This window comes from Mobula hypostoma, chromosome 30 (assembly GCF_963921235.1).
Source record: "Mobula hypostoma chromosome 30, sMobHyp1.1, whole genome shotgun sequence".
In the NCBI taxonomy this organism is placed as follows: Eukaryota; Metazoa; Chordata; class Chondrichthyes; order Myliobatiformes; family Myliobatidae; genus Mobula; species Mobula hypostoma.
In genome coordinates, this window is record NC_086126.1 from 5,597,528 (window position 1) to 5,719,122 (window position 121,595).

The following is a 121,595-nucleotide window of genomic DNA, read 5'->3' on the forward strand; positions in this document are numbered from 1 at the left end:
ATACCGGAAATCCAGAGCAACACACACACACAAAATGCTGGAGGAACTCAGCAGGCCAGGGAGTACCTATGGAGATGAGCAAACAGTCGATCGGTGAAACTGGGAGGAGGAGGAGGGGTGAAGTGAAGAGATGGGAAGTAGATTGGTGAAAGATATTTGGGGCTGGAGAAGCAGGAATCTAACAGGAGAAGATAGAAGGCCATGGAAGAAAGGACGAGAGGTTCGGTTGTTGTTCAGACTAAACATCAGAATGGGGAATAACAGTGACTTTGAGCAAGGAATGATTGTTGGTGCCAGATGGGGTGGTTCGAGTATCTCAGAAACTGCTGATCTCCTGGGGATTTTCACGCACAAGTCTCTAGAGTTTACGGAGAATGGTGCGAGAAACAAAAAAAAACACACAGTGGGCGGCAGTTCTGCAGGTGAAAACGCCTCGTTAATGAGAGAGGTCAGAGGGGAAGGGTCAGACTGGTTCAAGTGCTGAGCAGAAAGGGCATCTCAGATCACCAAGCACGTTGAACCTTGAAGTGGATGAGCTACAGCAGCAGAAGACGATGAATGCACACACAGTGGCCTTGTATCCATGTGCCTATCCAAATGACTCTTAAAAGCCTCTGATGTGTTTGCCTCTACCACCACACCAGACATCCACCACTCCCCGTGTAAAAAAAAAATTACCCCTCACATCCCCTTTGAACCTATCCCCCTCACCTCTGGTATTAGACGTTTAATGACAATAAATAGATTTTGATTCTGATCATAAATTATACAAGCGAGTGACTATAGTTCATGAGGAGTTTGAGGAGATTTGGTATGTCATCAAAGACTCTCGCAAATTTCTACAGATGTACTGTGGAGAGCATTTTGACTGGCTGCGTCACTGTCTGATCTGGGGTGGGGGCTACTGAACAGGATTGAAATGAGCTGCAGTGAGTTGTAAACTCAGTCAGCTCCATCACGGGTACTGGTCTCCGTAGTATCCAGGACATCTTCAAGGAGCGACGCCTCAGAAAGGCAGCGTCCATCATTAAGGACCCCCATCACCCAGGACGTGCCCTCTTCTCATTGTTACCATCAGGGAGGAGGTACAGGAGCCTGAAGACACACACTCAGCGATTCAGGAACAGCTTCTTCCCCTCTGCCGTCCGATTTCTGAATGGACACTGAACCCATGAACACTACCTCTCTACTTTTTTTGGCTATTTTTGCACTACTTAAATTTAACTATCTAACTGTAATTAATGCTTCTTTCTCTATTAGCATGTTTAGCATTGTACTGCTGCCAAAGAGACAACAAATTTCAGGGCATACGCCGGTGATGTTAAACCTCATTCTGATGTACACCTTATGAATGAAGCTCAAAACAACAGGAATTCTGCAGATGCTGGAAATTGAAGCAACACACATCAAAGTTGCTGGTGAACGCAGCAGGCCAGGCAGCATCTCTAGGAAGAGGTGCAGTCGACGTTTCAGGCCGGGACCCTTCGTCAGGACTAACTGAAGGAAGAGTCACAATGAAGGGTCTCGGCCTGAAACGTCGACTGCACCTCTTCCTGTGAATGAAGCTCACCTGTGAGTGAGTCGAGTGCCCTCTGCTGGTGAGACGCAGTATTACAGCGCCCGTCAAAACCTACCAACTCCACTCGAAACCCTAACCAGGCTGATCCCGATTTGCAAACATTCCTCACTGATGCACCCGGAGGCTTGTTTTCCCGTCAACGAGCTGAGGCTAGTCCGCTCTCTCCTCGGAGTTAACAGGTTGTAGCTCACCATGGGCACCAGACCCCACCAGCTTCAATTCCCGTCGCTGTTTCTCCAGGTGACCCATGTGGGTTTCCCGCCACGGTTCAACGCCGTACCCGCTGGTAGGGTAACTGGTCACTGTACATTGGGGTTAAACTGGGGATTTTAAAACAGGCGGTGCCTAAAAAAGGCGGCGTCCATCATTAAGGAGGTACAGGAGCCTGAAGGCACACCCTCTACGATTCAGGAACGGCTTCTTCAAACTTCTAAGTAAATTCATTAGCAAAGTGCATTCACGTCACCATATACAACCCCGAGATTCGTTTTCTTGCGGGCGTTCATCGTGAATGCAGGAAACATAACAGTCAATGAAAAACTGGCCCCGACAGGATGGGCAACCACTGTGCAAAAAAAAAAAAAAAAAATCCAGAACAGGGGATGAAGAGTCCTTGGAAGTGAGCCCAGAGGTGGTGGGAACAGCTCGGTGTTGAGGTGAGTGAAGTTACCCCCTCTGGTTCAGGAGCCTGATGGTTGAGGGGTAGTAACTGTTCCTGGACCCGGTGGTGGGGGCCCTGAGGCTCCTGTACCTCCTTCCTGATGGCAGCAGTGAGAAGAGAGCATGGGTTGAAGGATGGGGGTCCCTGATGATAGATTCCCTCCCTCGCCTCATGTGGCACTGTGTTCCTTCTCATGCTGCCCCTCCCGCGGAAACAACAGCACAATCGATCTCTGGGGGGGGGGTGGGTGACGGCTGGAGACAGGCCTGGGGGACGATCTGGCAGAGAGACTGGCCAAGCCCTGAGCCGATTTTCCAGCAACTCAGGAAGTACAACCTGCCTCAGGAGCTGCTGATTCGATTCTATTCAGGAATAATCCAGTCTGGTCTCTGTTTGTCCATCACTGTCTGGTTTGGATCAGCTACCAAACAAGACAAGAAACGACTCCAAAGAACCGTCAGGGCTGCGGAAAGGATTATTGGCGTGAAGCTGTCCTCGATCCAGGACTTATGTGCATCTAGAGTCAGGAAGCGAGCAAGCAGCATCATTGTAGACCCATCACACCCTGGACATCACCTGTCCCAACTCCTTCCTTCTGGTAGGCGCTTTAGATCACTGTATGCCAGGACCCATAGGTACAAGAACAGTTTCTTTCCGTATGCCATCAGTCTTATGAACACTTGAATTTTAGTCTATTATAAACCAAGTCCCCCTGTACATACACAGGTATACCTCATTGTATATAGTTCATGATTATTGTTTTGTTTGCTTTTTGATTCTGTACAGCGAGAGCCCAGGGAAACCGGCATCAATCTCCCTGTATGTGTCCACATGCTTGGCGATAATAAAGGATTCCGATTCTGCTTATTGGGAGAAAGTACTGACAGCACGGTAACAGGTCCGTGTCACCCCTGTGTCCAATTAACCCGCTAACCCGTACGCCTTTGGGACGTAGGAGGCACCCAGAGCACCCGGACAAAATCCAAGCGGTCGCGGGGAACTTATTACACGTTACGAGCATGATCACTGGGTGGGGGTCTCTACCAAAGGAGGTGCAAGAGGCTCCTTTCCTCCGCTAGCCCGCGGGTCAGCCTTGAGCTTTGACCCCCGATCAGGGTCACGTGAAGCCGTGGGAGCAGGTGGTGGATGGTCGTGCACATCACAAGGCCTGGCATGCGACCTCTGACGCCAGGCAGACCATCTCTCAACAGTATTGATAATGGCCGGGGGGGGGGGTCACCCATCTGGTAAAGACACACTGGCCCAGAAGAAGACGATGGCAAACCACTTCTGTAGAACAATTTGCCAAGAACTATCATGGAAAGACCACGATCGCCCAAGAACAATCATGGTCAGGACACCACGATCGCCCACGTCATACAACATGGAACGTAGTGAACGAACGAAAATATTATCACATGCAGATGAACCAGCTGACAGCACAGACAGGGGAGGGGAGAGTGGGAGAGAGATGGGGACGGGGAGGAGGAGAGAGCGGAGGGAGAAGGGGGGAGGGGGAGAAGGGAGGGGGGGAGAGAGGGGGAGAGGGGAGAGGGGAGGGGAGAGGGGAGGGGGGAGAGGGGAGGGGGGAGGGGAGGGGAGAGGGGGGAGGGGAGAGGGGAGAGGGGGAGGGGAGGGGGAGGGGAGAGGGGAGAGGGGAGAGGGGAGGGGGAGAGGGGGAGAGGGGAGAGGGGAGAGAGGGGAGGGGGAGAGGGGGGAGAGGGGGAGAGGGGGGAGGGGAGAGGGGAGAGGGGAGAGGGGAGAGGGGAGAGGGGAGGGGGGAGAGAGGGGAGAGGGGAGGGGGGAGAGGGGAGAGGGGAGAGGGGAGGGGGAGGGGGAGAGAGGGGAGGGGAGAGGGGAGAGGGGAGAGGGGAGGGGGAGAGGGGGAGAGGGGAGAGGGGAGAGAGGGGAGGGGGAGAGGGGGGAGAGGGGGAGAGGGGGGAGAGGGGAGAGGGGGGAGAGGGGGGAGAGGGGAGAGGGGGGAGGGGGAGAAGGGAGAGGAGAGAGGGGAGAGGGGAGAGGGGGAGGGGGAGAGAGGGGAGAGGGGGAGAGGGGAGAGGGGAGAGGGGAGAGGGGAGAGGGGAGAGGGGAGAGGGGAGAGGGGAGAGGGGAGAGGGGAGAGGGGAGAGGGGAGAGGGGAGAGGGGAGAGGGGAGAGGGGGGAGAGGGGAGAGGGGAGAGGGGAGAGGGGAGAGGGGAGAGGGGAGAGGGGAGAGGGGAGAGGGGAGAGGGGAGAGGGGAGAGGGGAGAGGGGAGAGGGGAGAGGAGAGAGAGGGGGAGAGGGGAGAGGGGGAGAGGGAGGGGGGAGGGGGGAGAGAGGGGAGAGGGGAGAGGGGAGGGGGAGGGGGGAGGGGGGAGAGGGGAGAGGGGAGAGGGGAGAGGGGAGGGGGGAGGGGGAGGGGGGAGGGGGGAGAGGGGAGAGAGGGGGGGACTATGTCTGAGTGTCCAAAGTCTCAGCAAATCCTTAATCCCACAGTGATGCAACACATCAGAAATATTTGAAGCCTCATTGCCCGGGAGGGCGGGGGGTCAACAAGAGGAAGAGGTTTCGGGTAGGAAGGGGAGGGCTTCCTCGTTAGGATGGGAAGCAGCTTCTTCTCCCGGCCATAAAACGACTGAGCTGCCCGCCACCATCCAGGCCTCATCGCGGATGAGGCGCCAGTAGCGTTAGACTGTTCACTTCTTAACTTGAGTCGCAAACGCTCCTTATCATCAGTTAATTTATTTGCGGTAAAACCACTTTATGCGCTGTGCACGTGAGTTATCTGTACTGTGTTGTCCGCCTCGGTCCGGAGGAACGCTGTTCCACTTGGCGAACGATGCAATCCTTGAACTTCAGCGTGCCCAACGCTGGGGTCAGGACTTGTTCTCCTGAAGCCTCCCGCCACGTCGGACCGCCGGCTGCTACTTCTTCTTGGCGGCGGCCGCCTCGAGGGAGGAGGCTTCTGCCTTCAGCTGCTCCTCCCTCTGCTCCCGAAAGCTGGCGTACTCCTCGGCTGAGAGGCTGCGGGTCGAGGGGACGAGTTAAATGAGGTCGAGCGAGGGAGCTTAACAACCACACCACACCACCACCCCCCACCACCATCACTGTCTGCCCCACCGAACCCAGGGCTGCAGGGTGACTCGGTGCAGAAACAGGCCCTTCGGCCCAACTCGTCTGTGCTGACCCCGACCCTTATTCAGCCCACGTCATTCTGAAAGCTTCCCATCCAGACGTTTACAAGTTTATCATCTCTACTACTTCCTGCAGCATAAAACTGCCAACCTCCCGGGGGAAAGCTGTTCCCTCAGGTCTCCTCCCCCACCCCTCACCCACTACTTTTGGTCTGCCCTACCGTGGGGGGAAAGGGCTGTAACCGTCTACCTAAACTTCGGCCCTCAAGGAGGTTATAAACGTCCATAAAGACCCTGTGGGGTGGTACAGTTCGCACAACGCTCGGTCGTCAGCAATCGGGATTCAATTCCTGTCGCTGTCTGTGAGGAGTTTGTCTGTTCTCCCCGTGAGTGTGTGCTTTCCTTCCCCCCCCCAGCCCGGGGTGCTCCAGTTTCCCCCCCACAATCCAAAAACATACAGGTTAGGGTTAGTAGGTTGTGAGCTTGCTATGTTTACGTTGGCACCTGCCATTCTCCTTCGGCCCGATCTCGCTCAACCTTTCCTCATAGGGCATACTCTCCAGTCCAGGCAGCTTCCTGGTGAATCTCCTAGCGGTCGACGTTTCTGGGCCTGTGCCTCTTATCACCTCTGCCAAGTCACCTCTCATCCTCTTTCACTCCAAAGAGAAACACTCAACCTATCCTCATAAGACCTGCTCCCTAATCCAGGCATCATCCTGGTGAATCTCGTCTGCACCCTCTCTAAAGCCTCCACATCCTTCCTATAGTGAGGCGACCAGAAATGAATACAGTACTCCCAAGTGTGATCTAACCAGGGTTTTATAGAGCTGCGACATTACCTCACAGCTCTTCAACTCAAATCCCTGACCAATGAACCACCCTATCAACTTTCATGACAACTTTAAGGGAACTTTGGAATCACCAAGAGTCCATGTTGATGATTCCCAATCCCTCACCCTTCCCCTCACGCAGACCTGCTCAACCCATTCACTTCCTCTAGCAGATTGCCTACAACTCAGCCTCGAGAAGAACGGGAAGGCAGATTATTATCTAAATGGAGTCAAGTTAGGAAAAGGGGAAGCACAATGAGATCTAGGTGTTCTTGTACATCAGTCACTGAAAGCAAGCATGCAAGTACAGCAGGCAGTGAAGAAAGCTAATGGCATGCTGACCTTCATAACAAGGGGAATTGAGTATAAGAGCAAAGAGGTCCTTCTGCAGCTGTACAGGGCCCTGGTGAGACCACACCTGGAGTACCATGTGCAGTTTTGGTCCCCAAATTTGAGGAAGGACATTCTTGCTATTGAGGGAGTGCAGCGGAGGTTCACAAGGTTAATTTCTGGGATGGCGGGACTGTCATATGTCGAAAGATTGGAGTGACTGGGCTTGTATACTCTGGAATTTAGAAGGATGAGAGAGGATCTGATTGAAACATATAAGATTATTAAGGGATTGGACACGCTGGAGGCAGGAAGCATGTACCCGCTGATGGGTGAGTCCAGAACCAGAGGCCACAGTTTAAGAATAAGGGGTAGACAATTTAGAATGGAGTTGAGGAAAAACTTTTTCACCCAGAGAGTGGTGGATATGTGGAATGCTCTGCCCCAGAAGGCTGTGGAGGCCAAGTCTCTGGATGCTTTCAAGAAAGAGATGGATAGAGCTCTTAAAGATAGCGGAATCAAAGGTTATGGGGATAAGGCAGGAACTGGATACTGATAGTGGATGATCAGCTATGATCACAGTGAATGGCGGTGCTGGCTCGAAGGGCCGAATGGCCTACTCCTGCACCTATTGTCTATTGACTTTCTTTTTTAAAAGCATTTACTCCCCAGAGTGCAGGAGAATGAGGGAGATTCGATAGAGGTTCACAGAATTATGAGGGGTAAATACAAGCAGGCTTTTTTTCGTCCCCCACTGAGGTTCGGCGAGACTGCAACTCGAGGTCAGAGGTTAAGGGTGAAAGGTGAAATATTTAAGAGGTACCTGAGGGGGAAGTTCTTTACTCAGAGGGTGTGGAACGAGCTACAAGTAGAAGTGGCGGATGAGGGTTCAACTGTAATATTTCAGAGAGGTTTTGATAGGTACATGGATGGGAGGGGTACGGGGCGTGACGGTCCTGCAGGCCTTTTGGAGGAGGGAGGAGAAGATGGCGGCGCGATGCAGCGTGGGCGGCCGTTCCGAATGATATCGTATGTGTTAACTAGGGGGCCGTGCACAATTCTGATTTGATGGGGACAGCCGTGAGAAGCACGGTGGAACACCTGGAGAAACTTCTGAAGTGCTCGGTTCGCTGCCGCTGCTACTGTGCGATCGAGAATCTCCGGAGGGGAAGGCCCCAAATCCTCAGCTTTGCCTATTGCCTGTTGCCGGGGCCGGGGTCGAAGCGCTCGGCAGAGATGGTGCTCGGTGCTCGGTGTCGGAGAGCTGGTCGGAGGCTCGGAGTTCTTGGACGGACTCGGAGTCGGACTGTGGTCGGATGCTTCTGGGATGCTGCATCGGCAAGTTGGCGGTGCTGGAGGTTCACCGTCTGTGTGAGATGATGGGACTTTCGAGAGACTTTGAGACTTTTTACCGTGCCCATGGTCTGTTCTTATCAAATTACGGTATTGCTTTGCACTGTTGTAAATATATGTTATAATTACGTGGTTTTTGTTAGTTTTTCAGTCGGTCTGTCCTGTGTTTCTGTGATATCATTCTGGAGGAACATTGTATCACTTCTTAATGCATGCATTACTAAATGACGATAAAAGAGGATTACGTGTGCTCATAATCTAATCTAGAGTGTTGGTCTTCAGGGTTTTTCGAACACCTGTATTTACTAATTATTGGAGCCATTAAGACCCAGTGCTTCCGGATTAATCTTGTCAAGTTCATTGTGAGCAGCTCATGCTTCCGAGATTCTACGGTCATTTAAAGGGGACTCTCGTTATGCTCTGTAAGCGGCGTCCTACTGGGTGTTCGGGGGAGAATCAATTGCCTCCCCTGGTGTTGCTGAGTCGTGCCCCTGGGGCTCTGTGGGTATTCCCATGCCTAACTCCGTTTCCTCCCCTTGGTGGGGAGTCTACCCTTCCGTCGGGCCCATAGCCGGCGCTCACCGGGACGGAGTCCGCCGTCCCTCCGGACCTGGGTCCACTCCCACCAGCGCGCAGCCACGTGGCGGATCTGGGTGCGGGTCGAGATTGGAGCTCAGCAAGGAGGAGACGGGGCGAAGGGGCCCTGTTTCCGTGCTGCTGTGCCCGAGGACTCCAAAGTGCCTCACCCACGCACACTACAGGCCATTTTACTGCAGCCAGTTAACCCACCAACCCTGCACTTCGTCAGGATGTGGGAGGAAACCTAAGCACGTGGGGGAAACCCTCTCAGCCATGGGGAAAGCCTGCAAACTCCGTATAGAGACAGACAGACACACACAGACACACACACACACACACACACACACACACAATATAACAATTACAACACAGAAACAGGCCATCTCGGCCCTTCTAGTCAGTGCCGAACTCTTACCCTGTCCTAGTCCCACCGACCTGCACTCAGCCCATAACCCTCCATTCCTTTCCTGTCCAGATATCTGTCCAATTTAACCTTAAATGACAACATCGAACCTGCCTCAACCACTTCTGCTGGAAGCTCGTTCCACACAGCTACCACTCTCTGAGTAAAGAAGTTCCCCCTCATGTTACCCCTAAACTTTTGTCCTCTAACTCTCAACCCATGCCCTCTTGTTTGAATCTCCCCCATTCTCAATGGAAAGTGCCTATCTACGTCAACTCTATCAATCCCCCTCATAATTTTAAACACCTCTATCAAGTCCCCCCTCAACCTTCTACGCTCCAAAGAATAAAGACCCAACTTGTTCAACCTTTCTCTGTAACTTAGGAGATGAAACCCAGGCAACATTTTAGTAAACCTCCTCTGTACTCTCTCAATTTTATTGACATCTTTCCTATAATTCGGTGACCAGAACTGTACACAATACTCCAGATTTGGCCTTACCAATGCCTTATACAAATTCAACATTACACCCCAACTCCTATACTCAATGCTCTGATTCATAAAGGCCAGCAAACCAAAAGCTTTCTTCGCCACCCTATCCACATGAGATTCCACCTTCAGGGAACTATGCACCATTATTCCTAGATTCCTCTGTTCTGAAGCATTCTTTAATGAACTACCATTTACCATGTATGTCCTATGTTGATTAGTCCTACCAAAATGTAGCACCTCACATTTTTCAGCATTAAACTCCATCTGCCATCTTTCAGCCCACTCTTCTAACTGGCCTAAATCTCTCTGCAAGTTTTGAAAACCTACCTCATCATCCAAAACACAACCTATTTTAGTATCATCTGCATACTTACTCATCCAATTTACCACCCCATCATCCAGATCATTAATATATATTATATAATTATGTATGTATTATAGACACACACACACAGTGCCAAAGGTAGGGATCGAATCTGTAGGACGTAAGAACATAAGACTCAGGGCCAGAAGGCGGCACGGTAGCGTAGTGGTTAGCACATGGCTGTACAGTGCAGGCAAGCCAGGTTCAGTTCCCGCCACTGCCAGTAAGGAATTCTCCCGGTGAGGCTTCTCCCGCCAGGGTTTCTTCCGGGTGCTCTCGTTTCCTCCCAAAGTCCAGAGAAGTACCGGGTGGTAGGTTAATTAGGTTAATTGGTCATTGTAAATTGTCCTGCGGTTAATTGGGCAGCACGGCTTGAAGGGCCCATTCGAAATAAACCGGTCCCGTCGAGTCTAATCCGCTATTCAATAAGACCGTGGCCCATCTGTCCGTGGACTCAGCTCCCCATAACCCCCCCGCTTAGCAAAAACCTGACTGCATATTAAATATATTTAAAGTGGCAGCCCCCGAGAGAATTCCACACATTCACCACTCTCTGAGAAAAGCAGCTTCTCCGCATCTCCGTCCTAGATCGATTCCCCCTTTGTCGAGGTCGAGTCTCACTCACCAGTGGAAACAACCTTCCCGCCTCTATCTCACCTATCCCTTTCGTGATTGCATGTTTGTGAACGATCCTGTCACGCAGAGGCAATTAGGAGGTTCTCAGATAGCCACGTGGACGTGTCGGCGTTGGAAAGAGAGGGGCAATGTGTAGGGAGAAAGGATTAGGTATCGAATGGTCGGTGCTGCCCTCTGGTGTTCCATCAGTGGAACAACAGGCTGGATTGCCGGGAACTGTACCATCAGTTTGTGGGACTATATTTAAGTCTTTTTCTGTGTGACTGTCTTTTTTTCTGCTCGCTATTTTGAATGTGCTGTGTACGTTTTGCACCTTGGCCCGAGATGAAGGCAGTTCCGTTCAGCTGTGTCCGCGTCTGGTTGAACGAACGGACAAGCCTAGGCTTCATCCCTGGTGGAGATTGTCATCGAAACGTCGGTTATAATTAATACCTGGACCCGGCTGGGGGCCCGAGGAGATTGATTTGAATTACTGTTTTAATTTGAGGTGGACGGGAAGCATTGATAGAGGGCAGAAATGGAGGAAAAGATGGCCGCCAGTCCGGTGAATGATATCTGTTATCTGTCAAGTAGGGTGCCGTGCACAATCCTGATTTGATGGAGACGGACGTGAGAGCACGGAGGAACATCTGGAGAAACTTCCGAAATGCCTTCTTCACTGCCGCTGCTACTGTGTGGTCCAGAATCTCCGGAGGAGAAGGCCCCGAGTCCTCAGCTTTGCTTGTTGCTCGGCGGCCAGGGTGGGGTCGAAGCGTTCGGCAGAGGATGGCGCTCGGGAGGCTGTATCGGAGGGGCTGGTCGGAGGCTCGAAGTTTTCGGACGGACTTAGAGTCGGCTGTGGTCGGGTGCTTCCAATGCATCGGCAGTTGTCAGTGCCTGGAGGTTTATGGCAGGGAGAGTTTCTCCCTTCTGCTGGAAGCTATCGGGGACTCGGAAGTCGATCGGAACTTTGAGACTTTTTTTTTACTGTGCCCATGGTCCGCTCTTTATCAAATTATGGTATTGCTTTGCACTGCTGTAACTATATGTTATAATTATGTGGTCTGGTCAGTTTTAGTCTTTGGTTTGTCCTGTTTTTTTTGTGATATCACTCTGGAGGAACATTGTATCATTTCTTAATGCATGCATGCATTTCTAAATGACAGTAAATGAGGACTGAGTGTCCTCATAATCTGAAAAAAAAAGGCTAGGAGGAGAGGTGATGGGAGGAAAGTCTAGGCGGATGTCAGAGATAGGGTTTTGTTTAAACTTAGCGGGAGGTGGGTGTGTGGATTGCAGTGCCAAGGATGGTGGTAGAAGCAGATACATTTGGGGATATTTAAAAAATAACTTTTAGCTAGATCAGAAAAAAAGAGGGTTACAGTATGTGGGAGACCATAAGATAGAGGAGCAGAATTAGGCCATTCGGCCCATCGAGTCTGCGCTACTATTTCATCATGGCTGATCCATTTTCCCCCTCAGTCCCCAATCTCCTGCCTTCTCCCCGTGAACTTCAAACCTATCACCCTCTGCCTTAAATTTACACAATGGCTTGGCCCCCACAGCCAGGGAGGGATTGATCTCAGAGCAAGTTTAAAGGTTGCAACAACATCATGGGGCAAAAGGCCATGTACTGTGCGGTATGGTCGAGGTCTGGGTACAGGTCTCCTTCCTTCAGTACAACGCCATGGGCCCAAGGGCCTGCACTCTGCTGTACCAACGCTGAGGCTTCGCGAGGCATCAGTCAGGCCACCCTCTGGGGTTTTGCGCCCAGTCTTGGGGCCCTTTATCTGAGAAAGGACGTGCTGACACTGGAGGGCGACCGGAGGAGATTCACGAGAACAATCCCGGGAACGAAAGGGTTAAGGTGCGAGGAGCATTTGATGGCTCTAGGCCTCGGCTCGCGGGAGTTTAGGAGGACAAGGTGTGGGAACCTCATTGAAACCTATCAAATATTGAAAAGCCTCAATAGAGTGGATGTGGAGAGGATGTTTCCTACAGTAGGGGAGTCCGGGACCAGAGGACACAGATAGAGTGGATGTGGAGAGAATGTTTCCTATAGTGGGGGAGTCCGGGACCAGAGGACACAGATAGAGTGGATGTGGAGAGGATGTTTCCTACAGTAGGGGAGTCCGGGACCAGAGGACACAGACAGAGTGGATGTGGAGAGGATGTTTCCTACAGTAGGGGAGTCCGGGACCAGAGGACACAGATAGAGTGGATGTGGAGAGGATGTTTCCTGTAGTGGGGGAGTCCAGGACCAGAGGACACAGACAGAGTGGATGTGGAGAGGATGTTTCCTACAGTAGGGGAGTCCGGGACCAGAGGACACAGACAGAGTGGATGTGGAGAGGATGTTTCCTATAGTAGGGGAGTCCGGGACCAGAGGACACAGACAGAGTGGATGTGGAGAGGATGTTTCCTACAGTAGGGGAGTCCGGGACCAGAGGACACAGACAGAGTGGATGTGGAGAGGATGTTTCCTATAGTAGGGGAGTCCGGGACAGGCAGACACAGATAGAGTGGATGTGGAGAGGATGTTTCCTGTAGTGGGGGGAGTCTAGGACCAGAGGACACAGATAGAGTGGATGTGGAGAGGATGTTTCCTATAGTGGGGGAGTCTAGGACCAGAGGACACAGATAGAGTGGATGTGGAGAGGATGTTTCCTACAGTAGGGGAGTCCGGGACCAGAAGACACAGACAGAGTGGATGTGGAGAGGATGTTTCCTATAGTAGGGGAGTCTAGGACCAGAGGACACAGATAGAGTGGATGTGGAGAGGGCGTTTCCTATAGTGAGGGGAGTCTAGGACCAGAGGACACAGATAGAGTGGATGTGGAGAGGATGTTTCCTGTAGTGGGGGAGTCCAGGACCAGAGGACACAGACAGAGTGGATGTGGAGAGGATGTTTCCTACAGTAGGGGAGTCCGGGACCAGAGGACACAGACAGAGTGGATGTGGAGAGGATGTTTCCTATAGTAGGGGAGTCCGGGACCAGAGGACACAGACAGAGTGGATGTGGAGAGGATGTTTCCTACAGTAGGGGAGTCCGGGACCAGAGGACACAGACAGAGTGGATGTGGAGAGGATGTTTCCTATAGTAGGGGAGTCCGGGACAGGCGGACACAGATAGAGTGGATGTGGAGAGGATGTTTCCTGTAGTGGGGGGAGTCTAGGACCAGAGGACACAGATAGAGTGGATGTGGAGAGGATGTTTCCTATAGTGGGGGAGTCTAGGACCAGAGGACACAGATAGAGTAGATGTGGAGAGGATGTTTCCTACAGTAGGGGAGTCCGGGACCAGAAGACACAGACAGAGTGGATGTGGAGAGGATGTTTCCTATAGTAGGGGAGTCCGGGACCAGAGGACACAGATAGAGTGGATGTGGAGAGGATGTTTCCTGTAGTGGGGGGAGTCTAGGACCAGAGGACACAGATAGAGTGGATGTGGAGAGGATGTTTCCTGTAGTGGGGAGAGTCTAGGACCTGAGGACACAGATAGAGTGGATGTGGAGAGGATGTTTCCTATAGTAGGGGAGTCCGGGACCAGAGGACACAGATAGAGTGGATGTGGAGAGGATGTTTCCTAGAGTGGGGGAGTCTAGGACCAGAGGACACAGATAGAGTGGATGTGGAGAGAATGTTTCTTATAGTGGGGGAGTCTAGGACCAGAGGACACAGATAGAGTGGATGTGGAGAGGATGTTTCCTAGAGTTGGGGAGTCTTGGACCAGAGGACACAGATAGAGTGGATGTGGAGAGGATGTTTCCTATAGTGGGGGAGTCTAGGACCAGAGGGCACAGATAGAGTGGATGTGGAGAGGATGTTTCCTGTAGTGGGGGAGTCTAGGACCAGAGGACACAGATAGAGTGGATGTGGATAGGATGTTTCCTATAGTGGGGGAGTCTAGGACCAGAAGACACAGATAGAGTGGATGTGGAGAGGATGTTTCCTAGAGTGGGGGAGTCTAGGACCAGAAGACACAGATAGAGTGGATGTGGAGAGGATGTTTCCTAGAGTTGGGGAGTCTAGGACCAGAGGGCACAGATAGAGTGGATGTGGAGAGGATGTTTCCTATAGTGGGGGAGTCTAGGACCAGAGGACACAGATAGAGTGGATGTGGAGAGGATGTTTCCTAGAGTGGGGGAATCTAGGACCAGAAGACACAGATAGAGTGGATGTGGAGAGGATGTTTCCTATAGTGGGGGAGTCTAGGACCAGAGGGCACAGATAGAGTGGATGTGGAGAGGATGTTTCCTGTCGTGGGGGAGTCTAGGACCAGAGGGCACAGATTGAGTGGATGTGGAGAGGATGTTTCCTATAGTGAGGGGAGTCTAGGACCAGAGGACACAGATAGAGTGGATGTGGAGAGGGCGTTTCCTATAGTGAGGGGAGTCTAGGACCAGAGGACACAGATAGAGTGGATGTGGAGACGATGTTTCCTAGAGTGGGGGAGTCTAGGACCAGAAGACACAGATAGAGTGGATGTGGAGAGGATGTTTCCTATAGTTGGGGAGTCTAGGACCAGAGGACACAGATAGACTGGATGTGGAGAGGATGTTTCCTATAGTGGGGGAGTCTAGGACCAGAGGACACAGATAGAGTGGATGTGGAGAGGATGTTTCCTATAGTGGGGGAGTCTAGGACCAGAGGACACAGATAGAGTGGATGTGGAGAGGATGTTTCCTGTAGTGGGGGAGTCTAGGACCAGAGGGCACAGATCGAGTGGATGTGGAGAGGATGTTTCCTGTAGTGGGGGAGTCTAGGACCAGAGGACACAGATAGAGTGGATGTGGAGAGAATGTTTCCTATCGTGGGGGAGTCTAGGACCAGAGGGCACAGATAGAGTGGATGTGGACAGGATGTTTCCTGTAGTGGGGGGAGTCTAGGACCAGAGGACACAGATAAAGTGGATGTGGAGAGGATGTTTCCTATAGTGGGGGAGTCTAGGACCAGAGGGCACAGATAGAGTGGATGTGGAGAGGATGTTTCCTATCGTGGGGGAGTCTAGGACTTGAGGACAGAGATAGAGTGGATGTGGAGAGGATGTTTCCTGTGATGTGGGAGAGTCTAGGACCAGAGGGCACAGTCTCAGAACAGAAGGCCGCCCATTTAGAACAGAGACTTGGAGGAATTCTTTTAGCGAGAGGGTGGTGAATCTGTGGAATTCAGTGCCACTGACGGCTATGGAGGCTGAGTCACTGGGTGTATTTAAAGCGGAGGTTGATAGGTCCTGGATTAGTCAGGGTTCCAAAGGTTACAGGGTAAAGACAGGAGAATGGGGTTGAGAGGGGATAATAAACCAGCCATGATGGAATGGCAGAGCAGACTCGATGGGCTGAATGGCCTAACTCTGTTCCAAAGTCCTCCAGTCCTATTCTTCCGAATTCCAGTGAGTTTAGTCTGCTCATAGGCTGACCCCTCATCTCTGAAATTAATCCGGCGAACCTCCTCTGCAACACCTCCAAAGCCGGAATACCTTTCCTCAAGTAAAGAGGCCAGAACTACGCGTTGTACCGGTAGAGCAGAACTTCCCAGGTTCTTAAATTAAATCGCTCCACCAACCTCAGGCCAACATTACAGTCCTAATGGCCTGGAACATCCTCACCGTGGATGCTGGCGGCCCGCTGAGATCCGCGGGGGCGTCTGTCTAACGCCAACCCCACTCCCGCCGCAGCTGGGAACAGCACGGAGAACTTACTCTCGGACCACCTTGATGCCGAGGGACTGGGCCGTCCCAATCAGACTTTTGCACACGTCCCTCAGCGACATGTCCTGCAGTTGGAAGCTCTCGTCCTCAGACTTCACCTTGGCGATTTCGTAAATGTGCTTCACGGTCACCACGCCCGCCACCTCGTGACCTGCGGTGGACACACACACACCCGGCCGTCAGACAACCTGGGATGGCGCAGACCCCTGGATCTACGGTTAGTAACGGACATCTGGGAGAAGGCTGCAGGCTGGGATCTAATCCAGTGGTTAGGGTTTATATATAAAATAACAGATCCCCGGGAGTGGGTTACAGGCTGGGATCTAACCCAGGGGTTCAGGGGGTTTATATATAAAATAACAGATCCCCGGGAGTGGGTTACAGGCTGGGATCTGATCCAGTGGTTAGGGTTTATATATAAAACAACATATCCCCAGGAGTGTGTTACAGGCTGGGATCTGATCCAGTGGTTAGGGTTTATATATAAAACAACATATCCCCAGGAGTGTGTTACAGGCTGGGATCTAATCCAGGGGTTAGAGTTTATATATAAAACAACATATCCCCAGGAGTGTGTTACAGGCTGGGATCTAATCCAGAGGTTAGAGTTTATATATAAAACAACAGATCCCCGGGAGTGGGTTACAGGCTGGGATCTAATCCAGGGGTTAGAGTTTATATATAAAACAACAGATCCCCGGGAGTGGGTTACAGGCTGGGATCTAATCCAGGGGTTAGAGTTTATATATAAAATAACAGATCCCCAGAAGTGGGTTACAGGCTGGGATCTAATCCAGGGGTTCAGGGGGTTTATATATAAAATAACAGATCCCCGGGAGTGGGTTACAGGCTGGGATCTAACCCAGGGGTTCAGCGGGTTTATATATAAAATAACAGATCCCCGGGAGTGGGTTACAGGCTGGGATCTAACCCAGGGGTTCAGGGGGTTTATATATAAAATAACAGATCCCCGGGAATGGGTTACAGGCTGGGATCTGATCCAGTGGTTAGGGTTTATATATAAAACAACATATCCCCAGGAGTGTGTTACAGGCTGGGATCTCATCCAGTGGTTAGGGTTTATATATAAAACAACATATCCCCAGGAGTGTGTTACAGGCTGGGATCTAATCCAGGGGTTAGAGTTTATATATAAAACAACATATCCCCAGGAGTGTGTTACAGGCTGGGATCTAATCCAGAGGTTAGAGTTTATATATAAAACAACAGATCCCCGGGAGTGGGTTACAGGCTGGGATCTAATCCAGGGGTTAGAGTTTATATATAAAATAACAGATCCCCGGGAGTGGGTTACAGGCTGGGATCTAATCCAGGGGTTAGAGTTTATATATAAAACAACAGATCCCCGGGAGTGGGTTACAGGCTGGGATCTAATCCAGGGGTTAGAGTTTATATATAAAATAACAGATCCCCGGGAGTGGGTTACAGGCTGGGATCTAATCCAGGGGTTAGAGTTTATATATAAAATAACAGATCCCCAGAAGTGGGTTACAGGCTGGGATCTAATCCAGGGGTTCAGGGGGTTTATATATAAAATAACAGATCCCCGGGAGTGGGTTACAGGCTGGGATCTAACCCAGGGGTTCAGGGGGTTTATATATAAAATAACAGATCCCCGGGAGTGGGTTACAGGCTGGGATCTAACCCAGGGGTTCAGGGGGTTTATATATAAAATAACAGATCCCCGGGAGTGGGTGACAGGCTGGGATCTAATCCAGGGGTTAGAGTTTATATATAAAACAACATATCCCCAGGAGTGTGTTACAGGCTGGGATCTAATCCAGAGGTTAGGGTGTATATATAAAATAACAGATCCCCAGGAGTGGGTTACAGGCTGGGATCTAATCCAGGGATTAGAGTTTATATATAAAATAACAGATCCCCAGAAGTGGGTTACAGGCTGGGATCTAATCCAGGGGTTCAGGGGGTTTATATATAAAATAACAGATCCCCGGGAGTGGGTTACAGGCTGGGATCTAACCCCGGGGTTCAGGGGGTTTATATATAAAATAACAGATCCCCGGGAGTGGGTTACAGTCTGGGATCTAACCCAGGGGTTCAGGGGGTTTATATATAAAATAACAGATCCCCGGGAGTGGGTTACAGGCTGGGATCTAATCCAGGGGTTAGAGTTTATATATAAAACAACATATCCCCAGGAGTGTGTTACAGGCTGGGATCTAATCCAGAGGTTAGGGTGTATATATAAAATAACAGATCCCCGGGAGTGGGTTACAGGCTGGGATCTAACCCAGGGGTTCAGGGGATTTATATATAAAATTACAGATCCCCAGGAGTGGGTTACAGGCTGGGATCTAACCCAGGGGTTCAGGGGGTTTATATATAAAATAACAGATTCCCGGGTGTGGGTTACAGGCTGGGATCTAATCCAGGGGTTCAGGAGGTTTATATATAAAATAACAGATTCCCGGGTGTGGGTTACAGGCTGGGATCTAATCCAGGGGTTCAGGGGATTTATATATAGAATAACAGATCCCTGGGAGTGGGCTACAAGCTGGGATCTAATCCAGGGGTTCTGATGGTTTATATATAAAATAACAGATCCCTGGGAGTGGGCTACAGGCTGGGATCTAATCCAGGGTTTCAGGGGATTTATATACAGAATAACAAAATCCCCAGGAGTGGGTTACAGGCTGGGATCCAATCCAGGGGTTCAGGGTTTTTTTTTTGGTGTCTGCGTGTGTGCGTCCGTGTGTGATGTTGGCAGGACGATGTCTTTTCCAAGTCTTTACAAGGCCGGGAGAGAGGGAGAGAGGGATACAGACAAACACACACACACACACACACACACACACACACACACACACACACACACACACACACACACACTGTGTGGCTCGCCACTCCTCACACAGTCATTTCGCAGTATTTTTCCCTTTATTTTACGAGGTCGAGTTGCGATCTCGACACTCAACCCGGCGTGGTTGGAAAGCGTACTCGGGAGCGGACCCGACTGGGTTCGAACCCGGGAACCTCCGCTCCCAAGTCCAGCTCTGATGTCACTGCGCCACCAGCCGGCCCAGGGGTTCAGGGGGTTTATATATAAAACAACAGATCCCCGGGAGTGAGTTACAGGCTGGGATCTAACCCAGGGGTTCAGGGGGTTTATATATAAAAGATTCCCAGCAGTGGGTTACAGGCTGGGATTGACCCAGGGTTAGGGTTTATATATAAAATAACAGATTCCTAGGTGTATGTTACAGGCTGGGATTGACCCAGGGGTTCAGAGGGTTTATATATAAAACAACAGATCCCCGGGAGTGGGTTACAGGCTGGGATCTAACCCAGGGGTTCAGGGGATTTATATATAAAATTACAGATCCCCAGGAGTGCGTTACAGGCTGGGATCTAACCCAGGGGTTCAGGGGATTTATATATAAAATAACAGATCCCCGGGAGTGGGTTACAGTCTGGGATCTAACCCAGGGGTTCAGGGGGTTTATATATAAAATAACAGATCCCCGGGAGTGGGTTACAGGCTGGGATCTAATCCAGGGGTTAGAGTTTATATATAAAACAACATATCCCCAGGAGTGTGTTACAGGCTGGGATCTAATCCAGAGGTTAGGGTGTATATATAAAATAACAGATTCCCCGGGAGTGGGTTACAGGCTGGGATCTAACCCAGGGGTTCAGGGGATTTATATATAAAATTACAGATCCCCAGGAGTGGGTTACAGGCTGGGATCTAACCCAGGGGTTCAGGGGGTTTATATATAAAATAACAGATTCCCGGGTGTGGGTTACAGGCTGGGATCTAATCCAGGGGTTCAGGAGGTTTATATATAAAATAACAGATTCCCGGGTGTGGGTTACAGGCTGGGATCTAATCCAGGGGTTCAGGGGATTTATATATAGAATAACAGATCCCTGGGAGTGGGCTACAAGCTGGGATCTAATCCAGGGGTTCAGATGGTTTATATATAGAATAACAGATCCCTGGGAGTGGGCTACAGGCTGGGATCTAATCCAGGGTTTCAGGGGATTTATATACAGAATAACAAAATCCCCAGGAGTGGGTTACAGGCTGGGATCCAATCCAGGGGTTCAGGGTTTTTTTTTTGGTGTCTGCGTGTGTGCGTCCGTGTGTGATGTTGGCAGGACGATGTCTTTTCCAAGTCTTTACAAGGCCGGGAGAGAGGGAGAGAGGGATACAGACAAACACACACACACACACACACTGTGTGGCTCGCCACTCCTCACACAGTCATTTCGCAGTATTTTTCCCTTTATTTTACGAGGTCGAGTTGCGATCTCGACACTCAACCCGGCGTGGTTGGAAAGCGTACTCGGGAGCGGACCCGACTGGGTTCGAACCCGGGAACCTCCGCTCCCAAGTCCAGCTCTGATGTCACTGCGCCACCAGCCGGCCCAGGGGTTCAGGGGGTTTATATATAAAACAACAGATCCCCGGGAGTGAGTTACAGGCTGGGATCTAACCCAGGGGTTCAGGGGGTTTATATATAAAAGATTCCCAGCAGTGGGTTACAGGCTGGGATTGACCCAGGGTTAGGGTTTATATATAAAATAACAGATTCCTAGGTGTATGTTACAGGCTGGGATTGACCCAGGGGTTCAGAGGGTTTATATATAAAACAACAGATCCCCGGGAGTGCGTTACAGGCTGGGATCTAACCCAGGGGTTCAGGGGATTTATATATAAAATTACAGATCCCCAGGAGTGGGTTACAGGCTGGGATCCAATCCAGGGGTTCAGGGTTTTTTTTTTGGTGTCTGCGTGTGTGCGTCCGTGTGTGATGTTGGCAGGACGATGTCTTTTCCAAGTCTTTACAAGGCCGGGAGAGAGGGAGAGAGGGATACAGACACACACACACACACACACACACACACACACACACACACACACACACACACACACTGTGTGGCTCGCCACTCCTCACACAGTCATTTCGCAGTATTTTTCCCTTTATTTTACGAGGTCGAGTTGCGATCTCGACACTCAACCCGGCGTGGTTGGAAAGCGTACTCGGGAGCGGACCCGACTGGGTTCGAACCCGGGAACCTCCGCTCCCAAGTCCAGCTCTGATGTCACTGCGCCACCAGCCGGCCCAGGGGTTCAGGGGGTTTATATATAAAACAACAGATCCCCGGGAGTGAGTTACAGGCTGGGATCTAACCCAGGGGTTCAGGGGGTTTATATATAAAAGATTCCCAGCAGTGGGTTACAGGCTGGGATTGACCCAGGGTTAGGGTTTATATATAAAATAACAGATTCCTAGGTGTATGTTACAGGCTGGGATTGACCCAGGGGTTCAGAGGGTTTATATATAAAACAACAGATCCCCGGGAGTGGGTTACAGGCTGGGATCTAACCCAGGGGTTCAGGGGATTTATATATAAAATTACAGATCCCCAGGAGTGCGTTACAGGCTGGGATCTAACCCAGGGGTTCAGGGGATTTATATATAAAATAACAGATCCCCGGGAGTGGGTTACAGTCTGGGATCTAACCCAGGGGTTCAGGGGGTTTATATATAAAATAACAGATCCCCGGGAGTGGGTTACAGGCTGGGATCTAATCCAGGGGTTAGAGTTTATATATAAAACAACATATCCCCAGGAGTGTGTTACAGGCTGGGATCTAATCCAGAGGTTAGGGTGTATATATAAAATAACAGATCCCCGGGAGTGGGTTACAGGCTGGGATCTAACCCAGGGGTTCAGGGGATTTATATATAAAATTACAGATCCCCAGGAGTGGGTTACAGGCTGGGATCTAACCCAGGGGTTCAGGGGGTTTATATATAAAATAACAGATTCCCGGGTGTGGGTTACAGGCTGGGATCTAATCCAGGGGTTCAGGAGGTTTATATATAAAATAACAGATTCCCGGGTGTGGGTTACAGGCTGGGATCTAATCCAGGGGTTCAGGGGATTTATATATAGAATAACAGATCCCTGGGAGTGGGCTACAAGCTGGGATCTAATCCAGGGGTTCAGATGGTTTATATATAGAATAACAGATCCCTGGGAGTGGGCTACAGGCTGGGATCTAATCCAGGGTTTCAGGGGATTTATATACAGAATAACAAAATCCCCAGGAGTGGGTTACAGGCTGGGATCCAATCCAGGGGTTCAGGGTTTTTTTTTTGGTGTCTGCGTGTGTGCGTCCGTGTGTGATGTTGGCAGGACGATGTCTTTTCCAAGTCTTTACAAGGCCGGGAGAGAGGGAGAGAGGGATACAGACAAACACACACACACACACACACACACACACACTGTGTGGCTCGCCACTCCTCACACAGTCATTTCGCAGTATTTTTCCCTTTATTTTACGAGGTCGAGTTGCGATCTCGACACTCAACCCGGCGTGGTTGGAAAGCGTACTCGGGAGCGGACCCGACTGGGTTCGAACCCGGGAACCTCCGCTCCCAAGTCCAGCTCTGATGTCACTGCGCCACCAGCCGGCCCAGGGGTTCAGGGGGTTTATATATAAAACAACAGATCCCCGGGAGTGAGTTACAGGCTGGGATCTAACCCAGGGGTTCAGGGGGTTTATATATAAAAGATTCCCAGCAGTGGGTTACAGGCTGGGATTGACCCAGGGTTAGGGTTTATATATAAAATAACAGATTCCTAGGTGTATGTTACAGGCTGGGATTGACCCAGGGGTTCAGAGGGTTTATATATAAAACAACAGATCCCCGGGAGTGGGTTACAGGCTGGGATCTAACCCAGGGGTTCAGGGGATTTATATATAAAATTACAGATCCCCAGGAGTGCGTTACAGGCTGGGATCTAACCCAGGGGTTCAGGGGATTTATATATAAAATTACAGATCCCCGGGAGTGGGTTACAGACAGATCTAATCCAGGGTTTCACGGGATTTATATACAGAATAACAAAATCCCCAGGAGTGGGTTACAGGCTGGGATCTGACCCGAGGTTCAGGCAGAGTTACCCCATCGCCGCCTCTGCCCCTCTCGGAGGTCTCCACCCACACCCCCACCCCCGTCTGCCCAGACACGGTTTCCGCTCACCTGTCCTCCCAGCCCCCTTCTCGATACCCGCTGCTGCCTTCAGGAAGTAGGAAACTGTGGGCTTGCTGATCTTCAGTTCGTAGGTGCGGTCAGGCTGGAAACACAGGCAGGGTGAGGGGGACCGGGCGAGTCAGTGTGACCAAACCCCCTCCCCCCTTCCCCATCTCAACCCCGCCGCCTGACCCGTTGCAAGCAGCGGCCTTAAACCCCACCTAACCCAGGCACCGCCTCTCCCCGTAGGGACACTGGGACGTTTCGTAGGCTGGGATATAATCCAGGAGGCTCAGGGTGGGGTGGGGTACGGCTGATGGCTTTTACACACACTGGCCGCTTGGCCACAGCTGCCAAACGCCAGGCACTCGCGACACACGCCAACGATGGCGACCGAGGCTCGATCGGTACTCCCACCCTCCAACCCCCGTGACCGCGCGAGCTTCCCCCCGGGCGCTCCGATTTCCTCCCACATTCCAAAGACATACGGGTTAGGGTTAGAGAGTCGCGGGCGCGCTACGCTGGCGCCAGAAGCGTGGCAACACCTGCGGACTGCCCCCAGCGGGATCCCCGGGCTGCGTTGGTCGTCGACGGCAACGGCACGGTCCGATGGGCGGCTGACGAGAAAAGATCATCTTTAGAGCTGTCCGTCTCAGTTCTACTTACGTTGACGGAGATCCTCACAGGTAACGGGATCCCCTCTTTGATGTCCTTGGTCCTCTCGTTAAACTCCTTGCAGAACTGCCCGATGGGAATGCCTCGCTGAAAGGCGACAACACGGGAGTGAGTGGTCTGGTTCACCTCAGCTCTCGATCCCCATCTAACAAAACGCCGGAGGAACTCAGCAGGCCAGGCAGCATCTGTGGGAAAGAGTAAACAGTCGACGTTTCAGGCCGAGACCCTTCGGCAGGACTGGAGAAGGGTTTCAGCCCGAAACGTCGACTGGCCTGCTGAGTTCCTCCAGTGTTTTGTGTGCGTTGCCTTGGATTTCCAGCCTCTGCAGATTCTCTCTTGTTTGTGATTGGATCTCCCTCTCTATTTGCTTTTGTTTATCTAAAGATACCGCGCGGAACAAGCCCACCGATTTAACCCTTGCCCCCAATCACGGGACGACCTACAGTGACCAATTAACCTACTAACCGGTACGTCTTTGGACTGCGGGAGGAAACCAGAGCACCCGGAGGAAACCCCACACGCACAGGGGAAGGAACGTACAAACTTTTTTTTTACAGAGGATGCTGGAATTGAACTCCGAACTCCGCCACGCCCCGAGCTGTGATAGCACCGCGCTAACCGCTATGCTCCCGCTGCGCCCTGTGACGACCTGCCGTAATTCCGAGTCAGTCAGGTCATTCACCAATGACAATCACCTCGAAACCGGCAGACTTGCGGCAGCAGCAATAAACCATCATCATTGTGCGCCGTGTGATATGACATCACCATTATGCGCCGTGTCATATGATCGTGGCCTTTGACCTCTTTTGTTCTTGGCAAATTATTTTCCACATGAGTGGTTTGCCATCGTCGTCTTCTGGGCGGTGTCTTTACAAGACCGGTGGCTCTTCAGAGATTGCCCAGCTTCCGTGGTTGCATAATCAGGACTTGTGATGTGCACCGGCTGCTCGTACGACCACCCGACACCTGCTCCCTGATCGAGGGGCTGAGCAGGTGCTACACCTCGCCCAAGGGTGACCTGCAGGCTAGTACAGCGGTCCCCAACCACCGGGCCGCAAAGCATGTGCTACCGGGCCCTGAGGAAACGATACGAGTCAGCTGCACCTTTCCTCGTTCCCCGTCACGTACTGTTGAACTTGAACACGGGGTTGCCAACTGTCCCGTATCCGCCGGGACATCCCGTATATTGGGCTAAATTGGTTTGTCCCATACGGGACTGCCCTTGTCCCGTATCTCCCCTGCTAAGGTAGAGCATTCCTATGAAACCTTTCGTGCCGAAATGGCGTGAAGCGAAGAAGAAATTACCATTAATTTATATGGGAAAAATTTTTGAGCGTTCCCCGACCCAAAAAAAACCTACCAAATCATACCAAATAACACATAAAACTGAAAGTAAATAACACTAACATATAGTAAAAGCAGGAATGATATGATAAATACACAGCCTATATACAGTAGAATAATGTATGTACAGTGGAGTCAGGAAGATTAAGCCAAAACCGATTTGTGGGGGGAAAAAATCGGCACGTACGCACATGCGTACGTCACCGGCGCAAAGCTTCATGGTCATTGTAGTCTTTCCTGGGGTAAAGTGTCCCAGGATTTGGCTGCTACTTTTGTCCCTTATTTGGGAGTGAGAAAGTTGGCAACCCTAACTGTAAAAGACATGGTGAGGTGAGTTTAACCCTACCTGAACACCACCCCCCACCCCCCCCCACCCCGGTCGGCCGGTCCTCAAGAATATTGTCAATATTAAACCGGTCCGCGGTGCAAAAAAGGTTGGGGACCCCTGGGCTAGTGGACATAAGGAGTGCCTTACACCTCCTCTGGTTGAGATGTAGCTCTGCTCCACCTTCTTCTTCTTTTGCCCGTTACGCCGCTGGCGGTGAGGGTAGCAACGAAGGTCCTCTGTCTCTGGTGTTGTTCACAGCTTCCTTCATCATGCCAGTCGCCCTGTTTTCACCACTGTCAGTCATGCAAGTCCCGGGTGGAGACTCAGGAACACCGTCGCACTCAGATGTAGAAGGATTCTTCAGTGCTGTTTCCGTCACAATTTTGTTTGACCAGTCCGGGTTGTTGGCCCCGAGCTGAACCCCCGAACCTGGAGGACCGGTGGACTGCTCTTGGTCTGACCTCTACCCTTTGACCCTGTTGGGCATGTGTGACCCTTACCAAGAGCCAAAGCATAAAGCCATGACCCCAGCCAACACAGATCTCCGGGTCACTGAGACACGCAAGCCTCCAAACCCTACGACAAGGCTGTGGTCCTCTTGGAGGCCTCTATCCCACCACCCAATAATAAATAAAAGACCAATAGTGAGGCAGGGTTCTTGGCCCATTTAGCAAACCAATGGCAGAGTGGAAGAAGCTGTTCCTAAAATGTCGAGTGTGGGTATTCTGGCTCCTGTATCTTATCTACCTTCCAGAAGATGATACTGGGGCTTCAAAGCCCGGATAAGCAGACTCAAGGACGGGGATTATACTTCTAAACCAAGCACCACCTTCACGTGCCTGTCTCCACAAGGGAAAATATCCTCTCCACATCCAACCTGTCACGACCCAGAGGATCTTATAATTCAACCAATCCGGCTTTCAACCTTCTGTGCTCTGGACAAAAGACGGAAGGAGAATGGGAAAAGATGGGACAATGGGAGGCGGGGAGCATCGTTAGTATCCAGGACATCTCCAAGGAGCGACGCCTCAGGAAGGCAGCGTCCATCATTAAGGACCCCCATCACCCAGGACACGCCCTCTTCTCATTGCTACCATCAGGGAGGAGGTACAGGAACCTGAGAAAAGCTGCAGATGCTGGAAATCCAAAACACACACACAAACACGCACGGGGAGAGATGAGGAGAGAAGACGCCAATGGAGCGAGCTGGCAGACCGCCAGACTGGGTGGACTCGGATCGAGGGTCTGAAGGTCAGTGACGATCGGAGGAGGTCGACAGTGGACGAACGGCCTTATCAGTGAGTTTCAACATTACACAATAGACTGTTTCACGAGAATGGGCCCACTTTCTTTCCTGTCCTGACGAAGGGTCTCGGCCTGAAACGTCGACTGCACCTCTTCCTATAGATGCTGCCTGGCCTCCTGCGTTCACCAGCAACTTTAATGTATGTTGCCACTTTCTTTACTTTTTGTTTTCTTTACTAACCCTATAGTCAAAGTAAGAATTATAAAGCTTAATCGTTGCGTACTGTTTGTTATTTCGGGGTACTGATTTGTAACAGGGGACACATAGTGCAGTATCCACCCAAACGAGATTTCTTAAGTTTGGCTGGGCCGGGGGCTATCACCCCCTATATTAAACCACTAGCCAAAGCGAGACTTGTACCGTAATTCAGTTTTTTTTCCTTTATATTATGTATAGCTTTGCAAAGTTAACAAATTGGGGAGGGGGGAGAAGATGGCGGCGCGACAGCAGTGCGCGCGGCCTCTCCGGTGATGAATATCTGTTATCTGTCAAGTAGGGGACCGTGCACAATTCTGATTTGATGGAGACGGACGTGAGAGTACGGAGGAATATCTGGAGAAACTTCTGAAATGCCCGCTTCGCTGCCGCTGCTACTGTGTGGTAACCGGAATCTCCGGAGCTGAAGGCCCCGAAATCCTCGGCTTTGCGTGTTTCGGCGGCCGGGGAGAGGTCAAAGGCGCTCGGGAGGCTGGTCAGAAGCTCAAAGTTTTCAGATGGATGGACTCAGTATTGGCTGTAGTCGGCTGCTTCCAAGGCATCGGCAAGTTGACGGTGCCTGGAGGTTTATGGCAGGGAGTTTCTCTCTTTTGCCGCCGCTATCGGGGACTCGGGAGTCCATCGACTCGGGACTTTGAGACTTTTTTTTTACCGTGCCTATGGTCTGTTCTTCATCAAATTATGGTATTGCTTTGCACTGCTGTAACTATATGTTATAATTATGTAGTTCTGTCAGTGTTAGTCTTTGGTCTGTCCTGTTGTCTGTGATATCACTCCGGAGAAACATTGTATCATTTCTTAATGCATGTATGCATTTCTAAATGACAATAAAAGAGGGCTGAGTGTTCTCATAATCTAAAAAAAAATTGCACGACGTAGGCCGGTGATATTAAATCTGCCTCTGATTCTGACTTAAAGACAAAGGGGCAGACCATCCTACTCGTCGGACGGGAGGGAGCTTACCTGACCGAGTATAGGGCCGAGCGGTGGTCCCGGGGCAGCCTGGCCAGAGCGGACGATGGCTTGGATTAGCCCTCCAGAATCCACCTTCCTCACGGCTTTCGTTGCCCGAGAGAGCTTGGACATCCTTCGTCTGTGGAGGGACCTGCGGGCGAATTAGAAAGGAACATGCACTCCGGGCTCAGGGATAAATGGGGAATTGGGCGGGGGGGTAAATTTCAAAAGATGTGCGGGGCAATTTTTTTTTGGGGGGGGGAGAGTAACAAGGACCTGAAACGGGCTGCCCACAGTGAGAGTGAAGATGGAGGGATTGGACCACGTGGTGGTAAAAAGAATTAGTGTCATTTGGTAGTGCAATCACTCGAGATGAGTGTGATGTTCTCTGAAGGTATTGTCTGTCGGTGGCTGTAGAGACCGATCCAGGATCCACATAGTCTGGAGATATATAACAGTGGTGCCAGGACTTGAAGTACTGAGTTATAGGGTTTGATTGGATAAGGTAGGTGATAGGACACCCTGTCACTTCCCTCAGATCCCCTCCTCCTTCCCATTCTCCTATTGTCCACTCTCCTCTATCAGACTCTTTCCTCTCTGGCCCTTTATACTAAAAGGCTCATTTTATTGTCAAAGTAAGCATGTACAACACAACTCTGATATTCGTCTTCTCCAGATAGCCAGGGCATACAGAAAAACCCGTGCGTCCACGGAGAGCGACCGCTGACCCCCTCCACACTCGCCTTGATGTCTCAATCTTCCTTGAGGCTTTGAAATGGAGTCATTCATGACCTTTTCCCAGGAGGCAGCTCGTGTTTGTGCTCTCAGCCCTCTCCGGACACAGTAGAGTGCTAGATCACCCGATCAGACTCCAAACCGCAGGTCACAGGTTCCAACGGTCTCCGAAATGCAATCAAGACAGGAAGAACAAGCAGAAGGTGTAGAGAAAGTGAAATAATTGAAGAGATTGGCTACCTGGAAGATGTTGTCCAGGAAATTGTTGTTCACTGGTGCAATCTTTTCCACCCACCTAGATTCACCTATCCCCTCCTGTCTATCCACCTTCCCCTTTCTCTCCATTCCCGATGAAGGATCTTGGCCAGAAACATCGATTCATTTCCATAGATGCTGCCTGAGCTGCTGAGTTCCTCCGGCATTTTGTGTGTGAAGCTCGGACATTATTCCTTGGAACATCTGAGACTGAGGGGTGACCTTGTAGAGGTATGTGTAGGCTTCTTCAGGAGACCGTGGAGATATCATGACATCAAAAACTTTGACAAACTTCTATAGATGTGCAGTGGAGAGCATATTGACTGGCTGCATCCTACAAAAGGTAGTGGCTTCAGCCCACTCCATCATGGGTAAAGCCCTCCCAACCACTGAGTACCTCTACGTGAAATGCTATTGTAGGAGAGCAGCATCCATCATCAGAGATCCCCACCACCCAGGCCATGCTCTCTTCTCGCTGCTGCCGTCAGTTAGCAAATACAAGAGCCTCAGGACTTGGACCACCAAGTTCACGAATAGTTAATAACCCTCAACCATCAGACTCTTGAACGAAAGGGGATAACTACCCTCACTTGCCCCATCCATTGAGATGTTCCCACAACCAATGATCTCACTTTAAGGACTCTTTATCTCATGTTTTCGTTATTTATTGCTATTTATTTATATTTGCATTGGCACAGTTTGTTGTCTTCTGCACTCTGGTTGATCTTTCATTGATCCTGTTATAGATACTATTCTATAGATTTGCTGAGCAGTTCCACAGGAAAATGAATCTCAGGGTTGTATAAGGTGACATATATGTACTCTGATAATAAAATTTACTTTGAACTCAAGAAGGGCGCATAATTTTGAATATGCAGTCTGGGCACCCAAGGAACGGGGGAGACGATTTCAAAGGAGATATATGGGGCAATTTTTTTTTCTTACCAGAGAGTGAAGAGTGCCTAGAACAGGCTGCCAGAAATGGTGGAGGTGGCAGATACAATAGTTTAAACCATTCTCAGATAGGTGTATGAATATTCAGAGAATGGAATGATCCGGACCATGTGCTGGCAGAAGGAATTAGTTTAATTAGCTATATAAAAAAAGATGTAATTAAATTGGAAAAAGCACAGAAATGGGTGACAAGTGAGTTGCCAAGATTTGAGGGACTGATCTACAGGGAGATATCAGACAAGCTGATGTTGGTTAATAGAACATAGAATAGTACAGCACATTACGGGCCCTTCAGCCCACAATGTTGTGCCAACCCTCGAACCCTGCCTTCCATATACCCCCCCCACCTTAAATTCCTCCATATACCTGTCCAGTAGTCTCTTAAAGTTCGCTAGTGTATCTGCCTCCACCACTGACTCAGGCAGTGCATTCCACGCACCAAACACTCTCTGAGTTAAAAACCTTCCTCTAATATCCCCCTTGAGCTTCCCACCCCTTACCTTAAAGCCATGTCCTCTTCTATTAAGCAGTGGTGCCCTGGGAAACAGGCCCTGGCTGTCCACTCTATCTATTCCTCTTAATGAGGCTGAAGGCTCTGGAAACTTGTGCCAACCAGTTGGCAGGAGTGTTCAAGGGCATTTTCAACCTCTCGCTACTACGGGCGGAATTTCCCACTTGCTTCAGAAAGGCAATGATTACTGTACACCGGAGTCTAAGAAGAATAATGTGAGCTGCCTTAAATGACTACGGTCCAGAAGCACTCACATCTGCAGGTTTGGTAGGTTAGGGGTCAAACGCTGGCAAAGGGGCCTAGCTACAGTGGGGCATCTTGGTTGGCATGTACTTGATGGGCCGAAAGGCCTGTTCCTGTGCTGTACTGTTCCGGGTTCGGAAAGTTTGAATGGCAAGTGACACCCAGCGCACCCGATTACTGACCAAGATATCGAAAACCTAACGAGGGAGTTGGACAAAAAAAAGACCACAGAAGAGTAATTTGACCTGAAACTCGGTGTGAGGGGAAGAAAGGGAGGAAATTCTTCTAAACCGCACTGGGGAGGGGGGAAAGCTGACTAAAAGAGCAGAAAAGTTAAAATAAATTACTTACAGCTAGAACAACCCCGGAGTTTCAGAGACACCGAGCCAGGCATTCACTCTGATTACCAGCATGGGCATCGCCATTGTAGGTTAAAGGTTAAACCTCAAGGAATAAACATATCTTAGAAAGAAAAGTAGTAGAGTTTTTAATTACTACAAAAACCTTTTGATTCTTGATTATATCATGAAATCAGTCTGTTCGAAGAATTTTAATTTTTGCATACTCTGCATTGCATTCTGGGAATTGCAGTCTTTGCCGCGTTTGGTGCTTGACAACTCGCGGAGCCGGGAACAACCAAACTTGATCATACTGAGGATACGTCGTTGATTGATGGTGTATACACCAATCAAAGCTAAGAGCACTAGGGACGTGGTCATTCATTGGTCAATTATGGCGAATAGGTGAGGCGTGGGGGCTGGTGTTCTGCGATAAACAGGTTTGATTGAATCAGCGGCGACATTTGCCACGGTGAGAGTGGCGAAAGCGAGATGGCGGATGCGCCGCCCGGGGTGGATGTGCCCGAACTGGGGACGTGGAGCATCCAAGAACTGCAGGCCAAGCTCAGCGAGATCGGCTTCCCCGCACAAGGTACCAGACCGCCGGCTCCCCGGAGTAGTCGTAACCGTAACCGAGGCTTATACTGCGGCCTAGGGGCATCCGGAGCCTGGAGCTCGCGTTCCTGGCGGCTAGTTGCCTGTAGGCTGAGGGGTGGGGAGAAGAGACAGGATAGGCAGCGTTACCCCCAGGCCCTGCTTTCGGCCCAGAGGTCTGCTCATTGCATTTGAAAGACGATAAGTAAACAGACGACTTACTAAAATAAATCCATACAACTAAAGCCTAACCGGTGAAATCATTAAAACCCAAGCGTACAATAAGACGAAAGGCATGCGCGCTTGTTTAAAAATGAACTGCCGTGTTATTGTAAGCTGTTTTAAACATCTGTAGAAACAAATTAATTTTGTAAGGAGTGAGTGAGCCATTTTTGTCTCTGTGTCACTTCGTAACATGTTGGTGATAATTGGGGAGTAGAAAGGGGGCATTATTGCTTTGGAAGGACAAAAGAGATCGTGAGGTCTCTGGATACTGCCCATTTTGGAGGGGTAGGGTGCTGCAAGAGGTGGGGAGATGCACTGACCCTGTCAGACCACCTGAATGGCAGGTGGGGAGAGCAAGCATTGCCCCTGTCGGGTAGGAGATGAGGATGGATGGGTGAGGTCTACCCCTTTGTCCTATCAGACGGGCGAGCAAGAGAGCACAGCCCTCACTGGAGTTGGGGGGGGGGAGAGAGAACTGAGCCCTTCCCCCTGTGGGAGGGGAAGGAGAGAGAGAGTTGGGGAGAGGACTGTCCATTTCAGAGGGGCTGGAGTCGGGGTCACTGATAGGGGTGTGGGGTGCTGAGTTTTCACTGGCCTTATGAGCTTGAATCTAACCCTTCAGGATCAAAGTATTCTTCTGCGGTCTCGTCAAATGGATTAAACTATTCAGAAAGTGAGGCATGAAGTTCTTTTGCCCGACTGATTTGGTCAGTTGCGGTGCGAGCTGGCTGTGTGTCCTTCAGCTTGAAGAATGAGATTGGGGTTCTGCAGGATCAGTCCTCATCCTTCAGTCAAACCGGTGATTCCATCTCTTCACTGAGGTCCCTGGCCTCCTCTGCTGCTACATTTGAGGCCCCACTGATTGGAGGAGCAACACTTCATATTCCGCCTGGGTAGCTTCCAACTCGACAGCATTAATGTTGATTTCTCCTATTTCTGGCAATTTCTCCACCCGCCTCTCCTTCCGTTCCTCATTCTGGTTCTCCTCCCGCCCAGGAATACCGTTGCCCGCAGATGTAGGAGGATCCTTCATTGCTGTTTTTGTAACAGTTTTGTTTGACCAGTCAGGGTTGTCGGTCCTGAGCTGAACCCCTGAACCTGGAGGACCGGTGGATCCAGTCTGACCTCTACCCTTTGACCTGTTTGGCATGGGTGACCCTACCAAGAGCCAAAGATTAAAGCCCTGACTCCAGCCAGCATAGCTCTCTGGGTCATTGAGGCACGCAAGTATGCAAACCCTACAACAAGATTGTGGTCCTCTTGGAAAATACTTGATATCTATGCGTAATTCATTTGGGGATTTAATTCTTACTTCCCTCAGTTATTGTATGTACTCCTGTGCTTTACACCCTGGTCTGAAGTTAAACAACAAAAACACTTGACTTGGCAGCCTGGGTTTGAACAGACGGTTTCACTCCCACCAGTGCGCGCACTGAAGAATGTAGTTTGTGGTGATTTGAAGTTGTTTGTGTTGGCTGGAGATCTCAATGACTCTGGGCAAGCAAGAGTCTTTCTCTGGATGTTATTAATACATTCGGCCCTCTGTATCCACAAGGCTGTCTACAAGAAGGGTCAGAGCCGTCTCTATTTCCTGAGCGGACTGAGGTCCTTTAACATCTGCCGGATGATGCTGAGGATGTTCTACGAGTCTGTGGTGGCCAGTGCGATCATGTTTGCTGTTGTGTGCTGGGGCAGCAGGCTGAGGGTGGCAGACACCAACAGAATCAACAAACTCATTCGTAAGGCCAGTGATGTTGTGGGGATGGAACTGGACTCTCTGACGGTGGTGTCTGAAAAGAGGATGCTGTCCAAGTTGCATGCCATCTTGGACAATGTCTCCCATCCACTACATAATGTACTGGGTGGGCACAGGAGTACGTTCAGCCAGAGACTCATTCCACCGAGATGCAGCACAGAGCGTCATAGGAAGTCATTCCTGCCTGTGGCCATCAAACTTTACAACTCCTCCCTTGGAGGGTCAGACACCCTGAGCCAATAGGCTGGTCCTGGACTTATTTCCTGGCATAATTTACATATTACTATTTAATTATTTATGGTTTTATTGCTATTAATTATTTATGGTGCAACTGTAACGAAAACCAATTTCCTCCGGGATCAATAAAGTATGACTATGACTATGTCCGTGCGTTCCGCATCTGCGGATTGGGATCGGGAAAAAAAAACCCGGAAGTGCTCTCTCCAGCACTCGTCGTTTGAACATTGTTCGCCTCGCGTCTCGTTCGGTCGCTACTTGTGTTGTGTGCACCCTTCGTTTCTGTGAAAAATTGCTCCTAAAAAGCAATTAAGTGGTCAAGGCAATTCCCCAAAGGCGAAGAGGGAGCATAGAGTACTGCAATCTAGAGATGATTAGAAGTATTACTCGTTGTTTGGGCATTGCTCACCTCGCATCTCGTTTGTTCGCTACTTGTGTTGTGAGCGAGAGGAAGGAGATTAAGGTTAGTAAGGGATGGCTGTCTGGCTACGTAAGGCACTACAGCCTCAAGAACATAAAGATCACGGGAGAATCGGTATCGGCTGATGCCGAGGCAGCATCAGCGTTCCCAGAGGAGCTACGATGGTTGCGTCTGTACTGAACATGAACAAACTTTTTTTTTCTTGTTATTATTCCCTAAACAATACAGTATAACAACTATTCTACAAAGCATTTACATTGTATAAGTAATCTAGCGATGATTTAAAGTACGTGGGAGGATGTGCGTAGGTTATATGCAAGTACTACGCCGTTTTATATACGGGACTTGAGCGTCCGCGGAATTTGGTATTCCCCGGGGGCATCCCGGAACCAAACCCCCGCGGATACGGAGGGCTGGCTGTACGTAGATTGAAATTTGCAGGTCGTTCCATCCGAGGATGTACGGATTGCAGTTCGAGGAGTTTTTATTTACGTAGAGCGGGTCAGGCCCTCCCAGCCCTTTGAACTGCCCCGTTGATTTAACCCTAGCCTAATCACGGGACGCTTTGCAATAACCTACTAACTTGCATGTCCTTGGAATGTGGGAGGACGTCTACGCATCCCATGGGGAGGACGGACGGACCCCTTCCAGGTGGCATCAGGATTGAACCCCAAACTCTGATGTCCCGAGCTTCAATTGCACTAACCGCTACGGAGGTTATTGGGGGGGGGGGGGGGATTGCCAGAGGCGGGTTCTTTATACAGAGAGTGGTGGAATGCCCTGCCGGGGTGGTGGTAGAAACAGATTAAAGGCATCCGTTAGTCTTGCGAGACCATGGATCTGCGCCTGGAAAGTCTTCACTCCAGGGTGCAGGCCTGGGCAAGGTTGTATGGAAGACCGGCAGTTGCCCATGCTGCAAGTCTCCCCTCTCCACGACACCGATGTTGTCCAAGGGAAGGGCATTAGGACCCATACAGCTTGGCACCGGTGTCGTCACAGAGCAATGTGTGATTAAGTGCCTTGCTCAAGGATACAACACGCTGCCTCGGCTGGGGCTCGAACTTGCGACCTTCAGATCGCTAGTCGAACGCCGTAACCACTTGGGCCACCTGCCCACACGTGTAGAAACAGATATATTAGGGACATTTAGAGACTCTTGGCTAGGTACATGAATGAAAGAAAAATGGAGATCCATGTAGGAACGAAGGGTTAGATTAAAAGGTCAGTACAACATTGTGGGCCGAAGGGCCTGTACTGTGTTGCAGAGGTCTATGTTCCAAGCTAGGACTTCATTCTTTGGAGGGTGTTTAAGTCTAGCTCTGGCACTTTTCTTGGTGGCTGGGGATTGTTTTGGGGCCCGGATTTAAATGTCACTTCGATTCAGCGTCCTCTGGCCCCCTGTCCTATCAGATAGCGGTGAAATAGAACTGCGCAGCATTACTGCTCGTATTAGCCAGCCGGTGGTGTGGTGGCATCAGCACTGGACTTTGAGCCGAGTGGGCCTGGGTTCGAATCCGGCTGGCTCCTTGGGTGCTTTCCAAGTTTGAAGGGTTGAAGGTTGGGTGCTTTCCCTGGGTTGAGCGTCGAGCTAGCAGCTCAGCCTTGTTTTTTAAAAAAAAAACAGAAGTACTAAAAATGGCAAAAAATGCTACCTAATGTGGTCACAAGGTGCAACAAACTATTTGAAGTACGTATACTATATACAACTTTGAGATTCCTCTCCGTAGTCGGTCACAAAACAAAGAAACCCAAAAGAACTCATTTTAAAAAAAACAGTCAAACTCCCGATGTGGAGGGAAAAAAAACCAAATTGTGCAAAGTGAGTAGTTGGTCACAGCCGAGCTAGGAGCCCGTTAGTTGCAGGCCACGGTCTCAGTTCAGCGCAGAGGTAAATCTCACAGAACAGCGAGCTGAACTCCGGCGCTTAAATCGGCCAAGCTTCGGGCGGTTTGTCCGATTTGAGCACTGGGCCAGATTAAAGTGTCGGGATGTCAGGGCCGGGGGCAAGAGACAGGCCAGTGTTTAGCTCACTGCTCCGTGAGTGAACTGTGATGCGTATGTTCCAGAATGTTCCGTTTACTTCAGGGAAATCCACATCCCGCCTGCCAGCGCCAACGAATGGTAGAATGAACATCGAGAACATGCAAGCACTCAGCAGGCCATGCTGGATGTTTTCAGGGTGGTCCCAAACCCGTAATGCGGAACATTCCTTCCCCCTCCCGCAGATGCTGCTCGGTCTGCTGGCTTCTTTCAGATTTGTTTCTCTTGCTTCCTGCACCCGCGATCCCCGCCGCCTCGGGGTTTGCGTCGCCGATCAGTTTCGAACTTGCTGAGCGCCAGGAGCGGGCTTGATGGGCCGAATGGCTTTTGTATTTGGCCGTGTGACGGTTCAGTTTATTGGCCAAAGCTTCTATTTCTGCTCGCCACTGAAGCAGCATCTCCCAGTGGCCACCCATTCTCATTCTGGTGTGCCTTGTCTTGGTCGTCTCTGCTGCCGCAATGAGGCCAAACTCCGGTTTGAGAAGCAACATCTCGTCCTGTCTAGGTAGCCCCCCCCCACCCATTTTTGATTACCCTCTCACCCCCTTCTCTTCTCCTTGCCTCCTTCTGGTGACCCTCCTTCTCTGTCCACTGTCCTTTCCTATCAGAATCCTCCTTCTTCAACCCTTTCCCTCTTCCACCAATCACCTCCCAGCTTCTTACTTTATTGGCCCTCCCCCACGCACTCACTTTCCCCCTCACCTATCACCTCCCAGCTTGTACTCCACCCCATTTTCTTACTGTGGTTTCGTCCCTCTTCTGTCCCAGAGTCTCAGCCCGAAACGTCGGCTGTTTATCCCTCTCCATACATGCTGCCTGACCTGCTGAGTTCCTCCGACGTTTAGTGTGTGTGTTGCTCTGGATTTCCTGCGTCTGCTGGATCTCCTGTGCACTTATGTCCAGACCAAGCTGAAACGGGGCAGATTTTTCACAGCCTGAGGACGTGACGAGTGGCCATACGTACGTGGGTATTTTTAGTTGTTGTTAAAAGCTGCGTCTCTGTCTGGCTCCCTGACCACGAAAGCTAATCAAAGGTTTTAGATGATGTGTGTACCAAACTGTGTGGCCATCTGTAACCTGGGGTCCCTGTGTAATTCTAGCAACGTCTCCAGGACTTTTTGCTGCAGCACGGAAGCTGTTCAACCCGCACAAAACTAGTGAGCATCTTCAGCGGGGCCGCTGTGAACTTGCACCCCGCATCCCTCTTCCTGCCCCGGTAAGACTGGGGGCCGCAGTGGTTTCTGTGACGCCGTTGCAGCTTCCCGGGGCATTGCGCGGTTCAGAGTTCAATTCCTGGCACCATTTTGCAAGGAGTGGGCACGTGGCCAAGTGGTTAAGGCATTGGACTAGCGATCTGAAGGTCGTGAGTTCGAGCCCCAGCCGAGGGAACGTGTTGTGTCCTTGAGCAAGGCACTTAATCACACATTGCTCTGCGACGACACCGGTGCCAAGCTGTACGGGTCCTAATGCCCTTCCCTTGGACAATGTCGGTGTCGTGGAGAGGGGAGACTTGCAGCATGGGCAACTGCAGGTCTTCCATACAACCTTGCCCAGGCCTGCGCCCTGGAGAGTGAAGACTTTCCAGGCGCAGATCCGTGGTCTCACAAGACTAACGGATGCCTTTACTTTATCAGACTTTATGTATATTTTTCATAAATTCTATTGTATTTCAATATTTTCCTGTATTTCAAAAATGAATCTCTTTGATAATAAATTTACTTTGACTTTTAAACTGAAAACAAAAGGGCAGACAAACCGAGGACTAGCCTTTGAAAGCCGATAAAGATATACTTTTAGATGCATTGTACACTAGGTGGGCCACCTTATTTGGTAGACCTGCTCGTTAATGCAAATATCTAAATCAGCCAATCACGTGGCAGCAACTCAAAAGCATCAAAGCATAAGAGCACGCCGACACGGTCAAGAGGTTCAGTTGTTGTTCAGACCAAACATCAGAATGGGGGAAGAAGTGTGACTCTGACCGTGGAGTGATTGTTGGTGCCAGATGGGGTGGTTCGAGTATCTCAGAAACTGCTGATCTCCTGGGATTTTCATGCACAGCAGTCTCTAGAGTTTACAGAGAATGGCGTGAAAAACAAAACAAAAAAAAACAAATCCAGTGAGCGGCAGTTCTGTGAGTGAAAACGCTTTGTTAATGAGAGAGGTCAGAATGGCGAGACTGGTTCAAGCTGACAGGAAGGTGGCAGTAACTCAGTGGAGTCCCTGTGTGTGGGTTTTCTCCGGCTTCCTCCCACAGTCCGAAGACGTACCGGGCAGGTTAGTTGGTCGCTGCGAATTGTCCCACGATTAGGTTCGGGTTAATCGGGGCTGCTGATGGCGGAGTGGCTCGAAGGCCTCCTGAAGGGAGTATCCCTTTTGCGATTTGAAGAGCGATGCGGGCTTCGATTTGGTGGTTGTCCCATCGTATCCGATGATGGCAGCAGACCTGCGCGGGGAAGATCTGCTGCACCAGGGCAGTTCCACTCCCTCGACCTTGGAGGCCAGGATCTGGAGGTGCGAAAGGTCGTCACAGACTGCGGATGGCCGAGGCATCTTCCGGACCGTGTAGTGCCCTTCGCTGTCCTTGTAAAACATGGTACGGGAGCTGCACCAACCTTGATCACTGGGCACTGCAGAGAGTGGTACGGACAGCCCAGCGCATCTGTGGATGTGAGCTTCTCTTCATTGAGGGCATACAGCGGCTGGCCCGTGAAGAAGGCCTGGAAGATTGTCGGGGACGTCAGCCACCCCAGCCATGAACTGTTTCAGCTGCTTCCATCTGGCAAACGCTACCACAGCATTAAAGCAAGAACCAACTGACTATGAGACAGTTTCTTTCTACAAGCCATTAGACTTTTAAATTCACAGGTCTACATTGCGACACAGTTATTATGCAAAAATTTTTACTCCCCCACGTCATGGGACGGATGTAAGATTGAAACAAATTCGATTCAACTCCTGGCCGTTGGATGTCACCGTTGATCTCGTCTGCACGGAGCTGGTTTCGCGTGCTACGACAGGCGTGCCCCCCGGGCTACGAGGCCCCGCTGGCTACTTTGCCTGTCGAAGCGGAGTACCGGGGTGTGGGTTGCTATCCCATGCAAACAGCTACTTGGAGCCACAGGGGAGAGCTGAGTGTCCGGTGGGGACCAAAGGTGAGCGAGCTGCCCCAGAATGGACACGACAAGCCCCTTCACCAGAGCTGCTGCCCCTCCCTGGACACGCCATACAATCCCGGCTTGCATTTAGCTGGTCTTCAGCACCACGGTGATGGGTGGTAATACAAAGCCAGGAGATGCTTAGAACAATAACTAGGTCAGGCAGGAGTAATAGAAAATCTGCAGATGCTGGAAATCCGAGCAACACACACACACACACACAATGCTGGAGGGACTCCGCAGGTCAGGGAGCATCAATGGGGGGTGAGGGGAGTACAGTCAACGGTTCGGGCCAAGACCTTCCGCAGGACTCCTCATCTTTTTCTTTCTCCGTCCTGCCGAAGGGTCTCGGCTTGAAATGTCGACTGTACTCTTGTTGCCTGGCCTGCTGAGTTCCTCCAGCATTGCCTGTTGCTGGGGTCGAAGCGCTCGGCAGAGATGGTGCTCGGTGTCGGAGGGCTGGTCGGAGGCTCGAAGTTTTCAGACGGACTCAAGAGTCGGCTGTGGTCGGGTGCTTCCAGGATGCTGCATCGGCAAGTTTGCGGCGCTGGAAGCTCATGGCAGGGAGAGTTTTTCTTCCTTCTACCGTCTGCGTGAGATGATGGGACTTTCGAGAGACTTTGAGACTTTTTCTTTTTACCATGCCCATGGTCTGTTCTTTGTCAAATTACAGTATTGCTTTGCACTGTTGTAACTATATGTTATAATTGGTTTTTGTCAGCTTTTCAGTCTTGCTTTGTCTTGTGTTTCTGTGATATCATTCTGGAGGAACATTGTATCATTTCTTAATGCATGCATTACTAAATGACAGTAAAGGAGGACTGTGTGTCATAATCTAATCTAAAAAATCTAACATTTTGGGTCAATGAGTATTTGAAGATACAGTGGAGAAATCTCCCTTCCGGCCCTGCGAGCCGCACTGCCCGGCGACCCACCTAATCACCGGACAATTCACAGTGACCAATTGACCTACTAACCGGCACGTCTTTGGACTGTGGGAGGGAACCCACGCGGTCACGGGGAGAACGTACAAACTCCGTCCAGAGGACACCCGAATTAAGCTCCAAACTTTGAACGCCTCAAGTCGTCGTAGCTAATCGCTACCGCTACGTGGCGCTCCTGGTAGGGCAGACGGCCGAGATTCTTCTCCCTCCCCCAGCGGTAGAGGTATTCGGCAGGTTTAAGGTGAGAGGAAGCAGTTCTGAAGGGGGGTCTTCAGTGATCTTTGATATCTGAAGTACTCCACCAGAAAAAAAGGCGGAGGGATCGGGTAGAATTGTAGAGTACAGGGAAGATCCTTTGCCCCATCTGGTCCATGCCAGACTGTTCACCACCATCTTCTCATGGCTTACTAGTGATGGGAAATGAAGTTGCTGGTACCAGGATGACTTGTTTCCTGCTGATTCTGGTGCTTGGGTCAACAATGAAGATCCTGCATCACTCAGGTTGGAGGAACAACACCTTGTATTCTGTCTGGGTAGCCTCCAACCTGATGGCATGAACATTGACTTCTCTAACTTCCGCTAATGCCCCACCTCCCCCTCGTACCCCATCCATTTTTTTTTCTTTCCCTTTTTTTCTCTTTTTTTTTCTCCCTCTGTCCCTCTCACTACTCTCCTTGCACATCCTCTGGGCTGTCCCCCTCCCCCTTTCTTTCTCCCTAGGCTTCCCGTTCCATGATCCTGTCCCTCCTCCGGCCTCGTATCCCTTTTACCAATCAATTTTCCAGCTCTTGGCTCCATCCCTCCCCCTCCTGTCTTCTCCTATCATTTCGGATCTCCCCCTCCCCCCCCACTTTCAAATCTCTTACTAGCTCTTCCTTCAGTTAGTCCTGACGAAGGGTCTCGGCCCAAAACGTCGACTGTACCTCTTCCTAGAGATGCTGCCTGGCCTGCTGCGTTCACCAGCAACTTTGATGTGTGTTGCTCCATCTCTGTCTGTCTGTCTCTGTAGTGCCCAGGTGTGGGTCAGGGCCCTCATTTCTGCCTCAATGGCATGGTGCCCTTTGGTCTCCTGCGTTTCCTCCGCCCTCCAGGGGTCCGGTGAAGCCCTGTCTCGACGATGGAGCCGGCCCCACCTCTCATCACTGGGCCAGTCCATCGCCAGCATTTCCTCATCGTGATTGTGGCCATGTCCCCTCGGTGAGGCTGAAGGAACAGGGCGCGGTCGGAGAACTTCCTTGGCCAGAAAATACGGAGGGTCTGCCGGAGGCTGGTGGTGTGGAATGCCGACATCTTGGCAAGGCCGTTCTCTGTCGTGCGCCAGCGTTCTGACCCGTACGAGAGTGTGGGCAGAACATAGCTCTGCTATAGCGTCACCCTGGCGTGGACACGGGGTCCCAGGACACAGCCTCTGATATGTTAGCACCAAGCTACTGACCCTGTCCGCCTAACGACCCCCTAATGAGGACTGGCTCATGGACCTCCGGCTTCTGCCTGCTGTAGTGATAACCAGCTCTGTTTGGCAGTGTTGAGAGATTGTTTCAGATCAGATTTCCAACCTTAGTTTGTCTTCAATCCTGCAGGTTGCAAAACTTTAATGTTCAAAGTAACTTTTATTATCAGAGTGCATGTGCACATACAACCCTGAGATTAATTTTCCTGCGGGCATCCTCAGCAAATCTATAGAGTAGAAACTATGACAGGATCAATGAAAGATCAACCAGAGTGCAGAAGATGACAAACTGTGTCAATGCAATAAACAGGGGTCCCCAACCTTTTATGCACCGCGGACCGGTTTAATATTGACAATATTCTTGTGGACTAGGGGGCGGGGGTGTGTTCAAGTAGGGTTAAACTCACCTCAACATGTCTTTTACAGTTAGGGTTGCCAACTTTCTCACTCCCAGATAAGGGACAAAAGTAGCAAGTCAAATACAACACGCTTGGGTTTACCCCGAGAAAGACTACCATGACCATGAAGCCTTGGGCGGGCACCTGTGTGCGCATGCACGTATGTGACGTGGGCATGCGTGTACGTGCTGATTTTTTTTCCACAAATCGGTTTCGGCTTAATCTTCCCGACTATACTGTACATACATTATTTCTACTTTATATAGGCTATGTATTTATCATATCATTCCTGCTTTTACTATATGTTAGTGGTATTTTAGGTTTTATGTGTTATTTGGTATGATTTGGTAGGTTTTTTTCTGGGTCTGGGAACGCTCAAAAATTTTTCCCATGTAACTTAACGGTAATTGCTTCTTCGCTTCACGCCATTTCGGCACGAAAGGTTTCATGCGAACGCTCTACCTTAGCGGCGGAAATACGGGACAAGGGCGGCGCCGTATGGGACAAGCCAATTTAGCCCAATATCCGGGATGTCCCGGCAAATACGGGACAGTTGGCAACCCTGTGTTCAAGTTCAACAGTGCGGGACAGGGAATGAGGAAAAGGTGCAGCTGACTCATATCGTTTCCTCACGGCCCGGTAGCACATGCTTTGCGGCCCGGTGGTTGGGGACCACTGTCAATAAGTAAAGAGAACCTGAGATAGCAAGATAAAGAGTGAGATCACTGGTTGTGGGAACATCTCAATGGAGTGGCAAGTGAATGTAGTTCTCCCCTTCTGTTCAAGAGCCTGATGGTTGAGGGGTAGCGACTGCTCTTGAACCTGGTGGTGTGAGTCCTGAGGCTGTTGTACCTTCAACCTGACGGCAGCAGTGAGACGAGAGCATGGCCTGGGTGGTGGGGATCTCTGATGATGGATGCTGTTTCCCTACGACAGCGTTTCATGTAGGTGTGCTCAATGGCCGGGAGGGCTTTGCCCGTGACGTACTGGGCTAAATCTGATGTGTGGATAATTTGCGATCCTAGAACAGAGTTTCCAATTTGGGGTCCACGGACCCTTTGATTAATGGTAGGGGTCCATGGCATAAAAGTTGCTGGGAGGCCCTGTCCGTGTGTGTGTGTGTGTGTGTGTGTGTGTGTGTGTGTGTGAGAGAGACACCCCAATGTAGAACATAGAACAGTCCAGTACAGGCCCTTCGGCCCGTGATGTGGTTTGCACGCTTTGCTTCACAGCTCTGTGCTGTCACCTTAACCTCCTCTAAGATCAATCTGATTCTCCCCTGCCACATAACCCTCCACTGTTCTTTCATCCATGTGCCTATCAGGGAGGAGGCTACGTAGCGTCCACACCAGGACCACCAGACTCATTTTTTAAAAAAAAGTTACTTTTCCCAAGTAGTAAGGCTGATCAACACCTCCCTGCACTAATACACCCCTCTACCACTGTTTTACCATTTCCTGTCCAAGTCCCCTTTTGTCAGGGCTTCCCACTCTATTTTATGCCGTGGACCCCTGCAATTAACCGAGCAGTCGGCGGACCCCAGGTTGTTTTCTCCTGCCTTGCATACAGACACTCCTGTGCCTAGCGTAACTTTACAGGCATGCAATCAATCTATATCTATAAGCTATCTTATGAATTTATATTTATTGTTTTCTTTTATTACTGTGTTCTTTACCTTGCCCGGGGTGGGGGAGGTTCTGCTGCATCGGATCCAGGGTAACAATTTTTTAATTCTCCTTTACACTTGTGTACTGGAAATGGCATTCTGGGATCTGGGAACAATCTGGGATCTTGACGAAAATGACACTTGGGGCTGTGTATGGTGATGTGTGCTTTGGTAGTAAATTTACTTTGAACTATCTAAGAGTCTGTGAAATGTCCCGAATGTATTTGCCTCTACCACCATCCCTGGCAACACCTTCCACTCGCCAAAAAAGGTCTTCTGATCTTCCCCTGGGGACCATTTTTGAGCTATTTTCAAAATCTTTGATTTGTTAAAGTACAGATGTTGGCTAATAACATATTTCACTATATGATCAGGATTTTTTTCCTCCTTTCTTTCTTTACCAAGCAGCTTTGATCTTGGTAGTGGGTTTAGATTTTTTTTCTGTATAATAATAAAATTATCATATTTCAATATTGTGATTTAATTTACATGAATATGGAGTAATGAGATTGCAAGTGTGATTCAACTGTTCTGATATTTTATCTTATAGTATATACTTGTGCTCTGCATTCTTTATGTAGAAATTAATAATAAAAATATTGAAAAGGGAAAAAGATATTTCCCCTAAGCTTCCCCCTACAACAGCACATCTACTTTCCTGGAAATTTGCCTAGTTTTGGAATGTCACTAAAAACTTCTTGGTGCACATTGGAGAGTGTCCTAACTGGTTGCATCATGGCCTGCTGTGGAGACACCAATGCCCAGCAACAGGTGGTGGTGGATATAGTCCAATATGTCCTCTTGTATTAGGCATTGCCACCCTGGGGATAAAGATTCTGGATGTCCACTTTTACCTATGCCTCTTGTCGTCTTGTACACTATCTCTCGTCCTCCTTCGCTCCAAAGAAAAAAAGCCCCAGCTCTCTCAACCTCTCCTCATAAGACGTGCTCTCTGATCCAGGCAGCATCCTGGTGAATCTCCAATCTCAAGCTTCCACGTCTTTCCCATAAATCTACGATGGACCTGAGGCTCCAGGAGAGAAATATACATGTTGGTTGATTGGATGATGATTTGTGAATTCTGTAAGGGTGAATTTCCCGACCCTGGGGGGAGGGGGTGTCCCCTGTTACTGCTGTCTTTCCAAAAAGTACTGCAGATAGGGGCATTGTAACTTGAGTGCTGAAATCGCAGTGGGAAGGGGCTTCTGCCAGTCGCAGTTTCTCTGCTCTAACATCCTGTGTCTTTGTTTTGGAAGGTGTGCGGGAGGAGCTCATCGAGCGCTTGAAGAAGTACAGTTTACAAGTGAGTGCGTCCACACCCGCTGATGCCTTCTCGGTGGCTGCCACCTGGCCTGCCGCTGGCTTCCGACTCGCCCGTGTGCTCGTGGCGTGGGCAGTTGTACTTGCGCCTCCCGATCTTGGGTGCATGACAGCGTTCGGGAAAGCAGGGCCCTCTAGTGCTCTGTCGTAGATGGTGTGGAACGGGGCCTAGCTGGGCTGAGAAGTGGCAGATGGTGTTCGATCTGGGAAAGTATAAAGTTTTGGAAGGTCGAACTTGAAGGCAGAATACGGGGCAAATGGGATGATTCATAGCAGTGTGGAGGAACAGATGTCAATCTCTCGAAAAGTTACCACACAAGTTGATAGGTGGTTAAGAAGCTTTATGGGGTGTTGGCCTTCATTAGTTGGGAGATGGTGTTCCAGAGCTGCAAAGTTATGTTACGTATCTTCAAAACCCTGGTTAGACCACACTTGGAATATCATAAGCACAAGAGAGATTCTGTAGATGCCGGAAATCCAGAGGAACACGCACAAAATGCCGGGGGAACTCAGCAGGTCAGGCAGCATCTATGGAGAGGCATCCAGTCTCGTCCAGAAACGTCAGCTTTGAGGCCCCTCCGTAGACTCTGCCTGACCCGCTGAGTTCCTCCAGCGTTTTATGCCTTTGAATATTCTGTCCAGTCCTAGTCGCCCTTTAGGAAGGATGCGGAAGCTTTCAGTGAGGGATGCAGAGGAGATTTGCCAGGGTGCTGCCTGGATTAGAGAGTAGGTCTTGTGAGGAGAGGTTCAGCGAGCTCAGAGAGGGGATCGGCAGTGACCTGTTAGAGGTGTACAAAATGAGAGACATGGATCGAGTGGACAGCTAGAGACTTTTCTCCCCCCCCCCCAGGGAGGAAGTGGCTAATACGAGGGGGCATAATTTTAAGGGGGTTGGGGGAAAGCATAGGGGAACGTCAGGCACATTTCTTGTACACAGAATGGTGGGCGTGTAGAGCACACTGCCGGGGGTGGATCTGGAGGCAGATACATGAGGGATATTTGAGAGATTCTTAGAGAGGCATATGGATGAAAGATGCGGGTGGGGGGGGGGATTAAATTGATCTCGGAATAGGTTACAGGGTCAGCACAACATCGTGGGCCAAAGGGCCTGTACTGGTCTACGACATCACATGAAGAGGGTAGTAACACACACACAACGCTGGAGGAACTCAGCAGGTCGGGCAGCATCTATGGAGAGGAATAAGCAGTCGGCGTTTGGGGACAAGACCATTCATCCAGGATGTGCTGGCATGCAGAGGGTTCAAAGGAGGTTTGCGAGAATGATTCTGGGATTGAAAGGCTTATCACATGAGGAGCGTTTGATGGCTCTCGTTCTGTATTCAGTGGAATTCAGGAGAATGGGGTGACCTCATTGAAACTTATCGAATGGTGAAAGGCCTTGATAGAGTGGGTGTGGCGACGGTGTTTCCTTTGGTGGGGGAGTGTAAGATCACAGGGCACAGCCTCAGAATAGAGGTATATCCATTCAGAACGGAGATGAAGAGGAATTTCCTTAGCCAGAGCATTTTGAAGATGAAGAGGAATTTCCTTAGCCAGAAAATTTGTGGAATTTTTCCTCCCACGGGCAAGTCATTGGGTATATTTAAGGCAGAGCTTGATTAGTCATGAAGGGATACGGGGAGAAGGCAGGAGATTGGGGCTGGAGGGAAATTGGATCAGCCATGATGAAATGGCGGAGCAGACTCGATGGGCCAAACGGCCTAATTCTGCTCCTGTAGTCTTATGATAAGGACCTCCCCTATTTATATTGCACGACCCACCACTTGTGGTCGCTGTTGCTCCAGTCACTTGTTTCCTTGATGGCCGAGTTTGGTTTGAGGGAGGTGTTGGCCCTCTACTCCGTCACGGTTGAGGTCAGTTGGATTCCCTTGGTCTCTGGCAGGCGGTGAGCACCTTTAACTGCATCACTGCCTGATATTGGGCGGCCGGGGGGGGGCGCAGGGGGCTGCTGCACAGGATTGGAAAAAGCTACAGAGAGTTGTAAACTCAGTCAGCTCCATCGTGGACCCTACTCTCCATGGGATCCAGGTCAGCCTTAAAAATTGAAGACCCCCATCACTCAGGGAATCCCCCTTCTCATTGCTACCATCAGGGAGGAGGTACAAAAGCCTGAAGACACACACTCAACGATTCAGGAACAGCTTCTTCCCCTCTGCCATCCGATTTCTGAATGGACATTGAACCCACGAACATGACCTGACTACTTTTTTATTTTTGTTTTTTCACTTATTTAACTACTTTATATATTTACGTAGTGGGCACGTGGCCAAGTGGTTAAGGCATTGGACTGGCAATCTGAAGGTCGTGAGTTCGAGCCCCAGGCAAGGCAACGTGTTGTGTCCTTGAGCAAGGCACTTAATCACACATTGCTCTGCGACCACACTGGTGCCAAGCTGTATGGGTCCTAGTGCCCTTCCCTTGGACAACATCGGTGTCGTGGAGAGGGGAGACTTGCAGCCAGTCTTCCATACAACCTTGCCCAGGCCTGCGCCCTGGAGAGTGAAGACTTTCCAGGCACAGATCCATGGTCTCGCAAGACTAACGGATGCCTTTATTATTTATACTTACAATAGTCCAGCTTTTTTCCTCTATTATTATATATTGCACTGTTGCTGCAAAGTTAGCAAATTTAACTGCACCTGCTGGTGGTATTAAACCTGCTTCTGATTCTGTGTTGCAGACCGGAACCATCCTGAACCGTCCTGTGCGTAAGGATGAGCTGGACAAGGGGCACCCGATGTCGTCGATGCCTGGGCAGGTGAGCTGAACTGGCGGAGCAGAGGGGGGAAATGCCTGCTGTCGTGAAGCTGTCGGGGAGAGAAACTGGCCTCCGGGACAAAGCAGAGCCCGGGTTACCAGAGAGTTCCCTAGAAAGAGAGGTGTTCAGCTTCCTTATTACAGCAGTGGCGGGTTTATGCTACTCCAACAGGACACTCTGTTCCCCACCCCCTGGATCCTGGCTACTGGGATCTCTCTCAGTAGCAGTTAACACACTTCACGGCAGCAGCGATCACAGATCAGGGTGCAATTCCCGCCGCTGTCTGCGAGGAGTTTGTACGTTCGCCCCGTGTCTGCGCGGGTATCGTCCGGGTGTTCCAGTTCCCCCCCCGCGTCCCAGAGCCGTACGGGTTAGGGTAAGCGAGTTGTTGGCACGCCAGGTCGGCGCCGGTGGGCCGCCCAGCGCAACCCTCGCTGATTTGGCCTGACGCAAGCTGTGGCGCCGTTTGCTGCACGTTTCCACGTACGTGTGACAGGTGAGGCTGAACACCGCGCGGGCCAGTGCGAGCTGTTGCACTTGGCTAGGTCTGACACGGTGAGCGGCAGGGCACTGAGGAGTGCGGTAGAACAAAGCGATCTGGGAATACGGGTCCATAACTCATTGAAAGTGGCGTCACAGGTAGATGGAGTCGTAAAGAAAGCTTTTACCACTTTGTCCTTCGTAGAGAACATATAGTACAGCACAGGAACAGGCCCATTTGGCCTGCAGTGTTATGCTGAACCAAATCAAAAACCCTCAAAAACTACTTCTCCCCCCCCCCCCACCTACGCCATGTCCATATCCCTCCATCTTCCTCACATCCATTTGCCAATCTAAGCATCACTTAAAAGCCTCCAATGTATTTGCCTCTACCACCATACCAGGCATCCACCACTCTCTGAGTAAAAAACTTGCCCCTCACATCCCCCTTTGAACCTACCCCCCTCTCACCTTCGATGCATGCCCTGTGATAGTAGACATTTCTACCCTGGGGAGAAGATGCTCTCTGCCTCTCATAATCTTATAAACTATCAGATCTGTAGTCTCTAAAGCAGAGGTTCTCGACCTCTTTTATGGCCTGGACTCCTTCATGGCAGACGCCATTTACTGTGGATATTCATGGCAGATGCAATTTAATGTGGATAAATGTGAGGTTATCCATTTTGGTGGCAAGAACAAGAAAACAGATTATTATCTGAATGGTGGCCGATTAGGAAAGGGGGAGGTGCAACGAGACCTGGGTGTCATTATACACCAGTCATCGAAAGTGGGCATGCAGGTACAGCAGGTGGTGAGAAAGGCGAATGGTATGCTGGCATTCATAGCAAGAGGATTCAAATACAGGAGCAGAGAGGTACTACTGCAGTTGTACAAGGTCTTGGTGAGACCACACCTGGAGTATTGTGTGCAGTTTTGGTCCCCTAATCTGAGGAAAGACATTCTTGCCATAGAGAGAGTACAAAGAAGGTTCACCAGATTGATTCCTGCGATGGCAGGAGTTTCATACGATGAAGGACCGGATCAATTAGGCTCATACTCTCTGGAATTTAGAAGATTGAGGGGGGATCTTATTGAAACGTATAAAATCCTAAAGGGATTGGACAGGCTAGATGCAGGAAGATTGTTCCTGATGTTGGGGAAGTCCAGAACGAGGGGTCACAGTTTGAGGATAAAGGGGAAGCCTTTTAGGACCGAGATGAGGGAAAACTTCTTCACACAGAGAGTGGTGAATCTGTGGAATTCTCTGCCACAGGGAACAGTTGAGGCCAGTTCATTGGCTATATTTAAGAGGGGGTTAGATATGGCCCTTGTGGCTAAAGGGATCAGGGGGTATGGAGAGAAGGCTGGTACGGGGTTCTGAGTTGGATGATCAGCCATGATCATACTGAATGGTGGTGCAGGCTCGAAGGGCCGAATGGCCTACTCTTGCACCTATTTTCTATGTTTCTATTAACCCGAGGACCCCAGATTGGGGACAGTTGATGTAAAGGGAAAAGCAGAATGCAGAATAAAGTGTTACAGTTACAGAGTGCGGTGCAGGTAGATGATGAGGTACAAAGGCACGATAGCAGAGACCGAGTCCTCCTTTTTTGTACAGGAGGCCGTTCAGGAGTCTCTTAACAGTGGGATGGAAACTGTTCTTGAGCCTAGGGGTGTGTGTTTGTAAGCCTTTGTATCTTCTGTCTGATGGAGGAGGGGAGAAGAGAGAATCTCGAGGGTGAGATGGCTTCCTGATTCTGTTGGCTGCCTTCTCAAGATAGTGAAAAGTACAGGAGTCGACGGAGGCGAGGCTGGTCTACCTCCACAACTCCGCAATTCCTTCTGCTGTGCCATTGCTGCACCGAGCTGCGATGCATCAGCTTGTGACGGTAGATCTCAAAACTGTTGAGGTCAGAGATTCAACCCTGAGATCCATTGTCCCCACGGACAGCCCAGAAACGCAGAAAAACCATGGGACCCGTTTAAAGAGAAACATCAAACCCCCAGCACGCAGAAAAATAAAAATTGTGCAAACGGCAAGAAAGCACGAAAAACGCAGTGTAAAACATCAAGCCACAAAGTCATCAAAATAGTCCAGAAATGCTCCGTTCAATCCAGCACAACTAGATGCAATATTGGATCTCCTGTTAGGAAACGAATTAGGGCAAGTGACAGAAGTCTGTGTGGGGGAGCACTTTGGTTCCAGTGATCATAACACCATTAGTTTCAACTTGATCATGGACAAGGATAGATCTGGTCCAAGGGTTGAGGTTCTGAACTGGAAGAAGGCCAAATTTGAAGAAGTGAGAAAGGATCTAAAAAGCGTGGATTGGGACAGGTTGTTCTCTGGCAAAGATGTGATTGGTAGGTGGGAAGCCTTCAAAGGGGAAATTTTGAGAGTGCAGAGTTTGTATGTTCCTGTCAGGATTAAAGGCAAATTGAATAGGAATAAGGACCCTTGGTTCTCAAGGAAGATCGCAACTCTGATAAAGAAGAAGAGGGAGTTGTATGAAATGTATAGGAAACAGGGGGTAAATCAGGTGCTTGAGGAGTATAAGAAGTGCAAGAAAATACTTAAGAAAGAAATCAGGAGGGCTAAAAGAAGACATGAGGTTGCCTTGGCAGTCAAAGTGAAGGATAATCCAAAGAGCTTTTACAAGTATATTAAGAGCAAAAGGATTGTAAGGGATAAAATTGGTCCTCTTGAAGATCAGAGTGGTTGGCTATGTGCAGAACCAAAGGAAATGGGGGAGATCTTAAATAGGTTTTTTGCGTCTGTATTTACTAAGGAAGCTGGCATGAAATCTTTGGAGTTGAGGGAATCAAGTAGTGAGACCATGGAAACTGTACAGATTGAAAAGGAGGAGGTGCTTGCTGTCTTGAGGAAAATTAAAGTGGATAAATCCCCGGGACCTGACAGAGTGTTCCCTCGGACCTTGAAGGAGACTAGTGTTGAAATTGCGGGGGCCCTGGCAGAAGTATTTAAAATGTCGCTGTCTTCAGGTGAAGTGCCGGAGGATTGGAGAGTGGCTCATGTTGTTCCGTTGTTTAAAAAAGGATCGAAAAGTAATCCGGGAAATTATAGGCCGGTGAGTTTAACGTCGGTAGTAGGTAAGTTATTGGAGGGAGTACTAAGAGCCAGAATCTACAAGCATTTGGATAGACAGGGGCTTATTAGGGAGAGTCAACATGGCTTTGTGCGTGGTAGGTCATGTTTGACCAATCTGTTGGAGTTTTTCAAGGAGGTTACCAGGAAAGTGGATGAAGGGAAGGCAGTGGATATTGTCTACGTGGACTTCAGTAAGGCCTTTGACAAGGTCCCGCATGGGAGGTTAGTTAGGAAAATTCATTCGCTAGGTATACATGGAGAGGTGGTAAATTGGATTAGAGATTGGCTCGATGGAAGAAGCCAGAGAGTGGTGGTAGAGAATTGCTTCTCTGAGTGGAGGCCTGTGACTAGTGGTGTGCCACAGGGATCAGTGCTGGGTCCATTGTTATTTGTCATCTATATCAATGATCTGGATGATAATGTGGTAAATTGGATCAGCAAGTTTGCTGATGATACAAAGATTGGAGGTGTAGTAGACAGTGAGGAAGGTTTTCAGAGCCTGCAGAGGGACTTGGACCAGCTGGAAAAATGGGCTGAAAAATGGCAGATGGAGTTTAATACAGACAAGTGTGAGGTATTGCACGTTGGAAGGACAAACCAAGGTAGAACATACAGGGTTAATGGTAAGGCACTGAGGAGTGCAGTGGAACAGAGGGATCTGGGAATACAGATACAAAATTCCCTAAAAGTGTCGTCACAGGTAGAGAGGGTCGTAAAGAGAGCTTTTGGTACATTGGCCTTTATTAATCGAAGTATTGAGTATAAGAGCTGGAATGTTATGATGAGGTTGTATAAGGCATTGGTGAGGCCGAATCTGGAGTATCGTGTTCAGTTTTGGTCACCAAATTACAGGAAGGATATAAATAAGGTTGAAAGAGTGCAGAGAAGGTTTACAAGGATGTTGCCGGGACTTGAGAAACTCAGTTACAGAGGAAGGTTGAGTAGGTTAGGACTTTATTCCCTGGAGCGTAGAATGAGGGGAGATTTGATAGAGGTATATAAAATTATGATGGGTATAGATAGAATGAATGCAAGCAGGCTTTTTCCACTGAGGCAAGGAGAGAAAAAAACCAGAGGACATGGGTTAAGGGTGAGGGGGGGAAAGTTTAAAGGGAACATTAGCGGGGGCTTCTTCACACAGAGAGTGGTGGGAGTATGGAATGAGCTGCCAGGCAAGGTGGTAAATGCGGGTTCTTTTTTAACATTTAAGAATAAATTGGACAGATACATGGATGGGAGGTGTATGGAGGGATATGGTCCGTGTGCAGGTCAGTGGGACTAGGCAGAAAATGGTTCGGCACAGCCAAGAAGGGCCAAAGGGCCTGTTTCTGTGCTGTAGTTTCTATGGTTCTATGGTTCTGTGTTGTTCGTTGGCTGCAGGGCGTGAAGCCAGTCTGCCCCGATCAAAATTGCGCAAAATAACAACATTTCATGGGTTAAGGGCAGTGGTCCCCAACCACCGGGCCGCAAAGCATGTGCTACTGGGCTGCGAGGAAACGATATGAGTCAGCTGCACCTTTCCTCATTCCCTGTCACGCACTGAGCTTGAAATAACCTACCAAATCATACCAAATAACACATAAAACCTAAAATAACACTAGCATATAGTAAAAGCAGGAATGATGTGATAGATACACAGCCTATATAAAGTAGAAAGTAGTTTCACTTAACAGAATCGGGAAGATTAAGCCAAAACCGACTTGTAGGGGGAAAAAATCGACACGTACACACATGCGCACACAGGTGCCCGCGCAAGGCTTCATGGTCATGGTAGTCTTTCTCGGGGTAAACACAAGTGTCCCGTATTTGACTGCTACTTTTGTCCCTCATTTGGGAGTGAGAAAGTTTGCAACCCTACTTGAACCCCCCCCCCCCCGCCCAGTTGGCCGGTCCACAAGAATATTGTCAATATTAAAGCGGTCCGCAGTGCAATAAAGGTCAGGGACCCCTGGTTAAGGGTGAAAGGTGAAAAATTTAAGGGGAGCATGAGGGGAAAGCTGGTCACTCGGAGTGTTGTGAGAGTGTGGAACGAGCTGCCAGCACAAGTGGTGCTTGTGAACTCTGTTTCAATGTTTAAGCGAAGTTTGGGTAGATACATGGATGGTAGGGGTACGGAGGGCTGTGATCTGAGTCAGGTCGATGGGGGTAGGTAGTCTAAATGGTTTGGCATGAACTTGATGGACCAAAGGGCCTGTTTCTGTGTGGTACTGCGCCATGACTTTAAAGATAAAAGCCTTGGCTCACTCTACCTATCCTCACAAAGGCATGCCTTCTAATTCAGGCTGAATTTTCGTAAATCTCCTCTGTACCCTCTCGGAAGCTTCCACATCCTTCCTCCAACACCGCGACCGGAGCTGAACGCTTCTGACTCGGGCGCCCTCTTGTCTTCCGCAGATGGCCGGGATGCAGATGCCCCCGCGATCGATGGGGATGTCCCGCATACCCCATCCCCCTCAGGGCCTGCAGATGGGCTTCCCCATGGGGGTGGTGCCGCCGGGGATGGGCCCCCGCATCCACATGTCTCCGGTGGACCCATCTGCCCTCTCCGAGGAGGAGCGGCTGAAGCTGGCGCAGCAGCAGGCCGCCATCCTGATCCAGCAGGAGGAGCGGGCCAAGCAGGTAACCGGGTACTGGGGGTTGGGGGGTGTTTCAGAATGTGATTTGGCAGCGGGACGTCGACCTCGAGTGACGGCCATGTGGGACTGATGGATTCTGTTGTAACCCGAGGTGCTTACAGAGGCACACACGATCTTCTGCTTCCCGGTCACTTTGTTAAGCTTTGTTAGAGCAACTAGAAATTCAAACGAATGGCGATAGAGGTCTACCAAGTGGGGAGAGAGAGAGAGGGACATAGAGCTAAGAGGGCATGGTGCCTCAAGGTTAGATATTTTATCCCCATAGATGTGGAAAATTGATTTCAAATTTGTAGAAAAGGGTTAACCAATGGGAAAGTAGTTATACAAACAACACAGTAGCAAGAGAAGATCTGAGTTATACTAGTATAGGCACTAGGGAACACACTGAATTGCATTTACACACTGTGACCACTAGGGGGATGCATTGAACAACTGCATATACACACTGTGACCACTAGGGGGCACACTGAGCTGCATATACAGACTGTGACCACTAGGGGGCACACTAAGCAGTTACATGTGTATAACAACTTGACTTGAATTGGTTGATTATTGTCACACGGACCGAGATACAGAGAAAATCTTGCGCACTGTTTGTACAGATCAGATCGTTACGCAGTGCATTGAGGTAGAATGAGGTGACGCACTGAACAACTACTCATGCATACGGTGACCACAAGGAAGCGTACGAGGTAGTGGTGCTTGATGTGGGGTGCAGTTCCTTGCATATAACCACTTAAAATACAAACAGATAAATTGTTAAACTGCATAGAGTGTCACGGTTAAGCATTCTAATCCAAGAGTTAAACAGTCACATCCACCAGGATCTTCCCAGCAAGGGGAATCTCTGTGCTGTAGGAACCACCCATTCATTGCTGGCATGTTGGCTCTGTAACTGTCCACTGCCGCTGTATCCGCTCTGTGTCCAGCTCTTCCCTCTTCCGGGAAGCTTTGTCTTGTGTGTCCACCTTTCCTGGTGTTTGTTCCTCGTGCCTGGTGGTCCTTCAGATGGCGCAGTATGTGCCCCCGCGAAGGTAGGGGGCTCTGAGAGGTGGTCCCGCTAGTGGGTTTAGCTATCCTTGAGCTAATGATGGTTTTCGTGGGGGGGTGGGGGAGGGTGCGCGGGGCTGTGGCGACAAACCTGGTGGTATTCCTGATCTCTATCCTGGTAGCTCGGGAATAAAGTTTTCCTGAGTTCCGCTTTTCCCAGGGGCTGTACGACCTGTCCGCACTCTGTGACTAACCTCACGGCAGACGAGGGCGCCGCTCCGGGTAAAACGCAGCAACACATGGCGTCAAGGAGGCCACATTTGACCTCGTGACCTGCTCCTCCTTCCAGGGCGGCGAGCGGATATTTGACGATCAGGTGAAGGATCAGGAGCTGCTTCAGCAACAGAAGCGGGTAAAACGATCCGTCTGGGGCGGCCTGTGAGCTCGGCGTAACCCGCGGCCCCTCCGGCCTGGTTTGGGTAGCAGGGAGATGCCTCGAGGAAGCTTGAGAGAGAGAGAGAGAGAGAGAGAGCGCGTGTGGGTGTGTGTGTCTGGAAGACTGCCGATGAGACGTGTGTGTCCGTGCGCAAGTTCACACACAGGTCTGAGTGTTGGAGTTTGTTTCTGTGTCCGCAGTTCTCCCTGCAAGGGTCACAAGTTGTGTGGAGGTACGAGGTGCCCCTGAATGGTGCCTGTAAATTGGGGTGGGGGGGTTAAGGGAGGAGGCGATGGCGGTTCAGTTGCATGCTAGAGTGCTTGTGCAGGCGGCTGAGCCACGTGTCTCCTAACCACTCACCCGTCTCCTCTCTCTCTCTTTCCTTCTCTCCCTCCCGTCAGGCGGCAGCGATGCTGGAGCACGAGCGGAAGCAGCAGGAGATGGTCCAGATGCAGCAGGGGAACCAGGGACCTCGGCCCCTGGAGGTCGTGCCTCGGCCGACGCTGGGACCTCGAGGTAACCGGCCAGTTCGCCACACTGCCGGCCCAAGGCTTTGCAGTCTGTGTGTCTGACCCGTCCCTCCCCCCCTGGTCTATGTGCATCTGACCTGTCTCTTCAGCCCCCTACACCCCTGGTCTGTATGCGTTGGATGCTCCCGCCCGCCCGCCCCCCCCACCACTGTTCTGTCTGTCTTTGTGACATGATCCACGCCACTGTTAGATACCTGAGTTGGCCTCAGGGTTGACGTTGCCGACTGGGGTTAAACAGCCTGGAAGATGGCAGAGGTGACCACTCAGTCATAGATTGAAGGTTGTGCCCCTGAGACAGGCATGGGGTGGGAAGTCCCTCACCCCCCCCCTCCCTTCCGCCCCGTAGGAGGGGAAGAAAGTCACTGAACACTGGAGGGCAGCACCAATGGCAGAGGTCAGCCCCCATCCGAGCACAGATGCCACGCCACAATGTCTCCGGCGCCTCCTCACCTGGACTGCAGCAGCAGGCAAGCACGCGGCTTGAGGCCTAGTTCTTGCTACAACCGAGGCTGCTCAGCTCCCACGCCACCCGTCTGGTGTCCAAGCAAGGGAAACGGACCTGCGGCACCTTACACTATCAAAGTCCGACAGGGTCTTGCGATCTTCAGCATTCCTCACAACCTCATTGAGCCCCCGGAGACAAAGGAAAGCCCGCCAGTCTCTCTCCCTCCAGCCCTGTGGTGCCCAGGACCGGACATTCACTCCTCACTCAATCCCGATAGTTTGTCTCCCACCACCCCAATCATGTCTCAAGATATTGAGACTATTTACGTTAATAAGATCCTTGTCAACATCTGTTTTCACTTTGACACGAAAGAGCCTTTTTCTGTTGATCATTGTCAAAAAAAAAAGTCGAATTAGATTCGCGGTGATTCAATGTCGTAAAACAATAAAAGATGTAAACTTCCAGGCGGGGCAGGGTAATTTTTATAGGCAGTATAATAATCAGGCACTTGGCATACGGGTCTGCTTTGGTCAGAGCACGGTGTGCGGGCTGGGTCAGTCCTTTCGCTGATTCCCAGTGCAGCTTCCAGACGCTCCATGTTCTCCCTTCTGCCTCCTCCAGGCCAAGAGCTCATCGTGCCACCGTTGATGATCGTGCCTTTTGTTTCTTTAGATCCCTCTGTAATCATAACCCAGCCCCTCCTTCTATCTTGTCCATGGCGCATGATGCAGGGAGTTTCCAGCCATCCTCTGACTCTGTGCTTCATGGAGTGTAAAACCCACCCACTATCCGTTTTAAAATCCCACCCCATCCCTTAAATACATCAGCTTCTTGTCTTCCTCAGGCACTTCCCTGGGGCCAGGGATGACTTGTCTTCCATTCCACGCCTTTGGGCTTTGGGCTGGTTGATGAGTCTCTTGCAGGATTTGCTACACGAGGGGCAAGAAGGTGGTTGAGAGTGTATATGGAGCTCTCCATCTCTCTGTTGTAATTCATTATGCCCCGTGTCGTATGGCATGGGCGACCATGGTCTTTCCGTGACCACGATTGTTCTCGTCAAATTACTTCTGCAGAAGTGGTTTGCCATCGCCGCTTTCTGGGCAGTGTCTTCACAAGATGGGTGACCCCGTTATCATTGCTCATCAGAGGTTGTCTGCCTGGCGTCAGTGGTCGCTTAACCAGGACTTGGGATGTGCACCGGCTTCTCATACCACCATCCACCACCTGCTCCCGTGGCTGGGGGACGACACCTTGCCCAAGGGTGACCGGCAGGCTAGCGGAGGGAAGGAGCTCCTTTGGTGGAGACGCATCCCCACCCCATCACCCTAAACGAATAGGATTATTAGTGATGTTTGCAACCACTCAGCTTTCGGAGTCCATGAGCCATTAGTCCTTATTCATCATTGCCCTGTTTTTCTTTGTGCTAATTATTTTTGTAGCTTATGCTAATTTAATAATTTTGCTGTCTTTGACTGGGCAATATGAAGGGTTAGCTTACTTTGTTGGTCAGAAGCTGCTTCTGCCGTGCCTGACGTTGACTATCCTATCGATGGGATACAGCAGGTCTTTTCTATCGCTTGCCTTGTGTGCTGTGGCACTGGTGTCCGGTCCTGGGTGCCTCAGGGCAGGTGAGAGAGAGACTGGCGGGCTTTCCTTTGTCTCCAGGGGTTCACTGAGGTGAGCAGTGCTGAAGGTTGCAAGACCCTGTCGACATTGATAGCGTAAGGCGCTGAAGGTCCGTTTCCCTTGCTTGGCGGAGAGATGAGTGGCCTCGGTTGCAGCAAGAATTAGGCCTTCAGCTGCGGGCTTGCCTGCTGCTGTGGTCCAGATGAGGAGGTGCCGGAGGCATTATAGCATGGCATTTGTGCTCGGTTGGGAGCTGACCTCTCCCATTGGTGCTGCCCTCCAGTGTTCGATCAGGGGAATGACAGGCTGAATTGGAGTGAACTGTACCATCAGTTGGTGGGACACGTGTACATGTGTGGTATATGGTCCTGGGTGCCTCAGGGTAGGTGAGAAAGACTGGCAGGCTCTTTTTGTGTGAGTTTTGTTTTACTTTCTGTTTTGAATGTGGCTGTGTATGTGTTGCATCTTTTGTCCCAGAGGCTGTATCCATGTATGGGTGAGTGATAATTAAGTTTGATTTGAACGCATGCTACAGATACAGAAAGGCCCACATGCACTCTTGGCTAAGTATCTGTCGAATGTTTAATTTTGTAGTTGTGTAACCTGGGGGGACTTAATGGAGTACCTGTTGAGTTTGAAGTGTTACTGAACATTTAGTGGCGTAGTTCCTGTTATTTAGGGTGACTTAGATTGAATATTTTACTGTTTGTCTGTAAATAAATGGTTAATGTTCTTATTCTGTCTCTTACCAAACCCATGAACTTGCTTCCTTTCTTATGACAGACTGCTGCAAAGCAATTAATTTTACACACACGCATACACCACCGCACCCCCAAACTGGGGGACAGTCACACGCGCACACTGACCCTCACCAGGGGACGGATGGGCGCGTACACACTGACCCTCACCAGGGGACGGATGGGCACACACACTGACCCTCACCGGGGGATGGATGGGCGCGTACACACTGACCCTCACCAGGGGACGGATGGGCACACACACTGACCCTCACCGGGGGATGGATGGGCGCGTACACACTGACCCTCACCAGGGGACGGATGGGCGCGTACACACTGACCCTCACCAGGGGACGGATGGGCACACACACTGACCCTCACCGGGGGACGGATGGGCGCGTACACACTGACCCTCACCAGGGGACGGATGGGCGCGTACACACTGACCCTCACCAGGGGACGGATGGGCGCGTACACACTGACCCTCACCAGGGGACGGATGGGCGCGTACACACTGACCCTCACCAGGGGACGGATGGGCGCGTACACACTGACCCTCACCAGGGGACGGATGGGCGCGTACACACTGACCCTCACCAGGGGACGGATGGGCGCGTACACACTGACCCTCACCAGGGGACGGATGGGCGCGTACACACTGACCCTCACCGGGGGACGGATGGGCGCGTACACACTGACCCTCACCGGGGGACGGATGGGCACACACACTGACCCTCACCGGAGGATGGACACGCGTGCACTTTTCTCTGCCCTCTTTCAAGCTTATATCTTTCCTGCAGATGGGTGGCTAGAGCGAAACCTTGACATTCCTTGTCTCGCTTGTAAGGCATTCTATAAAGCTGATGCCTTATTCTTTATACTTTGTGGTAACCTCGCTCAAACTAGCGACCTTCAGATCACTAGACGAGCGCCTTAACCACTTGGCCATGCACCAACACAACCTACCACCAAAGATTTCTTTACTACCCTTCCCTCCCCCTCGGTTTTCTGCAGGGATCGATTTCCCCCCTGTGATTCTCTTGTCCGTTCGTCTCCCTCCCGGCACTTGTCCCTGCAAACAGCCCAAGTGCTACACCCTGCCCACTCACCACCTCCCTCACCTCCGTTCCGGGCCCCAGGCAGTCCGTCCAGGTGAGGCAGCTCTTCACCTGCCAATCTGCCGGGGCCGTCTATTGTGTCCGGTGGTGCTCCCGATGCAGCAGCCTCTACGTTGGTGAGACCCGTCGTAAATTGGAGGGGGGCTTTGTCGAGCACCATCTCAGCATCTGCCACAAGCCGGACTTCCCGCTGGCCAAACGCTTTAATTCTGATTACCATTCTCGTTCCAACACGTCGCTCCATGGACTCTTGTGCCAAGATGAGGACATCCTCAGGGTGGAATAGCAACACCTTGCATTCTGTCTGAGTAACCTCCAACCTGATGACATGAATATTAATTTCTCCCAGTTTAAAAAAAGAACTCTTTCTTCCCCCACCTCCCGGTTCCCCACTCTGACCTTTAACCTCTTCCTCACCTGCCCATCATTTCCTCCTAGGTTACCCGCTTCACTTTCTCCCATGGTCCACTCTCCCCTCCTATCAGATTCCTTCCTCTCCAGCCCTTGACCTTTCCCACCCACCTGGCTTCACCTCTCACCTTTCATCCAGCTTCTTTTCCCCTCCCTCCACCTTTATGTTTATTCTGGCACCTTCCCCCTTCCTCCTCGGTCCTGAAGATGAGTCTCGGGCCCGAAACATCGACCATCTATTCATTTCCACAGATGCTGCCTGACCTGCTGAGTTCCACCGGCATTGTTTGTGGTGTGTCTGTCCGTCCGTCCTTGTATGATTTGCTCTTTTTCCAGGCCTCAGCAGCATTTAGTTATGTTCAAGGCATACTAAGAATGTAAGCTGTTATTAGCCACTGTATGATACAGCTCTTTCTTTTCTTCCCGTCTCTCTTTGACATTTATCCTGCATCAGGCAATGGACCGCCCGTACCCTTGCCGCTCTCCGTGGCCGTGCGTTCGGTAACGCCGGGGCCTGCCACCACGTTGGCCGGGACAGCGCTGGGTGCCCGGCTCCGAGGACCACCCCCACCACCGGGAGAAGAGAACAGAGAGGTAACGTCACTGCACCGGGCCGGGCGGACGCTTTCCCTGCTGAAATACGAATAGACGCGGCTGTGAAATCTGAAAACCGCAAGCGCTCGCTTCGGAGGAGTAAACGGCAGTTGTTAGTCCCTCAAGTGCTGGCCCCTTCACTGGGGCGGCACGGTAGCGTTGCGGTTATAACAGCTGCTTTACGGTACCAGCAATTAGAGATCGGGGTTCAGTTCCTGCTGCTGCCTGTACGTTCTCTCCATGTCCTGGCGGGTTCCTTCCGGGTGCTCCGGTTTCCTCCCACGATTGGGTTAAGGTTTGCGAGTTGTGGACGTGCTAGGTTGGCGCCGGACACTTGCGGGCTGCCCCCAGCGCATCCTCGTACTGTGTTGGTTGTTGACGCAGAATGACGCATTTCGCTACATTTCCAAGTACATAAAGCTAATCTCGAATAGAGTCGTCGAAAATTACAGCACAGAAACATCCCTTCGGCCCATCTAGTCAGTGCCAAATCATTTAAACTGCCTATTCCCATCAACCTGCGCCAGGACCACACCCCTCCATACCCCTCCTATCCATGTACCTGTCCAAACTTCTCTTCAACGTTGAAATCGAGCTCACATCCACCACTTGTGCCGGCAGCTCCCTCCATACTCTCACCACCCTCTGAGTGAAGTTTCCCCTCATGTTCCCCTTAAACTTTTCACCTTTCACCCTTACCCCCATGAGCTCTGTTTGTAGTCCCATCCAACCTCAGTGGGAAAAGCACCTCCTTCCAGACCATATCCCTCTGCTCCGCTCCCCTCCCGTTCAGGTACTGGTCCGAACTCTCTCCAATGTTACAGTTGAACCTGCATCCACCAGTTCTGCTGGCAGCTCATTCCACATTCGCACCTCCCTCTGTAGAAATTTCCCTTTAAAATATTCCCCTTTCAACTTAAACCTATGACTTCTAATTGTAGTCTCACCGAACCTGAATGGAAATAGCCAGCTTGCGTTAACCCTGTCTGTCACCTTCATAATGTTATATACCACTATCAAATCTCCTCTCAAGGAATAAAATCCTTACCTGTGCAACCTTTCCTTGTAACTCAGGTCCTCCAGACCTGGCAACGTCCTTGTAAATTTTCTCTGCACTCTTTCGATCTTATTTACGTCTTTCTTGTAGGTAGGTGACCAAAGCCGCACACGGTACTCCAAATTGGCCTCACCAATACAACTTCAACATAACATCCCGTCTCTGTGCCCATACTTTGATTTATGAAGGCCAATGCGCCAAAAGCTTTCTTTACAACCCTATCTACCTGTGACGCCACTTTCAACAAATTATGAACCTATATTCCCAGATCCCTTTGTTCTACCACACTCCTCAGTCCCTGCCATTCACTGTACTGTTCCTACCAAAGTGCAAAACCTTGCACTTGTCTGCTTTAAATTCCATCTGCCATTTTTTTCAGCAAATCTTTTCCAACTGGTCCAGATCCTGCTGCAAGCTTTGATAGTTTTACTCGCTGTCCACTGCACCCCCAATCTTGGTGTCATCTGCATATTGGCTGATCCAGCTAACCACGTTATCATCCAGATCATTGATATAGATGCCAAGCAATATCGGACCCAGCACCGATCACTGTGGCACAGGCCTCCAGTCAGAGAGGCAACAATCTTCTACTACCACTGTCTTCTCCCACAAAGACAATGTCTAATCTAATTTACTACCTCATCCTAAATGTCAGATGACTGAACCTTCTTGACCAGCCTCCCATTTGAGACCTTGTCAAATGCCTTGCTGAAGTCCATCCACTGCCTTGCCTTCATCCACTTTCCTGGTAACTCCCTCAAAAGAAAACACTAAGATTGATTAGACACTTCGAGAGACAATAGGTGCAGGAGTAGGCCTTTCAACCCTTCGAGCCAGCACCGCCATTCACTGTGATCATGGCTGATCATCCACAATCAGTATCCTGTTCCTGCCTTCTCCCCATATCCCTTCACTCCGCTATCTTTAAGAGCTCTATCTAACTCTTTCTTGAAAGAATCCAGAGAATTGGCCTCCACTGCCTTCTGAGGCAGAGCATTCCACAGAACCACAACCCTCGGTGTGAAAAAGTTTTTCCTCAACTCTGTTCTAAATTGTCTACCCCGTATTCTTAAACTGTGGCCCCTGGTTCTGGACTCCCCCAACATCGGGAACATGTTTCCTGCCTCCAGCGTGTCCAATCCCTTAATAATCTTATATGTTTCAATCAGATCCCCTCTCATCCTTCTAAATTCCAGTGTATACAAGCCCAGTCGCTCCAATCTTTCAACATATGACAGTCCCACCATCCCGGGAATTAACCTTGTGCACCTACGCTGCACTCCCTCAATAGCTATAATGTCCTTCCTCAAATTTGGAGACCAAAACTGTACACAGTACTCCAGTGTGGTCTCACCAGGGCCCTGTACAGCTGCAGAAGGACCTCTTTGCTCTTATACTCAATTCCCCTTGTTATGAAGGCCAGCATGCCATTAGCTTTCTTCATAGCCTGCTGTACTTGCATGCTTACTTTCAGTGACTGATGAACAAGGACACCTAGATCTTCTTGTACTTCCCCTTTCCCTAACTTGACACCATTCAGATAGTAATCTGCCTTCCTGTTCTTGCCACCAAAGTGGATAACCTCACATTTATCCACATTAAACTGCATCTGCCATGCATCTGCCCACTCACCCAATCTGTCCAAGTCACCCTGCATTCTCATAACATCCTCCTCACATTTCACACTGCCACCCAGCTTTGTGTCATCTGCAAATTTGCTAATGTTACTTTTAATCCCTTCATCTAAATCATTAATGTGTCTTGTATATAGCTGCGGTCCCAGCACCGAGCCTTGCGGTACCCCACTGGTCACTGCCTGCCATTCTGAAAAGGACCCATTAATCCCTACTCTTTGTTTCCTGTCTGCCAACCAATTTTCTATCCATGTCAGTACCCTACCCCCAATACCATGTGCTCTAATTTTGCACACTGACCTCCTGTGTGGTACCTTATCAAAGGCTTTCTGAAAGTCCAGGTATACTACATCCACTGGCTTTCCCAGAGGCTAGAGACTTAAAAGGGTCATCGGGGCAGCTTCATGCAAAAGTATGGTGCACCTTGGGAACAAGCTTCTAGGCACTTTAAAGCCGTCTAGATCAATATGTGGATAGGAGAGGTGTAGATGGCAATTGCCCAGATATGGGCAGATGGGACTAGCTTGCTGGGCAACACAGTCAGCGTGGACGAGATGCCCCAAAGGCTTGTTTCCATGTTGTATGACTTTGGCTCTCCCATTCGGAGATGCACTGGGTAGTCAAAACTGCCCAACCCATCCCCGGCACCAGCCTACTCGCCATCACAGACAAAAATACAGGCAGGTGCTGGAAAAGGGCTAGTAATGTCATGAAGGAGCCCACCCACCCTGTTCATGGACTGTTTGCCCTGCACCCATCAGGGAGGAGGCTCTACATAGCATACACACCAGGACCACCAGACTCAAAAACAGTTCCTTTCCCCAAGCAGTGAGGCTGATCAACACCTCTAACCCACCCCTCCACCCCCCCCAACCACCACTACTTTCCATTTCCTGTCAGTCACCTTATGTACAGGCGCTCTTGTGCCTAGTGTCACTTTGTGGGTGGGTGTGTGTGTGTATGTATACCTGTCCACTCTCTCTATGCCGCTTAACATCTCGAAGGGCCTTCAAATAATGGACACGAAGAGGATGTTTCCTATAGTGGGGGAGTCAAGGACCAGAGGGCACAGACAGAGTGGATTTCGAGAGGATGTTTCCTGTAGAGGGGAGTCTAGGACCAGAGGACACAGGTAGAGTGGATGTGGAGAGGATGTTTCCTATAGTGGGGGAGCCTAGGACCAGAGGACACAGATAGAGTGGATGTGGAGAGGATGTTTCCTGTAAAAAAGCTATCTTGTGTCTTTATATTTATTGTGGTTTTTTTTTTCTGTGCTGCATCGGATCTGGAGTAACAGTTATTTTGTTCTCCTTTACACTTGTGTACTGGAAATGACAGTAAACAACCTTGAATCCATGACCCGGCCCAAATGTCTTCTAAATGTTGTATGTACCCATCGCTATAACTCCTTCTGGGAGCTCGTTCGACATACCGACCACCTTCTGTATGATTGGAGAAACTTCTCTCTCAGCTCCCCTTTAGTTCTTTCCCCTTTACTTTTGGTCTAGTCACCGTTCATGTCTGACGTTATTGGAAATGGAGGAGAGGGTTGTGCCCTCCGGGATCTCTGTACAACTCCCCTCTTGCCCCACATACATGCCCATCAAACCCCCTCTCCACTCTCTCTATGCCGCTTAACATTTCGAAGGGCCTTCAAATAATGGACACGAAGAGGACGTTTCCTATCATGGGGGAGTCAAGGACCAGAGGACACAGGTAGAGTGGATGTGGAGAGGATGTTTCCTGTAGTGGGGGAGTCTAGGATCAGAGGACATAGATAGAGTGGATGTGGAGAGGATGTTTCCTATAGTGGGGGAGCCTAGGACCAGAGGACACAGATAGAGTGGATATGGAGAGGATGTTTCCTATCGTGGAGGAGTCTAGGACCAGAGGACACAGATAGAGTGGACGTGGAGAGGATGTTTCCTATAGTGGGGGAGTCTAGGACCAGAGGACACAGATAGAGTGGATGTGGAGAGGATGTTTCCTATAGTGGGGGGAGTCTGGGACCAGAGGACACAGATAGAGTGGATGTGGAGAGGATGTTTCCTGTAGTGGGGGAGTCTAGGACCTGAGGACACAGCCTCAGAATACAAGGATGTCACTTTAGAACAGAGGCGAGGAAGAATTTTGCTAGACCGGGGGCTCCCGACCCTGTTTTTGTGCCGTGGACCAATACCATTAGCAAAGCGTCAGTGGACTGCAGGTTGGGGGCAAGTGCTCGACACGCAGTGTGGTGAATCAGAACAAACAGAATACAAAAGAGTAAAGACAGGAACAGGCCCCTTTGCCCACAGTGTTGTGCCAAACCAGCTGAAAAGTAAATCAAACTCGCCCCCCCTCAAAAAGCTCATCCATATCCCTCCATCTTCCTTGCATCCATGTGCCTATCCAAACGTCTCTTAAAAGCCTGTAATGTATTTGCCTCCACCACCACACCAGGCATCCACGACTCAGAGTAAAATAAACTTGCCCCTCACATCCCCCTTTGAACCTAACCCCTCTCGCCTTCAATGCATGCCCTCTGGTATTAGACCGTAGGAATTGGATGCTGTCTATCTCTAATAATCTTATAAACCTCTATCAGATCTCCCCTCAGCCTCCAGCGCTCCAGAGAAAATAACCCAAGTTTACCCAGCCTCTGGTGATAGCACACGCCCTCTAAACCAGGCAGCATCCTGGTGAACCTCTTCTGCCCCCTCTCCAAAGCCTCGACACCCCTCCTAATGAATCTCTGGCATTCATTGCTCCAGGTGGCTGTGGAAGCCAGGCCAATGGTTACGTTTAAAGTGGATGTCATTAGTAAGAGTGTCAAAAATTGTGAGAAGGCAGAAGATTAGAGTTGAAAGGGAAAATGAGTCAGCTATGATCTAATGGCAGAGCAGACATGTTGGGCTGAATGGCCTAATTCTTTTCCTATGTCTTGTTTCATACCGTGAAGTCGTTTACAGCAACTGTTAATGTACCCATTGTGTTGGCGCGTGGCCAAGTGGTTAAGGCATCAGTCTAGTGATCTGAAGGTCGCTAGTTCGAGCCTCGGCTGGGGCAGCGTGTTGTGTCCTTGAGCAAGGCACTTAACCACACATTGCTCTGCGACGACACCGGTGCCAAGCTGCATCGGCCCTAGTGCCCTTCCCTTGGACAACGTCGGTGGCGTGAAGTGGGGATAGAACATAGCACCGTACAGGCCCTTCGGCCCACAATGTTGTGCTGACCCTCAAACCCTGCCTCCCATATAAGCCCCCCACCTTAAATTCCACCATATACCTGTCTATACTTGCAACATGGGCAACTGCCGGTCTTCCATGCATCCTTGCCCAGGACTGTGCCCTGGAAACCTTCCAAGGCGCAAATCCATGGTCTCACGAGGCTAACGGATGCCTACATAATTAACGTACCCACTCATCTTGGGGATGTGAGAGGAAGGTGGAGCTCCCTTAGAAACCCACGAAGTCATAGGGAGAAAAGGGATTTAATGGATTAGTTTTACTTGCCCTAGGTACAGTCCATCGAAATATCAAAACTCAATAAAATGTTTGCATCGACGACCTACACAGACCTACACAGACCTACACAAGGATGTGCTGGGAGCAGCCCACAAGGGTCACCACACTTGGCATGCCCACAGCTCACTAGCTAACCCTAACCCGCACACCTTTGGACTGTGGGAGGAAGCCCGTGCGGTCACAGGGAGAGCTTCCGAACACCTCGCAGACAGCTGCCGCGCAGAGCGTGCGGACTCCGTGCCTGCGTCACCATCTTGCCCTGCGACCGGGCTCATTCGCCTTAACCCCTGCCTCTTGACTCAAGTGGTTCGCTAAAATCAAATCCCTTTTACGTTCCATATCTCTGCCTGTTTCTTCTTAACTATTCATTTCTGGAACGCAGTTTCTAATATGTCAACCCTGCCCTCAGTCCCAAACTCCCCCACCAGCAGAAACTGTTTCCCCCCATTTGAGCCATTGAGTGGACCAAGTGTGAGAGTCCAGGGAGGCATCCGGAGTCTCTGCCTCCCAGCACCACAACCTGGGTTCGATCCTGAACCTTTGGTGCTGTCTCTGTAGCTTCCATGTTGTACCTGTTGCTTGGTGCATTTCTTGATAAGGTCTTGATTAGTTTTCAGCCAGTGGGACTCATCAGCTGTGGTCGGCAGCTCATCTAGGAGCAGGAAGGTTCTGTTTTCAACCCCCCCCCCCACCCACTGCCTTGCGGTTAAACCCACTCAAGGGGAAGGCTTCAGCAGTGAATCCAAAGCTGGAGTCCCCAAAGCCAGCCCTACATTGAGTTCGACGTTGGCTGCCAATACCTGCACCACGTCTGGTGCCAAACTCTATCGGTCTCTGCCGTTCCCTTGGGTTCAGCAGCTGCGTGGAGAGGGGTAGCCAGCTTGCTCTCCACATCGTGCGGCCCTGGGTATCGCGTAGACAGCTAGGATGCAGCATCCACGGTCGGCCCCCTTGGTTAGTAAGGGTGCTGAAGGTTAGGGGAGAAGGCAGGAAAATGGGGTTAAATGAGGCATGGCGGAGCAGACCCTGGTCCAATTCTGCTCCTGTGACTTATGGTACTATTTCTTCCCTGTCTCGAAGCCGTGTGAATTGATAGGTAACTTTCCCCCTAGTGTGTTGTAGTTTGGGGGGTGGGTGTAGAGTTAATGAGAATGCAGGGTTAATTTTAAAGATAACATGGACTGTTATAGGGTTAGTAGTTGGTGTTTGATGGCCAGAATGGCCTCCAGGCCAAAGGGAGGAAGCTCCTTGCTGGCCAGCAACAGGGGTGATCTATTAGGTTTATCAATGTAACGCATTTTATTTTGGAGATACAACATGGTAACAAGCCCTTCCAGCCCAACGAGGCCATGCTGCCCACGAGGAGTTTGTACGTTCTCCTAGTGACCGTGTGAGGTTGGTAGGTTAGTTGGTCAGTGTAAATTGCCCCGTGACTAGGCTAGAATTAAACCGGGTTCACTGGGAGGCGTGGCTCGAAGGGCCAATTCTGCGCTGTATCTCAGTAAATAAATTAACCCGCTAACCCGCCTGTGTGGCTTTGGGATGTGGGAGGAAACCTGAGCACCCAGAGGAAACCCACATGGTCACAAGGAGAAGGTGCAAGCTCCCCAGAAGCAGCCGCGGGGATTCGAACCCCGCTCGCTGACTCTGATATCCCCTTTTGTTCTCAGCCCATCCCACACCCCTGCAACTTAAAATATCACTGATTTTTGACACTGCTCGGCTCTGACGGAAGATGAGCGAGATTAGCTTTATTTGTCACATGTACAGCGAAATGCGTCATTCTGCGTCAACAACCAACGCAATGCGAGGATGCGCTGGGGGCAGCCCACGAGTGTCCGGTGCCACAACCCACTAACCCTAACCCTACAGTTGCAAGAAAAAGTGTGAGAAACCCTTTGCAATCAACCTGGCTTTCTGCATTAATTACTCATAAAATACGGTCTGATCTTCATCCTTGGACAAACTCGATCTGCCTAAACTAATGACACGCAAACAATTGTACTTTTCGTGTCTGCAAAAAAGTATGCGAACTCTTGTATTTAATAACTGGTAGAACCTCCATGAAAGGTAATATCCTCCACCAAGCGTTTCTTGTCGGAGACCCATGAGGACACAGAGGATGTCGTGGGCCCTGTAGTAGATTCGTGCTGCACTACCGTGCTGCTTACCTTGTAGGTGTAATTGTCTAATTGCACACACTGGTTATTATGTGAGGAGGTGGACTCTGTGGAATTGGGTAACTGAAGGTTCCTTCACAGCCTCAGAGTAGAGGATCGTCCTTTCAGAATGGAGATGAGGAGGAATTTCTTCAGCTAGTGAGTGGTGAATCTGGAATCTTGCTGGAGGCCAAGTCACTGGGTATATTTAAGCCAGGAGCTGATAGATTCTTGATAGGTCAGGGCATGAAAGGATTCGGGGAGAAGGCAGGAGATTGGGGCTGAGAAGGAAAATGGATCAGCCGCGATGAAATGGTGGGGCAAACTTCAATGGGGCAAATGGCCTAATTCTGCTCCTATATCTTACTCACTTGCAGGGCGACGACACGGGCCCTGGACCAAAGATTCCCCAGGTCCTGGAGAAGATTCTTCAGCTGAAGGAGCAGCGCCAGGTGGAGCTGACAGCAAACTCTGAGACTTCAGGTGAGCTGAACCTGAGTCTGCTTCCCTGCAGTCCGCACGCTGGGCAGATCTGAGCACGGGTTGGGGCTGATCCGCGTAGGATCCGTTAGCTGGGCCTGCCTGTGCTCGCTATCGGACATGTGGAAGTTGGTCAGATGAGATGGAGAGGGGAGCTCCTTTGAAAGTCAAGTTTATTGTCATCAACGTGAGATTCTGCGGTGCTGGAAATCCAGAGCAACGTGCTCACACTCGTCTATGAGGGAATAAAGAGTTCGCCTTTGAGGCTGAGACCTTTCATCAGGATTAGAAAGGAAGGGGGCAGAAGCTAGAATAAAAAGGGGGCGGAGAAGTACAAGCTGGCAGGTGATAGGTGAGACCAGGTGAGCAGGTGAGGGGGAAGGTGGGGGAGAGGGGGGATGAAGTGAGACGCTGGGAGGTGATGGGTGAGACCAGGTGAGGGGGAAGGTGGGTGGGGGAGAGGGGGGTGATAGGTGAGACCAGGTCAGGGTGTAGGTGGATGGGTGGGGGAGAGGGGGGATGAAGTGAGACACTGGGAGGTGATGGGTGAGACCAGGTGAGGGGGAAGGTGGGTGGTGGGGGAGAGGGGGGATGAAATGAGACACTGGGAGGTGATGGGTGAGACCAGGTGAGGGCGAAGGTGGGTGGGGGAGAGGGGGGATGAAGTGAGACACTGGGAGGTGATAGGTGAGACCAGGTGAGGGGGAAGGTGGGTGGTGGGGGAGAGGGGGGATGAAGTGAGACACTGGGAGGTGATAGGTGAGACCAGGTGAGGGGGAAGGTGGGTGGGAGGGGGAGGGAGGGGGAGGGAGGGGATGAAGTGAGACACTGGGGGGTGATAGGTGAGACCAGGTGAGGGGGAAGGTGGGTGGGTGGGGGAGAGGGGGGATGAAGTGAGACACTGGGAGGTGATGGGTGAGAGCAGGTGAGGGGGAAGGTGGGTGGGTGGGGGAGAGGGAATGAAGCTGGGAGATGATGGATGGAAGAGGTAAAGGACTGAAGAAAGGAATGCTCTCCACTGTACATCTGTAGAAATTTGCGAGCGTCTTTGATGGACCCGATCTCCCGAAACTCCTGAAGTATACTGGTTGGCATGCCTCAGTCGTGATTGTATCAATATGTTGGATGCAGTCGATCCTCTGAGACATTGACACCCAGGATGAGGGCTGTTGTGCGTCCTCCCAAATTCCTCCTCCTGAAGTCCTCAGCTGATTCGTGGGTCTTGCTGGAGGGCGAGGTGGTTGTTCGTGGCTCCTCATCTAAGTGAGAATGTGCTGGCATAAGAGAGGGTGCGGAGGAGGCTCACGCGAATGATCCCGGGAACAAAAGGGTTAACACATGAGAAGCGTCCAGATTCAGGTTTAATATCACTAGCATCTGTCGTAAAATTTGTCGTCATGGGGGAGTAGTACGATGCAATATGTATTTAAAAACTGTAAGAAGTATACAAATTAAAATGTTAAATAAGTGGAGAAAAGAAATAGTGAGGTAGTGTTCATGGGTTCATTGTCCATTCAGAAATTTGATGGCAGATGGGGAAACGCTGTTCCTGAGTAGTTGGATGTGTGTGTTTTCAGGCTCCGGTGCCTCCTCCCTGATGGTAGGAATGAGAGCGAGGCATGTCCTTGCTGGTGGGGGTCCTCAATGACAGGTGGTGCCTTTATGAGGTGTTGCTTCTTGAAGATGTGCCCATGACGTGGCTGAGTTAAGCTTACAACTTCCTGCAGCTTGTCTCGATCCTGTGCGGTGCCTTTCTCCCGCCCGTGGTCCCCAGCCATTCCGATTGGTGATACGGCCACTTAGAATGCTCCCTGCAGGACATCTGTAGACATTTGTGAGTGTCCTTGGTGACAGGCAAATCTCCTCGAACTCCGAATGAAATACAGCCTTTGTAGCTGCGTCGGTATGTTGGGCCCAGGATAGATCCCCAGACTTGTTGACGCCCAGGAACTTGAAATTGCTCACCTTCTCCGCTTCTGATAGGAATCAGCGATGAGGGTTAGTTTGTGTTCCCTCGTCTTACCCTTTCCTGAAGTCCGCAATCAATTCTTTGGTCTTTGATAGCTCTGTTTCGTCCTTAAGCAAGCTAATTGCTGGCTCTCAGCCTGGAGTTTGGAAGAATGTGGTGGGAAGCCCATTGAAATCTGTAGAATATTGAAAGGCATAGAGAGTGTACGTGGAAAGGATGTTTCCTATGGTGGGAATACCAGAAGTGGGCCCAGCCTCAGAAGAGAGGGACGTTTATTTAGAATCCAGATGAAGAGGAATTTCTTCAGTCAGAGCATGGTGAATTTGTGGAGTTAATTGCCACAGACAACAGTGGGGGCCAAATCATTAGGTATATTGAAACTTGGTTAGTAAATGTGTCAAAGGTTATGGGGAGAAGACAGGAGAATGGGGTTGAGAGGGTTAATAATTTGCCCATGATGGAATGGCAGGCCATATTCAATGGGCTAAATGGCCAATTCTGCTTCTATGACCTGTGGTCTAGTGTTGCTGCTTGTGTCTTTACAGAAGAGGTGGAGACAGCCGTCGGAGCCACCCTAACCCCGGCCGAAACGGAAGATGAGGAGCTTGCATCGTCGCTATCGAAGAAAGAGGTCTGTCACGGCTCTGGGATGCCGAGCTAGTTCCCCGCTCACCGCTGCCCTTTTCCCCGATCCATAGTTTGCACTGTGTCACAGGCGCTTTTCACCCATGGGAATTTCCTCCTCCTCTTCCCATCCAGCGCTCTGCCAATACCCAATCCTTTATCTTCAAGTTTAATTACCATTCAACCTTGCGTGATCATAGCCAAAAGAAACAGCGTTCCTCGGGGGCCAGGGTGCAAAGCACATTACCAACAGGACATAGCGCACATACGGTTACAATTTCAGACAAGCATAGAAAAAAGTCACAAAGAAAATAAAATATATAGCGCAAGTCCCTGAGTGGCATGAATGGTGTGACATGACAAGTTGACCTGGTCCAGCTTGTTCTTCCACCGAGCGAACAGCAGAGGGCGGTGTGGAGCGAACACCAGAGGGCAGTGCGGAGCGAGCACTAGAGGGCAGCACCGAGCCAGTGCCAGAGAGCTGCAAGGGGGTGTGGGCTGGCATCCCTCCAGAGACCTGACAAGCAACCGTCCCAGGGGTCGTGTTTAATGCCAAGAGAGCGCCGCACCATCAACATGCGTTAATGAGATAGCTGGTGGGATCTCCCTGTGCCCTGCGGGTGCCTTGTGTCCCCTACTGCAAAAGTAACCGGATTTCTGATGGTACTTAACAGCCAGCGAACTACTTCGGGATCTAAACCCAAACCTGCATCCCTTCAAATCGCAAGGGAATTGGATTAAGCATCACTGGCATATGTCATGAAATATGTTATTTTGTGGCAGCAGTACATTGCAATATATGATTTTAAGAAAGCACTATAAATTACAATAAGACATAATTTAAGTAATGCAAAAAAAAAAGAATAACGAGGCAGTGTACATGGGTCAGTTGTCCACTCATAATCTGATTGCAGTGGGGATAAATCTGTGCCTGAAACGTTGAGTGTGTGCTCTCAGGCTCCTGTGCCCCTTCCTTGATGGTAACAATGAGAAGAAGGCATGCCCTGGGTGATGGGGGTCCTTAATGACGGTGATGCTCCCAGCTATACCTTCAGGAGGGTGAAGAGTTTCAAATCTTCGGAAGGCAGGGAGAGGAATGTGGGGTTTAGGCTCATGGTGGCCCTGTTCAAAATGCTCACTAGTTTTGAGTGGATTGAACAGCTGCAGGGGAGAAAATAAGCCCTGGAGACGTTGCTAGAATTACACAGGGACCCCAGGTTACAGATGGCCACACAGTTTGATACACGCATCATCTAAAACCTTTGATTAGCTATCGCAGTCGGTGAGCCTGACAGAGACGCAGCTTTTAACAACAACTAAAAATATCCACATTTATATCGCCACCCGTCACATCCTCACACTGTGAAAAGAAATCTGCCTGGCTTCATCTCTGAGGTGAGGTCTTGAGATGAGTGCAAGTAGAAACAGGAGATTCTGCAGATGCTGGAAATCCAGACAGACACAGGGAAAATGCTGGAGGAACTCAGCAGGTCAGGCAGCATTTACGGAAAGGAATAAACAGTCAGCGTTTCAGGCCGAGACCCTTCAACTCCGACTGTTCATTCTTGTCCTTAGGTGCTGCCTGATCTGCTGAGTTTCTCTAATATTTTGTCTGTGTGTTACTTTGCGATCCAGTATGCTTACTCTATCCGCTACATCTTTCCGAGGTTGAACATCCAATTTTGGGGGCGGCGAGTACAGATTTCTTTTTTTCTTTTCCCCAGAAAAATCGGAAGCGCAGGAACAGGAAGAAGAAGAAGAAGGCAGGACGCAGCGTGGAGAACGGTGTGCAGAAGAAGCCGGAGAAAGCAGAGGTTGTGGACACTGACACGGAGGTGGAGGTGGAGTACGTGACCGAGGAGCCTGAAGTCTTCGACGCCAACTTCATCTATTTCAAGAGGATATTTGAGACCTTCAGGGTAAGTAATGGACTCGTCCAGACATAATGATGAAAGGAGATTATCTCTGTTTGTTGCATGTACAGCAAGACACGCAGTGAAGTGGTCCTTTGCGTCAATGATCAACGCAACCTGGGGCTGTGCTGGGGGCACCTCCGCCGCCAGCGTGCCATGCCTTCAATCCGTCCGCCTTTGGAAGGAAACCGGAGCTCCCGGAGGAGACCCACGTAGCCTCGAGGAGAATGTTTGGACGATTTAAATGCTTGGCTAGATGCATTGAAAAGGCAGGGTGTCGAGACAAGCAGCGAGGGGCAGGCCTGTTCTGCTCCACGATGTTTCCCTCGGCTCCGCAAAGAGGCTGCGGCCTGCTCCGGGGCTCCGTGTCTGAGGGATCTGTGACGTTTACTTGGCTCTGCACTGGACTGTGGACTGCTCTGGGCCCCATGTTTGAGGGCTGTGCAACGTTTACTCGGCTCTGCGCTGAACTGAGGCCGTAGCTTGCGCTGGCTGTTCTGGGCTTCGTGTCCATTCTTTCGTTCTGAATGCTGCTTGCTTGCTTTTATTGTTTGTGTGATTTGTTTTTTTTTTCTCTCCCTCTGCCCATTGGGTGTTTGGTGTTTTTTTTAATGGGGTCTTTTTGGGTTCCTTTGTTTCGTGGCTGCCTGTAAGGAGATGAAGCTGAAGGTTGTATAATGTATGGATATTTTGATTATAAATATACTTTGAACGTACAGACAGTGATGAGAATTGAACCGGGGTCACAGACGCTTTAAAGTGTTCTGCTAACTGCTCTACTCTCGTGCCGCCCCTTAACCTTACAAACCCAAGCCTGCTATCCTTGATTGATCTTTGCTTTTTTTGAGTGAAAGTTTACACTGCCCCTTAGAGCAGATTCCAGTAATTTTCTCATCACTGAACTTCAGTTAATTAGCCTGCAATTACTTTGTGTATCCTTCTCTTTCTGGTTAAACTGTGGGGCAACGTTAGCAATCTCGTTCTCCAGCAGGGAGTTCTGAGCATGGGGAGGACTGACAAATTACAGTTGAGACTTTTCACAATTTCCTGCTTCCGTTTTTGAAGGCTTGGCATGTATTTTTTTTTTGGGACAACCGGAGCCTTCGTTTCAAGTGGACTGGAATATAAAAGCAAGGATGGGGTAATACTGAGGGCTTATGAGCATTGGACTGACCATATTTGGAGTATTGTGAGCGGCTTTGGGCTCCTTGCCTAAGAAAGGATGTGCTGGCGTTAGTGAGAGTCCGTAGTGTTGTGTCGAACCAGCTAAAAGGCAAATCAAAAACGCCCAAATACTAATCTCTCCTCCCTACGCCATGTCCCTCCATCTTCCTCACATCCGCATGCCTATCCAAACGTTTCTTAAAAGCTGCTACCACCGTACTAGTGCATTACAGGCACCCACCACTCTCTGAGTAAAAAAAGCTTGCCCCTCACATCCCCCTTGAACCTACCCCCTCTCACCTTCAATGCATGCCCCCTGGTATTAGACAGTCCAACCCAGTGAAACAGGTACTCCCTGTCCACTCTGATCTATGCGTCTGGTAATATTGAACTTCTCATCAGATTCCCCCTCAGCTTCTGCCGCTCCAGAGAAAAGAACCCGAGTTTATCCAACCTCTCATGGTAGCACACGCCCTCTAAACCAGGCAGCATCCTGGTAAACCTCTTTTACACCCTTCCCCCGCAAAGCCTCAACATCCTTCCTAGAGTGGGGCAGCCAAAGGTGTATGCAAAGAAACTGGGAATGGCAAGTTACCATGAGGAGGGTTTGCTAGCTGTTGAATCTATACTTGCTGGAGTTTAGAAGAATGGTGGGGGGGGTAGTTCTCATTGAAACCTGTCAAATATTGAAAGGCCCAGGATGTGAAAGGACATTTCTTATAGTGGAGGGGAAGTCTAGTATCAGAGGGGCACATCCTCAATGGACAGGCATCCTTTTCGAACAAAGATGAGGAGTTTCGTTAGCCAGAGGGTAGTGAATTCGTTGTCACAAACAGCTGTGCAGGCCAGGTCATTGGGGAGCTTCAAACAACACACACACACAATGCTGGAGGAACTCAGCAGGCCAGGCAGCATCTGTGGGGGAAAGAAAGTACAGTCGACATTTCGGGCCGAGACCCTTCGGCAGGACTGGAGGAAAAATAGTTGAGTAGGTTTAAAAGGTGGGGGAGGGGGGAGAGAAACAAGGTGACAGGTGAAACGGGGCTGGGGGGGATAGGGGATATGAATTAAAGAGCTGTGAAGTTGATGAAAGATGAGAGAGATACGGGGCTGGAGAAGGAGGAATCTGATGGGAGGGAACAGAAGGCCATGGAAGAAGGGGAAGGGTGGAGGAGTGCCTGTCGGAGGCGGTGGGTGGGCAAGGAAATGAGGGTAAAAGGGAATGGGGAATGGTGAAGGAGATTTGGGGGAAGGGGGTCGCCATTACTGGAAGTTTGAGAAATCGATGTTCATGCCATCAGGTTGGAGGCTACCCAGACGGAATGTAAGGTGTTGTTCCTCCAAGCTGAGTGTGACCTCATGGCGACTGAGAATATTTAAAGTGGAGGTTGATAAGGGCATCGAAAGTTACAGGGAGAAGGCGGGTTGATGAGGTTGAGTGGGAAGATAGATCAGCCATGATGCGATGGCGGAGCAGACTTAATCGGCCAAAGGCAGGTTTCTGTGCAACGTGCGCAAAATGCTGGAAGGACTCAGCAGGTCAGGCAGCATCCGTGGAGGGGAATAAACGGTCGACGTTCGGGCCGAGACCCTTCATCAGGACTGCAAAGGAAGGGAGAAGAAGCCAGAATACGGTGGTGGGAGGGTGAGGCGGAGCCGTGCCACATGGCAGGTGATAGGTGAGGGGGAAGGTGGGTAGGTGAGGGAGGGTGGATGAAGGAAGAAGCTGGGAAGAAGGATAGGTGGACGAGGTGGAGTGGACCGTGGACTTGAGCCTTCTGGATGGTGGACAGGCTTTGGGGATTAGGAGGTGAGTTGCTCACCGTAGGATTCCCCGCCTCTGACCTGTTGTTGTATGATAAAGGACGATGGCGTAGCAGTCAGCACAGTGCCATTTGGTGTCAATTCCCGCCACTGTCTGTAAGGAGTTTGTACGTTCTCCCCCGTGACCGTGGATTTCCTCTGGGTGCTTCGGTTTCCTCCCACGTTCCAAAGATGCGCGGGTTGGGGTTACTGGGTTGTGGGCATGCCCCTACCATCGTACTGGATGGCGCATTCCACGCATCCACCTCTGAGTTCATGCCGGAAGCATGGCGACACAGCGGGCTGTCTCCAGCTCATCCTCCGGTTGGTGGCCGGTGACGCAAACGACACATTTCACGAAGTTTCGATGTGGACATTACAAACAAAGCCAATCTTTATATGGTTATTCCAATTGGGTCTCTGATCGCTGGTAATTCTCCAGGATATTGAGAGTGGGGCATTCACTGATGGAAATGCCATAAATGTCAGGGGATGAGAGCTGTATTTTCTCATTGGAAATCGTCACTGCCTGAATGTTTTTGTTAGTGTTTAGTCCAGTGATCCTCCTCGTAACATAATCAATTCAGTTCAAGTGTAATTGTCATTCAACCGCATATGAATACCCATTAATACGGCCAAACGAGACAGTGTTCCTCCAGGGCCAAGGTACAAAACACAATACTAACAGTCACACACAGCACAAAGCACACACAACACACACAAGATTGCAAGCACATAAAGATTCAGTGAGATGTATAAAATGTAAATAGTGGGATAGTGTTTATGGGTTCATTGTCCATTCAGAAAACTGATGACAGAGGGGAAGGAGCCGTTCCTAAAACATTGGGTGTGTGTCTTCAGGCCCCAGCATTCTGGATGTCGGGGGTCCTTAATGACGGGTGCCACTTGCTTTTTTTTTGAGGCAATGCCTTTTGAAGGTGTTCTTGATGCTGGGGAGGCTCGTGCAACTTTCTGCAGCTTTTTCTGATCCTATGTCATGGCCCCCCCCCATACCGGATGGGTGACGCAGGCTGTTAGAATGCTCTCCGCGGTCTACCTGTATAAGTTGGCGAGTGTCTTTGATACTGAACCTCCTCAAGCTCCTAGTGAAACCTAGCTGCTGTCGTGGCTCCTTTGTAATTGCACCGGTATGCTTTGGCCCAGATCGGTCCTCAGAGACGCGGACACCCAGGAACCCTTGAGCAGTCGAGCATTGAGATTCTAGTCCTGCTCGTCCTTCAGCCGTGTTCCTCTATGAGCTGCACTCGGGGCTCTGCTCAAAGTGCATTTACTCTTGACGTATGTGCTTGTAACCCCCAGGTTCAGCTAGCAGCGTAATCTAGGGGAAGACCGTCTCCAGCCCGGCCAATCTTGTTTGCGTGGATGCTGCATGATGTGTTCCCCTGTTACAAATCAGTACACCGAAATAACAAACGGTACACAATATGCGATTAAACGATTGAGCTTTATAATTCTTAATTTGACTATAGGTTAGTAAAGAAACAAGAAAGAAAAAAGGGCCTATTCTTGTGAAAGGGTCTAATGTGCAACGTTGGAGCTCACATTTTTCCTGTCTGCTCGTTCTCCCATCGATTTTCCCCTCGGCCGTCGACTTCCGACCCCGGTCCACATCCACTCTGTCCTGCAGACTACGGATTCCCCCTTCTGGCATCTTCTCTCTCCACCTTCCGCCGAGCAAAAGCCCGCGAAACCTGTGCTTGGGCGTCATAACCCAGCCACTGCTGCTGCAGAGAAACCATTGCACTAGCATGAAACATTACAGCGTGTTACATGTCCTGAACCCACCTGGACTTCACTGTCACTCAGCAGTACTTTCACGGGTCAGTTCAAATCCCACTGGAGCAGGGCAGGGGATCCCATCCTTTTTTTAATGCAATGGACCCCTACCATTAACCAAGGGGTCAGTGGATCCCAGGTGGGGTGGGGGGGGGCCCTGCACTAGGGGCTTAAGAATGAAACGCACAGCGTTCACTGGAGGAACTCGGCGGGTAAGGGAATAAAGAGTCCACGTTCCGGCCCATTACCCTCCATCGGGAAGCAGGGACTGATCCTTTGGCGATGCTCCATTGGCGCAGGTGATGTGTGATTGCAATATTGAATCGTGTCCTCTCCCAGATGGAATGAAAACGTCCTGTCCTTTCCGAAATGATCTTTTTTGTTACAGTGCACTTCAAAGTTCAAATTTAAAAGTAACAAATTTAAAAGTAAATTTATTCTCAAAATACGAATACTATATATTAAATTGAGATTTGTTTTCTTACAGATACTGTATGTACAGGAAAAAGTACTATATTGGAATAGACAGTTTCATTGCTTGGCACGGACTAGATGGGCTGAAGGGCCTGTTTCTGTACTATGACTATATAGTACTGAGCAAAAGTCTTAGGCACATCTGTAGCGCTCAGGTGCCTAAAACTTTTGCGTTTGGTTAAAATAGGAAGGTGGTTGCGAAGCAGAAATCAGAGCACTTGGCTTTGCATTAGCTCAGGAGTGTTAAGTGTTACTGTGCAAATGTGGATGTATACATTTCTGAGTCTTTTGCACTGACTGTACATAATGACTTGACAAACAGCTGATGTGTCGATTGAGCAAGAATAGCTAACACTGAGAACTTGAGTTGCAAAGATTTTAAAGCGTTCCCTGCTCACCCTCGCCCTGTGCTCGCTGTTCTGGACTCTCCTACCGCAGGGAAGTGACTTTTACCATCCACCCCTCGTAATTTTAAACACTTCGACAAGATCATGCCTCGTGCTTTTACACTCTATATCCCGTCTAGCCAACCTCTCGCTATAACTTATGGCTTCTAGTCCTGGCAACATCTCGTAAATCTTCTCTTCCCCTCTTTCCTGTTTAATCACGGCTGGATCCAGTGATAATGGTCCAGGGGCTATTCAGACGTCACGAATGGGGCAAAAGAAACTTGGTAGTTATGGCTCTTTTATTCAGTGCTACAAGAATGAAGAACAAGAAACAAATAAAGCAAGGCAAGGAAAAAGAAGTGGTGGTCGTTTCGTACTTACTCCCTGTTACACTGCTGGTGTTGAGGGCAGCAATGTGGTTGTTCTCTGTTGGTGTTCAGGGCTTCCTTCATCGCGTCAGTAGCTTCCTCTCTGTTTCACTGCTGTCAGTCATGCAAGTCCCAGGTGGAGACTCTACGATACCATTACACTCAGATGAAGAAGGATTCTTCATTGCTGTATCCGTAACAGACTTGTTTTACCAGTCAGGGTTGTCGGCCTGGGGCTGAACCCCCCCCCGAACCTGGATGACTGGTGGACCCCTCTTAGTCTGACCTCTACCCTTTGACCCTGTCTGGCATGGGTGACCTGACCAAGAGCCTAAGCACAAAGCCTTGACTCCAGCCAACGTAGCTCTCCGGGTCACTGAGGCCCGCAAGCCTCCAAACCCTACGACAAGGCTGTGGTCCTCTTGGAGGGTCTCGTACCGAGGCTCGAGGTAAAGCACATTCCTATCAACCTGCAGAAAAACTTAGAATCTGCCAGAAAATGAAGCTGTCATGCAATTAGTAGAACATCTAAACAGTTACATCCAAATGGGTTATTATATATTTAAAGAAAACTAGGGAATCTATAAGAAAAAATAATTCTACACCGTAATCCAAAACCATATCTTTCCTATAAAAGGGTGACCAAAACTATGCACGTACTCTTTGCCAGCAGCATGTGCAACTGCGATTTAATGCTTTGTGACCTTCATTTTCCCCCTCTTCCAGCTGACTGACGATGTGAAGAAAGACAAGGATAAGGAACCGGACCGAACTGATAAGCAGGAGTCGACAGTGGTGATGAAGAAGAAGGGCTTCGAGACAGAGCAGAAAGGGAGCAGCGATGAGGAGGAAGAAGGGGACAGCGACGATGATGTGGTAAGTGTGTGAGTGTGGGAAATTCACCCTCCCACAGAACTCCTCTTCCTCCATCCATCTCGGCCTCTCAGTAGTCGATCGACTTGAGCTCCACAGCTGTCTGTAGCGATAAATTCCACGTCTCGGTCCTCAGACTCGTTGAAGCGGGAACGGTGAACTGACTCTGCCCCTTCTGTCCGTTAGGTGAAGAAGGACGAGCTCCCCAAGCTGTCGAAGAAGAAACTGAGACGGCTGAATCGTTTGAGCGTGGCTGAGCTAAAGCAGGTACACGGCATTTCCTGGAGTGTGTGCGAGAGGGGCGTGGATCCGTGTTGAGTGGGTGGGTGGGGTCTCTGCGATTTGCCACCTCTCGCTCGCGCGCTCTCCTCTCTTGGCTGCCCAGCGTCAATGCTATACATCTGAACTGCCATCCACTTTGATAATTGTGCTATCAGCCATGATGGAATGGCAGAGCAGGCTCGATGGGCTGAATAGCCTCCATCTACTCCAGTGGGTGGGATTGCTTGCTCTCTCGCTCTCTGTCTCAGCCTGCCCTAAGGCTGACTGACACCACTACCCAACCTCAACACTATGCATTTGAACAGCCCCACAGCAGTGTAGGGGTTAGCCCAACGCTGCTACAGCTAGGGAGCATCGGAGTTCAGAGTTCAATTCTGACATCTGTAACGAGTTTATACGCCCTCTCTGTGACTGTGTGAGTTTCCTCCGGGTGCTCCGGTTTCCTCCCACAGTCCAAAGGCTTGGTGGTTAATAGGTTAATTGCTCATTGTAAACTGTCCTGTGGTTAGTCTGGGGTTAAATCAGGGTTTGTGGGGGGGGGGGTTCTGTGGCGTGAATAGATGGGCCTTTTCGCACTGTTTCTCTCAGTAAATAATCGGGTGGTGGAGTGGATTCGGTGGCTAAGTGGCCTAATTCTTTCCATGTTTTGTGGTCTCAATCGGAGTAGCGGGGAGAGTAAAATCTTCCCACCTGTGTCATTTGTCTTTGGGCCAATTTGATGATACAAGCAGGCCTGGTTATTTGATACATAACGAGCTCGAGAAGCTGAACAAAAACACAACGCAGTGACCGACAGGTCGTAAATGCGAGGTTCTGCAGCTGCTGGGAGTCTGGAGCAACAGGGCACAAAACGCTGCAGAAGTTCGGCAGGTCAGGCAGCATCTACAGGGAGGAATAAAGAGCTGTCGTTTCAGGCCGAGACCCTTCGTCGGGACCGGAAAGGAAAGGGGGAGGGAGAAGCAACTGTCTTCTCCTCCCCGATTCCTCCTTCCCCCTCACCTATCACCTTCCAGCTTCAATTCCTTCCCCTCCTCCCACCACCTTCCTTTCCAGTCCTGATCAGGGGTCTCACATGCCAAAGGCGTATGGGTTAGGTTTAATAAGTTGTGGATGTGCTATGTTGGAGCTGGAAGTGTTGGCAACACTTGCGAGCTGCCCCCAGCACAGTCTTGGACTGTGTTGGTCGTTGATGCGCTGTACGTGTGACAAGTAAAAGCTAATCTTCCCGGCTGTTTAATCTGACCCTTTGCCCCGCAGCTGGTGGCCAGACCGGACGTGGTGGAGATGCACGATGTGACGGCGCATGACCCGAAGCTGCTGGTCCACCTGAAGGCGACCCGCAACTCGGTGCCCGTGCCCCGGCACTGGTGCTTCAAGCGAAAGTACCTGCAGGGCAAGCGGGGTATCGAGAAGCCCCCGTTCGAGCTGCCCGAGTTCATCCGGCGCACTGGCATCCAGGAGATGAGGGAAGCTTTGCAGGAGAAGGTAGAGTGTCTGTCCGCACCTCTGTCTCAAAGTAGGTCACCACATACAACCCTGAGATTCATGTTCCTGTGGGCATACTCAGCAAATCTATAGAATAGTGACTATAACAGGATCAGTGAAAGATCAACCAGAGTGCAGAAGACAACACACTGTGCAAATGCAATAAATGGCAATAAGTAACGAGAACAGGAGATAAAGAGTCCTTAAAGTGAGATCATTGGTTGTGCGAACGTCTCAATGAATGGGCAAGTGAGTTTAGTTGTCCCCTTTTGTTCAAGAGCGTGATGGTTGAGGAGTAGTAACTGTTCCTGAACCTGGTGGTGCGAGTCCTGAAGCTCTTGTACCTTCTACCTGATGGAACCAGCGAGGAAAGAGCAGTGCTTGGATGATGTATGCTACTTTCCGACGAGAGCGTTTCATATAGACGTGCTCTATGGTTGGGAGGGCTTTACCCATGATGTACTGGGCCAAATCCACTACCTTATTGTAGGATTTTCCATTCAAAGGCATTGGTGTTCCCATACCAGGCCATGATGTGGCCAGTCAATACACTCTCCACTACACATCTATAGAAGTTTATCGAAGCTTTAGATGTCATGCGAATCTCTGCAGACTCCCAAGAAAATAGAGGCGCTGTCGTGTAAATCTTTTGTGCCCTCTTTCCAGTTTAACTATTTTTTTCTATGACAGGGTGCCCAAAACTGTAAATAGTATTCCAAGTGTGGCCTCACATCACCAACAACTTGTACAACCCACGTAGGCCATTCTCTGACGAAGGCCAGCATGCAAACATCTTTTTTTCCCTCCACCCAGCACATTTGGTGCTTGCTTGTGCCTTCTCTCTCAAGTCTGAAGATTTGCACAAGTCAACAAGCTCACGTGCAGCAGTGTCGCAGAGCGTCAGGTCCACAACGTTCACAAGAAAAACGTAAATTACACAAGAAAGGACACGATTAGAACAAAAATAAGTCAATTTTAGCGCAAAACAATCGCCGTGTTTCTGTACCAGGGTACTGGTTAGGTTGGTTCAAGAACCGAATGGTTGAAGGGAAGTAGCTGTTCCTGAACCTGGTGGTGTGGGACTTCAGGATTCTGTGCCTGAAGGGAGCTGCAAGATCGTGGCACAGCTTGGGTGGTGGTGGGGGGGAGGAATCTTTAACGGACGTTGTCGTCTTAAGACGGTGCCTCCTGTAGATTCTACCGACGGTGGGCAGGGAGGTGCCAGTGATGTGTTGCACTGAGTCGAAGGCTTCGGGGCAAGGCGAATGGGGTTGAGAGGGATAATAAATCAGCCATGATGGAATGGCAGAGCAGACTCGATGGGCCAAGTGGCCCAATTCTGGTCTTATGGGGTTGGCTGCTCTGTGGCCTCTTAATACTTTCAACAGCACACCTGTAGCTGCTTGTGGGCACACGATAAATAAACCTAAATCTGAGGATCTTGTGGATTCAATCCGCACTGATGCTTCCAATGACTGGGCTAACATCATCTTCCAATACAGCCCGCATGGTTTAACAGGGTGGGACCCGGGTGTAGTTTGTGCGTGGTGGGTGCTGAGATTTTCACTGGGTGAGGGTGCCCACTGCAGACCTCAGCGTTTTTGGTGGGGTGCGGAGTGTCTTGTTTCTTAACTGGGTTTTGCTGCCTGCCCGCAGGAGGAGCAGAAGACCATGAAGACCAAGATGAGGGAGAAGGTGCGGCCGAAGATGGGCAAGATCGACATCGACTACCAGAAGCTGCACGACGCCTTCTTCAAGTGGCAGACCAAGCCCAAGCTCACCATCCACGGAGACCTGTATTACGAGGTGGGTCGGCCACGGTGTCCAGCATGCCTCGGCTCCATCCCTCTCCTGTGTTGGACGGGCTTGTGGATCTCCTTTGAGGGTAGTGTAGGCGGGGTCCGGCGGAATCAGCGGCAAGATTGTTGCAGGCGCCTTCCCTGGCATTGCATCTCCTCTGATCTCCCAGTACTCCATCTTTAGCATCCCCGCCTCCATCTGAATCCATCCTGATCTCGGTCCTTTCCCTGAACTTGTCTGCGCCTCCCGTATGTAGAACGTAGAGCACAGTATGGATATTGTGCCAAACTTTTGACCACCTCAAAGCTCAGCCTAACCCTCCCCTCCCCTATAACCCTCCATTTTTCTTTTTGCGTTGATCTCATTTTACTTGGATGTATTAAGCCGTTGAGGGTGTTTGTCCAACCTCTGGTGTATTGAATGCGTCTTCTCTGCTCGTCCCAACAGGGTAAAGAGTTCGAGACCCGGCTCAAGGAGAAGAAGCCCGGAGACCTGTCGGACGAACTGCGCCTGGCCCTCGGAATGCCGGTGGGAGCTGTACGTAGATTCCCTTGCTGCCTAGCTTTTTGGGGTGGGCTGTTTCATCGTTCAGGGTGTCTGCAGTGCCAACCCGGGAGATCAGAGGGCTGGCTCCAGAAGTGTCCGCCGTCCAGATCCTAAATCAGAATCGGGTTTGCTGCCGCTGACGTGTGAAACTTGCCGTGTTGCGGCAGTGCAAGGCGTATAAATTACTATAAGTTATGGTCGCGTGGCGGTCGGCACAACGCCATTACAGTGCCAGCAATCTGGTCAGTGAGGAGTTTGTACGTTCTCCCCGTGATCGCGTGCGTTTCCTCCGGGTGCCCTGGTTTCCTCCCACATTCCAAAGACATACTGGTTGGTAGGTTAATTGGTCACATGGTCCATCCAGTGCGAGCTCGTTGGGCCTGTTACCACTAAACGTAACGAAGTTACAAAATGGTTTGAAGGGTGAACCACGAGGTAGTGCCACGGACTGTCCGTGAAATGTGATGGTGGAAGGGCGGATGATGTTAAGCGATTAAACGTAGGGCCTTCAAGCTCCTGTACCTCCCCGACGGTAGTGATGAAGAGGGCGCGTCCCCCATGGCGAGGGTCCTGAATGATGGAGGCTGCTTTCTTTTGAGATGATGGTGGGGAGGCTTGCCGCCCATGTTGGAGTCCACAATTATTGAGGCTTTTTCTGATCCAGTGCGGCGGCCCCTCCGTACCAGACGGTGATGCAACCAGTCGGAATGCTCTCCACAGGACATTTTTGGGAGTTCGCAAGAGTCTTTGGTCTTTTATCACCGGCGTGCTCTGGGCAGTTCGCCCAGCAGCACCTCGCGACTTTGGGACGTGGGGAAGGAAGTGAAGCCCCCGGAGGAAACCCGGGCAGAGTGCTCAAGTCTGACGCACGGCACCCGAAGGCCGGAATCGAACCTGGATCGCTGGAGCCGCGAGACAGCATCTCTGCACGCTGCCCACTCTGACGCACGGCAGTCTGCCACGGTGTCTTCTCCTGTCACTGTCATACGCAGCCAGTCTCTTTACGGGACTTTTCGTTGCGCTGAAGTCCCAGTTCCTGGGTGTCCACGTCTCTGAAGGTCTGTCTTGGGTCCGACATATTGATGGAATTACAAAGAAGGCACGACAGAGTCTGTATTTCATTAGGAGTTTGAGGAGATTTGCACGTCACCAGAGACGCCCACAAATTTCTGCAGATGTACCGATTGCATCATTGTCTGGTTTGGAGAATGATTCAGGATTGGGAAAAGTTGCAAACTCGGTCAGCTCCATCATGGGCACTGGCCTCCCCAGCATCCAGGCCATCTTCAAAAGGCGTTAACTCAGAAAGGTGGCACCAATCGTTAGGGATCCCCACCACCCAGGACATTCCCTCTTCCTGCTACCATCAGGGAGGAGGTACAGGACCCTGAAGGCGCACACTCGACGATTCAGAACAACTTCTTCCCCTCCGGCAGCAGATTTCTGAATGGACAATTAATCCACGTACACTACCTCACTACTTTTTTTCTTTTTTGCTCTCTCTCTACACAAACGCACTTATTGCGATTTGTAGTTGTTTTATTATGTATTGCATATTTCACGATGCGTGCCAGTGATATTAAACCTGATTCTGATACAATAACAAGCAGCAGCAGTTGAATCATGAAACAGAACTGTACTGCGCAAGCCCTTCGGCCCACGAGGTTGTACTGACCTTTTAGCCTTCTCCGAGATCAATCTAACCCTTCCCTCCCACGTCACTGGGCCCCTACCTGCCCTCGGTAATCACATCTCTGCTCTCCAGCGTCCCGTCCCACGCCATCCCATCTTGCCCCTGTGCTTTGATTCCCATTCCGCCGATCGACAGCCTTCCATCAAGTCGCCTCTCGTTCTTCACTCCAGAGAGAAAAGCCCCAGCTCGCTCAGCCTATCCTCATAAGGCATGCTCCCCAGTCCAGGCAGCGTCCTGGTAAACCTCTGCACCCTCTAAAGCTTCCACATCCTTCCTATGATGAGGCGACCAGAACCGAACACAACACTCCAAGTGTGGTGTAATAGGCATTTAATAGAGCATAGTACAGTGTAAGCCCTTCAGCCCACAATATTGTGTTTAACCTACTCCAAGATCAACCTAGTCCTTCCCTATGCCTATCTAAGAGTCTCTTAAATGAGCCTAATGTGTCTACCGCCACCCCTGGCAGGGCGTTCCACACTCCCACCACTCTATATTTTTAAAAAAACCTACCTCTGATAGCCCCCACTATAGCAGACATCCCACCCTGCAAAAACTCATTTCAGGGAGGTAGCACCGTCAATTTGCGGGAGACTCCCGGAACTTCCGGGAGAGGTGGGATGTCTGCAATAGAGTAGCTCCTTAGCAGTGGCCAGCTAGTTTAAATAACGTTAGCTGTGCTAATGAACGAATGACACCTGTTAAACTCACCTCAACATGTCTTTTACAGTCTTAACCCACCATGGGCAATAGAAAAGTCACTGTTGCAAACAGTGCAGCGAGCAACACTGTCATTATTTTTGACCCCTATTAGACAGGGGTACACTTTAGTGTAGCCTGGGGTGACGTACGCTTTATATTTTATTTTTTTGGAACACTCTGCCATGGCGCGTGTTCGCTCTCTCTCGCTCTCTCAAAAAAATTGATTTCTGGGACATTGTATATAACTTGCGGGCATCAGGAAGCCACTATTAATATGCGGGAGACTCCCAGAACTTCCGGGAGAGGTGGGATGTCAGCTATAGCCATTGTCGGCCTGGGGGGGGCGGGGTGCTGACTGTCCATGAATCATTCTAACTCTCTGGTTCACTTTACCCCAGAACTCACACAAGGTCCCTCCGCCGTGGTTGATCGCCATGCAGCGATATGGCCCGCCGCCCTCGTACCCCAACCTCAAAATTCCTGGCCTGAACTCACCGATCCCGGAGGTAAGTCGATCACGGGAAGCTCGAGTGGATGGGCAGGGGGTGGTGGTGCGCAGAGTGCTCACGGGTGTAAGGAAATGAAGACTCCCCAGAGTAGCTGGCAGACTACACGGGACCTGACATGTTGGGTTCGTGGGGATGTGTTGGACCTTCAATGCACAGGACGCCGGAGGAGCTCATAGAGGGTCAGGCGGTGTCAATTGCAAACCAACCTTTTTTATGCCATGGCCCAGTGCCATTAAGCATGGGTCTGTGGACTCCAGGTTGGGAGTGGAATAAGCAGACAACGTTTTGGGCCGAGAGCCCCTCGGGATCGGAAAGGAAGGAGCAGAGCCTGGATGAGATGGTGGGAGGAGTGGTAGGAGGACAAGATGGTGGGTGATGGGAGAGACCGGGCGAGGGGAAGCTGGTGGTGAGACGGGACGTAATAAGAAGCTGCGAGGTGATAGGTGGAAAGGGTAAAGGGCTGAAAAAGGAGGAATCTGATAGGAGAGGAGAGTAGACCGGGGAGAAAGGGAAGGAGGGGGGGAACCAGAGGGAGGTGAAGACAAAAGGGGTGAGGGGGGAACCAGAATGGCGAGTGGGAAAAGCAAGAAAGGGGGAGAAATTACAAAAAGTTGGAGAAATCGACGTTGGTGTCATCAGGTTGGAAGCTACCAGATGGAATATGAGGTGTTGCTCCTCCAACCTGAGTGTGGCCTCGTCGCGATTGTCGAGGAACCATGTCAGAATGGGAAGTTGAATTGCAGTGGGGGGGGGGCCTCCAGGAGATCCCTCCTTTGTGGAATTGTGTATGAGCTTGGGTAGAGATGGGATTATTGAGTAGATCTGAGCATACGGTGACCTGTTATCTGGGCCTGCCTGTACTCGCCGTCTCCTCTGGGACACGTGGAGGCTGGTAGGAGTTGGCAAGTTGAGATGGAGAATGTGGCTGCTGGAATTCAATTTGAAAGTCTTACGTGGGGTTTACTGTCATACACACAGGTCCGTGTATGGACAGGTGCACTGAAAGTCTTACAGCAGTAACACAGGCATATAGCACCAGATAAGCAACATTCACAACAAAAACTAATAATATGCACGAGATTCTGCAGATGCTGGAAGACTTGAGCAACATACAAAATGCTGGAGGAACTCCAGTCAGATATACAAATGAGTTGACATTTTGGTTCAAAACTTTTGGTTGTTTATTCCCCTCCATAGATGCTGCCTAACTTGCTGAGTTCCTCCAGCATTTTGTGTGCGTTGCATGAATTGTCTTTTTTTTAAACAGGAAAGAACACGATTAGAACAAAAACATTCTATTGTAGTATGGTCACAAACAAGAGAAAACCTGCAGGTGCTGGAAATCCGCTCAATGCACGCAATGCTGGAGGAACTCAGCAGGCCAGGCAGCATCTGTGGAAATCCTGCCCAAGGGTTTCGGCCCGAAATGGCGACTGTACTCTTTTTCCATAGATACTGCCTGGCCTGCTGAGTTCCTCCAGCATTTTGTGTGTATATGTAGTGCAGATTGGTCGCAGTGCTGCTTATACTGAGGAAGTGATTAGGGTCGGTACAAGAACCGAACGGTTGAAGGAAAGTAGCTGTTCCTGAACCAGGTGGTCAGGCTTCTGTACCTCCTGCCCGATGAGAGCTGTGAGAAGATGCCTTGGGCCAGATGGTGGGGATCTTTGGGTATTACCTCCTGGAGGCAGGGCCTCCTGTAGATACTGTTGGGGGAGGGAACGTCGACTCAGACCATGAGAGGCCTGCGTCGGGCATTTTCATGCCTTACAAGGCGCAGATTGGAAGTCTGTGTGGGGCGCCATTCCTCGCACAGACACCAGAGCAATGTGTGGTTAAGTGCCTTGCTCAAGGGCACAAACACACTGCCACAGCTGAGGCTCGAACTAGCGACCTTCAGATCACTAGACGAGCGCCTTAACCACTTGGCCACGTGCTCAACACAATACAGATACTGTTGGATCTCTGTTTATTTTCTGATCCTTGAGGTTCTTCTGGTATTCCGGAATGACAAGTAGTCTTAATTATAAGAGTTCAGCTTGAAAGTACAAGCAAACACATAAAAAGCTGAAAAACGATGTTGAGAGGTGAATGGATGTGAAGGCAAAAGGAATGAAGATGCAAAGTTGCTCCTCCTGAAAAATCCCATCAATTTTATAGATAAGGAAATTCTTTAGATGGGATTAAACTGGTTAGTAGGCTATAATTAAAACAAATATGTCATGTGAGTAATTTGCTAATACTTAGCCAATGAAAAATAAGAAAGGTGATAAACCGTTAGTTTAGCTGCTATACCGCTTTCTGCCTGTGAGTGTGAAAAGTACATGAATTTGTTAAAAAGTAAAAATCTTATTAAAAAGTATTATCTAAAATATCCTGTTTCCAACAATACTGCTGATGGTGGGGAGGGATGTGCCCGTGATGTGTTGGGCTGTCCATTGCTAACTTGCTACTTGCCTTTCAATTGCTGTACCAAGTCAGTGGTCGTTTGTATTTGAATGGGTGAGGCGAGTATAGGTCTGTTTCATTTACTGGGGGGGGGCAAGGATCTTCCGATGCGTGTGAGTCTGCGTGGCTGTGAATGAGGTCCCACATTGGTTCACCTGCGGCTGCTTCTGTCCAATAACGTGTTGTTGTCCCTCGGCAGAGCTGCTCCTTTGGATACCACGCTGGAGGCTGGGGGAAGCCGCCTGTCGACGAGACTGGAAAACCGCTGTACGGGGATGTGTTTGGAACAAATTCCCTGGAATTTCAGGTATGTAAAGCCAGCTTTCCACCTCCCTAATCGCTTCATGCTCTGCCCTAGGCCAGGCTGCAGAGCCGGCCAGAACACTGTTGTAAGTGGCAGGCACACACACTGACGAGGGCGGCAACAGCTCCTCAGCATTTCCCCAGCAGATTTCTACGATTTTATTCTGGGAGAGAGTGGCAAATTATAATTGACATCTGCTTCGTAGGTTCCTGACTTCAAGGAAATCTGGCTTTCTGCTTGTAGGGTTAAACTACATTGCTCAGAGTCTCCTCCAAGCAAGGATGTAAAGTTGAGGCTTTATAAAGCTCTGGTGAGGCCCCTTTTCTTAGAAAGGATGCGCTGATGTTGGAGAGAGTTCAAAGGTTCATGAAAATGATTCCAGAGTTGAGAGGCTTGTCATATGAAGAGGGTTTGATGACTCTGAGCCTCTAACCACTGGAATTCAGAAGAATGAGGTTTCAACGAGGTCACCACTGTCGAAGGTTGAAAGGCCTCGATAGAGTGGACGTGGAGAGGAACTTCCCTGTGGTGGGAGAGTCTGAAGACCAGAGGGCACAGCCTCAGAATAGAGGGGCGTCCTTTTAGAACGGAGATGAAGGGGAATTTCTTTAGCCAGAGAGTGGTGAATCTGTGGAATTCTTTGCCACAGGCAGCTGTGGATGCCAAGTCTTTCCGTGTATTTAAGGCAGAGGTTGATAGATTCGTGGCATGGAGGGGTACAGGGAGATCGGGGGCTGAGAGGGAAATTGGATCAGCCATGATGAAATGGCAGAGCAGACTCGAGGGGCCCAGTGGCCTCATTCTGCTCCTGTGTCTTGTGGTGGAAGTGTCTGTTCGCAGCGTGGATCGAGGGGAGGTCATTTCCACTCTTCTTGGACGGGAGTGGTTGCAGGAGAGGCGAGAGCAAGGGGGTTGAGCTGAAGATGTGCTGTTCACGGGCAGTTGGGCCAGCGGAGTCGTGTAACAGTGCGATACCTCACCGCACCGGCATCACCGATCAGGGTCTGTAAGAAGCTTGTCTATTCTTACTATGACCCGTGTGGGTTTCCCCTGGGTGCTCTGGTTCCCTCCCACCGGGATAGGGTATTAACTTGTGGGCGTACCGTGCTGGTGCCGACACTGGCGGACTGCCCCCAGTGCACTCGGGCTGTGCTGGCCCCTGACACAAACCCTGCGTTTCACTGTACGTTTCGATGTACGCGAGACATATAAAGCTCATCTCTTTCATCTCTAATCTCGGGGCTTTCTCCAGACAGTAAAGGGGAAATCTGAAACCCTGACCCCCTACATAAAGTTGACTGGAATTTTCCAGACAGACCCGAGGCTGGGCTTCGGGACGTCAAGGGAGCTGAACTGGATGATTGACATCCATACTGACAGTGGTCTCAGAAAGAGAGGGCTGGAGCTGTGTGGGGGCAGAAGGAAGTGCCAGAAGGTACTGACACGTGGCTGAAAACATTGGGCCATCAGATGTCAAGGGAGAGGTATGAACCCGAGATCCTAACTGGAAACGGAGGAGGGTGCCAGAGGGAGAGGCTGACTGAGGAAGGACAAGTGGCTGCAGGAGCAAGTCTGGATAGGAATGTGGTCGCACACCTCAGAATAAACCTGCAAAGCTTTTTCAAAAGCGAGAGTACGTTGTCAAGGTCAAGTCTACTGTCGTATGCACAGGCATCACAGGTGCAGAGCGTCAGATAAACAGCGTTCACACGACGAGTATCAAGTTTGACCCAGAAACACATAGGACTTGGCAGACGCTGGAGATCCAGAGCCCCATGCGCACGCACACACACACAAAAACACACACGCACGCACACACACACACACATAAAAACACACACACACACAAAAACACACACACACACAAAAACACACACACACACACAAAAACACACACAAAAACACACACACACACACACACAAACACACACAAAAAACACACACACAAACACACACACACACACACAAAAACACACACACACACACAAAAACACACACAAAAACACACACACACACACACACACACACACACACACACACACAAAAACACACACAAACACACACACACACAAAAACACACACAAACACACACACACACACACACAAAAACACACACAAACACAAAAACACACACACACACACAAACACACACACACACACACACACAAAAAAACACACACACAATGCCGGAGGAACTGGGCAGGTCAGACGGCGTCTGTGGAGAGGGATGAACAGTCGGTTTTGGTCCAGGACCCTTCATTGGGACTGGAAAGGAAGGGGGCAGTAGCCAGAGTAGGAAGGTGGACGGGAGGGGAAGGAACGCAAGCTGCCAGGTGAGGTGAGGTCCATTTCAGTGCGAGGTGGTTACAGAGCCTCTACACAATGTGCTGGCTGGTTCAGGAACCGAAAGGTTGAAGTGTTTGAAGCTGCCGGTGTGGGGTCTTCAGGCTTGTGCACCTCCTGCCTGTTGGGAGCTCTGAAAACCTTCAAAAAATATTGCCTTCTGTAGATCCGGTTGATGGTGGGGAGCATTGTGTCTGTGACATACAACCATCCAGACCATGCCCTCTTCTCACTACTACCATCAGGAAAGAGGTACAGGAGCCTCAGGTCCCACACCGCCAGAACCAGACGGGATAACTTCCCTCAACTTCACTCGCCCCGTCCCTGAACTGTTCCGACAACCCTATGGATTCGCTTTCAAGGGCTCTTCGTCTCATGTTCTTGATTGATTTTTTTCTTCCTTTCTTCTTTTCTTCTTGTATTTGCACAGTTTGTTATCTTCTGCACACTGGTCGTTTGTTTCCTCCTTCTATTGTGTTTGTATTTACTGTGAATGCCCCCAAGAAAATGGATCTCGGGGTTGAATGTGGTGCTGTATACGTACTTTGACAATAAATGTACTCTGAACTTTGTACCATCGGAAAGGAGGTACGGGAGCCTCGGGTCTCACAGCACTATGTTCAGGAACAGTTATTACCCTTCAACCACCAGGCTCCTGAACCAGCGTGGATAACTTCACGCACCACTACTCTGAACCGATTCCACGGCACACAGCCTCACTTTCAAGGGCTCTTTACCACTCGTTCTCTGGTTTCTCATCTTCTGCACGCTGTCAGTCTGTCTGGTTTTTGTCTAGTTTATCACAAATTTTACTTCTTTCCCTGTAAATGCCCGCGAGAAAAATGAATCTCGGGGTAGCACGTGGTAACATTACGTACTTTGATAGTAAGTTTACTCTGAACTCCGAGATTTTTCCGGGAGCTTGTTGCTTGCTCCGGATTCCGGCGTCTGTAGTCTACACAAAATAATCTGCAGATGCTGGGGTCAAAGCAACACTCACAACACGCTGGAGGAACTCAGGTCGGGCAGCATCCGCGGAAAGGACCGGTTGACGTTTCGGGCCGGAACCCGGAGTCCTGACGAAGGGTTCCAGCCCGAAACGTCGACCGATCTTTTCCACGGATGCTGCCCGACCTGCTGAGTTCCTCCAGCGAGCTGTGAGTGCGGCATCTGTTGTCTCTTGTCTTGAGGTTGTTGCAGCTGGGGATAGGGTTAGGCTGGCAATGGTAGTGACAAGAAGAGGGCACACTCGGGGAGGGGTTTGAGCAATGTCTGTGGAGGGAAATGAACAGACATTTTGGGCTGAGAACTTTCATCTGGATGGCAGCTCTTGTTCCTCAGTCTGGATGAAGGGTCTTGGTTTGATTCCTCCCCCGCAGATGCTGCCCGTCCTGCTGAGATCCCCTTGTATTGCTCAACATTCTGGCGTCCACCTCACCAGTGATCTGATTGATCAGACGAATGCTGGAGCGGCTGAGGGTCCTCTTCTTCCCCGCCCTCGCTGTATAATGACCAAAGGGTAAGAGGGTTTCGCTCTCCTTCCCTCTCCAGGCAAAGACAGAGGAGGAGGTGCTGGATCGGACACCCTGGGGCGAGCTGGAGCCTTCTGATGAGGAATCCTCAGAGGACGAGGAGGAGGAGGATGAAAGCGATGAAGATAAACCAGACGACACTGGATTCATCACACCGGCGGACAGGTACCCAGCCGGGGAGCGGGGAGGGGGTTGGCGGTGTGGGTCGGGAGGGGGTGTCTTTGCCCGTGACTCTTTTGAAACCCCTTTCCCTCCGGCAGGCTGGGGCCTCCCTCATTTGCTTCCATTCGAGTCTGGTTCCAGCCAGAGAGTGTGCAATTTCCCCCTCCCTGACCGTAATGTTACTCAAGTGGAAGCACTTGGCAGGCAACTGCTCTACCCGAGATTGCGTGAAACTGCCGAGAGTTGTGGACATGGCTCACTATGCCACAGAAACCAAGCTGCCCTTCACGTACTTTGTACCTCAAAGACCCACACACACCCCAGACCTTCTCTTGTCCCCTTGTCCCGTCAGGTGGATGACACAGAAACCTGAAAGCCCGTCCCACCAGGCTCAAGAGTGGCTTCTACACCCTTGTCTTAAGACTCGAATGGTTCATCAGCATGATGTGCAATGTTGTATGACATCATCATGATGTGCCATGTCTTATGACATCATCATGACGTGCCATGTTGTATTGACCTGGGCAGTCTTGGTCACGTGACCATGATTGCTCTTGGCAAATTTTACCTCGCAAGTGATTTGCCGTTGGCTTCTTCTGGGCCGTGTCCTTACAGGAGGGGTGACCCCTGGCCATTATCAACACTCTTCAGAGGAAGTCCTACCCTGGAGTCAGCGGCCTCATAACCAGGACTTGTGATGTGCACCAGTGCTCATACGACCGTCCACCACCACCTCCCATGCTTCATGTGACCCTGATCCTGTGGGGGGGAGGGGGGGGCGGCTAAGCAGGTGCTACACCTTGCCCAAGGGGGCACCTTGCACCTCCTTCGGTAGACGCATATCTATACTCTGCCACCCACTTGACTGGCTCACCAGTGCAATAAGATGGGAGTCTTGACCTCCCATTCTAACTTGTGGTGTCCTTGCACCTGATTGTTGGCCCGTGCTGCACTTTCTCCGTGACTGTAACACTATTCTGCGTTCTGTTGCTACTTTTCCCTTGCCCTCCCTCCACGTACTGATGTGATGAAACTGTATGGATGGCACGTGAAACAAGTTTTTCACGGTACCTGGGTAACAGATTAATTTAGCAATCCATACTTTGTTTTGCCCTACCCTTCTGGTTAGTAGCCACATACCTAGTGCAGCCCTCACCCCATAGGCTTGTGATGAGTCACTGTGACTCCAACCGAACAGCAACATGACTCGACAGTGCGGGGGAATAACGCCTTTTCTAATAAACAAACATGTCTAGGGTAGATATGATTCAGGTGAGCATAAACGTAAAAGTCTGAATGTTCCTTCTAAGGGAAATGAAGGACTGCAAATGATGCCAATTTATCATTCACCAGGAAACGATAACTTACACCAGTATAAACTTGAAATTGTATTGACAAAATATTTTAAACAATAACGAACACAATAATACGATATAACACAAAATAAAGGGCCTGTTATTTGTTTTTATTTATGTGTACGTGTGTATATCTTTGTGCACATTATTGTTGGCGCTCATTGTTGCGTAATCAATCCAGTTTGCTTCACTTTGTTTACTCATGGTACTGAAATGGTTTTACGCTGAAGAGCTGGGGTGGGGGAGGAATTTTCGCACAACGTTCAAGGAAAGGGCTTTATACTTTATTGTCACCAAACAATTGACACTGGAGCATATAATCATCGCAGCAATGTTTGATTCTGTGTTTTGTGCTCCCTGGAGTACAAATCGATAGTAAACAGTAAAAATTTAAATTATAAATCATAAATAGAAAGGGGAAAGCAAGGTAGTGCAAAAAAACCGAGAGGCAGGTCCGGATATTTGGAGGGTACGGCCCAGATCCATTGAACTTCCTTCAATGCTGTGCGCTAACTAGCTAACTAAATTATCCGTACGCTCTCCGTTGTCTACAAGAACCCGTGTCCTTCCAAATGGGTTCTGTGAGCATTTCACCGTGTTCATCTCAGTTTCCATTCTCCTCCTCCGATCCCGCACCCTCTGGAGAATGGGACCCCGTTCCTCTCCTGCGTTCCCTCCCAAAAAAAGTTAATCAGGCAAATCCTATTGGCTAATTTAATCTCTGAATTTTTTTGCCCCACGTAGGGGCAGGATGTTGACCAAGCAGTTAGCGTAATGTGCGGGTATCCTCCACATGCTCTGATTTCCTCCCACATTCCAAAGACGCACAGGTTGGTTAGCCCTGGGCCTGCTGTGTTGGCGCCACTTGCAGACTGCCCAGCACAATCCTTACTGATTTGATTTGACTTGACGCAAACGTCACGTTTCGCTGTGTGCTTCAGTGCGTACGTGACAGATTTCTTAAAAAAAAATCTTAAACCTCCTTAACCGTTCTATCAACTTTACGTTTCAACACTGAGGGAGGTGGAACCTAAGGTCGCTCTGCTCCTCCACGCTGCTGAATATCCTTCCATTAACCTTGTACTCTGCTTTCGAGTTCGATCTCCTCAAAGGTCCAGATATCTTCCATTATTAATCAAGTCACTTTCCTTGTGCCGAGTTTGCACTAACATTGTGGGGATGCCTCTGCCAACCAGCGAAAGGTGATCTTTGCAATTAAACGTCCCAGCGGCCGAAGAGGAAGTGGTTGCAAACGCACAGGGAGGGAAGGACGGTGGCGGAGCGGAGGGATTAACCGTTTCTACTGACTGGCATTAGCCCTGGCGCACGCCGGCAGCTTGCGGTACAGGAGTGATACTCTGCGAAAACGTGCGCCCTTGAAAGCCCACGCAAGGAGGGGCCTGGCGCGGTGCAGGTGGCCCGGTCGATTTGCGCCACAGTCCATCGGAAGGCGCTGGCCTTATTCTCGCAGTCAGCTTACTGTTGTCCACAGCTTCATCAGGATAGCTCCATTGAAGGGATCCGTGTCAGGTTCTGATGCTGGGATTGTGTACCTGAAATTCTTACTCCTCACAGACGTCCACAAGACAAACCCCAGAGGCTGAATGATAAAAACACAAGAACCCTCAAAGGCCCCCCTCCCGTTGCATTAAGCAAGAAAGCAAGAGCAAACCATCCACCCCTCCCTTTTGTGCCAGCAGTAGTACTGACATCCCTCTCCCCCCACCCGCAACAGAAAATATTTCCCCAGTACCTGTTGGATCTTCAACCCTTCTTGACCCACTGCATCTTCAATTTTTTTAATTTAATTTTTTTTTATTTAGAGATTTAGCGCGGAGCAGGCTCATCCGTCCCAGCAAGCCGCGTGCACCGGCGACATACCTATATAGCCCGAGCCTAATCACGGGACGATTTACAGTGACCAATGAACCCCCACACGCTCGTGCCAAGAGCAAAAACACACTTCTTGCAGGCAGTGCCAGAATTGAACTCTGAACTCTTGAACTCTGCCCCTGAGCCGTAATAGTGTCACACTAACAGAGTATGTACGTCCTAGCTTTTGCAGCCTGGGAAAGAGGGGGAAAATACTGTCACTTCCCCAGGTGGGGACGGGTCTGTCACTGTGTGACACCGGGGTATGGTACCGGTGGGGACGGGTCCATCACTGTGTGACACTGGGGTACGGTACCGGTGGGGACAGGTCTGACACTGTACTGGTGAGGTTGCGGTGCAGTACAAACGGGGGTGAGCAGGATAATAAGTCAGCCAAATATTCTGGGCTGAATGCTGTTATCCTGCCCTATTTTTCTGGTCACAGCCATCTTCCATCACAATGGTCTTTATCTGAGCCTCTAGTAATCACTTTATCGACGGAGTGCCAACTGACGTGCCCGCCTCGACCGTGCATATGTCGTATCTGGGACCAGAGAGTACAGCATCAGCATGAAAGGACATCAGTTCAGAACAGAGATGCGGGAGAGTTTTCTTTAGCCGGAGGGTGGTGAATCTGCAGAATTCATTGCCACAGATGACTGGGGGGGCCAAGTCATTGTGTGTACTTAAAGCAGAGGTTCATTAGTAACGGCGTCAAAGGTTACGGGAGAATGAGGTTGAGAGGGATCAGCCGTGATTGAAGGGTGGAGCAGACTTGATGGGCTGAATGGCCTGATTCTGCTCCTACGTCTTATGCTCTTAATTCTTCATGTGCTCTTGGGGTCTTGCATTGCCGCGGGAGATGCTTCAGAGCACACGTTGATTTTATACAGTGTGGATGCAGGCTCTTTGGCCCTAACTGTGCAGCCCAGCGAGCTAGTCCTCTCCTGCCTACGTCTGTCCCATCGCTGCCTTAACCTCTCCTACTCACGTCCGTGGTGGCTTTTAAGTGTGGCTAACGTGCCAGCCTCAGCTCTGCTCCCTGGCAGCCCATCCCCGATACACACCGCCCTCGACATGAAGAAGCCTACCCCCGGCCTGAAACCTGGTAGCTGCAACTTGCTTTTCGATGCGTTCGACCTCTTGGGACCTTGAGCCCCAGGCAGCTCCTGGACAAAAATGTTACTTAACAGCAGAGTGCTTCTATCTCGCAAAGATCTCTTCATGAATATTTCAGTGACATGGCCGCTGGCTTCCCAAAGCATTCCCTGATTCATGATTTTGTGATGCGATCGACCGCTACCTGGAGATTTGTGCTTTCAATTAAGGTGTAATCAATTTCCTTGTATCTTAGCATGGTTTGGAGAGCCTTGCGGGATAGTAACAGCGTGTGCGGCCACTGCCAAGTGGAAACACCGTCCATCCAGCTGTCTGGATATCGTTACTTAAACTTCGATTCCAAGCCTGAGTTCTCTCTGTCCGGTCCCCTCAGTCATGCCTTTGGCTGCCAGCTGAAATTTTGCACAGATAGATTTTTGCATTGCAGGGGAATTAATGGTTGCGGAGTTCAAAAGGTTAGCTTTATTCGTCACACGGACATGAAAACACACAGTGCAATGCGCCACTTACGTCAGTGGCCAACACAGTCCGAGGATGTGCTGGGGGCAGCCCACAAGAGTCACCACACTGATGCCAACCTATTTATTTTGGTGAGATAAAGGCATCCGTTAGTCTTGCGAGACCATGGATCTGCACCTGGAAAGCCTTGACTCTCCAGGGCGCAGGCCTGGGCAAGGTTGTATGGAAGACCGGCGGTTGCCCATGCTGCAAGTATCCCCTCTCCATGACACCGATGTTGTCCAAGGGAAGGGCATTAGGACCCATACAGCTTGGCACCGGTGTCATCGCAGAGCAATGTGTGATTAAGTGCCTTGTTCAAGGACACAACACGCTGCCTCGGCTGGGGCTCGAACTCACGACCTTCAGGTCGCTAGTCCAATGCCTTAACCACTTGGCCATGTGCCCAAACTTTTGGTGAGATACAGCGCAGAATAGCCCCTTCCGGCCCTCTGAGCCACGCCACCCAGCCATCCCATGACTTAACGCTGGCCTGATTAGTGACCAGTTACCCTACCAGCCGGTCTTTGGACTGTGGGAGGAAAGTGGAGCTCCCAGAGGAAACCCGGGCGGTCACGGGGAGAACGTACAAAATCCTCACGGGCAATGGCGGGAATTGAACCCGGGTCGCCTGTACCGTAAAGGGTTGGGCTGACCGCTACGCTGCCGTGCCGCCCACAGCTCACTAGCCCTAACCGGTACGTCTCTGGGATGTGGGAGGAAACCGGAGCGCCCGGAGGAAATCTGCGCAGCCGCGGAGAGAACGAACAGGCTCCTTTCGGACGGGAATTAGACCACGATCAATGGTGCGCTGGGCGGGCGGGTGTGGCCGAGTGCTCGGCCAGGTTAATCACAATCTTATTGAGTGGCGGAGCAGATTTGATGGGCCTGAGCTTATTCTGATGCTCATTCTTTCTTTTTGGGTGGGGGGGGTGGCTAAACTCCAGAATATTTTGCCCCACTCCCTCCCCCGGACACCTCCGCCTCCTTGGTACTTGCAAGTTGTTCCCACTACACTAAGTGAGCCGGACTAATATGCGTCTGCCGTTTGCAAATGGTGCCCCACAGGTACGAGTTGCTGTCGTCGGTCTCCAAGTGCAGACGGGGTGGGGGGTGGGGGGGTCTGGTGCCTCCCGGGAGGGGTGGGTGGGGTCTGGTGTCCTGCCCTCAGGAACGGGACCTTCAGCTGACTGACCACCGGGTTACGCTAACCCCAGCAGGATCAGTCCCTCGCCCACACGTTGGGGGTTCGGTTGGGGAGGTCATTGATATGGAAGAAAGCACGAGGTCTCTGACTCCGCCAGACCCACGGAGCCGGAAACTGGGATGGAACCCGGGTCCCCAGAGCTCTACGTACTGCGCCGCTGCTCTGCTCGATAGGCATCGGGTCTGAGAGGTTCGAGTGCCCGAAGCTGTGGGGACAGCACTAACCCTGACTGATCGCGTGCCCCCTCTCCCTTTTTGTCTCGGCAGTGGTCTGATCACACCAGGGGGCTTCTCGTCTGTCCCGGCAGGAATGGAGACCCCAGAGCTCATTGAGCTGCGGAAGAAGAAAATCGAGGAAGCCATGGATGGGTGAGGAACGGCGGTGTCCGGGGTCCCTGCACCGTGCCTGGTGTACCCTCAGCCTGCGCTCACTCTCCGGTGGGCGAGAGCGCGAGTGTGGGGGTGGGGGGAGAGAGTGGTCATGAATCTGAGGTGATGGGAGGGATCTCATTGAAACCTGCCAAACGTCGAAAGGCCTAGATAGAGTGGGCATGGAGAGCACTTTGCTATAGTGGGGAGTCTAGGACCAGAGGGTTCACCCGCCGAATACAAGGACGCCCCTTTAGAACAGAGGTGAGGAGGAATTTCTATAGCCAGGGGGTGGTGAATCTGTGGAATTTATTGCTGCACTCGGCCGTGGATGCCAAGTCATTGGGGACATTTCAAGCAGAGGTTGATGGGTTCCTGATTAGTGAGGGCGTCAAATTGCCTGGATGGCCTAATTGTGCTGCTGTGTCTCCTGGAGCTGACAGCAAGGGGGTGTGCTTCAGGGCAATAGTTGGTGGGGTGGAGCTGGGGGTTTGGTAACTCCAGGCCAGAAACATTGGAGTCTGGGGGGTGTGTGAGGAGTTGAGGCTGTCAGGAGGAGGACGGGATGGGGTCATTGGGGGGGGGGGGTGTCTGCAGTGAGGGTGACCAGCCTCTCCACGTCTGACTGTGTGCCTGCTTCCCCCACCCCACAGCGGCGAGACCCCTCAGCTGTACATTCCGGTGCCGGAGAAGCGGACGGCAACAATCGGTGGGGCGATGATGGGGTCCACGCACATCTACGACATGTCGGCGGTGAGTTTCCGTGGCGGGTGGGGGGAGAGGTGTCGACCCACCGCTACCTGCCGCCCACTTACACATCTTGCCTAATCTGTTTCCATTCGTCATAGTCCTATCAGCATCCTTTAGCCCATCACCCACACAGGAGGAGGGGGCCAATCACAGCGGGCATCTGACTCGCGTCGTTGGGTTGTGAGAGGGAACAGGAGCATCCAGAGGAATCACGCAATCGAAGGGAGACCGTGCAAATCCTCCCACCTGCCCTGCTTTACTTTCCAGAGCAGGCTGCCAATTCATAACCTTGTCGAACACCTTCCTAAGATCCCTGCAGCAACACTACCTCAATGCCTTCATTCCGCATAACTCCATTTTTCTGTCATCCGTGTGCCGATCTAAGAGCCTCGTAAACGTTCTCAATGTATCTGTCTCTACCACCACCCTTTAGCGTCGTGTTTCACGCACCCGCCGTTGTTTTTTTTAAACACCACTACCTCTGACATTCCAGCACCCCCCCCATACTTTACCCTGGGGAAAAAATGTGTATCCATTCACTATGGAAATGAGGTTGAAAGATTACAGAGAAAATTTACATTTTTACAGTCTGTGGTGGCCAGTGCGATCATGTTTGCTGTTGTGTGCTGGGGCAGCAGGCTGAGGGTAGCAGACACCAACAGAATCAACAAACTCATTCGTAAGGGCCAGTGATGTTGTGGGGATGGAACTGGACACTCTGATGGTGGTGTCTGAAAAGAGGGTGCTGTCCAAGTTGCATGCCATCTTGGACAATGTCTCCCATCCACTACATAATGTACTGGGTGGGCACAGGAGTACATTCAGCCAGAGACTCATTCCACCGAGATGCAACACAGAGCGTCATAGGAAGTCATTCCTGCCTGTGGCCATCAAACTTTACAACTCCTCCCTTGGAGGGTCAGACACCCTGAGCCAATAGGCTGCTCCTGGACTTATTTCCTGGCATAATTTACACATTACTATTTATTTATGGTTTTATTACTATTTATTATTTATGGTGTAATTGTAAAGAAAACCAATTTCCCCCGGGATCAGTGAAGTATGACTATGACTACAAGGCTGTTGCCAGGTCTGGATGACCTGAGTTATAAGAAAAGATTGAATGGGTTGGAACTTTATTCTTTGTAACATAGAGATTGAGAGGAGATTTGATAGAGGTTTACAGAACTATAGGGTAAATGCAAACAGGCGTCTTCCACTGGAAGATGGGTTGGGCTACACACGGGTCGCGGTTTGAGGGTGGAAGGTGAAAAGTTTAAGGGGAACATGAGGGGAAACTTCTTAACTCGGAGGGTGGTGAGAGTGTGGAGGGAGCTGCCAGCACAAGTGGTGGATGCGAGCTCGATTTCAACACCAAAGAGGGGTTTGGACAGGTACATGGACAGGAGGAATGTGGAGGGCTGTGGTCCTAGTGCAGGTCGATGGGAGTAGGCAGCTTAAATGGAATGGCTCAGCACAGAGTAGATGGGCTGAATGGCCTGTTTCTGTGCTGTACTTCTCTATGACTGTGTGTCTCTTGTGCTTTTGTGCACCTCTCATCCTCCTTCACTCTGAAGAGAAGCCCCGGTTTGCTCCGTGAACCCTACCTCAGTATTTTGCTCTTTTTGGGCTTATTTTTAAGATGTTTCTTACTGTAACTTTTAAAATATATTTCAATGAACTGCAAAACAATAAATTTTGCAACTTATGTCACTGATGTTAAACCTGATTCTAATATTTCCCTCATCCCCTCTTCTCGTGTTCCCAATATGATTATTTGGGGTACTCATTCTTCACTGCCAGGGATATTTCATGGCAACTTTTATTTTTCTGTCTTAAAAGCGCTATGATTCTGCAAGAGCTTCGCTCTGTTGTGGTTGCTTCTACCTGCTGTACGCCTTTCCTGCCCCCCCTCCCCCTTCAGTAACTTTTGCCATTAAGACGTCTCTGATCTTGCCTTCCAAGCGTTTGTTAATCTTGCCCTGTGTGTGTTTCATCTGAGGCCAGCGTGCGCTCACTGCACCTTTTGTTCTGGCTTGGCCGCACGCTATTTTTGTTCTCTTTAGTAGGTCACACACAGGGCAAACACCAGCCGTGTCCTTTGAGACGCCGCGTGTGGCCACACTTTGCAGAGCAGTATTCTCTCGCCCTGGTTTGGAATAGAGAATGTAGAACAGTACAGGCCCTTTAGCCCACGATACTGTGCTGATCTTTTAACCTACTCCAAGATCAGTCTAACCCATGGCTTCCCAACCTATGATCCCCTGAACATCGCCCTCCATTTTTCTGTCATCCACGTGCCTACCTCGCAGAGTCTCTTCAAGTCCGTTACCACCACCTCTGGCGGTGTTCCCCGCACACCCACCGCTCTGTGTAAAACCCCTCCCTCTGGCATCTCCCATATACTTCCCTGCAATTACCTTAAGAGAAGAGAGCCCCCTTTTTTTTTTTTTACTGGCCGTCTCTGGAAGTGCGGCTCGTTGGTGCCTCGCTAACAGCCGCCGGACTTGGTGGAGAGGAACTTGCCTTTCTTGGGCCCCCACCAAACCTGTGAGGTTGGTATGTCTCGCCCACCCAACTCCCAGTTTGTGTGAACGATATGTGATTTACTTCTCTTCCCCCCCACCCCACCCCACCCCTGCAAATGCCTGTGGATAACAAATAACAGATCGCACACTGCATACAATTATAAAGACAGTATATTTATGAACGTTAACTCAACCAAAGAGTTGTTCAAGGGCCCATTATAATTAAACAATCAAATGTGCACGCAAGTTGGAGCTCATCGTGAAGTTGTCTGTAACTTGCATGCTGAACCCTCGGTCTGCATTAAAGCACGCACCACCTGAATGTCGCTCAGAATCCAACGAACAAAGGAGCTTTCCCGAGGGGGTATTGGTCCGTCCTTCTAGAAGCACAACAGGGATGCCATTCTCAGCCAGCTTCCCTTCTGTCTTCTCCCAGCTCCAGCCCCCACCCCCCCCCACACACCAGTGTCCATGCCCAGAGTTCCCTCGAACCATCTCCCAATTCCACCATCCTGATCGGCTGACACGACATCCCTAAGTTGAACAACGTAGCCCCTTATCTTTAGCTCAAACCCAAACAGGCTGAAAGCAGAACAGACTGGTCTTACAGAACTGCTAAAATGAAATACCTACAGCATAGCAGTAAAAATCTTAACGAGGGCGTAACATGAGCTACATCTGCCCTGGGGAAAGTCTCTCTGCCTCTTATCATCTTATGCGCCTCTGTCCTCCTTTGCTCCAAAGAGAAGAGCGCCAGCTCGCTCAACCTTTCCTCGTGAGACATGCCCTCTGATCCAGGCAGCATCCTGGTAAGTAAGGCCATAAACTATAGGATTAGGCCATTTGGCCCATCGAGTCTGCTCTGCCATTTCATCACAACTCATCCAATTTCTCTTTCAGCCCCAGTCTCCTGTCTTCTCCCCGTATCCCTTCATACCCTGGCTAATCAGGAATCTATGAACCTCTGCTTCAGCTGCCTGTAGCAATAAATTCCACAGATTCACCACCCTCTGGCTGAAGAACCTCCTTTGCGCACTCTAAAGCTTCCACGTCTGTTCTAAAATGATGTGACCAGAACTGAAGGCGTGTGATTGAACCAGAGTTTTATACGGAGTTGCTCTTGAACTCAGTCCCCCAGTGAAGAAGGCCCAACTCATCGTACGCCTTCTTAACTGCCCCATCAACTTGCTTGGCAACTTTGAGGGTGGACGTGGACACGGACAAAGTCCCAGAATCCCACTGTTTCTCCACACTACTGCCAATAATCTTCCCCTCCGTCCTCCCCCATTCCACTCTGGCCCATCCCAGCCTCTCACTGCGCTGCTCACTGTGTGTGTCTGCATCTGTTCCCCCTCTCCAGGTGATGAGTCGGAAAGGACCTGCCCCGGAGACCCAGGGCATCGAGGTTGCCCTGGCTCCAGAGGAGTTGGAGCTCGACCCCATGGCCATGACCCAGAAGTACGAGGAGCGGGTCAGGGAGCAGCAGGCACAGGTCGAGAAGGAGGACTTCAGCGACATGGTGGCCGAGCACGCAGCCAAGCAGAAGGTAAGCCCGTCACACTCCCTTTTACGTTATTAGGGAGTACCTAATGTTTAAGGTCTACAGCTGCTGTATCCTGTTCACTTCACGGTTCAACATGTTGTGAGTTCAGAGATGCTCCTCTGTACGCCACTGTTGTAACGTGTGGTGTCACCTTCCTGTCAGCTTGAACCAGTCTGGCCATCCTCCTCTGACCTCTCTTGTTAACCAGCCGTTCTCACCCGCAGAACTGCCACTCACTGGCTGCTTTGTTTCTCGCACCATTCTCTGTAAACTCTAGAGACTGTTGTGCATGAAAATCCCAAGAGATCAGCTGAGATACTCGAACCACCCCATCTGGCACCAACAATCATTCCACAGTCAAGGTCACTTGGATCACATTTCTTCCCAGTCTGATGTTTGGTCTAAACAACAACTGAACTTGACAGTGTCTTGTAGGCTTTTATGCATTGAGTTGCTCCCACGTGATTTTGCATTAACGAGTAGGCGTACCTAATAAAGTGGCCATTGAGTATACTTACACACACCAAAGTTTATTCATGGCTTCATGCATGGTAGGTCATGTTTAGCCAATCTTAGTTTTTTGAGAACGTTACCAAGAAAGTTGATGAAGGCAAGGCAGTAGACATCTACAGTGGCTTTAGCGAGGACGTTGACAAAGTCCTGCATGTGAGGCTGGATAAGAGTGTTCACTCTCTTGGCGTTCAGAATGAGGTAGTGAATTGGATTAGGCATTGGCTTTGTGGGAGAAACCAAGGGAGTGGTAGTAGATGGTTGCCTCTCTGACTGGGGGCCTGTGACTAGTAGACAGCCATAGAGATTGGTGCTGGGTCTATTGCTGTATCAACGATCTGGGCGATAATGTGGTTAACTGGATCAGCAAATTTGCAGATGACCCAAAGTTTGAGGGCATAGTGGACAGCAAGGAAGGCTATCAAAGTTAGTGGGATCTAGACTAGCTGGGAAAACAGGCTGAAAAATGGCAGATGGAATTTAATGCAGACAAGTGTGAGGTTTTGCACTTTGGTAGGACCAACCAGGGTTGGTCTTGCACAGAAGGTACTGAGGAGTGTGGTAGAACAAAGGGATCTGGGAATGCAGGTCCGTAATTTGTTGAAAGTGGCGTCACAGGTAGATAGGGTTGTAAACAAAGCTTTTGGCACATTGGCCTTTATAAATCAAATTATTGAGTACAGTTGAAGCGGTACAAGACCTTAGTGATGCCTAGTTTGGAGTACTGTGTGCAGTTTTGGTCACCTACCTACAGGAAAGATGTAAATAAGATTGAAAGAGTGCAGAGAAAATTTACGAGGATGCTGCCGAGTTTTGAGGACCTGAGTTATAGGGAAAAGTTGAATAGGATAGGAGTTTATTCCCTGGAGCGCAGGTGAATGAGGGGAGATTTGATAGAGGTGTACAGAATTATGAGGGGTGTAGATAGGGTAAATGCAAGCAGGCTTTTTCCACTCAGGCCAGAGGTTTACAGTAACGTTAAGAGGAAATTGAGGGGAAAATCTTCACTCGGAGCGTGGATCGAGCTGCAGTGGAAGAGGTGGATGCAGGTTCGATTGCGACGTCTAAGAGAAGTTTGGATAAGCATTTGGATGTGCGGGGTGTGTAGCTGTGGTCAAGGTGTGGATGATGGGACTAGGCGGAGTAGCTTGGCACAACCTTGATGGGGCCAAAGGGCCTCTTTCTTGTGCTGTAGTGTCCGATGAGTATGACTCATCTGTCTCGGGCCCAGCACGTGGACGTAGTCGCAAGGAAGGCACTTCAGCATGTTCTTTCTTTCTCGGGAGGCTTGGCTTGTCACTGGACTGGGGGTGTGCCGTTGGCCTCCTGGTCTGGTACGGCAATTGGAATGCGCAGAGGCGTAGGGGGCGGCGGGGTGTCGGGACGCTTGGCGGGCAGATCCCTCCCTGTGGATTCCCGCTGCCTGGGCCACGCCATCTCACGGCCCTCATCGGGCAGGAGGCGCAGAAGCCTGAAGTCCCACACCACCAGGCTCGGGAACATCTACTTCCCTTCAACCATTCCGTTCTTGGACCAACTGGCAGAACCCTAATCACTATCTCAGTAATAGCAACACTGGGGTGACACTAAAAAGGGCGCACATGGCCAAGTGGTTAAGGCTTTGGACTAGCGACCAGAAGGTCGTGAGTTTGAGCCCCAGCCGAGGCAACGTGTTGTGTCCTTGAGCAAGGCACTTAATCACACATTGCTCTGCGATGACACTGGTGCCAAGCTGTATGGGTCCTAATGACCTTCCCCTGGACAACATCGGTGTTGTGGAGAGGGGAGACTTGCAGCACGGACAACTGCCGGTCTTCCATACAACCTTGCCCAGGCCTGCGCCCTGGAGAGTGAAGACTTTCCAGGCGCAGATCCATGGTCTCGCAAGACTAACGGATGCCTTTATTTATTTATTTTATTCTTTTGTTCTAATTGTGTTCTTTCTTCCTTAATGAAGAAGTGTACAATTTTATGTTTAATTTGGCTTTCTTGTGAACACTGCTTATCTGAAGCTCGTGAGCCTGTGTGACGCTGCTACGAGTAAGTTTTCCACTGCACCTGTTCTCAGACGGACTGGTGCACGTGACAGTGACTTCAATTTGACCTTGAGGGGTTATACATTTAGAACTGAGATGAGGGGGAAAAAAATAGAGTCCAAAGTAAATTTTATTATCAGAGTCCATGTATGTCACCACAGACAGTCCTAAGGAGTAAGATTCATTTTCCTGTGGGCATACTCAGCAAATCTATAGAATAGTAACTGTAAACAGGATCAATGAAAGATCAACCAGAGTGCAGAAGACAACAGACTGTGCAAATGCAAATATAAATAAATAGCAATAAAATAACGAGAACATGAGATAAAGAGTCCTTAAAGTGAGATCATTGGCTGTGGGAACACCTCAATGGATGAGTGAAGTTATCCCCTTTTGTTCAAGAGCCTGGTGGTTGAGGGGTAGTAACTGTTCCTGAACCTGGTGGTGCGAGTCCTGAGGCTCCTGGACCTTCTACCTGATGGCAGCAGCGAGAAGAGAGCGTGGGTAGTGGGGATCTCTGATGATGGATGCTGCTTTCCTACGACAGTGTTTCATGTAGACGTGCTCGGTGGTTAGGAGGGCTTCACCCGTGATGTACTGGCCAAATCCACTACCTTGTGAAGGATTTTTCGTTCAAAGGCTTTGGCGTTTCCATACCAGGCTGTGATGCAGCCAGTCAATACACTCTCCACTGGACATCTGTAGAAGCTTGTCAGAGACAGGCAGACCTGTGGAATTCCGTGGCCCAGAGGCCAAGTCAGTGAATACTTTTAACAAGGTCGAGAAGTTAGATGCCAAAGAAAAATGTCAAACGCCACCGGGAGAAGGTGGAATGTATTAGCAAGACAGAACATTGCTCTGGGTTGTGTAGCAAGAACAGAAGGATAATTAACCTACCTACCTTTCTTAATAAAAAAAAAATCACGACATACACCAATTATATTAAACCTAATTCAGATACCTCGTATCTTCTTGTGTCCCAGTGAAGGGGTTCCCAAACTGGGGTCCACAGAGCCCTGGCTTAGTGATGTTGGTCCGTGGCATAACGAAGCTTGTGAAACCCTGGTCCAGTGAGGAGAACATTCTCGATGACAGTAGAAGTCTCTGGGCCTATGCTTGATGGAGTTTAGAAGGACGAGAGAGGGATCTCATTGAAGCCTCCCAGGCCGAGACAGAATGGACGTGGAGAGAAGGTCTCCTCGGTCCAGAGGGTACAGCCTCAGAATAAAGGGGCGTCCATTTAGAGTGAAGATGAGGAGGAATTTCTTTAGCCAGATGGCGGTGAATCTGTGGAACGCTTTGCCAGAGGCGACTGTGGAGGTCAGGTCGTTTAAGGCCGAGGGTGATAGATTCTTGATTCGTAAGGGGTTAAGGGGAGCGGGTGGGGGAATCGTGCTGTGGAAAGCTTGCAGCCGTATCACAGGTACCTAGCATCAGGTAAGCGGCTTTCACGAGAAAAGCATGAATTACACGCAATCTTTACGAGAAAGAGCACAATCAGAGCCAAAGATGTCCATCCTATTACAAAGCAGTCACAGTGTTGCTATCCTGAGGTCGTGATTAGGGTTGTGCTGGCCGGTTCGAGAACCGGATGGCTGTTAAGGGAAGTAGCTGTCGGTGAACCCGGTGGTGTGGGGCTTCAGGCTCCTGTGCCTCCCGCTCGATGGGAGCCGCGAGAAGACGGCACGGTTCAGGTGGCGGGGATTTTTTGACCTAGAGGAGGCAACGGCCATCCCGATACCCCAGATGGCGGGGAGGGATGTGCCCGGGGCTGAGTCCATAACTCTGCAGCTTCGCGCATTCCTGCAAGTTTGGATTGCCGTGTCGGACCCTGATGTGACTATTCATCACAGATGTTCCACGGGGAGCAAATCTGATGGACTGAATGGCCTTGGCCCGTTCCTGTCCGACAGGCAGTGTTGATAAAACAGGTGCACCCGCGTTGACCAGGAATCCACCCTGACGGAATTCGCAAATCGCTCGGGGTGGGGGGGGGAGAGGAATGCCAGCCTCTATAGAGGGAGGGGGGTCTCTGGCAGCACCCCCCACCCGGAGAGAGACTTGGCAAGAGGGAGTGGGGTGGAGAGGTTTTTCTGGGACAGATCGGGCTGACGTGTCCGATCGGGAGTGGTGCCCTTCTCCCTTCGGGGGCCCTGGCTCCTACAGCCTGGATTCCCCACCACCTCCTCCTCCGCACGACAGCCAACACTCCTCTGCCGCTGTGCAGTCCGAGCGGCCTCTGTACGGGGGACCTGCAGCCCTTCTAGGGCGGATGCTGCCGTCTCCCCCACGCCTTCCCCCCGATCCCTGTCACTCTGCCTTCAGACCTGCTCCTGTTGTGGCTCCAAGTGCCAAACGCTGACGTGTCGCACGTCTCTCCCCTAACAGGGTGGCCGGAACCGCGCACCGTGCGGCCTCACCGGTGACTCCTACCGCTGTGACGTGGGAACAGAATTGGGCCGTTCACCCACCAAGTCTGCCCCGCCGTTCCATCGTGACTTTCCCTCTCAACGCCGAGTCTCTGGCCTTCTCCCCGTGACCTTTGTATCAACCTCCGCTTCAAATAACTTGGCCCTCCATGGCAATGAATTTCACTGCTTCACCACCCTCTGGCTAAAGAAATTCCTCCTCGTCTCTGTTCTAAAGGGACGTCCCTCTATTCTGTGACTGCCCTCTGGTCCTAGACTCCCCCACCATTAGAAGCATACTTTCCACATCCCCTCTTTCAATATTGGACAGATTTCAATGAAATCCCCCCCCCCCCCAGCAAGTTCAGGCCCAGAGCCTTCAAGCCCTCCTGCTAACATTAACCCTTTCATTCTGGTGACCGTCCTCAGGACCCCTGTCCAACACCAGCACACCCTTTCGTAGCCGTGGCTGTGTCCTGCGTCTAAGGCAGATCCCCCTAACCTGTGCCTGTCTGTTCCGCAGCAAAAGAAGAGGAAGGCCCAGCCAGCCGACAGCAGTCGCGGAACGAAGAAGTACAAAGAGTTCAAGTTCTAGCCGGGGGCCCAGGCTGCCACGTTCATTCGCCCCCTTTGCCGTTTCCCTCCACCGTTCCCTGCTCCACTTGTATTAAAGTTGTGACCGTTCTTTTTGTTTTCTAACAATCCAGTGTCTGCTTGTCTTCTGTCCTCGAGGCCCCGGGGGAGAGCGTTGGCACGGGATCCGTCCCTGCCAGCATTGCGGAGCCTGCCCGTGCGCCGCGGGGTGGTCTGAGTTCTGTTCTCGTGCCAAGTGAGGGTCGGCGGTGTGGGTGAGGGAGGGATAGCGGTGTAGGCGAGGAAACGACTCGCTGAGGGGGATAAGTGACGTGCAAGGGGGGGGGCTGTGCAGGCGAGGGAGAATGTGTGGAATTGGGACGTTGGTGTAATCCAGGCAGAGCTGTACGTGGGATGGGCACCAGTGTTGGCAAGGTACGTCCATACTGAGGGATGGCGATGTGGCTGAAGGAGGAGTGGGTGGAAGGTGGATTCCCGTGTAGCTGAGGTAGAGATGCCAGTGTCGGCGAAGGAGGGGTGGTGGCGTAGGCGAGGGAGAGCATGTGGGGTTAGGATGTTAGATACGTGCTGAGGGCTGGCAACTTGGGTGAGGGAGGAACATATTCAGGATGGGTAGCAGTCCAGGCGAGGGAGAGACGTGTACAGGAGGGATGCCATTGTAGGTGAAGTAGGTACTCGCTGAGGGACGGTTGGTTTTTTTTGAGCGAGGCGTGTGTGCATGAGAACCCAGCGTTGAGGTAGAGACAGCAGCGGCAGTGAAAGAGCAACGTGTGCCGGAGGGCCGCCAGTGTAGCCGCGTTAGACGCGCGCTGAGCGACGGCGATGGGGGTGAGGGAGGTGGCGAGCGAGAGACGCGCGGGGCTTCCTTCAAACTGGACATTAACCAGAGACCGGTAACTGGTTTGTGTACCGAGATACAGTGGAAAGCTTTTATCCACGTGCCCATCCGCGTCATTCCATACGCAAGTACATCGCGGTGGTACTGAAGGGGAACCAATGCAGAATGTAGTGTTGTGGTTACGGAGAACGTACGGTGCCTGAGATGTCAGGGAAAGCTCCTACAGAGTGGGTAAGTCCCTCCAACACTTGGACCCAGCGTAGCGCCGTGCTGTTCGAGGGGATAAAGTGACAGGTGCCTTATGGCAAACAAGCCCAAATCTGCAGACACTGGAAATCCAGAGCAACACGCACAAAATGCTGGAGGAACTCAGCAGGCCAGACAGCGTCTATGGAAAAGAGTAAACAGTGGGCGTCTCGGGTCAAGACCCTTAATCAAGATTTGCTTTGTGGCTGTGTGAAAGGAGACGAATTAACAAGGTGAATAATGTATACATACTTTGATAATAAATGTACTTTGGAATGAAAATCAAATATGCTGCAGATCCAATCTATCAGCAAACACTCCTACCAAACAGGCAGGCCACTCTGTTATCATTGATGGTGAGGGCTTACAAGTACCTGGGGGTGACAGACGACTGGAGCACCAACACAGAGGCTGTGTATAAGAAGGGCCAGAGTCCTCTCTACTTCCTGAGGAGACTGAGGTCCTTTGGAGTACGCAGGTCCCTCCTTCACATGTTCTACCAGTCTGTTGTCGCCAGTACAATCTTGTATGAGGTGGCGTGCTGGGGCAACGGCGTCAACACGGGTGATGCCAACAGGCTCTATAAACTGATCAGAAAGGCTGGCTCTGTTATAGGAGTGAATGGACACACTGGAGGTTCTGGTAGAACAAAGGACCCGGGGGAAATCCCGACAATTCTGGACAATGTTTCTCACCCTCTGCACGCCACCTTGGCTGAATGGAGGAGCACTTTCAGTAATAGACTGAGACAACCACACTTCTCCAAAGAGCACTATATGAGGTCGTTCTCTGTAATGAGTCAATCTGTAGCCAGGGAATTGATGGCTCCTGCCTGTAGACTGTGGTAACTTCTTTTTTGATTCTTTCCACTTCTCTTCTAATATTTATATCTGTGTGTTTGTAATGCTGCTGTGACACTGAAATTTCCTTTGGGATTCAATAAAGTGTCTATCTACCATCGGGAAGGAGTTACAGAAGCCTTGGGTCCCACACCAGCAGGTTCAGGAACGGTTATTACCCCTCAACCATCAGGCTCCTGAACCAGAGGGGATAACTTCACTCATCCCAACACTGGACTGATTCCACAACCCATGGACTCCCTTTTAAGGACTCTACGACTCGTGTTCTCAGTATGATTTATGCACTTCCTTAATTACTTGCAAAATTTGCCTTTTGGGTGCTGGTTGTTAGTCTTCATGTGTAGTTTTTTTAAGCACTGTAGCGTAGTAGTAACGCTTTACAGTATGATCGACCCAGGTTCAATTCCCGCCGCTGCCTGTAAGAAGTTTGTACGTTCTTCCCATGACTGTGTGGGTTTCCTCCCACAATGCAAAGACATACTGGTCAGTAGATGAATTGGTCACTAAATTGTCCTGTGATTAGGCTTGGGTTAGATTGGGGGATTGCTGGGCAGTGCATGTTCAAGAGACGGAAAGACCTATTCCATACTGCATCTCGATAAATAAATAAAGTTCTGTTGTGTTTCTTTATTTGCCTGTAAATCTCGGGGTAGTATATGGTGAGGTATACGTGCTTTAATAATTTACTTTGAACTCTGCATAAAAATGTAGGTGGATGGGTTAGTGAGTCTGTGGACTACACAGATCAGCAGAGTTCAATTATCATTAAACCAGATACAATAACACCAGCCAAACAATAACAGCGTTCCTTCGGGACCAAGATGCGAAACACAGTACCTACAAGAACATATAGCAGTCCTAATCACGCGGTAGTGCAGCCACAGAAAATAGTCAACGGTTTCATTTCCTCTGCTAAAGTGCCCATTCTCCTAATCTGTCTTAAGTCCTTCTGTAACCTCTGTTTCCTTAAAACTACCAGCCCCTCCACCTATCTTCATATCATCTGTAAACTTTGCAACCAAGCCATCAATTCCATCATCCAGATCATTGATATATAACGTAAAAAGAATCAGCCTAACACAGACCCTTGCCTAACACCACTAGTCACCGGCAGCCAACCAGAAAAGGCTCCTTTTATTCCCACTCTTTGCCTCCTGCCACTGCTTTATCAATGCTAGAATCTTTCCTGTACTACCACGGGCTCGTAGCTTGTTAAGCAGTCTCATGTGTGGCACCTTGTCAAAGGCCTTCTGAAAATCCAAGAACACATCAACTGATTCTCTCTTGTCTATCCTGCTTGCTATTTCTTCAAAGAATTCAGATCTGTCAGCCTAGATTTTCCCTTGAGGAAACCATGCTGACTGCAGCCTATTTTATCATGTGCCCTCAAGTATCCCGAAACCACATCCTTAACAATCGACTCCAACATCTTCCCATCACTGAGGTCAGACCTAATTGGCTTGTGATTTCCTTTCTTGCAGAATGGAGTAACATTCGCAATCTTCCAGTCTTCCGGAACCATTCCAGAATAGATCCCAATGATCCTCAAATCTGAACCCCTGCCCCCCCCCCACCCCCGCACAAACTCCTCAGCCATTCATTCGCCTGCCAAATCATTCTATTCTTACTCACGGGCAGCAAACCCGAGATTACTACCCTGGGCATCCTGTTTCTCAGCTTTCTACCTAGCTCCCTTAAATCTCTCCACAGGATCTGCTCACCTTGTCTACGCTGTCATTGGTGTCAGTATTGTATTAGATTATGAGGACACTCAGTCCTCATCTATTGTCATTAAGAAATGATACAATGTTCCTCCAGAGTGATATAGATATGCACCAAGACTTCTAGTTGCTCACCCTCACCCTTGAAAATGCCACGGACCCGATCCGAGACATCCCCGATCCTGGCACCAGGGAGGCAACATGCCATCCGGGTGTCTCTATCGCGCCCACAGAACTGCGTCTCTGTTCCTCAGACTAAAGAATCTCCTATCGACACTGCAGTCCTTGTCACCCCTCTCCTCTTCTGAGCCACAGCACCAGATGCGGTGCCAGAGACCCAGTCACCATGGCTCCCCCCCCCCGCAATAGGTCGACCCCCTCAATAGTATCTAAAGTTGTATAATTATTATTGAGGGGAACGGCACAGGTGAACTCAGCACTGGCTGTGCCTATCCCCTCTTTCGCCTGACAGTCACCCAGTTACCTGTCTCCTGCAACCAGGGGTGACTACCTCCCTGTAGCTCCTGTCTATCAGCACCTCCTCAGTCTTCCCCCATGAGTCGGAGGTCATCGAGCTGCAGCTCCAGTTCCTTAATACATGCCCTCAGGACCTGTAGCTCAATGCACCCGGGGCAGATGTGTTTACCTGTGAGCCTGCAGGCGGTGGAGAGGCTCCGGAGGAAGTTCGCGAGAATTATTCCAGAGATGAATGGATGAGACTGTGAGCGAGAGTTTGGTGACTCTGGGCCTGTGCGCACTGGAGTTTAGAAGAATGAGAGAGGATCTCACTGAAACCGATCGAATATTGAGCAGATGTGGTGAAGGTGCTTCCCATGGTGGGGGACTCTAGGACCAGAGGGCAGAGACTAGAGGGACGTCCATTTAGGAATTTCTTTAGCCAGGGGGTGGTGAATCTGTGGAACTTATTGGCACAGGCGGCTGTGGAGGCCAAGTCATTGGGTGCATTTAAAGCCGAGTTTGACAGGTGAAAAGTTACAGGAGAGTGGGGTTGAGAGGGATAATAAATCGGCCATGATCGAATGGCGGAGCAGACTCTCGATGGGCTGAATGGCCTAATTCGGTGTTCAGATTCTATGAACGCGGGGAGGGGGAATATGGGTCATGCAGAGTCGGAAGATATTTGCTTTAATTCAATACCACGCCCGGCGCAGACGTTGTGAGGAAGGAGGTGGGGCATCGGGGGGTGGGGGAGGTGAGAGGTCAGAGTGGGGGAGTAGAAGAAGAGGGGAAAGAGGGACGAAGTTTTTTTTACTGGGAGGAAATATTGATGTTCATACCATCAGGTTGGAGGCTACCCAGATGGCATATAAGGTGTTGCTCCTCCGCCGTGAGGGCGGCCTCATCCTGGCGCAAGTGGCTCGAAACGCTGGAAGGGGAATGGGAGTTGATAAATAAACCCGCAGGCACTGTCGAGTGTCGTTTCTGGCAGTTTTCCCTCGCAGCAAATTGGTTCCTGGGCTCCCCACGGCTTTACAACGCTGACTCTCTCTCTTTTAAAAAAAATCACACACACACACACACACACACAACCATTGAAGCCCACACACACACACACACACACACACACACACACACACACACACACACACACACACACACACACACACACACACACACACACACACACACAACCATTGAAGCCCGCACTGGTTAGCTGCCAGCTGGCGCTTCGTCAGCTCCGAGTTCGTACTCGGCGTGTGAGCCGCACTTTCGCTCTCACGCTCACGAAATACTCGCGGAGCTCGGCGGGTCGGGGCCTGGGTTACGGTTCAGAACCGGGTCCAACTTTCACCGGCGCGGGTCGTGAAATATTCTGTGTTAGCGGCAGCAGTACCGTGTAATACATAGTAACAGAGAATAAGCTGAATTACAGTAATTATATATATTAAATAGTTAAATAACTAGTGCCAAAACTAAAAATAAAAGAGTAGTGAGTTAGTGTTGTCCTGACGAAGGGTCCCGGCCCGAAACGTCGACTGTACCTCTTCCTACAGATGCTGCCTGGCCTGCTGCGTTCACCAGCAACTTTGATGTGTGTTGCTTGAATTTCCAGCATCTGCAGATTTCCTGTTGTGTGAGTGAATGAGTTAGTGTTCATGGGTTCAATGTCTATTCGACACTTACAGTGTTGAAGCTGTTCCTGGATCGTTGAGTGTGTGTGCCTTCTTGGCTCCTGTACCTCCTCCCTGAGGGTAGCAATGAGGGGAGGGCATGACCTGGGTGATAGATGCCCCTCTGTTTTGAGGTTGTGTTCCCTGGTGTCGGGGAGAGCCAGAGAGGGGTGAATCTGTGGAATTTTTCCCCCACAGGCCAAGTCATCGGGTATATCTAAGGCAGAGGTTGATAGGTTCTTGATAGGTCAGGGCATGAAGGGATATGGGGAGAAGGCGGAAGATTGGGGCTGAGAGGGAAAATGGACCAGCTATGGTGAAATGGTGCAGCAGACTCGATGGGCCGAATGGCCTAATTCTGCTCCTATGTCTTATGATCTTAATGATGGACGCCACCTTTCTGAGGCATCGCTCCTCTGGGTACTACGGAGGCTGGTGCCCATGATGGGGCTGACTGAGTTTACAACTCCCTGCAGCTTGTTTCGATCCTGTGCAGTAGCCCCCACCCCCCGATACCAGACGGTGATGCAGCCAGTCAGAATGCTCTCCGCCATACATCTGCAGAAACTTGCCAGTGTCTTTGGTGACAAGTCAAGTCGTCACCTTTTATTGTCATTTCAACCATAACTGCTGGTACAGAACATAGTAAAAATGAGACAACATTTTCCAGGATCATGGTGCTACGTGAAACAATACAAAAACTACACTCAACTACGTAAGAAAAAAAACACAAAAACTACACTAGACTACAGACTACCCAGGACTGCATAAAGAGCACAAAACAGTGCAGGCATTACAATAAATAATAAACAAGACGATAGGCACAGTAGAGGGCAGCAGGTTGGTGTCAGTCCAGGCTCTGGGTATTGAGGAGTCTGATGGTTTGGGAGAAGAAACTGTTGCACAGTCTGGTCGTGAGAGCCCAAATGCTTTGGTGCCTTTTCCCAGATGGCAGGAGGGAGAAGAGCTTGTATGAGGGGTGTGTGGGGTCCCTCACAATGCTGTTTGCTTTACGGATGCAGCGTGCGGTGTAAATGTCTGTAATGGCGGGAAGAGAGACCCCGATGATCTCCTCAGCTGACCTCACTGTCCACTGCAGGGTCTTGCGATCCGAGATGGAACAATTTCCGAACCAGGCCGTGATGCAGCTGCTCAGGATGCTCACGATACAACCTCTGTATTGAGAATGTGGTGAGGATGGGGGGTGGGAGAGGGACTTTTCTCAGCCTTCGCAGAAAGTAGAGATGCTGCTGGGCTTTCTTTGCTGTGGAGCTGGTGTCGAGGGGCCAGGTGAGATTCTCCGCCAGGTGAACACCAAGAAATTTGGGGCTCTTAACGATCCCTACGGAGGAGTCGTCGATGTTCAGCGGAGAGTGGTCGCTCCGTGTCCTCGAAATCTCCTCACGCTCCTAATGAAATGTGGCCGCTGTCTTGCCCTCTTTGTCACTGCATCGATATGTTTGGGCTCAGAGATACCGACACCCAAGGAACCTCATCCTGAGCTGCTGCGGTGCCGGGCGGCTTTCTGATCTACGGGCCACGCACGGAGACGGGCGTCAAGGGGCTGCTGGCAGATCGTCAGCTCGGTGAAGGACGCCCTTCGTTCCGCCCCAAACTTGTTGGTCCGCCAGCGGAAAGGAAGTGTCCGCAGAGGAACGCAGACGACGGGTACGGTCCGGGCCGCAGGAGGCCGTGCTGAGGGAGGCACTGTGGCTCAGCGCGGGAGAACCACGGTGTAGGGTCCTTCCGCTACTGGAGACCGAGGGGCCATGTTGGAAGCCCCTCAGTTATTGTAGTGTATACCACCCCGGGTAGTAACAGAGCTATTGACGTGTCGGTGTGGAGAACAATGATTATGAATGTAAAGAGTGAAAATGTATTAAATGGTTTATTGTTGTAAATAATTTCTTATCATCAATAATGTTTATTTTGTTTTTTTTAGAAAAAGGCACAACAGGTCAGGCAGCATCCATGGAGATGTATAGGACTGAGATTAGGAAAAACTTCTTCACTCAGAGAGTGGTGAATCTGTGGAATTCTCTGCCACAGGAAACAGTGGAGGTCAGTTTATTGGCTATATTTAAGAGGGAGTTAGATATGGCCCTTGTGGCTAAGGGGATCAGGGGGTATGGAGAGAAGGCAGGTACAGGGTTCTGAGTTGGATGATCAGCCATGATCATACTGAATGGCGACGCAGGCTCGAAGGGCCGAATGGCCTACTCCTGCACCTGTTTTCTATGAGACCTCTCCTCAGGACTGCAGAAGGGTCTCGGCCCAAAACGCCGACTGTTTCTTCCTCACAATATCATGGGTGAAGCCCTCCCCACCACTGGGCACATCTACGTGAAACGCTGTCGCAGGAAAGCGGCATCCATCGTCAGCGGCCCCCACCAACCACGACATGCTCTCTTCTCACTGCTGCCATCAGGTAGAAGGTACAGGAGCCTCAGGACTCGCACCACCAGGTTCAGGAGCAGTTATTACCCCTCAACCATCAGGCTCCTGAACCAGAGGGGATAACTTCATTCTACTTCACTTGTCCCACAATCTACAGACTTACCGTCAAGGACTCTTCATCTCATGTTCTTGATATTTATTGTTTATTTATTTGTTTCTTCTTTCCGTATTTGCACGGTTTCTTGTCTCTGGTTGAACTGCCTGGCCTGCTGAGTTCCTCCAGCATTTTGTATGTGTTGTTCTGGATTTGCAGCGTCTGCAGAATCTCTTGTGTTTAACGCATATCGATCTGTCTCTCTATCTCTGTCTCTCTCTTCTAAAAAGTTACAACAGGAAGCCAGCCTTCCTGTCCATATTGTTTTGGTGACTTGAGTTCCACAACGCACAGGAGCAGAATGAGGTCATTCAGCCCATCGAGTCTGCTCTGCCATTCCATCATGGCTGATTTATTATCCCTTTCAACCCCTATTCTCCTGCCTTCTCCATGTAAGTTTCCATGTCTCTCCATGTGGCTGAGATGTTGGTTTCTGTGCGAGGGAGGGGTTTTTGGGGGTTTGGGGTTTTGCAAGTTCTTCTTTCTTTTAGTGTGGGGGTGGTTTTTTTCGACCACTTCTATGGTTTTATGGCTCTCTGAAGAAGGCAGATCTCAGAGTTGTATTCTGCATACCTACTTATATAGTAAAATGAACCTTTGAACCTTTCTAAGTGTCGTCCCTCTATTCTGAGGCTGTGCCCTCTGGCCCTAGACTCCCACACTATAGGAAACATCCTCTCCACATCCACTCTATCTGTGTCCTCTGGTCCTAGACTCCCCCCACTACAGGAAATATCCTCTCCACATCCACTCTATCTGTGCCCTCTGGCCCTAGACTCCCCCACTATAGGAAACATCCTCTCCACATCCACTCTATCTGTGTCCTCTGGTCCTAGACTCCCCCCACTACAGGAAATATCCTCTCCACATCCACTCTATCTGTGTCCTCTGGTCCTAGACTCCCCCACTATAGGAAACATCCTCTCCACATCCACTCTGTCTGTGTCCTCTGGTCCGAGACTCCCACATCACAGGAAACATCCTCTCCACATCCACTCTATCTGTGTCCTCTGGTCCTAGACTCCCCCACTATAGGAAACATCATCTCCAAATCCACTCTATCTGTGTCCTCTGGTCCCAGACTCCCCCACTATAGGAAACACCCTCTCCACACCCACTCTATCTCGGTCTTTCAACATTCGAACGGTTTCAGTGAGATTGGCCCTCCCCCTCATTTTTCTAAACTCCGGTGAGTACAGGCCCTGGAGCCGTCAAACTCTGAACCACAACGACAAGTGCCGGTGGTGGAGGGTTGACTGTGACAAGAGCTGCTCTGCATTTGCTGCTGTCTACCTCTCAGTGACACAGAGCCGGAAGAAGTGACTTCTCCCTGGTGCCCGTTGCATCACCCAAACCTCCGGACGACACGAGGCTGCGGAGGTGCGGCGAGCTCTGGGGTTTGCTGTGTATCAGACACAGAT

At 50.4% G+C, this 121,595-nt stretch overlaps 2 protein-coding genes across 4 annotated transcripts; one reads left to right on the forward strand and one right to left on the reverse strand.

Moving 5' to 3' along the window:
• Positions 1-4,945: 4,945 nt before the first annotated feature.
• mrpl11 (mitochondrial ribosomal protein L11) lies at positions 4,946-31,021 on the reverse strand. 2 transcript variants are annotated; one of them, XM_063036213.1, is made up of 6 exons: positions 30,936-31,021; positions 27,896-28,037; positions 23,730-23,825; positions 23,073-23,166; positions 16,021-16,180; positions 4,946-5,243 (listed from the first exon to the last, which is right to left on the reverse strand). In XM_063036213.1, the coding sequence occupies exons 2-6, from the start codon at positions 28,016-28,018 to the stop codon at positions 5,144-5,146; spliced, it is 573 nt and encodes a 190-aa protein (XP_062892283.1). In that variant the 5' UTR covers positions 28,019-28,037; positions 30,936-31,021; the 3' UTR covers positions 4,946-5,143. The 2 variants fall into 2 exon arrangements, with proteins under 2 accessions (XP_062892283.1, XP_062892284.1); XM_063036214.1 differs by lacking the exon at positions 23,730-23,825.
• A 337-nt stretch (positions 31,022-31,358) lies between these two features.
• On the forward strand, positions 31,359-111,943 carry sf3b2 (splicing factor 3b, subunit 2). Of its 2 annotated transcripts, XM_063036661.1 has the most exons (22): positions 31,359-31,514; positions 45,068-45,114; positions 47,833-47,910; positions 53,894-54,118; positions 55,475-55,537; positions 55,963-56,077; positions 60,883-61,022; positions 69,756-69,861; positions 72,373-72,458; positions 74,176-74,370; positions 81,086-81,235; positions 81,419-81,499; positions 82,772-82,999; positions 84,656-84,805; positions 85,247-85,336; positions 88,139-88,246; positions 90,897-91,004; positions 94,896-95,041; positions 101,356-101,457; positions 102,111-102,210; positions 106,096-106,281; positions 111,756-111,943. In XM_063036661.1, the coding sequence occupies exons 1-22, from the start codon at positions 31,415-31,417 to the stop codon at positions 111,825-111,827; spliced, it is 2,676 nt and encodes an 891-aa protein (XP_062892731.1). In that variant the 5' UTR covers positions 31,359-31,414; the 3' UTR covers positions 111,828-111,943. The 2 variants fall into 2 exon arrangements, with proteins under 2 accessions (XP_062892731.1, XP_062892732.1); XM_063036662.1 differs by lacking the exon at positions 55,475-55,537 and having other exon boundaries at positions 31,360-31,514.
• Positions 111,944-121,595: the final 9,652 nt, after the last annotated feature.

Bases quoted from the DNA above. Each gene is read 5' to 3' on its own strand.
- mrpl11 (XM_063036213.1), bottom strand. From the start codon at position 28,018: ATGTCCAAGCTCTCTCGGGCAACGAAAGCCGTGAGGAAGGTGGATTCT. The intron at 23,167-23,729 runs GTAAGTAGAACT...CTGTGTTTCCAG, and splicing joins CTGTGAGGATCTCCGTCAAC to CCTGACCGCACCTACGAACT. The intron at 5,244-16,020 runs GTAAGTTCTCCG...CTCGACCCGCAG, and splicing joins GGCATCAAGGTGGTCCGAGA to CCTCTCAGCCGAGGAGTACG.
- sf3b2 (XM_063036661.1), top strand. From the start codon at position 31,415: ATGGCGGATGCGCCGCCCGGGGTGGATGTGCCCGAACTGGGGACGTGG. The intron at 55,538-55,962 runs GTAAAACGATCC...CCCTCCCGTCAG, and splicing joins TGCTTCAGCAACAGAAGCGG to GCGGCAGCGATGCTGGAGCA. The intron at 74,371-81,085 runs GTAAGTAATGGA...CCCCTCTTCCAG, and splicing joins GGATATTTGAGACCTTCAGG to CTGACTGACGATGTGAAGAA.